The sequence below is a fragment of the Sturnira hondurensis genome, unplaced genomic scaffold (genome assembly GCF_014824575.4).
Source record: "Sturnira hondurensis isolate 20B ecotype Veracruz unplaced genomic scaffold, ASM1482457v3 Scaffold0003693, whole genome shotgun sequence".
Lineage (NCBI taxonomy): Eukaryota > Metazoa > Chordata > Mammalia > Chiroptera > Phyllostomidae > Sturnira > Sturnira hondurensis.
Window position 1 is genome coordinate 4,076,615 of NW_028076324.1, and position 143,887 is coordinate 4,220,501.

At 45.4% G+C, this 143,887-nt stretch overlaps 3 protein-coding genes across 3 annotated transcripts in view; 2 read left to right on the top strand and 1 right to left on the bottom strand.

The window, feature by feature from the left end:
* Positions 1–21,813: 21,813 nt before the first annotated feature.
* Positions 21,814–95,068, top strand: PINX1 (PIN2 (TERF1) interacting telomerase inhibitor 1). Its single transcript, XM_037042181.1, has 7 exons — positions 21,814–21,947; positions 25,899–26,008; positions 29,670–29,762; positions 31,494–31,572; positions 37,261–37,356; positions 43,056–43,132; positions 94,371–95,068. Exons 1-7 carry the CDS (start codon positions 21,929–21,931, stop codon positions 94,836–94,838), a joined length of 942 nt encoding a protein of 313 aa, XP_036898076.1. The 5' UTR covers positions 21,814–21,928; the 3' UTR covers positions 94,839–95,068.
* Positions 95,069–115,234: 20,166 nt separating this feature from the next.
* On the top strand, positions 115,235–122,063 carry SOX7 (SRY-box transcription factor 7). Its single transcript, XM_037042186.1, has 2 exons — positions 115,235–115,665; positions 119,316–122,063. Exons 1-2 carry the CDS (start codon positions 115,428–115,430, stop codon positions 120,233–120,235), a joined length of 1,158 nt encoding a protein of 385 aa, XP_036898081.1. The 5' UTR covers positions 115,235–115,427; the 3' UTR covers positions 120,236–122,063.
* Positions 122,064–142,830: 20,767 nt separating this feature from the next.
* CUNH8orf74 (chromosome unknown C8orf74 homolog) overlaps positions 142,831–143,887 on the bottom strand; it is a 23,545-nt gene continuing 22,488 nt past the window's right edge. The window contains exon 4 of the mRNA XM_037042729.1: positions 142,831–143,067. Coding sequence (XP_036898624.1) covers positions 142,831–143,067 — 237 coding nt within the window. The remainder of the gene's footprint in view (positions 143,068–143,887) is intronic.

The window sequence follows — 143,887 nt, forward strand, 5'->3', positions numbered from 1 at the left end:
TGTGAAATTAGGTATTTCCCAAACTGCCATGTTTGATATAAGCCTCCAGGAAAGAGAAGAGTTTATTTTCTCGATGACTGTAGGCAATGTGAACACACACATACACACTCTCCCCTCCAGATCCAGCTGTCTGGGTTTGGGATTTTGAATAAGAAATAAGCTGATGTCTTATTTACCTATGTTTTTGAGGAACAAGAAAGAATAATTAGAATAAAAAGCAGCAAAATTTAAATCTATAACCTGCCCTTACCAAGTCTCTGGCTAGAACAGGTTTTTCTAGATAACTTTGGTGGTCCGTCTATTCACACAGCCACCCCATCTTTCATTTGGCCATTGCAACTTTTGGGGGTGTCTTCCACTCCCAAGGCAACTGATCTCTCCAGAATAATATTCCACAGTTCCTTTTAACTGTTTCAGGGAGCCCACACCTTTTTAATCAAAGCAATCATAATTTTTACCATAAATGTCTTCTTTTTCTCCTTCTCCTTTTCTTCCCCCCTTTTAATGCATCTGCTTCTGCTACCTGTTATCTCACCAGAGCCACCAGAACTCAAGGTGCGTTTTCCTCATACAAAACGGTGGCCCCAGGAACTTCCCTGGGTGTCCTCCTTCTAAACACCACCCAGGCCTTCTGACCTCACCTTCCCCTCACAGGAACTGAGAGCCACCTGGCTGCCTGGTTTGTTTTGCTTTGCACACATTCTTTGAGGTTTGTCCCCATAAACGTATGAGGATGTATCTGAAATGTTTTTATGTTAATTTTGAAAACAAAGTCAGTGACTGGCTAGTGAGGCCCCTTGGTTCTCTGTGAGAGCCGTCGCTGAGAAGGACCCAAGGATTCCTGCAGCCTTTTCCCTCAGCCTCCTGTTCTTAATGTCTTTTTCTTATTTAATAGGAAAAAGTCTTTGATTCCAATTAGATTAGAAGGTCGTTTCTCTAAAGAGATCAAGTAACCTGAGTTGAAGGTTTTGAAAGGGCTTTATTTCCTTAGATGGCTGCGATTCCAGACCTTTTCACCCCTGCCCACATCATAAATGCGATGCCCTCCTCCTCCCCATGCTAGGACCCTCGATTAGACTTCAGAGAAAACTGAACATGGCCAGGGGCCCAGGAAGGGCACTGAATGCCTTTCCTGGTGGTGGTTGCCCTGTAAAAGCAGCTACAGTGACTGCTTTGTCCTTTTGTCCTATTAAACCTTCAGGTAGGGGTTGCTGGGCGGGGGCCTCTTTGAAATGTGGGGGCTGCTGAGAACCCTGGAAGAAAGCGCCCCCTGGTGGCTTTATGAGTACTTGTCACTGTTACAATCTTAAGGCTCCTTGGCAGGATTTTTAAAAACAGCCACCGGCGGAGGGAAAGAGTAGAGCTGAGGTATTTAACATTGATTTAAAAATGTAAATGCAACCAAAATATCCTAATCCCTGCGGAAAGAGGTCTGTGTTTCAATACTGGCTCTGCATTAACTCACTGTGCGACTTTGGGCACTTAACCATTGGGTTCCGTCTGTAAAATGAAGGATTAAGCTACCTAATGCCCAAGGGACCTTGTCTTGTACTGTGAATGATTTCAAAGCATACATTTCAACACATAGCAAAGCATCCTTGTACACTGAAGTCCCACAGACCTACCATCGACTTCAGCTCATGGCCTGCCCTATGTCATCCATAAACCACAGCTTGAGGGTCATATTTGCCTCATTGTGAATTTATTATCAGACTCCTGGGGTTCCTGGATGAAATGCCCACTTTTCTTAGGACCAACACAAGACAGCTTCTCCCAGAGAAAGGTCAGGCAGGGCACTGGTCCCCAGACAGCTGGCCCTTGCAACTGGCATTTCCGCTTCGGCACGCATTGTCCCTGTGGATGCCCCTTTGAGGTGACCCTGAGCTATCAGAGCGGAGCCGTGGCACCCACGCCATGGCATCCTCAGGCACCAGGCCTCGCAGGGAGAGTGCTTGCATTTGGTTGCGATCTCGTGCTGTAGGGTGGAGGGGATGCTGTCTTGTTTATTGAGCTCACATGGGGTTCATTTGCTGGGGTAAGGAGTTGTACCTTTTAGCAACTGCCTCAGAGCCAGTTCCTCAATGCAGTCATGTCTCCAAGGATCTTGCCAGAAGTCTACCCAGAATGGCAGGCAGCTCTCCAGGTTCATCCTTCCCATAGCATTTCAAGATTTGTCTCCAAAACTCCAGAACTGGGAGCAAGGAGAAGTTTCTTGCATCTGTTCTGTTCAGTCTTCTGTATCTCCTGTGAGTGGATTCAAGTCCAAGGAGCTCCTTTCACTCCCTTAAGGACCCACCCAGGGGCTCACAAGCCTTGAAAGGAGTCCACATTCCCATGGCCTTTGCAGCTGTCATTGTGTCTGAGGTAGGGGAAACATTCTTGAACCCTGAAAAGCTAGTCCTGTCTCCAGCTGAGCACAGGTCTCATTGGGACATGTGAGCATCAGGCCTGGCTTTCCAGGACACGTGGTGTTCAAGGCTGTTGAGATGGGCCAGACAGTCTGTAGCAAAGGACTTGTCCCAACTCTGCCCAAACCTTGGTGCTTCCACTTTTCACTCAACAGCTGGGTGCCCACAGCCTGAGAGGACATCAGGAAAGAGAGTCTGGAGAGTAGAGACTTTGGTCAAGTTGCCCCAAGTCAGGGACAAGCCTTCTTTTCCATGGAGCCTTCCAAAGGGCAAGCCCTCTGCTACTGAGTACTGTAAATTCAGAGCTTCGGGAGCCGAGGCCTCCTGTGCTTGGGGAGAAAGGTAGCTGAGGAGAAAGGGACTCCTTCTCACCTTTTGTTTACCTTCAATCTGGCTGAATTTAGCTGCCCTTAACTTCTAGTTTGCTAAAGTCCTTATTGCCTTAACAACCACCTAACAAGCAGTCAGAACCAGAAGAGAGAGCCCCTTTGGTGGCGTTCATTGTGAAGCCCCATTCCTGTCCCCGTCTCCCCAAAGCTGCTGTGCCTGAAAAGAGTCCCGGCCCTGTCTCCACAGCGCTGGGTTCGCCTCTTGCTGAAACAGAAACGTTCCCAGGCTGAGGACAAACCCAGAACTGCTCAGGCGGAGAGATGCCCACGCCACATTGTCACCACTGATGACCCTTTCCATCTTTCCAATTTGCTTTTTGCTTCAGATCTGGACTTCTCACGCCCCCTCCCTTCCACCTCTCGTTCTGGAGACCCTGCACACCCATCCTGCTCGGGGCGTACCTGAGGACCATGCAGACTTTTTGTTCTCCTGAGCATTCCACCCACCTTCAGCTGCAGCACATTTCTTCAGCCTCTCCACCAAGCTCTTTAAAACGCAAGGCAGTTGCTGTCTTCCCATGGACAATAATGAATGTATCTACTGTAAGCGCAGACCGTGTAGAGAAGTGGCTGGGATAACCACAAAGAGGGTTTTTGTAAAGCCTGTTTATTTTTTTAAGTCAGTTGTGAGCATTTCTATTTTACCACCCTTCACATGGTTTTGGGGAACCCAAATCGTATCAAGGTCTCATGCCAAAACAAGCCAAAAGGTATTTTCTTTACCTTTTTCCTCCATGCACCATGATTTCAATGATTGTTTCAGTGTCATTTTAAATGTTTTCTTGTGACATGTACTGACGATAAAAGTCATCTTGACAAAAAAAAAGATTTATACATGAATCAGAAAGTATTTATTTCAATTTTGTACCTTTCCATTTTAATACATTATAATGTATTGACTCAACTGAGATAATATAAACAGTCCATTTTAATAACATGTGTGTGTGTGTCTTTTCCTTGAATGTGGTGGGGTAGGAGCAGGTAATCCCAAAGTGGGAAATTCTGGGTGCTTTCTTGGCATCCATGTGAGCAGAGCACGGCCAAAGGCTTTTCAGAGGCAGCTGGTGACCCCCAGGAGAGAAAGAGATGGGGCAGGGGAAACGAGGGGGTGAGTGGGTGGGCCCTCCAGGTATCCACTGCCTCCCGAGGTACTGACACGGCAGGAAGGAACAGCCACGGAGAGGAGGCTACGCCCTCCTGGCCCCTGAATTCGGGCTGGCGGTCAAAGGTTGGGGTAGGGGCCAGCCAGGGGGAAACCCAAAGCAGATAAGGTGAGGAGAAGCTAGAGAGAAAATTCACTGGTAAAATGGGGCAGGGGGAGAGGGGAGGCAGAAAAAGTTCTGGGTTGCATTTTCTAGATTCAACACTTTCTTCCCCAACACCTTATTCGAGAAGTTCTGCAAATAAATTCCTGGGGCAAGTTGCCTTCAAAGGAAGCCCACTGACAGCCAGCACGAAAGTGTTTGGTTTTGTTTTTAAATTGCTCCTTAGGATACTTTCTTATTGCTTTACTGGGACACACACAAAATGAAATACAGTCACACTCATCCAGGCTCTTTACTGGAGGGTGGGCAGGAAGGTAGGCAGGGTGGGCACAAGAGGAAGCAAGAGAGGGGGAATCTGGAGAAAGAGGCAGGAGGTATCAGCTGCAGCTGCATGGGAGGGTTTTATGGAAAAATTTCCAAGCATATTTGGCAAACCTGGTGGTGATTCCGCAAGCCCCACAGCGTTAATCTCTGCTCTTCTTTGCATGTTGGGATGTAATCCATTTTTAAAAGATGTTATCTGGAAGGAGAGAGAGGAACACTACTTGCAAAGAATCCATCAGCCCTTTCTTCCCAGTAGAAGTTTGGGCCAATGTGAGCTTTCTCTTGGTGCAGGGAGACGGGGGAGAGAGAGAGAGATTGAGATTGTGTCAAGGGAGGGCGGGTATCTCTAAGACTCTGGGAAGAGAGATGGCACATTCTCAACAATCGGTCATTTGATTGATCTCCTTCAACATCCCCCTTTTCTCCATTCCCTTCTCTTTCCTCCTCCCAACCTTCGAACACAACTTTCTACACCTGCCCTCCTCAGGCACCTTCCCTCTGGCCCTACGCACCCTCTGGTATGCACACTTCTAGGAATAGGAAATCAGGGAGGAGAGCTCTGGGGCAGAAGGAGCAAGGAAGCATTCCTGATGGCAAGGCAAACAGCCACAGCAGATGTGGAAGAAGCTACAGTTGCAGCCCAAAAGTTTAGGAGGGAAGTCCTCTTGGGAGACACCTGCAAGTAGGGGTGGCTGAAATCATGAAAGAGTGAGTCCTAGAAGGGAGTGGGGCTTAAAGAGAAAAGAAGACTAAATGAGAAGCTTAGGTGATTGCTAGATTAGACATCTGGAGGAGGAAGAAATGATAGCCAAGGGGGAGAAAATAAAATGTAGGGAAAGCAGAATATGACAAAGAAAACACTTAATGAATGTCAGGCAGTGACAGAGAACAAGGATGGCAAGAACTGGGGAAGGCTTCAGGGTTCAGAACAAAGTTACTGATGACTTTGGAAGGACCCATAACATAACATCCTCATTCTGTGAAGACTATGAAAGTGTTAAGTCTCACCCAGACTTGGGTGCAAAAGGGAATGTTTTGTAAACCTGGTCCCCCACTTGGAGCCACATCTTGGAGTTGGTAGATATTTTTTTACTGCTGGATTTGGCTTCCCCATGTTGAACATTTCAAACAATTTCCCTGTTTCAAACTATCCTTAGTTCCATGAAAAATGGAAGTGGCCCAAAGCAGGATCCTAATATCAATGAATGAAGCTCTTCTCCTGATTGCACTTTATTATTACCTGGGCACGTGGTGTTTATCCCAGTGCACAGTGTCTGGTAAACTGAATGGAGCCCATGCCTTAGGCTCATAACCTAACTGAGACTTCTTCTCTCCCTGAAATCTAATTCCTTCCCCAGCTCAATAAAGTCTTGCAAGTCTGCCACCTGGATACACGCAGAGAGGAAGACAGAAAAAGCACGACAGGCAAACCCACCCCAAAGAGACAACTCTGGCTCAGCCCATTTCTTCTGCTGCTAGAGAGAAAGCCACATTCAAATGTATGACATATGACTTTCACCACACACAGTGACTTTGATCACTAGAAAATGTGGTCCAGTGGGTGTCTTGAAACCTGGACCCCATTAGTTGAGTATATTTTTGTCTGGTGGAGTAATAAGCTGGAGGGCAGGGCACAGGATACTTATAGGGGCAACTTTGCCCTCAAAGTCCCCCCATCCCCCAAGGATGAAAGTGAAACTATCAAGACGTGATCTGCTTGGGGAGGAGAGGTGGCGAATCTCTTGGAGGAGAAAGGCCAAGAGCCCCTTCCTCGTGGCTTTTATTGGGTTGTAATACACAGGAATATAGGCGGTAAGGATCAAACAGTAGATAACATCTGAGGGCTTAGTCTGAGTCAGTGTCTGTCAGGTAAGCGGGTTGCAGAAACTTTGCGAGACATACTCATTTCCTGCTCGGACCCTTGTCAGATGAATGAAAGCACTCTTAGCAAAGCAGGTTTCACAGGACTTTAGGAACTCTTTCTTATACCTGATCACCCCGGATCCCGCTTTAGCCAGCAAGGGGCTGCACCACCTCCCCCATCATAGGTTTTAGGCTTAAGTGGATTAGAATCAGGAATTGCTTCTCCCAGATGGAAATGGGGACTTGGGCTATATCAGAATAGCTGGGAGGTGAGGGCCCATCACTCCCTCTTTGTTGCAGCCCCCCAAGTCCTTCCTTGATGGCCTCCCAAGTGATTGTGTCTGACTTAGGTTGCTCCCCCTCTGAGGGGTCTTACCCATCATAGACTAATTGACCAAGTGCTGGGGGCAGGAGATGAAGCAGAAGCAGCGCTTGCAACCAGAGATAGGCTTTGTCTCCTTAGTGGCTCCCATTCTGGAGGCCACTCACTCAGCCCTAGCCATGGGGGGCAGTTACAGCTCCTGAAACCAAGGAGAGCAGTTCCCAACAAATACTCCTTCTGATCCCCGCCCCAGCCCCCCAATAAGCTGCTAACATATGTAAGATGGTGCTTTTTATAGCCTTGTGATTCATATAGCTGAACTTTCTACAGATAGTTAACTTTTTTAAAATGGTTATGAACAAAAGCCCTAAACAGGCATTTCTCCAAAGAGCATACAGTGGCCCTTACTTATCCACTGGGGATGTTTCAAGGCCCCCCAGGGGATGCTTGAAACTGAGGAGAGTGCTGAACCCTATATATACTATGTTTTCTATACATACATACCTGTGATAAAGTTTAATTGATAACTCAGGCAATTTCATGTATAGAAGATTTGCTTCTCACTGTAGATCCTAGCAGCCTCAGCATATGATTTTTTCTCTTCCCTTATTTAGTTAAGAACTTTCAACTTCTCACTCTTTAAGCACTGTATGGCTTCTTTGGCACATGTGAATTGCCAGCATCACTGCTCTTGCATGTTGGGACCATTGTTAAATAAAATAAGGGTCCCTTGACACTGGCACTGCAGTGCGGAGACAGTCGATCTGATCGCCTCAGTCATGACTGAGTGGCTGCCAGGCAGGGAGCACATGTGGCCGGGAGACACTGGACAAAGTGACAACTCATGTCCCGAATGTACAGATGCAAGATTTCATCATTTCACTCAGAATGGCATGCAACTTGAAACTTACCAGTTTTTTTNAAGGGGCTGCACCACCTCCCCCATCATAGGTTTTAGGCTTAAGTGGATTAGAATCAGGAATTGCTTCTCCCAGATGGAAATGGGGACTTGGGCTATATCAGAATAGCTGGGAGGTGAGGGCCCATCACTCCCTCTTTGTTGCAGCCCCCCAAGTCCTTCCTTGATGGCCTCCCAAGTGATTGTGTCTGACTTAGGTTGCTCCCCCTCTGAGGGGTCTTACCCATCATAGACTAATTGACCAAGTGCTGGGGGCAGGAGATGAAGCAGAAGCAGCACTTGCAACCAGAGATAGGCTTTGTCTCCTTAGTGGCTCCCATTCTGGAGGCCACTCACTCAGCCCTAGCCATGGGGGGCAGTTACAGCTCCTGAAACCAAGGAGAGCAGTTCCCAACAAATACTCCTTCTGATCCCCGCCCCAGCCCCCCAATAAGCTGCTAACATATGTAAGATGGTGCTTTTTATAGCCTTGTGATTCATATAGCTGAACTTTCTACAGATAGTTAACTTTTTTAAAATGGTTATGAACAAAAGCCCTAAACAGGCATTTCTCCAAAGAGCATACAGTGGTCCTTACTTATCTATCCACTGGGGATGTTTCAAGGCCCCCCAGGGGATGCTTGAAACTGAGGAGAGCACTGAACCCTATATACACTATGTTTTCTATACATACATACCTGTGATAAAGTTTAATTGATAACTCAGGCAATTTCATGTATAGAAGATTTGCTTCTCACTGTAGATCCTAGCAGCCTCAGCATATGATTTTTTCTCTTCCCTTATTTAGTTAAGAACTTTCAACTTCTCCCTCTTTAAGCACTGTATGGCTTCTTTGGCACATGTGAATTGCCAGCATCACTGCTCTTGCATGTTGGGACCATTGTTAAATAAAATAAGGGTCCCTTGACACTGGCACTGCAGTGCTGAGACAGTCGATCTGATCGCCTCAGTCATGACTGAGTGGCTGCCAGGCAGGGAGCACATGTGGCCGGGAGACACTGGACAAAGTGACAACTCATGTCCCGAATGTACAGATGCAAGATTTCATCATTTCACTCAGAATGGCATGCAACTTAAAACTTACCAGTTTTTTTCCTGGAATTTTCCACTTAATATTTTCAGACCACAGTTGGCCATGGATGAGTGACACTAGGGAAGTGAAGCCAAGCATGAGAGGGACCATTGTATACAGATGGCAAATAAACACATGAAAAGGTGCCCAACATCATTAGCCATCAGGGAAATGCATAGCATAGCAACAAGACCATGCATGCATTATGGGAGGGAAAATGAAATGGTACAGCTACTCTAGAAAACACTTCTTTAGTTTCTTATAAATCTAAAATGCACTTATCTAATGACTCAGCAATTCCACTCTTGGACATTTATCCCAAGGAAATGGATATTTATGTTCCCACAAAAACCTATACAAGAATGTGTAGTAACAGTCAAAAAATGGAAACAGCACAGATAGCCTTCAACGGATGAATGGTTAAACAGTGACACTACTCAGCCATGAAGAAAGGTACAGACTGTCCATGGGTGCAACAACTTGGATGAGTCTTCAAAAACCAAGGCTGTACATGGCTGGCCTGTCTGCAAATATCGCAGTTGTCCTTTTAGTGAGAAGGGAATTTCTAAGCCGTAATATGAACTTCTTCAGCGCTCCCCTCTTAGATATCTAGAAATGTCTATGGGGTTGTGTCATAAACCAGTGCCAGGCTGGGCTGCTTGGGCAGAGGTAGGAACGGGGTCATGGTGCAGAGAGCCTCAGCCAGGAGAGAGAGTCAAGAGATTGGGGGCCAGAAACCCAAAGAAAGTCAAACTAGGACCAAGAAGTGGATGCTTGGAGGCCAAAGGCTCCTAAAAGACACAAATTCAGATGTTGAAGCTGGAAAGTCGGAGAAAATCACAGCTGAGGGGAGTCTGGAGTCACACGTACTCTTGGCTGCCACAAACGAGCAGCGTGTGTTGGGAGCCAGGGCATCTTCAGGGGCCCCAACCACAGTCAGCTGGTTCCCCGTTCATATGTTTCTGCCTCAGTCAGGTGCATGCTAAAAATGTCAAGGGTTTTCTGACATGTGGACAGGTTTCTGTCATCTGTACCTATAGCAGATCTCCAGCAAGTCCTGGATTGAGTGGATGAGATGGAGTTAAACTTCAGGCCAGATACTTAATGTCTGGTCCACATATAGACAATACTTTAAAAGGGAGCATGCATGCTCCTTTTAACATATTAATGAATAGAGTATATATATATTTAAAATATTCTGATATAATAAAGAAGTACCATATTATTATGACTTTAAAGTTTTGATAATATAGAAATATATATTGCAGAAAACAAAGTCTTTTATAATTTCTTTCCCCAATACTCTGAAAGTGCCAGTATTCGCAATTTGGAATATAGTCTTCCTAAGTTTTCCCATACATATATATGTATGCTAACTGCATACATATATATGAGGTCTGTCCAGATGGTAACCTGCCATGTAATATGAAAAATGGAGACATTTATTGAAGAAGATACAAGATACAAGAAACATGTACACAGGACAATGACACCTCAGTCCCCTTCAAAGTAGGCATCTTGGGACCTCACACAGTTCTCTCAGTCGCCATCATCTGTTCTGTTGTATTTTCCTGAATCTCTTTGATGGTCTGAAATCTCTGTCCTTTCAAAGGCGATTTTAGTTTGGGGAAAAGTGGAAGTCTCAGGGCACCAAATCTGGGCTGTAGAGGAACTAAATTACTTGGGTGACTTGATGTTTTGCCAAAAAACTCCGCACAAGATGTGATGCGTAAGTGGGCGTATTGTCAGGATGAAGCCTCCAATCACCAGTTGCCCGTAGCTGCAGCGTTCTGAATCATCAGAATAGTTTCTGCAGAGGAATGTTCAAGCTTAACACAAAATTTGGTGCAGATTCATTGCTCTGCTTGCTCAGTCATTTTGAATGGGACAGCCACACAGTACACATGCTCACCCAACGCCATCTACTACCCCCACTGACTAGTACAGTGGAGTCATCATTGTTCACACATGGGCATTCCAATCACTCTCCTTGGCTGCCAGGTTACACTGATGTTGTGCAAACTGTTCTCATTGTATTAACAATGGCTGAACTTTTCCCAGACAGACCTGATATATGTAGACTGTTATATATATTTATTTTATTTTTAAAAGTGGGATTTAAAAATGGGACACCTACGGTTTTGCAAATGGTATTATTTTCTTAATAATGTCTCTCATAACAAATTTTTTTAAAGGGACTAAATGTGAGTGAACCATGTATAAGTCAAAAAAACATCCTAAAGGACTTAGAGAGATTTCCTGAAAATATCCCTCGATGTGGGTGTCTGTACTCCATGATCACGGCCTCCTCTTCACTACCTCTTCAATCAGCAGTGACCCAAGCTGGTGGCTCCCTAGGTCTGCAGTTGTGAAATGTTCTATGTCCAAGGACAGCCCCCCTGCTCCAGGAATCTCTGTCCTGGACAGATCAAGATGATGGCCATAGTGCAGTTAAAAAACAAAACCAAGTGCACCCAAATAGACACGACCATTGTTTTGCGTTCCTTCTCCATGCCAGGCATGGTCCTAAAATACTTTAGGCTTTCTTTTAGAACATTCATGAAATGGCTTCCTTTAACCAGCATCCCGACCCTCTGAAGCAGGTACCATGATTATCCTTCTCGGGCAGGTGCGGAAAGTGAGGCGTAGAACATTTGGTAACCTGCCCAAGGTCAGCAACTGGTAAGCGGCAGAAGCGGATGAAAGCAGGACATGAAGAATTCGGATTGAGCAAATTGGGCCTCGGGAGCTGCCCATAATTCCCAGGACGAAAGGGAGTGGCCACGCACAGCTGTACAGCCCCAGAGCTATTGCACTCTGTGTCCCCATGTTTTTCCGCTTAATCCTCACAGCAGTCCCCTGGGATAGCAGGGAGGGGCCATAACTTGCAGGTGTCGGGGCCAGCTGCGAACTCCCTACCTGTGGCGCTCACTGCACCAAGGAAGACCACCACAGGGAGGGGAGGCCTCATCGCCACAGCTCCATGGGCTGTGGACTGCTTACCCAGAGAGCAGCAGAAGCAGGAAAGAAGATTCTAGAGGGGTTAGGGAGAGCCCACAGTGAAGGTTGGGAAACCTCCCTAGGGGATAACTGAATGTCCACTCATGACCGCCGAGGTAGAGTCCCTGTGTGAGGTGGTGTTTTCCCACTCTCAGGACGGGGGTCCTCAGCCAGCAGCTCCAGTCTCTCAAGTGCTGACTAAGTCAGCCACCACCCCATCCTCCTTTCATCACCCCAGCTCCCACCCAGTTCTCCTTCATTCCCTTTGCAGGCCCTTCCCTGCCCGCACTTCCATCTACCCTTCCCTCTACCACCTTCCGCCATGAAAACATCTCCAGGTATAAGAAACTAAAGTGTCACCACCTTGCTCAAAAGCTAGAGGAGGCTAATAATCTAAGGCAGTAAAGCAGTTACAAGGCAGTGAAGAAACTGGATATTTTTCTTTGACGTCATTATGTGAATTCAATATCCAGATGTGATTTTCCACTGGCCTGTAGAGATTTCATGAAAGCCTGAAGTCATACCATTCAGCCAGGCAGTACAAACAGAGGCGGAATCTCGGACCAGACCCACTGTGGGGAAACCAGAGGCATTTCTGTACTGCAGCTGATAGAGAGCAGCTCTGTGCACTGCTCTTGGCCAGGTTTTGTCTTCCTGTTTGAGCTTCTGTCACAGGAAAGACTATCACAGGAGGCCTGGAAGATGAGAGTCCTGAGTTGGTGTTAACTGGGCATGTCAACTCAAAAAAAAAGTTATCACCAATACATCCTTCTGACTCAGAGACATCAGCAACAGGAACCAGGTCAAGTTTAAAGAAGGTTGAGGGGAAGTGACCTAGAAAAACCCGATACTTTCCCCCCAGGGAGAGGGTAAATAAATATCAGCAAGACATCTTACCGAGCATGCATGTCTAGGGTGTGGGATCTCGGAGCGGGCAGGTGCTTCTCAGCTTGTGCTCCTGGTGGGGCCTGACAAAGGCTTCCATGAGGAGTGCAGGGAGATGCCCCAGGGAGTGAAGAGCCTTCCCCTCTCTCAGGAACAGCAACTAGGTTGGCACATTTGGGGAGTTTATCATGGACACAGGTTCCCCGAGAACGGGCAAAAGCAGACTCCAAGGGTCATGTCCCTCCTCCTTAGGCCTATTAGAAAACTATCCTCAAAGGGAAGCAGCGGAGGGTGTAACAGAGGCCAACAGCAAATATCCACAGCAGGATTAGCTTTAAATAAATGAGAAAGCAAAGCTCTCCTTTCCCCTCAGCCTGCTCCCAGGTTCCCCACCCCCAACCACCACACTATACACAATTCTACTGAAATTCAAAACACACTTTCCAATGTTCACTGTTGTTTCTGGTGGCGGTGATGGTTTTTTCCCCCTACTTTATGTCATCTCAGGTTTATCTATCTTCACTAGTGAAAACTTCATTTGGTGGTAAAACCTGATTTGTGGGCTTAAAGCTTTCATGTTTCTAACTTGTGAGTTACTGTGCAGGACAATTTTACTTTGTATAGACTGGACTTCTGTAGATACACACAGCTGGTGCACAAATGGTAGAAAATTGGAAACATTCAGGAAGTATTAGGAACATCTGCTTCTGGTCATGATGGAATAATGGATTTGCCCATCCATCTTAAGTATGTATGGACAGAATATAGAAAACGGTGGTTTTCCGACATTTAGCAGTAGGCCATGAAGAACGGTGACCCCCTGAGAGGTGGGGTGTAAATGAGATGAACTCTCTTATTGTCTTTTTCCTTCCTGGAGAGTTTCTAGGCAGGGAGAGGGGCAGCACCGGGAGGAGGAGTGTGAATAGAACCCAGAGGTCTCCATCAGTGCAGAAGACCAAGATAAATGTAGCTAGGACCTGCAGACCTGCGACTCAGGCAGAAGAGAACTACAGTGAGGGAGCCCCCCACTCCCACACACTGGGATTGCTGAGCAAGGGACACGTGTACAGAAACTGTTGGGAAAGAACCACCTGAGGAAGACAGAAAAAAACCCATCAGAGCTTACATGCAGGGCCAAGAATAATTTGTGTCACCTGGCCAGTGTGGCTCAGTTGTTGGAGCACCATCCTGTGCACTAAAAGGATGAGGGTTCGATTCCCGATCAGGGTGCATACCTAGGTGACAGGTTTGGTCCCAAGTGGGGGTAACCAATCAATGTTTCTCTCTCTCCCTCCCCCACCCCCGCCTCTCTCTCTGGATCAGTAAATACAGGAGCGGAAACATTGGAAACACACTTTCCAATGTTCACTGTTGTGAACAATGTTGTGAACATTCCAGCACAAATAATATTCCTTTTTAATTACAAAATCATAAGCATGTAATTCTGTAACATAACAGCATCACACTCAAGCACACCATATGACATTTTAGGTGAAATGTTCAAATTAAAACTATAAATTATTACACCCATATTATCACTGTATTAACCACACTCAAGCAGGCATTACTTCTGCCGGACCCTGTGTGTGTGTGTGTGTGTGTGTGTGTGTGTGTATTTTTTAAAAGAATAACNATTCCAGCACAAATAATATTCCTTTTTAATTACAAAATCATAAGCATGTAATTCTGTAACATAACAGCATCACACTCAAGCACACCATATGACATTTTAGGTGAAATGTTCAAATTAAAACTATAAATTATTATACCCATATTATCACTGTATTAACCACACTCAAGCAGGCATTACTTCTGCTGGACCCTGTGTGTGTGTGTGTGTGTGTGTGTGTGTATTTTTTAAAGAATAACTGGTGTCTCCTGAGCAGAAAGAGCTTCAAATGCGTGGAGCGCCACGCAGAACACTCCGTGGAGTGCCACCTCAGTAGTGGGAGCAGATCGTACCTAAACTAAAACACTGTTGAGGGCCCACCTGACAACAAAGCTTAAAAGAAAGTCCTGAAAAGATCGAATTGTTCCCAAGGGACTTAACTGGCTCCCAGAGCAAAATATTTAAAGGATTAAAAAAGCCCCAGCACCCAACGGTGTAACACAGAATGTCTGGCGTGGCATAAACAGTCCCCCAGGTGTGTAAAGAAGTAGGAACATGTGAGCCAAAATCAAGGGGAGCATTTTAAAAGCATTAGGAAGACTTAAAAATAACCATAACCTTACCAATCAGAATGACGTTAGTGATAAAATGTATTTTTTATTCAGTACATTTTAAAAAATTTCTTCACTGATTTTTAATGAAATGAAATCAACGCACTTACATTATAAAGCTTCAAATCCACAGTAGCGTAAAAACAGAATCTTTAGAAACTTCTCCGTACTCCCCTCATCCAGTTCTCCGCAGAATTCAAAATTGCTAATATTTCCTTGTTTAGCCCTGACTGGTGTGGCTCAGTTGGTTGGCATGGTCACGCAAAGCAAAAAGCTGCCAGTTCGATTCCTGGTGGGGCTACAAGCCTGGGTTGCGGGTTCAGTTCCCAGATGGGTCGTGTGCGAGAGGCAACTGATTGATGTTTCTCTCTCACATCAATGTTTCTCTTCCTCTCTTTCTCGCTCATGGCCCCCTCTCTCTTAAGCTTTCTCTTATGTTTCCACTTACACATTTCTTTATTGAATTCTTCCCTTAAAAAAAAAACCCCACCGATTTATCTGTTTTTCTGTCATGTTAAATTCAAATGCACGCAGCAGACTCTGTCCTTCACTGGGGTGTTCGTTTACCTTAAACTTTGCCCAGAGAGTGTCCACGAGGGGTTTACTGACTAATTTTTTCTCCAGATGTTTTTCCTCATTTTCTGTTTTTCCTTCTTTTTTCACCTCCCCTCATTCCTCTTCATTTGTCTCTTATATCCTTTTTTTCTTCACCTCCTTCTCTCCACTCATTATTTTTCCTTATTTCATCCTCACTACGATTTGTATTTGATTGCTCTGGACGTTGACCACAAAGCAAAGCTGATTGTTTCTGTGTTACAAGATTATGTAGATGGCAAAACTGCTGAAACGCCTGATTGGTAGAAAGACCATCAGATTCCAAGACAGACCACAGGGCTTTCACTTGCTACTGCTCTAAGGAGCTTGACACCTCTGCTACTTCTTATTCCATACATTTTTTAAAAATTACATCAATTATAGATAATCAAAAGTAGGTACAACTTGATACTCTGATTTTCTGCCTTTACAATCTTAAGCACCTTCCCACGTGCTTTATTCCACTTTTTTGGTTATGAGAACCAATGCTCACTTGAGTTACCTCAAATAATAGGAAGTGGATTGGAAGGAGACCACCAGCGATAAGGAAGTAGGAATCTCAGCTAAGATCACAGGGGAAAGAAACAAAAGACCGGCCCTTCTGGGAAGCAGAGGGTTGAGGCTGCGGTCAGGGATGGAAGCAAGTTCACTCAGATCCAGGCAGGAGCGCCCCAGCAGGAGCTGTCAGTACTCCCTCCCATGCCCCACCTTAAGAAGACCCACCACCCACTCCCTCACTAGTCCTTCTCTTAGCGCACGGTCTCAATTGCCGACTAGTAGTCCTCGGTAGGAACACACGGGGTTGTGCATCCGTTTGCCAGCTGGCGATCACCAGGGCTGCTTCCAGTTTTTGGCTACAGTGAATAAAGCTGCTATGAAGTGTACACAGATTTTTGTTCAAATCTGGTTTCTTTTTTCTCTTTGGTAAAAATACCCAGGAGTGAGACTCCTGGGTCATGTGTAGGTTTATTTTTACTTTTATTTTCAATAAAAAATGGATATAAAAATTTAAAAGAACCCTCCAGACACTGGTGTTATACTTTTACTTCTCTTTCTCCAGGGAGAGGGATTGGTAACAACGTTCCAAGGGAATTCCTTCTCTCTCTGCCACCTCTCTCTCTCCTGCCTCTCCCTCACCCTCAAAGTGGGACAATCACAATCACAACTTTGAAAACATACTTTACATACCCCTCTCTGCTAACTGGTTACTTCTCTCTCCTTCCTAGCTCAAATTGCCCAGAGGCAGAATCTGACCAGTGAAGCTGATCACGTCGTCCCAGGCTTGCCCAGCCTTCCACACTGGCACACATCAGTGTCCGTGGGCTGCCATGGACTGGCTGCACACCTCATCCAGTCATCTGTGGCCTGGCAAAGAGGTTCGCATGGTAGAGATGGGACTTCTGCATATGAGGTGGCTCGGGGCTGGCACTCTTGGCCAAGACTGTGAGCTGAGCAGTTTCCCATACAAGGGATGGTAGATGAGGCTGGTGTCCCGACATATAACTACACTAGGATGCACTTAGTAATTCCCTTGCTGTCGGATACAGGTTGTATTCAACTTTTCATCTCACATCTTAGGCTGCAAAAGACACTTTGGAACATGAATATTTGTATAAAATTGATAACATTTCCTTAGACCCCCTAGCAGTCGTACTACTGATTATGAATATGTGACATAAGTGATTTTCAAACTTCAGCATGCATCAGCATTGCTTGCGGGGCTCAGTGAAACACAGAGCTGCGACCCATCCCTAGAGTATCGGATTCAGTAGGTCTAGCGTGGGGCCTGAGTGTTGCATTCCTACCAAATTTCTAGGTGAGGCTGACATTGGAAGAGGGATTTCTCTCCTTCCAATGCTTCCATAGCAATTTGTGCCTCTTTAGAACATTTAACACAATCTACCTTGTGTTAAGGTAAGATTTAGAATTAGGATGGGATGTATTCATTTCCCCCCACCCCCAGAACAGGAGCTCTGAGAAGTAGCTTCTGTTTCATTTACCTTTTCATTCAAGTGCTAAGCAGGGAAAGTGTTTTGTTTTGTTTTGTTTTGTTTAAAGCATGTTATGTAATGTCACCTAATTTCCTTGTTAGTCTCTACTTCATTGTATTAATGCTTCTCCATGTTCCCTCATCTTTACTATTTGCAGACACTGAAAAGTTGTTGCCACTCCAATTTGCTTCACTTTGTAAGGCATAGCTGCCATTTTTTCACCTCTGGATTTTATACTTTGTCTTGTCATCAACTACTCTTGATCTAAATTGTCCTTGGGTTGGATGAAGATGGAAGGAGGTGGTTGGGGAAGATAGGATGGACTGACCTAATTTAAACAGTGACACAAAGACTTCAGTCTGGATCATAAGATTAATTTTACCACTAGCAAGTTTGAAATCAAAACCAGAATGAGATGTTTGTGAGAGGTCTTAGAAAGTAATAAAACCTCCTCTAACATGTGGAATTATTAATGTGAAAACCTAGGAAAGGAAAACACTTAAAAACTAACTTTCCCAACCTTATTTCCATCATAGTCCAATGACAAAAATTAGATATTCAGATAAAAATGAAGAGACTAAAAATATGTAAACTTAGAACATTTAGGCTGAAGTTAGGCAAGCCCCTCATGAATCTATCACAGACGCCAGAAGGCCCTTTTGACTCAGATTTGAGGCATTTTCACTCCCCACGGTAATGGAGTAAGCGAGTTTGAGTGAACTGGCCCTCACGCCAACACCTTTAGATGAGACTCTTTCACTCTGGTTTATTTCACCTGAATTGACAACCTTGTTCTTCAACGTATCTTATCTAAAACAGAATCCACAGCCCATTTTCAAGATTTTTGTTTGGCATAAGGTCAACGTCCCCAGGAAAGTACTTGTTTGCGATTATGTATATGAAATGCTTACCATTAGTCCTGTTGATGACATTTTCCCAGCCACCCCTGGTAGAATGAAGCTTGCCTTCTAGAGGATTCCTCCAGAAAAGGCTTATGAGTGTAGCAGTCTTTGAGTTCTGGCACATTCAGAACGGGTTTGCTGTGGACCTGCTGGTTGCAGAACAGCTTGGCTGGAAATAAAATTCTTGAGTCATATTTTCTTTCCTTCAGTTTTTTAAAAATAGTAATACACAGGTGCCTTTCTTTCTACATTGGTATTGAAAAGTTTGATATTGACCTGATAATTTTTTGCCATTCATTCATTCACATTTTATTATTTTACCTGTGAATTTTCTCTTTGATAGTCTGATAATTGTACTAGAAGATACGTCTTGTATTTGAGCATCGTAGGTCAATTTTCCCAGGTGAGCCAGATGAGACTTATTAATATATAATATAATAATCATATCAATTATTAATATATTATAATTAATATATTAATATTGATATATTGATTATTAACATATTAATATAATAAGATGTATATATCTTCTTTTATTTCTGGAAAGTTTTCTTGACTTATACTTTTAAATGTTTTGTTTGTTTTGTTTTTCTTCTTCAGGGACTACAATTATATATATATATTTATATATTCCTCTTTACCTCTATATTTATATATAAATATATATTTATATATATTCCTCTTTGCCTCTCTTCCATTTCAACCACTTTCTGACACTTTTTTACTTCTTTTATTTTCATTTCCTTGGTTGTTCTCTTGGCTTTATTTACTATCTCTTATTAAATTTTCATTTTGGGCACCTTTCAATTTAGTCCTCATTTCTGATATGGTTTTGCCTTTTTCCTCCTATCTCTTTCTTATGTTAGATCGACTCCTATTTCATTTTTCCTGCTTTTTGTTCATGTCTGTTAAGGCCAGATCCCTGATTCGAGTGTTCTTTTCCCACCACATCATCTCCCTTTAATGCTCACATCACCCACTGATGCCTCAGCGATCGTCCTTTTTTCATAGATTCAAACACTGATGTCAAAAGAGGTGAAATGCCTTGCTCAAAGTCACAGTCCAAGCTGGTAGTGGAATTTAGGCTTTATTACGTTTTCTGACTGCTTTTTTCCCTCCACGCTGTAATCAAACTGGTGCCTTTTAGGAATGAGCTAAATGGCAAGATTCAGCTCTATGTCTTTCATAGATAAAATTTTAGTGTTATATCTGAAATATAATATAAAAATGCCGCATGTGAGAATTCCTTTTTATGATTGCACATAATGTGTAACTAGCTTTTATAATTATGTGTATAGAGAAAAATAGAGATAGATACTGAGAAATAGATTGAAATTCACCAGAGATACAGAAAAGAAGTAGCAATTATCCATCCCTGCTATTGATCTTTACTCTCTTGAAGGCAGGTGACTAGCTCAGATGACTTATCCGAGTACTTTCTTGGTTCAGTTCTTTGAAGTATTTTGAAAGCATATGTCACTGTCACAAGGTGTGTTCTTCAGAAAGCATTTTCTTGAGCAGGAAAAAGTATTTTTAACCCTGAGTTAATGCATACTTTGATTGCCTGCTATGTAAAATAAGGTCTGTGGATCATGAGCACCCACATCCCTGAAAGTTTGTTAGAAATGCAGAATCTCTGGCCCCATTCCAGATCCACTGAACTAGAAACTATGTTTTAACAATATCCCCAGGTGATTCACACACACATTATAGGTTGAGGGGCCCTGATCTAAGAGGATCTGCCAATAGAGTGTGGAGTAAAACTGAATGTCTTGTATTGAATCACCTTCTCTTTAAAAGTGCAATATCCACTCCCAGATGATAACTTTAAAATATAAAATATAGACTATGTAATTTTTAAAGATTTTCTTTATCTTTAGAAGGGAAGGGAAGGAGAGAGGGAGAGAAATATCAATGTATGGTTGCCTCTCATGTGTCCCCTGCTGGGAACTGGCCTGCAACCCAGGCATGTGCCCTAACTTGGAATCAAACTACAATCCTTTGGTTCACAGGCCCGTGCTCAATGCACTGAGCTACACCAGCCAGGGCAGGTTCTGTAATTTTTTTAAACCCCAAACAGTATTTTTTTCAGTCCATGATCCTCATAGATGTTTCATAGACACAAGGGATGCTGGAGTGGGGCATAGAAACCATGAGTCTAAACTGCATTCGCCCAAATGCAGAATCCCTCCTAACCTACAACATTCCTTTGTGGCCTCTGACTGAACATTTCCAAGAAAGAAAGCTCACCAAGTCACAAGACATTATCATTCTTTTCTGTTCACTGTCACACTCAACGTCCTAGTTTAGTTTTATCACCTGGACCATGGCGACAGTGTTGTAAACTTCTGCCTCGAACTCTCTGACCATCCCAGAGACAAAATTATCTTCCTGAAATCATATACCAACATATGTGGTACTTGAAAAAAAGGCTGACTTCCTGATCAATGCGCAATTGTCCATTCTATAAACCACCTTTCACTTCCTCTGGTCTAATCAAACCAATTAGCCAATTATCCTAAGATTCCCCTTTTGTGCCAGCCCCACTCCCCACTTTAATCCTGTTCCCTCTGTCTCAACTCACCTGCTCTCTGGTTTGGCTGTGGAAATTCCATTAATTTTTGCTTCTCCTCATCCCCCCACCCCCAGCTCCTGGATTTTCACTGATAGCAGTGACTATTCTTTTGTGTTTCTTTTCTCTGATTTTTGTGAAAGCAGGGAAGTTTGCTTTGCTTGCCTAGACTCATAATTAAAGAAGGAAATCATCTAGAACCGGAATCTAGTCCTTTATGAAGCCTCTTTTGGCACTTGGCTGCTCTCTATGTTCCTCTGATTAGGGGCAGACTTGTCTTTACTGTCACCCAAAGTTCACTGGAGAGGAACCTGACCAAAAAAGCGTCTTTTCTGTCTGAGATTCTCATTGTCAGGATCTCATAGGAGCACCCCTGGAGACAGAGGCACTGTAGGTAAAATTCACAAACATCCTTGGAGATCTTACCATACTCAAATAATTTTGCTAGGTGCTGGTATGGATACATAGAGATATAAGATAAAAGCAAAGTTCCAGACTGCACACCGTAATGGAGAAAAATAAAAACAACTGTCTTGTTGAAGGCATTATGTTATTTAAAGAGAACACTTCCGCCAGATTTACTTACCTCCCTAACTTGAGATTCTCTCCCTCTCTCTCCTCCCTCCTCCCTGCTCTCCCCCGCCCCCCCCCCCCGGAGCGGAAGTAGAACATTAAGATATGGGACCCTACAGTGCAGTGCAGTCTTCCCCTCCAAACGAGTTCCACAAGCCCCATTTTAAATAAAGACTGTTGTTTTCATATTTCTTTTCCGCATTAGACTGTGGACTACTTGAGGGCAGATTTCTTCTTTCCAGAAAGACCACTGCTTGACATTTAGGAACCAATGATGAGAGAGCTTGCTGTGCGGCAAACTCTTAAAAAGGCTTTACGTATATCCATGGTACACAAACTTGTTTGAGCGAAGGAATCGATCTTCTCCACCTCCCTTCGTTCCGGAGACCCCTGCTCACCCATCTGCCCTCGGCCTTCTCCCACCTGCCAGGTGTCCCCCACCCCGCTCCGCCCACTCGCCGCCTTGCAGCCAGCAACCGGTCGCACATCCTGACGTCACTGGCGCGCGCCCTCACCATTGCACTTCTAGTGGCGTGCATGTCAGGTGGTTCTAACTTCCACTGTAGCTGTCCGTCCCGTAGCTCCAGTTTCTCAGATCCGGAGGCCGCCGGCGTCACAGGCTCTGCGACATGTCGATGCTGGCTGAGCGTGAGTGTTGAGCGCGGAGGCCCGACTGGGGCGCGAGGGCGAAGGTTCCGGGTTACGCCCCCGATGGGACCCAGTAACGAGGAGTGCGGGTCCCTGGCGCTCAATATGTTGGAGGATCCTGCGGGCCCGGGCATTGGAAAGCCGGGTTCGGCTCGCCCTGCCTGCCGCGGAGCTTTCCCAGCCCAACCTTCCTCAAATGTTAGCTACGGGCTTGCTAGTGAAAGAGACCGCGAGTTCAGAGCTGAGTACGCGCGCGGTGGATTTGAATGAGAATCAGGACACCAGTCTTGGGAACCCAAACTGATTCTTTTCACTTCCCTGGGTTAGTTACAGCAGGTTAGGTTAGAAGGAGGAAATTAGGCCTGCAGAATCTCCTTAGGCATTGAAATCTCATTCTCGAAGATGCATCGAACCTAGAAATAGAAATGCAAAGGAATTAGTAGCATCAAAGACTAGAAGAAGCCTGTTTTAGGAGGTGCAGGGCTAAGTAATACTGTGGCGGTTTTGACTTTGTTGGAATTAGCACTCTTCTGTGACACGAGTGTTGGCCGAGATGCCTCATCCTGTCTCCTTTGCCTTTTGACACTTAACCGTCACTTCGAGAAGTTCATTAACTTCCTTTCTGGAGCTGCTGTGTAGTTTCTGAATGGTCCCTGTAACTAAGATCGCCTGCCGCCAGAGGGCGGTCGTGCTTTGGTTATTACTTTGCAAGTGTGTGGTGAGCAATGAAGAGAAACAACTCAATAGACCAACAAATACCCTGGGACTTTGTGAAATAAATGTTGTCAACATCCTCTTATCTAAGGGGAAGGAGGAATGTGAGCACAGAACGAAATGGGTTAGGCTCCATTCCAGATTATAGGAGCAGAAATGAACGCTCAGAGGGGAAAAAAAAATCACCCCAAGTCATTAGGCTAGAAATTGACAGTATTGATCACGTTATCTCTATATCTTTACATTATTGCCACTAGTACCAGCAGTTTTCTACTGTTTTCAAATAGGGACTCATAGAAAGGAATATGTTTTAGTTAGGTGGTGACCTTAGAGCCTAGATCCCCGAGCTCTCTTTCGGTTTTAGTGTTCTTTGATGCGGGCTGAATTCAGTAGGCACTGGAGAACATTGTCCCAGGCTCTGCTATTCATTTATATCTCTTTCCGTGACTAGTTTTCTGTGGGGCTTAAAAAAAACTTTATTATCTTCATCACTAGGATGATTTAAAAAGCCAGTGAAACGTGAATGTGAGAGTGGTTCAAAGTATGAAGTAGTATACAGGTGTAAAGTCTATTTGTAGATATCAGTAATTCAAATTATGTGATTTTAGGGGAATATTTTCAGTTCTCTCTGCACCATAACCCCAAATTTTCAAACCTTTGTCGTGATAATATATAATATTTTATGTGTTTTCAAAAGTTTTGCAAAATTAATGCCTATGGCATTCTTGTGATTAGGTCTTTTGGGCTACTGTCCTTATTTTAAATATGAGAATCTGAAAACACAGCAAAGTTCTTTTTTATTTTATTTTTAAAATTTTACAAAATTTATTGGGGTGACTTTGGTTAGTAAAATTATACAGGTTTCAGGCGTACAGTTTTATGACACATTATCTATATACCACCCAAGGTCAAGTCTCCTTTGGTCACCATTTATCCCTCCCTTACTGTCTTCCTCTGCCTCCCCTGGTCCCCCATTTCCTTTGGTAATCATCATACTGTTCTCAGCTTCTGTGTGATTTTTGTTTGTTTGTTTGTTTGTTTGTTTGTTTAATTCCTTCACGTTGACACCCAGCCTTCTAAACCCCATCCCCTCTGACAGCTGTCAGTCTGTTCTCTGTCTCTATGAGTCTGTTTCTGTTTTGTTTGTAAGTTTCTCTTTTATTAGATTCCACATGTAAGTGTGAAATCATATGGTGTTTGTCTTTCTGTGACTGCTTGTTTCACTTAGCATAATAGTCCCCAGGTCCATCATGTCACAAAAGGTAAGATTTTCCTTTTTTTTTATAGCTAAGTAGTGTTCATTGTGTAAATGTACCACAGCTTTGTATCCACTCATCTACTGATGGGCACTTGGGCTACTTCCAAATCTTGGCTATTGTAAATAATGCTGCAGTGAACATAGGGGTGCATATATTTTTTCAAATTAGTGTTTCAAGTTTCTTAAGATCTCTTCCCAGAGGTGGAATTGTTGGGGCATAAGGCGAATATGGTGAATATGTTCTCCAATTCCTTGGATGTCTTTTTCATTTGTTGATGGTTTCCTTGGCTGCACAAAAACTTTTTTAGTTTGATGTAGTCCTGTTTGTTAGTTTTTTTCTTTTACTTTCCTTGCCTGAGGAGATGTAGCCGAAAAAATATTGCTATGAGAAACATCTGAGATTTTACTGCCTGTGTTTTCTTCTAGGGTTTTTATGGTTTAGAGTCTTGCATTTAAGTTTTTAATCCATTTTGAGTTTATTCTTGTGTACGACGGTGTAAAAAGGTGGTCTAGTTTCATTTTTTGCATATATCTATCCAGTTTTTAACACCATTAATTGAATAGACTGTCTTTACCCAAGAGTTTGTTCTTGCCTTCTTTGTCAGATATTAATTGACCATACAGCTGTGGCTTTATTTCTGGGCTCTCTGTTCTGTTTCATTGATCTATATATGTCTGTTTTTATGCCAGTACTGTGCTTCTTAATTACTATGGCCTTGTATAATCTGATATCAGGTAGTGTGACTGCTCTACTTTTGTTCTTTCTCAAGATCACTGAGGTTATTTGTGGTCTTTTGTGGTTCTTTATAAATTTTTGGAATAATTTTTCTAGTTCTGTGAAAAAATATTGGTGTGTATCTTGATAGGAATTACATTGAATCTATAGATTATTTTGGGTAGTATGGACATTTTAAGGGTGTTGACTTTTCCTATCCATGAACACAGTATATGCTTCCACTTATTTGTATCACCTCAATGTCTTTTTTCAGTGTCTTATAATTTTCTGAGTATGGGTCTTTTACATCTGTGGTTAAATTTATTCCTAGGATTTTTTTATGCAATTGTACATTCACTCACATATTTATTGAGTGCCTGTCATGAACAGTGCTTTTTAGTTCTTGCAACAAATCGTAAGAAAGAATAAGATTCAAATAAGACCATAGGAGATTATGGTCTAATAAGAAACATAAAAGATGGATACAAATAACCATAATATAGAAAAATGTTCATTAAATGCCAAAAAAGAAGCAGGTAATTTATTCTGGAAATTTATAGGAGTTGTATTACTTTAGTTATATTACTTTTCAGTGAGAAAAAGGAAGGCATCATTAGTATCTGCAGATCATGTATGGAAGGCACAGTCGACTTTCTCCCCGGGACCGTAAGACTGTAAGCTCTGACGTCAGTAGGACCTTTGTTTGTATAAAGGCTCTGGATTTGGCTTGGGGAAGTTAGGCATGTTTCTGTCTCTAAGCCTCAGATTTTCTCATCTGAAACGTGGAGATAAGAATATATACCTTCACTGGTTACCGTGAAAATTGAATCTGGTAACATGCGGGGAGCATTTGGCACATAATGCACGGCACCAAAAGCTATACTGGCGGCTGCTGCTGATGTGACTGACCTGCTGCTGCTGCTGATGCTGCTGGTGTTGACAGGTGCTTTAATAAGTTGCTGCCTTCAGCTGACTATGGAAAGCCCAACTGATGGTATATCTAGCTATTTTGATTTTTCACCTTTGGAGGGAATTGGGGTATCTTTATTTTTGTCTTATAAAGACAAAGTCAGTTTGTATGTTGTGAGTATATAGTTATTGGGGAATCCAGAGTAAATGATCCAGTCTGATGCTGAATCTGATACGTGTATCTAATAAAATATAATAAATGTCATATTTTATGCAAGTATATATGTATTAGGTGTATATGTATTTTCCAGGTTTGAAAGATAAGGTACTAAAGAGATACTTTGTCATTTTGCAGGTCGACGGAAGCAGAAATGGGCTGTGGATCCGAGAAACACCACGTGGAGTAATGATGATTCCAAGTTTGGCCAGAGAATGCTGGAGAAGATGGGGTGGTCTAAAGGAAAGGTATTTTGGAGAAGAGCAAAAGAAGTCTGAGCCATGCAAGGAGATTACAAATTGGGAGAATGCAGCTTTCTTAGGAGACTGAGGAATATGTATGATTTGGATCAATAAGTAATTGCAGAGGAATAACTAAACTGTAGTGAGATTGTGATGATCAAGTTAGAATTGAACGTACATGTCAGCTCTTTGTTTATCATTTAAACGGCATGATTAGCATCTTTCATAGACAGGCCTTTTAATTAGTTTCACCTAACCATCACACTTTTATGTTGCTAACAGTATATTTTATTCCCTTTTATAGCTAGACTACACATTTTTTTTCTTTCCCTCACGTTTCAGTTATTCCTGACTCAAATAGGACTTGTACTGATGTCTCTACACTTGAATGGTTTTTGTCAAGGTCTTTAAGTGACGATCTTGTTGCCACACCAACAGACCCTTTTTGGTCCTCACGTTACTTAATCCCTTAGCAGCACTGGGCGTAACTGACTACTTCCCTCTTGAAATGCACTGCCCTGACCTCCACAGCTCTGCTTCTCCTCGTCGTCTTTCCTCCTGCCTCACCAGCCGCTCCTGCCTTGGCCACTGGCTCCTTGTCCTCCAGACCGTCGAGCTTTGGAGCCCCAGGCCCCCTCTGTACTCTGCTCAGATGAGCTCCTTTTTGTTGTACCCTGCTTTAAGTCACATAAATTCTGAGATTATCTAATTCTTTTACTTTTCTGTATCTAGCCTAAATCTGAGCTCCAAGTTTATAAATTAGTCGAGTTTATCCTGATCCCCTCAGATCTTTTTCTTCTCAAGTTTCCCCATGTTTGCACATTGTGCCCCGTCTGCCCACTTACTCCAGATGGGAACCTGGGCGTCCCCTTGGTCCCTGCACCTCTCACTCTCTGCGTCCCAGTTGTCACTCCCTCCACCCAGGGCGTCATCCACGCTGATGCTCTCATGGCACAGCAGCCTCCCTTCCGCTTCCCTCCTCCCCCTCCCCGGGCCGCTTGCCGTACAACGGCCAGAATGAGCCTTTACAAATACAGAAGTTAGATCTTGTCATTCCTCTGCTTAAACATGCAGTGATTTCCATTGTTTTAAAAAATAAGATCCAACTTTCTACTGTAATTTCCAAAGTCCCATGAGGTCAAGCCCCTTTATATCATCTGATTTCCTCTTCATTCACTCTGCTGAAGCCACCTGGTGGGTGCCTTTTAGGGGCTGCCACACACCACGCTCTCTGGGACACCTCACAAATGAGTGTCAATTGATGCAGGGGACTTGGCATCCCCTTCTCCTTTCTCAGTGTTGCTTGTAAGATTATGTAATGGACAGAGCCATAGATTCGTAAGAATTCTATGGGCTTCTAACAGTTCTGTGGTGGAACTCTGATTTGGAGCCTTAGAAAAGGCATATTCTTCAAAGTTTTTACATGGAGGTCTTTTTTTTTCTTTTTTTTTGTTTTGTTGTTTTAAATATATTTTATTGATTATGCCATTGCAGTTGTCTCGTTCCCCCCCTTCACTCCCCTCTACCCTGCATACCCCTCCCCCACCATTCCCCCCTTTTGTTCATGTCCATGTGTCACAAGTTCTTTAGATTCTGTATTTCCCATAGTATTCCTGCCCTCCCCCCTGTCTATTTTCTACCTACTGTCTATGCTACTTATTCTCTGTACCTTCTCCCTCCTTCTCCTCCTCCCACTCCCCTGTTGCTAACCCTCCATGTGATTTCCATTTCTATGCTTCCACTCCTGATCTAGCTGTCCTCTTAATTTTGCTTTTGTTTTAGGTGTGGTTGTTAATAACTGTGAGTTTGCTGTCCTTTCACTGTTCCTATTTTTATCTTCTTTTTCTTAGATAAGTCCCTTTAACATTTCATATAATAAGGGCTTGGTGATGATGAACTCCTTGAATTTGACCTTATCAAAAAAGATAAAGTGAGAAGCACTTTATCTGCCCTTCCATTCTAAATGAAAGCTTGACTGGATAGAGCAATCTTGGCTGTAGGTCTTTGGATTTCATGACTTGGAATACTTCTTTTCAGCTCCTTCTTGCCTATAAAGTCTCTTTTGAGAAATCAGCTGATAGTTTGATGGGAACTCCTTTGTAGGTGACTGTCTCCTTATCTCTTGCTGCTTCTAGAATTCTCTCCTTCTTTTTAATCTTGGCTAATGTAATTATGATGTGCCTTGGTGTGTTCCTTCTTGGGTCCAACTTCTTTGGGACTCTCTGAGCTTCCTGGATTTCCTGGAAGTCTATTTCCTTTTCCAGACTGGGGAAGTTCTCCTTTATTATTTGTTCAAATAAGTTTTCCACTCGTGGCTGTTTCTTTTCCCCTTCTGGTACCCCTATAATCCAGATGTTGGAATGTTTAAAGATGTCCTGGAGGTTCCTAAGCTTCTCCTCATTTTTTTTGAATTCTTGTTACTTCGCATTTTTCTGTTTGGGCCTTTCTTCCTTCCTTCTGGTCCACTCCCTTGATTTGAGTCCCAGTTTCCTTTCCATCACCATTGGTTTCCTGTGCATTTCCCTTCATTTCAATCAGTTTAACCTTCATATGTTCCTCTAATTTGTGGCTAAAATCAACCTGTTCTATGAGCATCCTGATCACCAGTGTTTTGAACTGTGCATCTGAAAGGCTGGCTTTTTCTTGGTCACTTAGAATTATAGGCTCTGGGGCTTTGAGCTGTTCTTGAGTCATAATGTTTGGTCTGTTCGCACCTGTTATGTATGAGGGGTGGAACCTTAGGTGACACCAGGGCGGGGTGACCCAGGTGTTGAGTTGTGACAGTATATGTGGGGGTGGGGTCAGAGGGGGAAAAAATGGCGCTTTGCCCTGCTCCACTCTCTCTCAGATTTCTGTCCCCTCTGCAGCTTCCCACAAGCAAACTGGGCCCCTCTGGTGCTGGTTCCCGGGTGCGTGGGTCCGTGTACTCTCCAGGACCCTGTGGGTCTCTCCAATGAACTCTCTGTGAGCCTGGGGGCCTCTCCCGGCCCCTCAACCCCGAGAAAGTCTTTCCAGTTGGTGCTTTCAGGCTCTAATTCCTGTCGCTGGGGCCCTAGCCTGAGCAGTCTGTCTCACTGTGTCTCACTCCTTCGCTTGGTTTATCTGCGTGTGAATGTGTGACTGCGGTCAGCCAGCTGCCGTGCACCCTCACTAGTGACCGTCGCCACCCCACACCTGGGATCCACCAACCGCCTCCGCTCCTGGGTCAGTTGGACCGAACGGTCTTTCCTGCCCAACCCGCTCCGCCGCTGACTCTGCCCCTCTTACTGGTCTGGCTGGGTGATTCATTGTTGTTGGACTTCCGTACAGTTTAATTTTCACTGTTTTGGCTGCGTTTTTGTTTCTAAAACTTAGCTGTCTTTAAATTTGTGGGAGGGGGCACAGTGTTTCCACCCGCGCCTCCATCTTGGCCGGAAGTCCCATCCCTGGAGGTCTTAAATAAAGTTGAAGATCCATTTTGTAAGTGCCATTTTGCTCATTATTGTAAGTGCATTTTTCACATGGCAGACACGTAAGAATCCATTAGACCGTATTCTCTTTGAGGGCCCACATAGTGCCTTATTCGTAGATGTTTAGAAATTAACTGAATGGTTGATAGGGAAGATACATAGAGTCACTCTTTATACCTGATAAAAAAGCTAACTCTCTTTGTGTTTCCTCTCCACAGGGTTTAGGGGCTCAAGAGCAAGGAGCCACAGATCATATTAAAGTTCAAGTTAAAAACAATCACTTGGGACTTGGAGCTACGATCAATAATGAAGTGAGCAACAGTTTGCATGCTCAGGGTTTTCCTTGCATAATTGACTTTTTTGTTAACATATAAGTTTTAAGTCAAACAAATTGGTCAGTTTTTAACTACTCAAGTGTGCACCCTCCGTGTTTTGGTAAAGTGAAAATCCCAGTCGTAGCTCAGCTGGCTCTTCGTCAGGTGTCGTGGCCTCTCTTTTCCTGACTGTCTCCGTGGGGTTCTTGACTTGCTTATGTGTAAAAGATGCAAACTGGTTTTATGCTAAACTTTGCAAAAAGTATTCTTTTTATAGAAGTACTCATTTCAGGACAGAAAAGAAGTTTTATCTTTGCCTGTGTTCTAATATTAGCCTATCTTATTAAAAGTTGCTGACATTTAGTTTTAGGAAAAAATGAAAAGATTCTTCTGCAAGAAAGTGGTGTTCTTTTCTTGTACCATTGTCTGTTTCCGACTGTTGGTGTGCAGCAGTTAAATTTATTTGTACTTCCCCTTAGGCACTGACACTTTGAAAATATAACACTGTATTTAAAAATCAATGGCCTGTCCTGTGGTGATTTTCATTTTCAGTATTATTATTTGCTTTGGAAAGTGTCTAAGCTGAAAGCTCTGGTCTTAAACTTTTACAACCGACAGAACCTGGTAGAGAATCTGGAGAATTACTCTAGGCAAACCAAATTACTTTGATTAGTTCAGCAGCCCTGAGCAGTAAACTAAGTCAGCTAAAATTTTCTGGACTTCAAGGCCCTGGCTGGTGTAGCTCAGTGGATTGAGCGCGGGCCTGCGAACCAGACGTTCGCGGTTCGATTCCCAGTCAGGGGGACATTCCTGAGTTGTAGGCCAGTTCCCAGCAGGGGCCAGTTCCCAGCAGGGGATGCACGAGAAGCAACCATACATTGATGTTTCTCTTCCTCTCTCCTTCCCTTCCCCTCTAAAGATAAATAAAATAAAATATTTTAAAAAAATTTTCTGGACTTCAAACTTAAATTTTAAGTAACTGAAGATGGAGGTTGATTTCGAAGGTGGTTGAGAGATACATATACAGAAGTACTTAATTTTTTAGGAGAAGCATTGCTCAGTAAACCCATCTGCTAAGACTTGCCCTTAAGCAGTCGTAAAACAGAGTGCATGAGGCAGATGGATACCTTACTTCCCACTGGTGTAGGTTGTCTTGGAGATACTCATTCTCTCTCAAAGCCTGATGCTCTTTGTTATAATGAGCGTGTTAGCTTATCACCTTACAAATGGGTGCCGATTGGTTCATGGAGGTTGAGGCCTTCCTCCTCCCTTCCTCAGTGGTATTTTGTGAAATAGGGTTCCCTGCCAGCAGGCAGAACCGGGCAAAGTATTTGAAGCTCGAATGAGCGAAGAAGAAAGTCCCAGGTCTGTCACAGCTTTTTACCTTTGACTTACATAATTTTCCCCTGGGAAAACTTTTATACTGCTTTGCTTTACTATTTAGCACCAGGGTTCCTACTGATTGTTTGATTATAAATTGACTGTTGATAAGTTGTCCACGTCTGAAGTCAGGACTGAAGCTTTCAAGAAGCCCATTTTTAATACTAAAATAAATAAATTGCACTTCAAATTTATATCAATATTGTTTCATCAATATTTTGATGAAACACTGAAAATTTCACATTAAAAACCGTATTTCCTTGCTTCCAAAATATATCTTTTCTTAACCAATCAGTGTAGGCAAATTACAGACATGCCTCTAATGATTTTTTTTTTTTTGATTTTCAGGACAACTGGATTGCTCACCAGGATGATTTTAACCAGCTTCTGGCTGAACTGAACACTTGCCATGGGCCAGAAACAGTAGGTGGGGAAATCTGTGCTCCGTTATTCATTTGGTTTATGGGAGATACAGTCTCTCAGTTTAAAATATTTCTACCAACTATTTTTATTGTAAGCATCACCTGTCTGCAGGTTAATTTATTGAAGTTATTAGAAATAGGTTTTTTTCTGTTTTTTAATAGAGCTTTTATTGTGTGACCCTATTTGATTGTATGAAGTAAGCAAACATTTTTTTCTAAATCAAGAGGATGGCAAGGTAAATCCATTCAATTTACAACCTCAAAGAGTAAAGTGGTCTTTCCAGGGATTTTTGAGTGTGTCTAAAAGCATATTTTTAATATATAAAGCAAGAAATATCAGTTGGGACCATGAATTAGCAGCCTGTGGAGGCTTAATAGCAAAGCCTTTTTTGTGTTGATTCTGCTTAATGAAGTTGTTTTATCTTTCACTGTAGAAGATTTGGGTTTCTGGGGTACAGTGGAATTTGTTGCAAGGGGCTCGCTGTCAGAAATTGTATTCCTAAGCTGTAGGCACTAGAAGTGAAGCAGTCGACCGTTGGGGTTTCCCTATCAAGTTAGCAGAAGGGTGCTGCTGTCATGGGGAGGACAGGGTGGGGGACCGCGTTCTCCTTATCCATTTGTCCATTGACAGACGCGTGGGCTGCACCTCTTCTCACTTGGTGGCTCTCGTGAACCATGCTGCGAACATGGGTGTGTAAATGTCTATTCAAGTCCCTGTTTTCGATTCTTTGGGGCTCATACCCACAAGCGGGATTGCTGGATCATACGGTAGTTATGTTTTTAAGTTTTTGAGGAGCTGCTGTGTTTCCACAGTGGCTGTGTCATTTCCCATCCCCACCCATAGTGCACGAGCGTTTCAGTTTCTCCGCATCCTCGCCAACGCCTGTTATTTTCTGTGTTGCTCATAGTGGCCTTCCTGTGGGGTGTGGGGTGATACCTCACTATGCTTTCGATGTGCATTCCCCCCGTGACTAGTCAGCTTGAGCACTTCTCACGTACTGCTGGCCATTTGTGTATTTTCTGTGGAGAAATGTCTTTTCCAGCCTTTTGCCCATTTGTGAATCAGTTCTATTTATTTATTTATTTATTTTTGAGTTGGGTTTTGCAAACATTGTCATAGGGAATTTCTTTTTGTTCCCTGTGCACATTGTTTGGCACATGGTAAACTTCAAAATGTGTTTGTTACGTTGAAGGAGGAAGAACGTTGTGGAATGAAATTAAAAATTTAGACTTGAGTTCAGCGAACATTTGTTGAGCTCTGCACCAGATGTGAAGTTAGACCTGAGCTACAACCCCTGCTTGGGAAATAGCGATGGGATATGCTAGCAGCAGGTGAACTTGCAGCACGCACCGAACCGCGGAAAGACGTGCTGCTCTGTGTGGGGGTGAGCCCACAGGCTTCAAAGCAGGGGTACTCTGTGTTTTTGCTCAGGAGAACGGACTTCTTGTTGAAATTTGTAACTTGTGCAGTTTTTATTATCCATGAGGTAACTGTTAGAACTGTCCCGTGTGTGGTCCTGACATAAAAGGTGGCCATTTGCTAGCCAAAGAAAAATGCAAGTGTTTTGTGAACACACTGACTGGACTGCCATTAGGAAATGCGGGATCTATGCAGGAGGAGAATTCAAGGACATTAGGCCTTGCTATCTGTAAACAGAAACATCTTCACATTGAGGATCACAGCTAAAGTCAATAGAAATGTAGGTTTGTTTTTTCTGTGCTACCTGGCTGCTTTTCCTCAGCATGCTTCTGAGATGCATTACCGCAGGGCAGTCAGTGAAATGTTTCAAGTGACCCAAGGACTTCGTTATTTGTCAGGAAGGTGCTTAACATGTTCCAAAGTGCATGACAGGTTCCAAACAGTGGTGCTTTGTCCTTGGGAGGCCCCATCCACAGTTTCATCTGTGCAGGCTGGTTCTTTTCTGTGTGAGACAGAGAAGCATCTTATATCACTGGCAGTGGGAGAGTTAGATACCCATCTATAGATTAAGTTCCACCTCAAGACCACTAGAGGGTGCTGGTAGCCCTGCGATAGGGACTGGGCAGTTGGTGGCCTGCTCCCTACCTAGCTCAGTACAGTCCAATGCAGTTCTGTTGCTGACTGCCAGTCCCGGGGCTGAAAACCCTTTAGAAGATTCCTGTTAGGGAAAACCTGCCCAAGTAGTGGACCTGGAGAGCTCACAGATTATTTTTCTTCCATGTCCTCTTTATGGGAGTGAATGTTGGGTCACAGTAAAGATGAAATTACTGTGTTAAAGCTGAAGAGCGGAAGATACAGTATGGCCCAAGAACAAATTTTTTTGCTATAATATTTTTATTTTCTTAAGATTGCTTACCAAATTCATACAACTTGCCTTTTAGTTAAACAGATTCTATACTGTTCTCTTATAGCATCTTGCAAAGATTCTAGAAATAACCCTTATCTCCTCGTGGGACAGAAAAATCAGTATATTTTTTAAACATTTCTTTTTTTGGGTTAAGTTGTTTTAATTAGTAGATCACAGTTACTAAAACAAGAAAATACATGCTAAATTCTGATAAGCAATTATTAGGACAGTAAATCTCTTCAGAAGCGTGTCTCTCTGTGATAGGGTGGTGTGGGGAGGGGGCTGCTTCCACTGTTCTGATTAAAGGGTGCTTCCCTCCCACTGGTACTTTGGCTTGTTCCTGTTTCTCTCTGGAGAGAGGAGAGCTGTGCTTTTGTTTTGAAAAGTGGGTGGAAGGTGTGTGGGAAGGAGAGCCAGACTGATGCGTCTACTCCAAAATGGAGCAGTTGTAGGGTAAAGGGCACAGGAACAAGTAGATAGAAAATCCCCCGAGGTCTGTCCCTGCTCCGATATGCTTTGGGAAGTTCATGCTGGGAAGATGGAGAAGACGGATCGCCAGTGATTCCTATGTTGGGGAGCAGCTCTGTTGGGGACGGCGTAGGGGTTCACCCCACTCACATCTGCCTGGGTTGGAGTCCCATCATAGCCCCTTCCTAGATGCGCCTTACTCAACCCATCTGTGCTTCACGGCCCTTCTGTGAACAATCATAGCAGCTACTGAGTAGGGTGGTTGTGCAGTGAAATACAGACACGCATCGAGAGCTCTTAGTCCAGTGCCCGGTACTCCGTCTGCCCTCAGTCGACGATGGCTTCTGTAAGCGGATAACTTGCTAGGTGCTTTCTGTCTGGAACATCACGATTGAGAATGTTGTGTGCCATATGGAGTGTTTGGCCATAAAAAGAGGAGAATTATTCATCTATGATGTTCTGTTACTCTGCTACCTGAACTTGTGGAAAGTCTTTTTAAAAAGTCACAAGCCAGCCCTGGCTGGTGTCGCTCAGTTGTACTGTTGTCCCCTAGACCGAAGGGTTACAGGTGTGATTTCCAGTCAGGGCACATGCCCGGGTTTTGAGTTCAGTCCCTGGTTGGGTGTGTTTGAGAGGCGACTGATTGATGTTTCTCTCCCTCTCTTCTTCTCTCTCTAAAATCAATAAGCATGTCCTCAGGTGAAGATTTTTTAGAAAAAAAATTATGAGCTATTCTTGGGAAGTGACTACAGAAGAGAGTATTTCAGGTTGTTTATTTATTGGTTTGGCCAAAAAGTCTCTATGTTTTTTTTATAAAATAAAAGACATATTTTTCATTTTCACCAATAACTTTATTGATTTGGATATCTTGAGTAGGTGGCCTATCTCCTGCTATTGGCTTCTAGTGGGTAGAGGTCAAGTGTGCTGCTAAATATCTTCCAATGCATACGACAGCCCCACAGCAAAGAATTATTTGGCCAAAATGTCAATAGTATCAAGAAACTTCACAAACCACTTTTGACACGTTCATTCCTTGACAGTGCCTTCTCCACACACTGCACATATCTTTTTTTTTTTGCATTTCAGTTGCATTTTTACCTTTCTTGAAATAATAAAGCATAATAAGCCAAAAATGTTACATATTTTCTTCCATCTTCAATATTAAAACGGCTGCACAGAAATTCACCAGTTTTGATAAGATTTTGTTTAAATGCACACTGATATGACAGCTTACACAATACAATCTAACAAAAGTGTTTTGAATGAAGTTAAAGACAACTAAGCACCACTAGAGCCGTTGTACAGAAAAAACTAAATGAACTTTTGGCCAGCCCAATAATTAACCCATGTGAGGCATTGTCTGAAAGCTTAACACATCGATCTTTGTGTTGTTAGAGCCTTGACTCTGTAAGGGCTCTCACTCTGCTTTTGGAATAATCAGGTCCTGGAACGGATTGGTACCAACATGTTGTTTGATGGAAAAGAGCTCGTTTTGCTCCAGTAGTGAGGCAGAAAGTTTCTTTTTCCCCCATGCCTAACTTTATAATTTTACTTCCTATTGATATAACTATAGGAAAATTCAGTCTCTCTTCTACCTATGATGTTCTGTTTCTGTTGCTTTGCTACCTGAACTTGACGGACTTGACCAATAGGTAAAGCTGAGGGAATACATACAGGCAGGTTTTTACTATCCTATAATTGACTCTAACCCTGGAGCTACTTGCTCTGATATTTATCCAAGGCACTAGTTTATGGCTCACATTTTCCTGTTTTGTCAAGGAAATAATTACATGAGTTTGTTCCTCAATGATTTCTTCTTCTTGTTTTTGCCCTTAAAGATGAGCCGCCGGTAAAACCTGGTGTGTGAGTCAGTCATTCAATGCCGGCCGGCCCTGCGCCTGCACGCTCCATCTGGTTATCATCTCTCATCTGTTTTTTGGTTATTATTAAGCTGTCTTACCTTTATTTACTTTTTAAAATAACTTTTTATTTTGAAACACTTTAAGACTTACAGGAAGTTGCGGCAGCAGCTCTGTGAAGAGCCCTGAGCACCGTTGTCTAATTTCCCTGGAGGTGGCGTCTGGCAGAGCGGTACTGCGACCTCAGAACCAGGGAACCAACGCCACTGCGGGCTGTTAGCTAGACCAGCAGATCGCACTCGGTCTTCACTGCATTTCAAGCCGTGTGTGTGTGTGTGCGCAAGCAGTTTTATCCCATGTGTACATTCATGTAACCACTGCCACAGTCAGGAGACAGGGTTGCTTCATCACCACCAAAGAGCTGCCTTCGTCATGCCGCCTCTCTGTATTCACGCCCACTCCTGCCCTCTAGCCTTCAACGCCCCACTTTCAGCCTTGTCCCCTGGAAACCCTTCAGTAGGTCCCCTCTCTGTCGTTTTGTCATTTCAATAATGTTATGTGAGCCGAGTCATGAAGCGTGTGGCCGGGCCTTTCTCACTGAGCATCATGCCCTTCGGGTCCATCCAGGATGTTGGGTGCGTCAGTAGCTTATTGCTCTTCCTTGTGGAGTGGTGTTCCGGAACAAAGGTGTGTCAGAATCTGCTCAGCCATTCACCCACCGAGGGAATTTTGGGTTATTTTCAGCATTTTACAATAACGAATAAGGCTGTTATGTATATTGGTTTGTAAATTTTTGTGTGAACACAAGTTTTCATTTCTCTTTCTCAAACATCATATAAATTTCTGGAAAACAGGATTGCCTGATTTTTAGTACACAGTTTAAGAATAATATTTCTAATCATTTGGTTAGAGTTCAATAATAATTGATAGGGTTCCCAAAGATTTTATTTAAATAAAATCATGTCACTGTACAAGAATAAATGAGAATCAATTACAGAGAGTTTAATGGAATGCTTTCTGTTTTTGTTTTTTTTTTAAGACTCCTCCTCAGACAACAAGGAAAAGAAATCTTTCAGCCTTGAAGAAAAGTCCAAAACCTCCAAAAACCGTGTTCATTATAAGAAGTTCACAAAAGGTAGAGAACTAAGCATTTTCTTAATGTGTTGTTGATACCTCTGTGTTTGCACTGGGCTTCTTAAAACACTTTTAGCTCTTCACTGGCATTATGTTTTGTTTCCCATTGAAACGGGGAATCATGGGTGGCCGGACTGGACAGGTCCGGAGTGGGGCCCCAGGCCCCGCCCTCACCGTTACTCTGCAGGCGCCTGCTCAGAAGGCGGGCTCAGAGTCCTGGGCTCTGCGGTGGGCAAAGCTGGGAGCAGAAGGCAAGGTGGTATTCGGAGGAGAAAAGGGATTTTATGTGGTTAGGCCAGGAAATAATTTCAACTGACTGCTCAACATTTTAAGTTACACTTTCCTGCTTTTCAGAGCATAGTGTTGTTGTTGGGTAGCTCTTAAAATTTTTCAGTTTACAGAATTATTTTCTGTATTGAGATCTCCAGGTTGAGAAATCTCACTCCCCAGCTAATCTTTATATTACTGCACACCATTTCTTCATTTTATGATTCCACGGTCATTGCAAAGACAGTGTTAGAAAACGTCTTTGACAACTGGGTGGGAAATCCTACCCTTCCTCTTTCATGGCCTCCCCACGGCCTTCCCAGTACTTGGACGCAATTGTGAGTGCAGCTGTCCTCTGTAACCACTAGGTGGCGGTGTTGCATTGGTAAGAAACAATTTAACTAGAACTCAACTCCCCAGACGTTTTCCTATAGAACAGTATTATACATTAAGTGCACTTAATGTGTAACCATTCCAGGCACAGAAGCCTATTTATTGCCATAATATACTTAAAGTATAAGTATGATGATAATTTATGTTGTGATATATAGGCATCATTTGATGGTTCTTCTATGGGAGATTAGATGTGCACACCCATCTCTTTGCTTTAGTCTTGTTGGTGTTATTGGGAATTCCCTAACTCCTGGAATCAATGAAATTCCCACTGCTTTAAACTATTAATGGTGGTTCTCGTGGGGCACAGGACCCCAAAAGGTAGGAATGAGTTTGGATTAAGTGAGAGTCCACAGCAGAGCTGAGTGACGTGGGGAACTGAATGGCTTTGGGATGTGCAGGGAGAGACTGATGCTTCCCTCTTGCCTGTCCCAGCAGGTGTCGCTGCCCAGCCCTGTGTCATTCCTCCTTCTCTCAGGAGAGGACCTCCTTTGTTGTTTTTCTGTATGACTTCGATCAGCGTTTCTCTCTACCCCAGACTTGCGCAGAACAGAAGATGGTCCTTGTTGGCCCTCAGTCCTTTTGAGGAGAGGCTGCCGGGTCACGTCACACCCAACCCATTAAATGTCCCTCCTTTTCTCACTTAGTCACCCCCACCCAAAAAAAGAGATAGCAGAAGGGTACTGAGCAAGCCAATGACATTGGAAGAGGCCCATAACTTTTGGATGGCATGGCGTCCTTTTAGACTTCCACTTTTACAATTAGAATATTCCGATTTTCTTTTGGTACCTGACTACTTACGTGAGTTCATCTGAAGCATTTTCCGAAGCCAGGATAAACCTCTTTAATCTAATGGATGCTGGAAGTATCTGCTTTCTCTTTCTAGTTAAGCCAACTGCAAGTGACCCTGTCAAATTGCTTGCTGTGTTGTGCCTTTGTTTTTTGTCTTTTAAAATGACCCCCGCTTGTTAGCCTTGCCTGGGGGGCATTGGTGTACAGGGAAGAGAGTTCCGCGTCCATTGGGAGAAAGGTGGCAGAGGAGGTGGAGTGGGAAGACCGAGGAAATGCAGACTGTGGGTTAGCAGAGGAGACGCGAGAAGGAGGCAGAAATCCAGGCAGTGAAGGAAAAAATATTTATCTATCATCCATCTTAACAGTTCACAGGGAAAGATTATTTTAAAGTTCTTTAACTGACTGAAAGAAACTTCTCTCTTGTAGAGCCACTGTTGTCCCAGTGTGTGAGTGGCGCACTGTGTCCCCCTGAGTGGACTGCCTCAGGTGGCAGGACGCCGGGCGCTGGGCGCTGGCCTCCGGCCTCTGCTCCCTCAGGCAGATCCCTTAACCACTCCCCCTCTTTCAGACTCAGTTTTCTCTTGCATAACGTGAGGGAAGATTTTTAAAACACCATTGAACTCTAAAATAGTTTGTTTTATGACATCAGAAATGTCCCCGTTATATGGAACTTCAGATTGTTTGGCATTCTGGATAATGAGGACTTTAGCCTGTGGGTACGCTCATAAGTGAAAGTAACCGATTCACTTATTGGCTGAGGATGGTTCATGCTGTGACTTCGTCTGTGGTCCACACAGTTAAAACGTGGCATTTTATACAGCTTGGTGTGAAGAGCGAAGATACAACTTTTATTTTAGTGAGATAGCATTGTGAAATTTGCTACTGCCTATCATTTTAGTTCTGATACATAGTTATTTTTTAGTGGAGAATTTTTATTTGAAATAATTTATTAGATAATTTCAAAAGTTCATTTCATCCATATTTGTTTTAAAAGCCTGACTCCTATGTGTTTTTTTTAATTGAAAAATTGTTCAGCAATACCGTATCTGCAGAGAGGAAAGCATAGGGAAAAGATCAGTTTCTGCCAGATGATTTTCGACACACAGTGAGAAGTTGTCGAGAGCATTGCCTTTCCCCCCGGTTGTGCAACGGTGGGTAAAAAGTTGCTGACACTATAGTTGTGCGACTTCATCATGGTAACTGACCCACACTTCTTATCCCTGTGACAGTTTGTAGTATTTTGCTTCTTAAACAAGGAAACGGCACGCACACCACATGTCCCAGGAGTGGGCCTGCTGGTCGGGAGACCCGGGCTGCACTGCGTCTCCCACGGCCGACTCCTCCCCACTGTGGGACTCTGCCCGTGATGGACATTAAGTCTCCTCCTCCAGTTCTTTTGGCCTTAGACTATAAAGTAGCCCCACTGCCTTTTAAAAATTCAACTGTCTTGTTATTATTTCACCTTCTACCCTGAGTCTTGCCTGTGTCCTGGGGTTCCAACACTGTGCCCTTGCAGCAAAGTCACCGTCACCTTCTGTCCTAGGCTTGTCAGCCCCACATGTGCTCATTGTCTTTAATCGAAATACAACTTTTTTATCCTCCTGATTTGGGAGTGCAAATGAATTTTCTCAGCAAGTGAAGCTACCTACATAAGCTTTAACTTTTTATTATAATAAATGTATTTCTCAAATCTGCGTTTCTTGCCCTTATCCATTTACTCTGAGTAGAAAAACTCAGGTTTTTTGAGCCTCAGTTATAATACAGTGCTGCAATACAGTTCTCTCTCTAGAACTTGTTGGGTTCTATATGACTTTTGCCCTTAAACAAAAAGGCCCCAAATCTCTGTGATTCATAAATTCTTATGTTTTCTAGGTTTCCTTTGCTTCCCATGGGGACTTCTTGGTGTTGTGCATGTGTCCGCCCACAGCGGTGACACCTCCCTCCAGTCTTCCACTCTGGTGGCTGGAAGCCCCGATGCTCACGACTGCTAGAAAGACAGCCGAGGTGGTCATGCAGAGTTTTCTTATTGGCTCATCCTGGTTTTGAAATGCTGTGGCCAGTTAAAGATTAATAGACACATGAACCAAGTCCAGACAGACAACGTACTTCCTAGTCTGTTCATTTTTTTTGTTTGCCACTTTCTCTAAGATCCAAGTTTATCAGTAATATTTGCTGTGATTTGGCTGTCATTCAGAACTGAGACCAATAGCTTTTAAACTCTTTAAATATGTGTATTTTATTTAAAAGTGGCCATACATAGTTTTATAACATTTATAAACTATTCAGCCAGCGCCATTGACTAATAACTATTTCAGTTCTGCTCCCATCTCCGTTTTTACCCTCCCCAGAGCTCCTTTCTGTTGGTCTCTGACTCAGTTCTTCTCTGTTTTGTTTTCCAGATCAAATCCCAAGCAAGGCCTGTGACAGTCCTGGTTTCCACATTTCCTTAAGCGAACTTTGCTAAAGGATAAATGTTTCTGATACAAGAACCCACCACCAAAACTGTAGAAATACTTGCACCTTCATTGGTGTAGCTTACACTCTACCAGCCTGGCAGTTTTCCCTTTGATTTTTAAATTTGCTTTTGATCTCTGTGTGGTCTTATTTTAACATCCTGTTTTAAAACTGCAATCTCGCATGTGCCCTGTTTTTCTTAGTCACTCCAGCATTCCTTTTAGTTGACTCGCTATAAAATCGATCTTTATTTGCTCTCCTTTGGCCTGTCTGTCCCATTTCAGAAGGTAGTTGAGGATGGAGAATTGTGCATTTTGAGCTAGCACGCCTCCTTTCTCTGCACTAGGAACTGCCACCCGAATGTGCTCTGCCGCACACAGTGGGCTGTGCTGGTCACAAGGAGGAGAACCGATCACCGACCTCCTCAGGGTCTGTCTACCTCTCCCCACCATGGCCAACTTGATTCCCCACGTTTCTGGTTTACTTTCTGAGTTCCTGTCTGGGATATGCTTCATTTTGTTCTTAAGTCGGCTCCCTTGGGGGTGGTCAGTCGGGTTTGACTTAGTGGTCAGTTAGCACCTGGAGGCCCTCGTTCTGGCTCAGGGAGAAGGCGGAGGGCGGCACAGAGCCCCAGAGGGGCACGTCCTTCCTGATGAGAACAGTCCGTCCTGATGGGACCGTTGAAACTGCTGCCTGTGAAACGTTTTGGCACCTGGCTCTGCATTAAATCGAAGGGTGTTTTGTTTTTAACTTCATGGAGTCGCTGAGCAATATCATATTTGAATGCCCCAGTGATAGTCAGTGAACTAGAACCTTCTGGGTCAGGACATTACTTTGCCAAGTCGGTTTTGCTGTGGGAAACCAAGAAGTCAGTCTGTGACAACGAACTCAGGCTCCCAACTCAAAACAAAGATTTTGGTGTCTAACCCAGAGCCTTGCTCCCCCTGAGCATCAAGACTTGATGTGTGGTAGTTACATTTTAAAAGGAATTAACCATGAAGTTGACAAATGGGAGTAGATTTGGTCAACTGCTCACAGAGTATTTTTGGTAGAAGTGGAAATTCCAAAGAAGCGAATATTAAATCACTTGGTTTGTGGGTTTGAACTTAAGTTAAAAACTTTAGTGGTTTTAATAAGAATCATGGGTCCTTCAGCCACTGCTTTTGTGAGAAGCCTTTTAATTTCCTGCTCTTATCATGTGCCCCATTATTTAAAGCTGATATAGCAAATTCTCTCACTGTAATTCAGTATTTTTATTTGCATTTGTTCTTTTGAAATTTCATTTATTCAATGAATTACTGAACACCTGTGTGTCAATTGCAGTATGTTCTCATTCGTGTGCATGTGTGGGGTTTTGAAGATACAAGTCTAGCAGCATTTTCTGTTCTGCATTCCGTAATCCTAAGTAGCTCATGTCTCCTTGAAATAAATAAGGTCTGTTTTCTAAATGGGGAAGCCAGAGACACAGAAATTATACCTGGGAGGTACACCAGTAGTGGAGTAGCTTTAGGCTTGTTTTCCTCACAGTCTGCGTGTTCTTGGCTGCTTCTGCTACTGAGAGACCGCAGTGGTGCTGGGTCTCAGACACTTATCTGACTTTTACGTGATTTTAAACTGTAGTTTTATTAGTTAATTAAAGGATTTTCATCTGTGCAGTAGAGACAGAAAGTCGATAGTGTATAAAATAGTTTCTTTTTCAGAACTCAGTTTGCTTTTAGGAGGTTCATAGCTTATATTTGTGCTCTGTATTTTCCAAGATCAGTGTTACTAAAAGGCATCGTATTGTTTTTCTAGGGAAGGACTTATCATCGCGGAGCAAAACAGATCTTGACTGCATTTTTGGGAAAAGACAGAGTAAGAAGACTCCTGAGGTATTAAGCCACCTATACCTGATAACATGTGTCTGTTTCCACAGTTTGACCCTCAGCTGCCTGTGGAACTGTTTATTATGAATAGTAGTTTTCAGACAAAGTTACCAAAAACCTTTTAGAGGCTTCTTACAAGGGCTAAATGCGATCCTCTTCATTGTTGGGGGATAATAGGTTTTATAAGAAATCTTTGAAAAGGGTGCGTGCTCTCTGGGTTTGGCTGTTGTGTGAGGACTAGACTGGCCTGGGGTGGATCCCACAGCGGATCTGTCCAGGGGGCAAGGGGCTCTCCCGCCTCCAGGAGAGGGAGGCCGCTCGCATGCCGCCGGTGTGTTTGCTCTGCTCAGTCCTCATCCTCTGTGTAGGATCTGGCTCTGGGAGGAAGGATATCGTACGTGTGTCTGGTCTGTTCCATTTTTAAAACATTCTGAAACATTTGGATCGGCACTGAGAGTCAGGCAGGAACTTAGGTGTGTAGCGTTTCTTCCGTCGCATGGCACTGCTTGTTCCAGAACCAGGAGGCAAGGGCTGGGTGACCAACTGCACCCTGACTGGGGCGAATCTGCACTTCATACCCTGTCTGTCAGTCAGGGCTGTGCGGTGCAGCACAACTTGTGTGTGTGTGTGCGTGTGCATGTGTGTGTGCGTGTGTGTGGGTGTGCGGGTCCCAAAGGTAAGAGGTAGCAGCCCTGGATATAGTTTGGATGTCAATATGAGATTGTTTTAAAACATGGATTTTTAGAGATAATGGGACCAAAATACTTAAAGTTGACATTGTCTACAAAAATCTGGACTGTATGGATGTCGCGGCTGGTACTCGGCTCATCTGCCGTGTCATGCGTGTGTTGCTGTGTTGGTTCTCAGCCAAAACCCTTGGTGACTAGAGAACAGAAAAGACTTGTTTCGTTTATTTTTTATATTTCTCCAGACTGACAAACTTTTCCTGGGTGGTAGCTGTTTGTTACTTGATATTATTTTCAAAGACTCTGGAATAACCATTTACTAGAAATTTTGTTTGGCACTTGCCTTTGTAGGTTGGGGCTGCATTTTTGATCTTTAGCACTTTTGTGACCCTATCGCCTTACCAGTGGGGACAGAGGAAGCAGGCCCGGAGAGGGGACCTGGCCCCCCGCTTCCGAGGGGCGGTGCCTGTAGGTCTGCTGGGTCGTGTCAAAGACAGGTGGCCACTAGGGAGGAGGCCAGCGGTATCAGTCATACTGACTGTTCTCGAGGCGGCGGGAAGAGCCGAGGTCATTGGACAGCCCCACTCCTGGTCACGCCTCTACCCCCGGGTGGTTGGTGTGTGACCTGGGTTAGGCCCCTCCCTGTTCACTGAGGACTTTGTATCTGCCTTCTCTCACTTTCCTCTCGAACCCCTCACTTGACCATTGTCAGTAATTTCAGTATTCCCAGGGAGACTGTCACCTCTGCTCTGCCCCAGCAGCCCCACCCAGGGCCACAGCCTGCACCTGTGCATGAGCCCTGATGCTGACTCGCCGCCCCCACTCTCCCAGACTAGCATCCCGCAGCACTGGCCTTTCCAGACCCGGGCACTCTCGGGTCCCTTGGTCCTCCCTTTTCTCCTCGCTGCCCACACCTACTGCCCCAGCCCTCCTCTCCTCCAGCACTGTCTTTGAAGTTTTACAGTCGAACAGGTCAAGGAAGGAGATACTTGTGATGGGCTTCTGGTAGAACTCTAAAAGTGTGTATGCGGTAAGCATGAGGACATGTTTCGTTATAGGGGATCAGAGGGTTCCAGTCCTCAGCAGACGTCTCCTTGAGGACTTACTGGTGTTCGATGCCCCGAGGTTCTCCGCACCGTGTGGTGTTACTTGTTGGCGGCGTCGCCGTCTGTCCTATCAAAGTGAGCCTGCATTTGAGGAGACGGTTGCCCACCCCCGGCCCAGGAAAGTCTGCTTTGGTGCAGTTGATGTGGAGAAGACCCACCTTGATATAATAATACTATTTAATAATAATCTTGATATATTGTTAAATGATACGGTTTAATAATATGTTATCAAGTATGTTTAATGATGTAGATGGTAATATATAATATTACTATATATAGTAACATAATAATGATATGTAGAATTATTAAATAATGCTATTTAATAATAACTTGGTATAATCCATTTGATGCAGTCGATGTAAGAAGACCCACCCTGGTATAATAATACTGTGTTTTGTGCAGGATTCACATCCAGGTACATCCCAGTCTCTCGTTCTAGTTTCGTGTTTTCTCCTGCTGAGACATTTAAAACCCCGGTTGTCTGGCGGGTGGATCCACGTCGAGGTGCAGCCCTTGGCCTTCACGGTGGTTCTCAGTGACGCTTGTGCCCAGATTACCTAAGGAGCTTTTAAAAAACGCCAATGCCAGGGCTCCACCCCACCCCAAGCACATCCACTACCTGGGTTCAGCTCATGCATAAGCATTAAAAAAAGAAGAAAAATTTAAGGGGAAAAAAGCCTACCCAGGTGACTGAGGTGATTATTCTGATGTGCAATAAGGAGCAAGGATTGAGAACCACCAGTAGGAGCCTTGGTAGGTAACTATACAGGGCGGGGCAAAAGTAGTTTTACAGTTATTTGTATGGAAAGCAGCACAATAATTAGTAAACAATAGCCCAACTTTGTATTTTGTGTACTCACAATTGTAAACCTACTTTTGCCTACCCTGTATTTGTAGTGTCTGGCTTTAGGGTCACAGATATTGCCTAGAACAGGGCTTCTCCAGTCTTACTATGTACGTGAATCATCGGGGGATTTTGTGAAACTGCAGATCCTGGTTCACAGTGGTGGGGTGGGAGCGCCCAGCTGCCGCTGCCGCTGGCGGCCGAGCTGTGCTGCACCCACCACGCTGCGTAGGCGGGATCGACGCCGTAATTCACGTCTGGCACATGCCTGTATGTATGTATAAGATAGAACGTATCTCAGTCTCAGTACATTTCCAGACACAAAGTAAAAAGTCTTTCTGCAGAGTCACTTTTAAACTTAAATTTTACACACGTAAGGACTTTCCTGTGTAGACTTTGTTTTCACTGAGGCACACCTGAATAAACTGTTGCTAAGAAACCTGACCTGTTAGTTACAACAGCCCTTATAGCCAAGGGCGGGAGGCCTTTGATCAGATGTGTTTGAACATACAACCTCTTTTGGCTCCTGTTCGCAGTTGGAAAGAATATTGCTTTGTGTTTGCTCCCTTGACCCCCATAGCAACATTGGCCCAACTTTACACTTGGCACTGCCAAGGCGAAGGTGCTGCTGGAGGCCAGACAGCCGAAGAACCTCAGAAACCACGGCAGCGTTGAGTATGGAGGCAGCGAGACCTCTCTGGGGGCCCTGGATAAGGTGCTGAGGTTGATGTCTTCGTTGCATCTGGATTTAAAGAGCATTAGACATTACCCACGTCTGGCTTGGGGCAGCCTCGTATCTTCTCTCACAGTTACCCCAGCTTACTGATCTCTACAACCTCTGACTGTCGGAGTGATAGAAATCACAACTTTATTGACCGTCTGTGTGCCCTAGGCACTTGAGATATTATCTCATATGTGGCTAGGCACTTGAGATATTATCTCATTTCACCCTCGTAACAGCTCCGTGAAGTGGGCATGAGTAGAGCCTTTCCAGCAGTGAGGGGACCACGGCTCAGGAATATTTCTTACAAAACTCCCAAGTGGCACAGGCGGGACTTGAACCCAGGCCCCTCTGACCCTGAAGTGTGTCCTTTCCTTTTACCACAGTCCTGCCAGTGTCACTCAACTTCCTTTATATATTTTTCAAAAATCTCCATTTCAATGATTTTAGTTCCGCTTTAGAAGTTTCCTTTTGGATTTTATCAAAGACATAAGTAGTTAATACTTTATCATGACTTCTTGGGAAAATGATCGGTCGTTATTCTCATTCTGCTGAAAACGATGTTTGACTTTTCAAATGTCTGCCCTGCCTGCAGTTGGAGTTGCAGGTCCGTGTTGGAAGCACGTCACCAATGCCCGGGCCAGTGCCGGGGACGGCTTTACTTTGTCGCTGGAGCTGTAGGCTGAGTTCAGAAAGAGCCGGCTTGAGTTTCTGAGCATAGACACTGTTACTGATGCATTTTCTGGTCTCTCAAATGAAACGAATGATCTGAATGTTTTTATTCAAAAGCATATCAGCAGCCCTAGGTTAATAATAGTCGTGGGGTTTGGGATTTTCCTTTAAACTTTTTATTTTGAAATAACTGCAGACACACGCTGGGAGTTGCAAGGCTAGTTCAGAGGTTCGGGGGTTCTGTGTGCCCTTCACCCAGTTGTCCCGGTGGCTACAGCTACGTAACTACAGTGCGGGTGAAAACGAGGGAATTCCCAACGGTGTGGCCTTTGCGTGTCCTTCTGTGCCACTGAGTCCCACGCGTGGGTGTAGACTGTTCCCCCACCACAGACGTCTCCCTCGTGCGCCCTCCACTTCAGCCACACCCCCACCTCCGGCCCTGACCCCAACGTCCCCTGCGGCCAATGGAACTGTCATTTGCAGTGGAATCCACGTGAACGGTCTGATCTCTTGGTTTGATGCCGAGCTGCTCGTATCGATAATGATCAGTACACAGGTTTTAAGGGCTGACTGTAGTTTCCATTCCTGCCTGCCACTCTTACTCACGCTGGATATTACATGTTCTCTCTTATGAGTCTTTAGAGAAAGCCTTGTAGAAGTCAGATCATTCAGTGTCTTAAGAAGTCCGAACCTGTCAATTAAGTCTCTCGCTTTACTCATTTTGGAAACGTATCAAACTGTAAACTGATATGTAAATGGGAAGTGATATGGATATTATGTGACCATTTTATCATCTGTAACACGTTGGCATAGGAGAGCTCCTTGGGCAGTACCTCGGGGCTCTCCCTATAGTGAGGTTGGTGAACGCCATTAAATTGCATGTGGAGATTTGCATGTGGGCATATATGCATGGATGTGTATGAAGTTCAGTGATTTTATCAAATTTTCAAGGAGTCCTTGATACAAAAAGAAGCTTTAAAATCCAGGCCTATGCATGAAAATCTCTTCCTAGCCAAAAAAAAAAAATTACTTCAAATGAAAGTTTTCATCGGCAGGGTAATAGTAAGCCTTGTATTGTATAGTAGAAGAAACTGCCAAGCCACTGGTCTGATTTCTTATTTACTGTATAATGTATAGAAATAAAAAGAAAATGACATTAAAACAAAACGATCCGAGCTGAACCTAAGATGTCTAGGACACAGTTGGGAGACTTAAATTGCACTTTCTGTCCTCTCTCCGACCTTTATGTGTCCGACGGTGAGCTGCACTCTCTGTATTTTTTACGTGTAGACTTTCATCGGCCATATGCACTGGACAGGGAACCACTTAGAGAGGGTTTAGGTCGTGCTCGTTTCCGGGCCCCAGCGTGTGATAAATTCAGTGCTTGGCACATGGTAGGGCTTTAGCAAATTAAAATCTCATCGCTTTTCTCTTTTAAAATGGACTTCGTTTTTACTCACGGTTTGTATAGTTTCAAAGTTGATACTTGAAAATAGCTTTTCCTTTGAAATGTTTTGACCAATAAATAACTGTCTTCCCTGAGGGTACAAAATGTTCACCACTGAATTTCCAGTCCATGCCAAGCATAACCCCACCGGTGTACGTAGGAGATTTTCGAGGATTATTGAATGAGTGTGTGCTGTGCCATTTAATGCTTTTAAAAGTCAGCCCCATTTGCCAGAAATGAGCTTTTCCCTCTGGAATAGCTTTTCATAGGCTTGACCGTTTTCCATCGCTACGGAAGTTAGAGGCTTCCTACCTTCAGGGGCTGTGCCTGACTTCAGTGGCACCCAGTGTCCGTTATGCCACAAGGTGGTCTGGGGCCCTGTTCCCCTGGCCGAAACTGTCTACTTATAACGACTTGCTTAAACAGTGAAAGATCATCACAAGCTATCAATTACTCCAAACACTTTTAATAAACTCTTCAGTGTAAGGATGACTGGTTATATATTTCTGTACATTTTTTTAAATTTAATTCTTGTTCAAGTACAATTTTCTGTCTTATATTCCCAGCCCTGCCCACCCCCTGCCCCATGCTCCCCACCTCCCTCCCTTTTCCACCCCCCACCCTTAGTTATTGTCCATGTGTCCTTTATACTTGTTCATGTGAGTCCTTTCCCTTTTCCCCTGTAATTATTTCTGTACATTTTTAATTTTCAAGTCCTTCTTTTCCCCTCCATCTTTGTACTATATTAATTAGAAGACAATGACTCTGGATTGGAGTGTGTCTAAATTAGAGATGTATGCACTTTCTACAGAGACAAAGAAATGATCGAATATATTGAATTGAAATTACTAGGGCCCCTTGAGACCTGCAGCAGGTACTTGGGCTGGCCAGTGCCTGCCAGAAGTTGTGGATATGAGTGTGTGTGTGTGTGTGTCTTTTCTCACTTGGTTTGCAAGTTGGAATAGGAGACATTGAAAAACAAATTCCAGTAGTTCCTATCTGGTTGAACTTCCTGATGTTCCTTATTTTTTTTTCTTTTCTCATTTTTTCCCTCCCCCACCTTACCAGTTTCCTTCCTCTATCCAACTTGTTTCCTGATTCAGCCTTATCACTAGAGAAAATACTCCTGAACCATATCAAGGAATTAGAATGTATCACCAGCATTTCTACTTTGTTTCTCCTGAGAACATGTTGCTGGCCTAGTCTCCTGGCAAAGTAATTGTCCATTTCTTTACCTGATCGAATTAGAAACCTTGTGAGTATTTCTTCTACCCTCCCAGGACACCTAATTAATGGTCACTTTCCTTGAATTCTTCTGACGACTTTTGCTTTTTGACCCAAAGCATGACTTCTTTGTGGTTTGTGTCCCCTGCTTATCGGTTATCACGAATCCCCTTTTCCATCTCTTGATGATCATCAAATCTGAAAACTAACTTTTAAGCTGACCCCCCTTTTAGGTTGGTTAAATTCGCAGGGTATTTGGAACCATTCTCTGTTCTGGTTTTATAAATCGCCCTGATCAGATCACAGGGAGGATCGCTGGGAAAAGAAGAGCCATTTTAATTTTTACTTAAAATGTCTTGGAATCTTGGAATCAAACACTATTACTTCTCCTGACTTCTGAATTTTTGTGTTCATGACCTATTTTTATGAATCAGGTTGGGTTTTGGGAGTGGCTTATGGGGGGTAGAGTCCCAACTTTGAGTCGCCTCCATTCCTGCAACTCCCGTCACTCTGCCTCGCCCCCGCCCGCCCCCCAGACCCGGGCCTCAACATGCAGCAGTCGGGCAGGGTTTCCAGTCTGGTTTTGGCTGAAGTAATCTTCTAGTGATGAAACGTTTATTTTATTTTTTAAAAGATTTTAGTTACTTATTTTTTAGAGAGAAGGGAAGAGTGAGAGAAAGAGAGCAATAGAAACATCAATGCGTGGTCGCCTCTCATCTGCCCCTTCATCGGGGGCCTGGCCTGCAACCCCTGCATGTGCCCTGACTGGGAATCAAAGCAGTGACCCTTCAGTTCACAGGTCGACACTCAATCTACTGAGCCACACCAGCCAGGGTCTTATTTTATTTTTTATTTTATTTTATTACTTACTTTTAAAGAGAGGGGAAGGGAGGGAGAAAGAGAAATATCAATATGAGAGAGAGAAACATCAACCAGTTACCTCTTGCACTTGCCCCAACAGGGGACCAAACTCACAACCCAGGCATGTGCCCCGACCCGCAATTGAATGACCAATGACCTTTTGCTTTGCAGTATGATGCCCAAGCAACTGAGCCACACCAGTCAGGGCAAGTGAAGAAACTTTTAGTTTCAGATAATTTAAGCTAAGTTCATAACCAAGCCAGATAATACATTTAATGTCTACCGTTTATTTTTTTGTCAACAATGATGTCTTCGATAATTCTTGTTATCATTTTGGCCATTGATAACAGAATCAAGATTCAAATAATCCAAGTTGGGACATTTAGCCAAAACTAAATAAATAAAATTTTATGACGATATGTAAAGTCTCACTTAATCCTAGAAAGAGGCCTAATATGATAGCAGCTAGATGAGAATTAAATTAGAGGCTAGGGCATGTAACCTGACCATGAGTTCAACCTATTCCAGAATATGAAGAATACCAGCTATCCTGAATGCAGGCCTGTGTCGCATTAGAAGGGTTGTGCCTGCATGCCAAAAGCAACAGGGTTTTTGCTTGTTTTCTGCACCGGTGACTGTATTTGAACTGTTCTGTCCATGACTAGGTGCCATAGTTTAAAAGAGGGCGTTCAGAGAATGGCATTTAGGACATAGGTACCCAGAAAGAATGTTATGCAGGGAACTGGCAGACAGGTGGCTGGGACACTCTGCCTAGACTCAGGGAGAGCCTCACTCTGAGGTTGAGATGCTTTCCATGGTCCTGTAGAAAAGAGCAGATTTACTAGGTGTGCTTCATAAGGAAGGACAAGGGTAATGGACAAAATTTACAGAAAGACTTCTACTCAGGGAGGGAACGCAGTGTGGGACAGTGGAGCCCACCAGCTATGGGATGCGTGGGTAGTTTCCTGGAGGAATTCTTTAAGAGGTAGGAGTCTGAACGAATGCATGTGAGTTCCTTTAAGTCTAAGGTTCTTTAATTCTGGAATAAAGAGAACACATGAAAAACTCACCTTTAAAATGCTACTTGAGCCCTGGCTGGTGTAACTCAGTGGATTGAGTACGGGCCTGTGAATCAGAGGATCGCGGCTCGATTCCCAGTCAGGGCACGTGCCTGGGTTACAGGCTGGTTCCCTGCAGGCCAGTTCCCAGTAGGGGACGCACGAAAGGCAACCATACATTGATGTTTCTCTCCCTCTCTCCTTTCCCTCTGAAGATAAAGAAATAAATAAAATCTTTAAAAAAAATGCTACTTGACTTGAAGTTTTGCATTATCTACTTAGTTATTTATTCAGGAGATGAAGGGAAAAAGTCTTTGGTATGTTCAAACAAGAAGTTTAATAATCCTGAGGTAAAATAGCAAATCATCTTAACAATTTATGACTTAAAGTAGATATTAGAAATATTGAGTATGAAAGTGAAATGAGCTCTCTTGGATATTCATGTCTGTAAACTCAGTTTTCTTAACTATAAAATGAGAGTGTTGACTTATATGTTCTGATAGCAGATTCTGTTTTCCAAAGATGGCCCAGTTTCTCCCTCTTCACACATTCTTCTAGCTTTCCTCTTGCCCCTTCTCCATCAGAAGGTGGAGCCCATTCCTTTCCCCTTTCATCTGGGCAGGTGGACAAATTTCTGACTTGCTTGTAGCCACTAGAATTTAGTGGTGGGGATGCTGTGTGACTCCAGGGGCCTTGTAGGCCAAAATACTTGTTCATGAAGCTTTCGGCCTGTGTAGGTGGTCTAGCGGTCTAGCTGCTTGAGGCCTCCAAGCAGTGAGAAAGACCAAAGTAGTTCACAGACTGTGACTCGGAGACTTATGTAGCTGCTTTAAGACTACAGAAGAGACACAGATGTCTGGCCAGCCCCGCTGCTATGCCAGCTCTAACCACTTTTTTAATCCTCACTGGAGGGTATTTTTTCATTGCTTTTAGAGTGGGGGCGGGGAGAGAAACATTGATGTGAGAAACATCAATTGGTTGTCTTCTTACACACACCCAGACCAGGGTCCAAACCCTGTAGTCTGGGTATGTGCCTTGACCAGGAATCAAACCTGTGACCTTTTGGTCTGTGAGACAATGCTCCAACTACCTGAGCCACACTGATCAGGGCACCTCTAACTACTTCTTGACCGACCACAGGCACATTAGAGAGACCCTGAGCCAGAACTGCCCAGCCAAGCTCTTCTTTGACTTGCTGGTCATAGAAGTAGTGAGTAATAATGAAATTATTGTTAATGCTTTAAGCCACTACATTTTGGGGTGGTTTGTAACCTAGTTCACTGAATGTCTCTCTAGGACTCATCATTCTGTGGTTCTCTGTTTATACACTGATGGTGAACATGGTATAGGTCACTGTCTTAATCAGTAGGGTGAAGAAATGATGTCATCTAGTGAAATGTTCTGTTTCTCTGGCTTCTTCTGCTGGGAGGCTCATTTAGTGGCATATAGTGTTTTGACTGGGCATTTTAGAGTCTGATAATGTTCTTTAGAGTTTAGAGTCTGCATTTGAGGCCATGAGTAGTTTGAAGTTCATGTGATGTGAGGCAAGTTATTTAACCTCTATGAACCTCAGCTTTTTAATTCATAAAATGAGGATGATAAAATGGGAATGACAGAATATCTAGGGTAAGTAATAAGCCAGGTAAATTTCAGCACAGTCCCTAGCGTGTAATAACTGCCCAGTGTATTGGGTTGCTGCTAAGATCGCTGTCCTAATTGTTAACACACTCAAGTTTAAGATGGTGAGTAAAAACTTCCGCTGAACAATAATTTTGAGATGAGAAAATTTTAATCCATGTGTGCACAGTCACATGCTGAACAAAATGCAACACAAATATACTAACTAAACTTACTTGTTGCCAGGGAGGTCTCTCTGTTCTCAAAGTCTTCTAGTACGGAGGCTTTTCGGATTGCCTTCACAGCAGTGAGAGAGGACTTCTCAGCACATCAGTTTTGTTTTACTTTATAGTTAAGACTAAGGCATTGATCTCCCTTCTAATACAACACCTGTACAATCTTGTGTAGAATTATATGCATTTGTTTAGAGTTTAAAGAACTCATGGCTTTAAAAAAATGAAGGAAAACTGAGATAGAAGTTCTTTGTCATCATCGACATTTGCTGAGTATCCGTGGAGATGATGGTACTGAATTTAATAAAATTTATGCTATCTGTAATCCTAAAAGATTTACAATGTTTGTCAACATTGTTGACAGGCTTAGAGCCTATTTGTTTATATTGCAGTATAGGGTCCCAACGACATGCCCCTAGATTATGACCCTAAATAGATTTAGGATTATACCTGGCATCCAGTAGGTTCTCAGTGAAGTTTTTGTTGAACTGAATTCAATTGTTGAAGAATGCTTTAAATGCTGTAGGAACACAGCCCACGGAGTCAGTAATTCTCAGTGCAGATGTGAGGGAAAGTTACAGACTGGAATTGTTCATTGATCGAGGCCCCAAGGGCAGGAACCTCTGGATGGATCAGCTATAGGAAAGAAGATGTAACACGAGCAACAACTTATCCAAGGTCTCAAACTCAAATGCCAGTGGGGTCCAGGCATGTGGCTATAAATGTGTACACAGCCTGACTTTAAGACAACAGGGAATCAGGGAAACTGATATTCCTGCCTGAAAGTATCCAAGATTCATAAGTAACAACCATGATGGTGGTGCCGCTGCTGCTGGAGCTGGTAAATCCTCTTCCGGGTGAATGAGTCATGTTTGTGGTCTCATCGGACTCACACTGCTGGTCTGCCGTCTCTGGCTGACGTGGGAGTGAGAAGGCTGGGTAGTTTTATCGTCTCGTGTGGAATTGCACCACAGAGACTGGCTGCTTAGAACCATCTTGTTGAGTGTGCTGGGCAGCACAGGAAACATACTTAAATGTGCTTTTTATCTCCTGGCCATGCGAATATCCACATCTTTCCTTATAGGAACTTGCATTCCTCTGAGACTTGAGCTTCTGCTGCCTCTTGCTTTGGTAGCTGCCAAAGGCACAGGGATGGATAAGAGGCTTAGAGAACATGTGCCATGTGGGCAGCTAACTCTGGAGTGAGGTGGGTGGGTGTGTAAACAGTGCCGAGATCAGGTTGCTGGCTGGCCTGTCTGCTCCAGGGTGCCGGCGAAATCATTCCGAGTGAGTATGAAGCATTGCAGAGCGAGATTTTCTATTGAGCACAGCTTTTGATAAAAGGAAGAAGAGCTGGATATTGACTTTTTGGTGCCTGTTCTATCAGCGGTCTGTTAATCAACAGAGGATAAATTATGGCTCCTCAGAAACAGGAAAGGATCCCCTTGGCCTGAAGGCATTTCTCCCTTTCTTTTCTTTGTTTTTTTCTTTTTATTGGTAGAGGATCTTTCCTCCAGCCACTGGCTCCTTGGGGGTTTTGTTAAGGAATGAAGGGAAACTGAAGGGAGCTCTTTTGATTTATCTTCTATCCTTTCCTTTTGGTCACTCCACAGGGCTAAAATAGCCGAGTTGGCTTTAATATGTCGCCATTAGAGACCAAACATTAGCTGGAATAAACCATCATGCCTCACAATGAAAAATGTCCCCTGATTGGCTAATTAATCAGTCAAAGGGGAATGACATGGCTCTCGGCTTGAGGGACTCTGCTGGAGAGAAACAGGCTGTTGATAAATGGTTTTCCAACAAATTCATATATCAAGGAAACTTAGTCATTTTTTAACTATAGTTTGTGTGACTGCAGTTTTTTTCCAACTTTTTCTTTTCTGCTGCTCTTGCTGTTTAGGCTGCGTTTTTGTTGTTGATAGAAAAACATAGGATTTTAGATATGAGAGAAAAAATACTTTCTACTTATTCATGTCTGTTAGTTTGGTTGTGACTGTCTGCATTTATCAGTAGGTGAATTCAAATAGCTCTTCCCAAAGTAATTGACGAAACTATTAAAATGTCCTGGCTTCCTTTAGAGTTAAGGCCCCCAGATTCTGGCCCGTACTGCCTGAGTTTGGGTCCTGGCCCCTTCAGCTTCAAGGTGGCTGGTACCGGGCAAATCACTCAGCCTCTCTGTGCTTTAACTTCTTCATCTTTAAAAGGGGTCAATAATACTGGCACCTAATAGGGTGGTTGTGAAAAATTAAATGATTGTCATCAGTCTAGATTTGGAACAGTACCTGGCACATATGATTACTTTTAAAATACTCATTGTTCTTTTGAATTAAATTAATAAATGCACATAGATTTTAAAAACCGAGCTGCTAAACAGCATGAAAAATGGCATTCTTCAGTCATATCCCTTATCTCTTCACCTCCCCAGCCTGTCCCCGGTAGCACCTCCAGTTCTTTTTAAATCATGTGATATTTCTATTTTCTTCTATTGTTTCCCTTTCTAAATTAAATTTATTGGGGTGAATTGGTTAAACAGATTATATAGGTTTCAAGTGCACATTTCTATGATGCAGCATCTGTGTATTGCGTACCTACCAACCAAAGTCGAATTATCTTCCGCTACCATGTATTTGACTCCCTGTACGACCTCCTCACCCCCCTCCTCTCTGTCATTTGTGTCTGGGTTTCCGTTTGTTTTTATTTTCCTTTTTTAAAGATTTTATTTATGTATTTTTAGAGAGAGCGGAAGAGAAGGAGAAAGAGGGAGAGGAAACATCAATGTGTGGTTGCCTCTCACATGCCCCCTACTGAGGACCTGGCCCTCAATCCAGTCCTGTGCCCTAACTGGGAATCAAGCTGGAGACACTTGGGTTCACAGGTTGGCACTCAATCCACTGCGCCACACCAGCCAGGTGTTTGTTTTTCTTACTTATTCACTTGTTGCTTTCAGTTTTATATCCCCACATGAGTAAAATCATACGAGTCTTAACTTTTTCTGACTTCTTATGCTATCTTACATTGACTTTTTTTTTTAAGATTTTATTTATTTATTTATCTTTAGAGGGGAAGGAGAGAGAAACATCAATGTATGGTTGCCTTTCGTGCATCCCCTTCTGGGAGTTGGCCTGCAGGGAACCGGCCTGCAACCCAGGCATGTGCCCTGACTGGGAATCGAACCGCGATCCTCTGGTTCGCAGGCCTGTGCTCAATCCACTGAGCTACACCAGCCAGGGCCTTACATTGACTTTCTTGGTGTGTTCATTTTTAACATTACTTGTATTTTTTGGTAGATTAGAATTTGGGTCTTTTACCACTCAATACTGATGTATTATAATTATTGGTTAATTTGGTATTTGGTGTTTATATTTTATGTCCATACTGTTCCCTGTTAAACCAGGTAAGAGAACTGTAATTACATTTCCTTTCATATACTTGTGTTTTCTGGTGGGGAACAACAGGTGTGCCACGTAACTTTCCCCGTACCTTCCGCCAGCCTCAGTGTAAAGCTCTGTGAAGTGTCCAATGTGTCGGATGCTCTGTCACATCAGCCTTCCCCAGGAGGCTGCCCTCCTCGGACCCCTTCTTCCTGCTCATTGTGCACCCCATTTGGTCTGTTCCAGTCCTCTCATCCTAGACCTCTCCCTTCACCTTGCCCGTCACCTCCTCTGTCCTGGCTCCTGTGTCCCCTCACTCATCTTCAGCAGCTTTCTGGGAAGGGGTACAGGTCTGGGAATCTGTATCCTAATACCATGGCTAATTGTGTGCGCATGGAATTCTGGGTTGGAAATCATCATTTTCTTTCAGAATTTTGAAGGTATTACTCTAGTGTCTTCTGATACTGGTTGTTGCTGTTCTTATTTTGATCCTTTACACATATCTGTTTTCTTTGTCTTTTCAAGAGTTTTTAGGACCTTTTTATCTTTAGACTTCTAAAATCTTGTGGAAATGTGAGTTGGTTGGGTTTTTATTCACCAGGCACTTGATCGGCTTTCCAGTGTGAAGATTCATGACCTTCCATGAGTTCTGGAAAGTTACCTTTTATTCATTCTTTGATAATGTTTCCCCCTCTGTTTTCTATGGAAGTCCTTAGTCTCATGGTGGACTTCTTGGATTATTTCTCAGATTTGTAAAAATTTTTTGTTTTATTTTCTGTGTCTTTGTTCTGCATCAGAGAAGATTTTCTTGAGCTTGTCTTCTAAAATTTCTATTAATTTTTTAAATTTTGCTCTCATAATTTCCAAGAGCTACTCTCATTATGTAACTGTTTCTTCGTACTGTTTTAAAATAGCATCTTGTTCTTGTGTTATGAATACAATATATTCTTCTATCTCGGAATGCATTGTTAGGAGATTTACAGGCTGTTTTCTGTCTTTTTCATCCGAGTACCTTCTTTCTTTTGGAATTAAGAGTCCATCAGCGAACACCCATCGGAAGCGCTGGGCGCCCAGGTGCACTGCTCCTCCGGCGAGCTTTGCGGCCGCATGTTCCTAGTGAGGTGGCCTGTCTTTGGGGAACCCCTCGGATGTCAGTTTTTGCAGGTCTTGTCTTCAGTGGGGCTCCATTCCTCCAGAAAGGTACTCTTGCTTGGGGAGCGTGGCTTGGATTCTGGTAAGGGATGGGGTGGGGAGGTCATTACCCTGGCTGGTCTGGCTCCCCTCTTCTCAGGCGGCATCTGGCCCTACCCGCTGGCTGCAGCTCAGGTCTTACCCAGCAGAACCTCTCAGGTTCCGTCTTTCCAGAGATTAAACCTTTTGTCTCCTCACGCAGTTTTATTTTAGATGGAACACTAAGATAAAAACCCTTTCACATTGATCAAAAGAAATTGTTGTCTAGACATTTAACAACCCTTTTTCTCATCCATCAATGCCACAATGTAAACTTTCATTTCAAAAGTCTTGGGGGTGAGGAGAGCTGTTGTTTTCAAATCCTGGCCCTAGGGTTCTTCCCATTTTTAAACAAAAATAAAAACTTGCCCTATTTGCTACTCAGCTTTACTCCCCTATAGGGTGCATTTATACAGGATTGCCCTAGAAACCATCTAAATTTTGTTATTGCTGGTGGACTTCCCCCGTACACCTGCATATTTTCTCTTTCCCCTTCTCATCCTCATGACTCTTTCCTACACAGATCTCTGGAATATGTATTTGTCAGCACCCTTCCTCTCTCTTAGCCCTGATGTTCACTCCTCCTATGAGTTAAGCACAAGTAACCTGCTAAGGCCCTCAGTTGTCCAGAATATCATGGAAATATACAATTCTTAAGTCACTTTCTAGACATATGTGAGTAGACTGCAGAAAATGCTCTGAGCCTCCAGAATGACGTTGCTGCCGTTACCCTGATAAGGAAGCCTTTCAGGTGCGATTCCCGTGGCCAGCAGGCTGCATCGGGTGTGGCTTTTGTCCAAGCACATGTGGCAGGAGGCTGTTGGTCAATGTCTTGCCCCTGGCTCCCATTTTCTTCTCCACAGACAGAATACAGGGTGTTCCGCCAGGAGAGACGGGCCTCACCTGCTGCAGATTTATCCTTCGTTGATGTGGTAATGGCATTGTTGGGAGAGACTGATGGAAACTACTTAGGATGTTGAAGTGGAAGGAATGATTTGCTGAGTGACAGGAGGGTCTCCATTTCGGTCTTAGATCCATTGGTAGCTACCCTTCTGACCCGGAGCCCACCCCTAACTTCTCCCGGCCTGGTTTCCAGACTGAAGCGGCCTGTCTGTGGGAATGAGATGAGAGCAGATTAAAGGCAACCCAGAGTAGTAGGGAAAAAGGGTGAAAACACTAAGCAGCCTTTTCCTCACTGTGTATGTCTTATTTACTGCAGCGTAGTTGGATAATGATCTTGACTGTGATCTTTAATTTCTTTCTTTCTTTTGGTCATCATATCCAGTGAGACCTTACCAATTCCTATTGATTTTATATTTTTCACATCTACAGAACTCATCCTACTTTGCCATTTTTACCAATATCCCAATCATTATTACTCTCAATTGTTATTACTCCTGAATTACTGTCCTAACTAGTCTTTCTGACTCCGGTTTTTCCCTTTTTTAGGGCATCCCAGTACTATCTCCTTTCTCAAATTCCTTTGTGGTAGTTCGTCCTCCCTTACCAGTTCCCTTCGTCTGACAAGTGCGCACTCCTGCCCCAGGTGCTCACGCCCACCGGCCCGTAACCCAGACCTGCCCCAGGGGTGTCTCACCCTCTCCACACGTCTCGTCTTCCTACACTTGTGTTTCCCCACAGCATTGCCTCCACTTTCACTGCCTTCGCCTCATCCACTTTGGCCGCCTGCATCTTTCCAACACAGTTCAACTCCTGCTTCCTGCCACTGAGGAAGGAAGAGAAGGAATGCAGCTGTTTGATCGAACAAGTATTGCTAGTAAAGTCCTGGTTCGTTCATTTTATTAAATGCCCCTGTGCCGGGCACTGTCCTAGGCACTAGTGATGTAGCAGTGAGCAAAGCAGACAAGATCACTGCGCGTAAGGAGCCTGCATCGTAGTGACGTCGTCATGAAAGCCCTCACTGCAGTCTTCTCCTTCACTAGACCCAGCATGTGTTTGAATTCGCTGTCACTGTGTGCTGCCTTAGCTTGCGAACTGCTTTTTTATCCTTTTAATAGTGTATGTCTTACTACTCTACCCATAGAACAGAGGCCATAACTCTGTGTCTCTTCATAGGCCCTGCCTGGCTCAGTGTCTTTAACAGCTGCTCACTGGGAAGCTGTTTGTGAGTTATTTGGTAGAATTAAGTGGACAGAGAGATTGAATTTTTTTTAATGCTCTTGGGAATCAATTGTATTGCCTTAATTACAGGTTAATTACCTAGCTTCTTTCTTGATAACTATGTATAAGAATTCTTAAGTTTCTGATTACCAGTACTAGCCATATACATTATCCACTTTTTTTAAGTTACCAAAAATTTACTTTCATGGTGATCTATAGAAATCTGTTTCAACAGGGAAAAGTATGTTTCAGTGTTAATAGAGAACCTACCATCCCACAGATCAACCTTGGTCATGCTGGAAATAGACATGGTGTGCACCTGCCAGACACGTGCAGTGTGAACCTGTGAAGTATTCTTGCTGTAATTCGAATCCAAGTCTCATCAAGTCTCTAGAAGTAATTTCCATTCACAGAAAATACAGGTGTATAGACACCAGCTTAAGGACCTCAAGTAAAAATCTAAATGTGGAACATTGTTTAAGATACCTGACTCAGTTTCTGTTGTAAGTCAGTGGCATGAAAAAATGGGGGGTGAGGGGTGGGTTTTCGGCGGGGGGTGGAGACTGTAGATAGAAAGACCTTAGAGATGTAAGGAACTACAGATAACAAGTGGGCCCGTGTTTGGGACTGGATTGGAGCCATAAGAAGATATATTTAAGGTAGTTAAGGAATCTGATTATGGATTGTGTCTATCAATTATTGTCATCTGTAATTATTGTCAGTGTTGTTAGTTGTGCTAATGGCTTTGTGATTGTTTATGAAAATTTTCTTATTTTTGGAGGTCTGTACTGAATGAAGTAAAAGTAAAATGATTTATATTTGTGGTTTGCCTTAAAATGCATGAGCAAAGAGCCAAGGAATGATGCAATAATGTGCCAAAACCTTCTTAATTATTGATAGGAATGTTTTGGGTTCAGTAATTTTGTACATGTTTGCAAGTTTTCATAATACAGAATGTGTTAAAGGAGTCTACTGATTATAGTATTCTTTTATTAATTATCTCTGCTCAAAGAATGGTTAAGTTATTTTGTGTGGTAGGTTCAAAATGTCATGGTCATCCTTCAAGTGAAAAGCTGTTAGTTCCCAGATTATTTTTGTCCTAATATGTTCTAGTTTATTCCTTTCTTAGATTCTTTCAGTGAGTTTTCTTGTCATCTACATTAGTATTAATAGAATCAGGAATAGAAACCAGTGGAGAGAGAGAATACAGATGGGTGAAATTAATTGCTGCAAGATAATATTTTGATTCTTTCGCAGAATGCAATCCCCCATACCTAGAAGTGTGCACATGCCTTACTTACGGTTCACCATCCTGGCCGCATGAGGTAGACACGAGGCATAGAAACAACAGGGAACCAGAGCCTTCCTGGTTCCGCTGTCACCTGTCTACCCCTCCCTGCCCGGGAAACCTGGATCTGGGAGTAGCAAGCAGGGAGGAAGATTCAGGAATGTGGGGTAACCAGTAGGTTTTTGTGATCAGTTGGTTCTGGCAAAGAGACAGCAGTCCCAGAACGGGAGCAGGCTCAGGAAGTGGTCGTTTTATCGAGGGCTGAAGGAAGGGAATGCAAAGCTGTTTCATCTGGAATGTACAAATCTGACTGGTGTTCCAGGAGTGAACGTTGTTGTCCTAGAGTGAAGTTCCCACTCGTACGTAGAGAGCAGCGTTCTGAAGGAATTGTCTTCAGTGTATGAGTATCTCCCTGTGTCTGAGTCACGGAGGCTTGTCTCACCGGCTGCTGTGACCCAGGTTGTCACTTCCATGGGCTTCTTCCTGAAGTTATTCTGTGTGTTCAGGAGTGGGGAGTTCCTCAGAGATGTATGTTATGAGCTTTATCTTGTTCCTCTGCTGCTCCATCCCCCTTGCTGTCTTTTTATTTGTTTGTTTCGTTGAAGTCTTTAGGTCCTTTTCTTTATCTTCATTGTACATTTTTAGTTTATCAGTAGGACACAGTCATGACTCGTAAGGCATACAGTATGCCTTTTACTTTCCTTTCACATTGGAGGAACAACTAGCGATAAGTCAGCCACATTTCAGTGGCTTTGTGTGTGATACGTGTATTCGTTACCACCTCCAGCCCACTACCAGCAGTCTCTCAGGGGCCTGTGATGGTTAGTGATGGACATGCCTCTATCTTGTAGGTAAACCTGTTCACTGAATAGTTAGGATTCTTGAAATACTGATCACAAGGTCAAAGAGTCCAGGACTCAGGCCGGAATGACAACAGGAATTCTATTTTATTAGAAGTGGTTTGGCATAGTTCAGTGAGTATTAATTGTTTTAAAAGTCAGAAAACTTATGTACAAGTCCCAGTTTCCATCACTTACCCTTCAGTGTGACTTTGGGAAAGCTATAGAATCTTGGAACTGAAAGAGACCATCTAGTTCTTCCTTTGACTTTCTCCCCCGAAAAGGAAACCAGAGGTCTGTGGGGGTTGAGTTGAGACTACAGGGCTGGACTGAGAGAGTTCCAGTCTTTAACTTCTGGACGAGGGCACCATACCACTTATCCGGCCATTTAGCTCCTCTGTGCTTCTGCTTCCTCCTCTGGGAAATACGGGTGGAATGATGCAGGTGAAAGCACTTTGAGACTCCTTAAGGCGTAAAACAAATGTAAAAAGTGTCACGAAATGATAGGAAGTCAGTACAAGCAAATACCTGGATCATATTTATTTCTCCTACTTTAATATATGAGAAATAAAGTTTGAAGTGCAATTTTGCAAGCTGTCAATGAAAATCCATCCCATTCCTGTGTTTATTCCCACCTTCTCTCTGCAGGATGAGGCGTGATTAATCTGTCATACAAGGAGGAAATCACTTACATATTTATATGTTCTAGGATTCTGTTTTTTAGTAGCAGTGTGTACGTAAAATGTTTTTGTCTTCATCTTGCTGAGCTGGGATACCTACACCAAAGGTTCAGCAAGGCGGTGACTATCTGTATGAGTTGAGAGTCTGCTCGTGCAGAAAGGAGACTTGAGCCAGACCTGCCGTCCACACACTTAGTTATGTGGGTCCTGCTAAGTAAGTGCCTTGAGCACTTACTAAGTTGCTTTAGTTGAAGGCTATGGAAAAGCAAAGAGAAGAGAGTGGTATGCTTTTTTTTTGAGGCTATTGTAACATTATGAATTTGTATTTTATTCTCAACTAAATCGGTAGATAAACTCCATTCTGTTGTTTGAGTTAACCATGACCAAGAGAAAACCAATTTAGCTATCACAGCAGTTATCGTAAAAGAACCATAAAATGACTACTGTTGACATTGTACAAAGCCCGGCACCAGCACCTACTTGCAGGTGTTAGTGCGGTGAAGCAACAGGGTCACCCCTGAATTGGACCAGTGCGATTATACACGTGCAGCATTGAATAAACCCTAAGACTTGCACCAAGTTCTGTATAACAGACTCTCATTAGGTAATATCTGTGCATCTAGGATCTCGCTCTGTGGAAGTGACAATGTAGATAGAAAAAAACATGTAATTTAAACCAAAACTAAGAAGGACAAAAGTTTTAAAGAATAGAAGTAACAAATGTGAAATGGTGTAGGATAATGGGAACAGTGCAGGCTTTGTGCAGACCTGGGTCTCAGTCTTGACTTGGTCCTCACAAGGCATGCAACCTTAGGCAGGAATTTAACCTTTCTGAGCCCCGGGAGTCCGCTGCTGACAAATAGGCTAGCAAGGACTATCCTACGACAGGTTCATTGTAAATTACCCTAACTTGGGGAAAGCCTACTTTTCCTATTTCTAAAATCCCTAAGATCCAAGTTCAAGCCCATAACCCTTAAACATTGTCCTCTTGCCTGACAGCTTACCCTTACCTTACAGCCCATGGCTACCCGCTCATGTGCCACGCCCCCACACCCAGAGGCACGCAGACATCAGCTGAGAGTGAGGCGGCGGGTGCTCTTAGACCCGGTGGGGTACTGCCCACTGGGCTCTGGCCCAAGTGGCTGCTCTGTTCCCTGCATGCTTTCTCCAGGTGGGCCACTCCCTTGTACATTTCAGACCCTGTCAAAGATGGTGGCAATGAACTGGACTCTCCTTATGGCAGCTCTAGAGGGCAGAGTAAGGTGAATAAGAGTTAAGCTGGAGAAAATAAAACAGGCGCAGACATGACTGTCATGTCTATCAGGCCTCTGGGGTCTGGATGGGACCCTTCATCCCATGTTGTAAGATCAGCCCTCCCAAAACACTTCAGGTGTGAACACACCTGGGAAAGCCTTGTCAAATTTACTGAGACTGCCATACATTGATACTGTATTCAAATATAGTTAATAGCATAAAACGTAAGTGCAGGTTTACCATACATTTACCTGAGCCTACCATTTTCTGTAGGTTTTTTTTCTTTTGTACAAATATGGTTGAATAAATTCCAAATGCTTTGAAAAAAATTTAAATAGAAGATTTTTCTCTAAATGTTGTATTTTATTGGAATTTTAAGATATCATACATTTACCAGTTTTGTAAGAAAGTAGGAGGGGTCCTCATCTCTCATTTCTTTTCTGTAAAAGTGTGTTTGGCTGTAAGCTCTCACCTTCCTACAATTCATGTGATGGAAGGGACTTTTCTTAGAGCAGAAAATGTGTAGGCAAAATATGTAACTCAAACGTCATGAACAATCCCTAACCACTTAGCTGAGAGGACGGGAATGGGTTTTCCCCATTGGAGCAAGCAGAGAGCCTCTTCTCTGAGCACTGTACCAAAGATTTGGGTGAAGATGGTTTTATTAGGAAGTAATTGCTTCTTGTGCAGTTTGGGAAAACAGTATTTTCTGAAAAGCTGCACTAGGAGGCGCTGCTGAGCAGGAATTTATTCACTGCCTCCAGTTCTCAGCCCCTGACTCCTCTTAGCAGTCAGAGAAGTCACCGGGTATCTGGGTGAGTTTGTTAAAAATGTGTATTGTAGGCTCTGGCTGGGCTCTAGAAATAAGTTTTTTTAACAAGTCTTCAGATAACTGTGATATTCAGTTTTAGAAACACTGACTAGGCTGTTAGGCTTGTAAGAATTCACCTCTTCTGAAGTTAGGAAGCATGGCTTTCCCCTTTTGAGATAATTGCAAAAGCATTGAGAGGGATATGGAAGGATTTAGGTTTAACCAGATCATTGCCAAAGGACTTTGCCTAAATACCCACCAATATAGCTTTTGAATTATGTGATTGACCTTATTAATCGGGAGTTCTACTGCAAGCATGACTGACAACAAGAAATTATGTTTTTTCTCTTCTTCAATAATTCTCATTTTTAGGTTTTCTTTTATATACATATCAAGTGCAAGTATGCTGTTATGTTGACTTTTTTAAAAACAGTACGCTAGTTAAAAACTGGTAATGTATAACTACAATACCTCATTCTGAGTTGTTTCCAGTCATGTTTAAGGCAGAGGATGTGGGAGAGCGTGGCAGGCAACCACGTACCTCCTTGAGGCAGTACTTCAACAGCATGCACACTTTAGCAGGCCCTTAGCAAGCTTTCCCCAAGCCAGACGTACTCTAGGGGACTTCAGTTAAGTTTTCCAAAAGCGTGGCTGACCAGTTCATTCACAGAAGCCTACCCATGTCGTGTGGTCATCCCAGAAACACGCGTGTTGATAGGGCCAACCCAGCATGGACTCCATCTCATCATCTGTTTTATTTCTAGTTCAGCTCTCACTCTGGAAAAATCAAGGTAAATACTTCACATTTCTACGGCTTAAAAACGTGTGCTTTTATTTCTGATTAAAGTCACGGTTATTGTTTTGACTTCATTAGTCCTTTAGGACTTTATACTTAGTAGTACAGCGACAGATTTTTCTGACATTGGTGTATTTGTGCGATTTTCCTCTGTCCCTCAGAAACTGAAAGGACATTGGTTGCTGTTGTACCATTTCCTAATTACCAAATATCTAAAGGGATTATAAGACAGAAACCTGTACTTGAACAAGAATTAAATAAAAATTATATTAAAAAAAATAAAACTGCTGTTACACAAAAAAAAATAAAATAAAATAAAATAAAAATAAAAAAAATAAAAACTGTATTTCCAACCAAAAAAAAAAAAGAAATTATGAATTTTTTTCTGTAACAAAGTATACTATTATGTTTTTCCCCTTCAAATTATTAGAAAATTTCCAAATACAGCTTGGAAGCTTCTTGTCATAAGGAGGAAACACTAGAAATAATAGTGAATTGCAGGTGTCCTTGGTCCTAGGTGTCGATGCCTAGCTATTTTTTCTAAATCTTCAATTCAGAAGTTCCCTTTTTATTTTCAATAAAATTATGGTTTACTGCCCTGACTGGTGTGGTTCAGTTGAGTGGGTGTCATCTATTTGCAAAGCAAAAGTTCTCTAGTCAGGTCACATGCCTGGGTCTTGGGTTTGGTCCCTAGTTGAGGCACCAGGGGCAACTAGACAATGTTTCTCTCCCACATCATGTTTCTCTCCAGTTCTTTCTCCTTCCTTTCCCCTCTCTCTAAAAATAAGTAAAATCTTTAAAAAAAAATAATGGTTTACTAATACTTCCCAAAGTGCAGTAATAGACATGATTTAGACCCTATTTGTCTTTAGAAAGTTTTGCTTGGTTTTATTTTTGTAACAACTGTATTGCCTTTTTTTTTTTCCCAAATTGATTTTAGGGAGGGAGGGAGAAACATCAATGTGAGAGAGAATGATGTATGGGAAGCAGCAATGATCAGTTGCTTCCCATACATGCCCCAACCAGGAATCAAACCTGCAACCTTGGTGTACAGGACAACACTCCAGCCATCTGAGCACCTGGCCGGGGCCTATATTGCCCTCCATAACCATGTGTTCAAAACTTCCATTGAGATTAGTAGAGCATTGCTATTCACTGGTCCTGAGCTCTACCTGGCAGATTTGAGCTGAATGCAGAAAGTCCATGCTGTTAAACTGGAGTCTTTTTATTACACAGGGAGTGGTCCAACAATAATAATAATGCCTTATTTTTTAAGCTTTTAGAAAGTACAGTCTCAACATTGTTTCATCCTAGATCATTAGACACTACACATCCTTGAGGTAAGCAAGGTGGGTATCAAAAGAGGAAGACTGAGAGAGGGTGAAGTAAGTAACTTGGTTGAAGATTCACACTAGTAATGTCACCCACCACCTGTGCTCACAGACCCGGTCTTTTGATTTCAACTGAGTGGCACTCTGGCTGTCCCGCTGCTCTGTCATGCTGCAGGTTGGCGCAGGAAGCTGTGCTGGGCTGGGGACAGGGACTGGATCAGCTCCCACACAAGCTGTAATGCAGTTCCTTCTGGTTAGCTCCCACTGTCGGCATTGCTACGGCGCAGGCCTCTCACGAGCGTTCCTGGCACGAGTGGTGGTGCTGGTAGATGTTGGGGGAGAGGCGTGGGAGGGACTGATGGGCGTCCTGTCGTGTGTTTGTGTTCCAACACATCTGAGGAACACCAGGTTAAACATAGTGATAATATAACACGTTATATGTTTTTTGTTTCATTTACTGCATGTCTCTTAGAACCTTTTATGTGGTAATGAACATGATGTATTTCCAGAGCTTGTGACTTACTCGACTGTGGACCCCTCTTAAGCTAGTTTTCAAGGACTTAGTGTGTCCTAAAAGTTGCATATTTTGATGAAAATATATTACCAGAATAAAACTAAACAAATAGAACAGCAATGTGGAAGGCATGTCTAGCTAGCTGGGTCATCAGTGTAATAGACAATGGTTCTCATTCTGTTCTCCATTCTACTCTCTGAAACATGATCTGATGCCCAAGTGCATATTCTGAGGGAGGCTGAAACACAAGGTAAAAAAGGTACAACTCAGCGTACAGACTCTCTCCATTCTGGTCGAAGTTAAATGAGTTAAAGTTCCTCGAAGCTCCATTGGGCCCCAGGTACAGCTGTGCCTTCCACCTGCCTGGGGTCTTTGACTTCACCCTCGACTGCCCAGCCCCCCTGTGTTTGCCCTCAGTTTCTTAGAAGCTGTTCTTGGAAGCTGTTCTTGTCCCAGCAGACACTCTGCCTCCACCGTTCAGCAGTTACTGGGTGTGCTCTTCTCCGCACTGTCGTTTGCAGCCCCAGAAACCTTCTGTCTCGTCCTTATCGGAGCCCAGTCCTCTGCAAGCCTCTGGGCTTTTTCACCACTTGGCATCCGAAGTCATCAACCAATTCCCTTTATGAAATACCTTTACCTTTCTTCTGTGAGTTTTTCTTAAATTTTTCATTTATTTTGGGGGAGAAGGGAAAAGAGGGAGCAAGAGAGGGAGAGAAACCTCGATGCATGAGAGAAACTGATCGGTTGCCTCTCACACACACCTCTTGTGGGGACTAGGCCCGCAACCCAGGTGTGTGCCCTGACCGGGAATTGAACCGGCGACCCTTCTCTTTGGAGGATGACAGATCAACAAGCTGAGCCACACCAGGTCAGGGCACCTCCGACACTTCGAGCAGGAGCTCCACTGTATTGTGTTCAGTTGGAAGGGAAGGACACCAGGCTGCACAAGAAAGATTCTGATGATGTTTGTGAGGGCCTTTTTGTTGTTTGGAGTGACTGTCACCGTATTTGGAATTACCTACCACAAGGTAGATTTTAATTTAGAAATGTGAGGTCACTTTCATTTTATCTTTACCTATTTAGGTAACATAGTATGCTTGGAGAGTCTTGAATTTTTTTTCATATAAATAGTGACTATAAAGTAAGTCACAGTGTTATGAGGTAAACATGTTACGATGTATATGAGGTCTCTTATAATTTAAGGTGACATTGATTGTTGAAAATTTTTGTTGGCATCTTTAGAAGGGACCTTTTTGCTCCATTGATTACAGCAGCTAAGAAAGAGTGTTGGGCGTGAGCCAGGTCTTTGGTCCGTGGCAGGTCGGGGAGATTCGGGGCACTTGGCTGCCGTGGGTGTTCGATAACCCTTGGCCATGGAGGTCTGGTGAGTTTTCTTTCTTTGATATTAGCACTTTCATCCAGCCCGAGGGATTTCTGTTGTCATTGTGTAAATTAATCTCAGAATTCTGCACGTATAAATCAAGAAGCTTTTGAACTTTATTTTCTGGTTTTCTAAATGCAGAGCCACTTTGTAGATGGGCATAATATTTGCCTTCTTTTTCATTATTTAGAAGTGTATGTTGTGCTCATTTCTAACTTCCACTGCCTTTACAACTGTTTCTCTTCCTTAGTAGTGTTCAGTGTCCCAGTCTGACACAGACAGGGAAGTTTGCCCCGAGCGTATGCAATAGATAAACGGTCTTTCTGATCATGGGAGGCATTCCCAGCACTTCTCGTGTGTGATGTCACTAACAAAATGCCACCTTAAAAATATTTATGCACTCAGATTCTAGCTTCCAGTCCCAAAAATCTAATTGGAAGGCATAGATTTTCCTCCCACTCTTTTAGAAGGAAAAACCTTTTTATTCTGTAATGTTGTTTTGGCCTTAAGCAAATAGCCATGTATAATGAAGCTGCTTTTTGTGAGAAAACCAAAGCTACTTTTCTTTGTAGGTTAAAGCACATGTTTGTGTGAATGTTTATAGGATCTGTATATCTTAAGATATATTTGTAGTGATAAATTTGAATTGGTGATAAATTACCAATGAGTGAGCATGAATGCTTCTTACTAGCCCATTCCTAGAAATACCCCTTCATTGCCTTCCTATAACATTCTCATTTTTGAGGATAAAAATCAGTGAAGAGTTATGTTAATGACAAACAACTGCTAAATAATTACCAGATCTGTTTTTAACATTTTGAAAGCCATTTCTAAACCTTTTCGTGCAGTTGTCCTCACACATAAAAGCCACGCTGGGCAGCACAGCTCTCATACACCCCAAGTGACTTATTTTGCCTCTTGTTTGAAGCTGTTAGTAGATACTCATTGCAATAATATTTGTTTTGAGTTTATCTTCAGTTAAATCTGGATAGGTAATAAGGAATATGCTAAAATGCTCTGACTCATATTACCATGATCTGTTACAACAACACTCATTCACTGTATTCGGTTGCTGCTCTGACAGAGATCCCTGAGGCCAGATGACTTGTAAACTCACTGTACTTTTTATTTTTGAATACGGAGTCCTTTTTGTTTGCTTATTGAAAATAATGACCTTTCCTAGTAAAACTTAAAGGCAAGTGCCTGCATCACATTGGACAAACGCGTTCTTTTGGGAGCATCCGCCTGCTTGAAGCTCTTTGGTGGGAAAATGATGAAGTCAAAACGTTTGAACAAACGAGCTCAGGAACACAGCTCTGTGCTCAGAGAGCTCTTGTGCTGTAAATAATAATTTTGTTTGAATTTTTTGTAGATAGAGGATTGTATAGATAATATGCTCATTAAAATGGTTTAGGAATGCAAACACTAGTAGATTCAGATTTAAGGGCAGGAACTACTCAAGTTTATGCTTCTAGAAGCTCCCCAAGGGCAAGCTGTCCACCCCTAGTATAGTTGGTGCATAGTAGGCACTCAACAGATGTTGACAAGGGTTGGAATAGTGTACAAGAATCCCACTGGGGGAGCTGGTTTGGCATATGCATGGGAGTGGGAAGGAATCTGTGTGGAACATAGCCGGGAGGGTAGTAGCGTGAGAGTCAACGTCCACATGGGAGTGAGAGACGCCTGAGTAGGGAAAGGTTGAACGGTAGCCTGGACTAGGCTGTAAGATGACAGTCTCAAACGATAAAACGGCCTATTTTATTTAATCACACATGCTATATATTATAGCTGTATATGATGCACCTTAGGGCGTGAGCAGTTCACACAGGTTGTATCTATACCATATATACATGCACACACAGGGTCAGGAAAAATAGGGTTACAGCTGTGAGTACATGAAACGGAGTTTATTTGTGTGCTATTATTTATTATTATATTTTCCATACGAACAACTGTAAACCTACTTTTGCCCCCATATGTGTGTGCACATATGCACACACATGCACACACATAGTGGAATACCTTTTGTAACTAATTCAGAGTCATGTACACGGTGGGCCACACATCATAACAGTAAAGCAGTCCTCTCCTTTAATTGTTCTTTTCTTTTCTTACATCCACCTGTCAATACAACCATTAGTCTGAAGATCCTAAGTATATCATTAAACCTTACCCAAGCCCTGTGATCTGCTCATGGCATGCCATTTGGAAATCTCTCACGAATTCAATCACTAAGATTATTTCTTTTTACTGTAAATTTGCTTTATTTCATTCATGAGCCCCATGAGCAGTCGTTGAGTATCGGGCATGTGTGAGCCAGGCAGTCATCAATGCGGTGGGCTGGGAAGACAAGAAACGGCCCATCGCTTCGGTGTGGTTGGGTAGCGTACTGGAGGTGGGCACCCGGCCCTGTGGGAACCCACGTGGGACACCTGCCCCTCACATGCGCTTTCATCTTCGTGGAGGAGGTGTCCTTCCATAAAGGGCACGTGAGTTAGTAAGGAAAGAGAAGAGGGAGAGTTTTTGCAGCCAAAGCAGCATCATGTGCAAACATGAAGCTGAAAGAGAGGCGCAGTGTGCCGGGAGGGTGTAAGGAAACGACGTGGGAGCCATGTCGTTGTCGTGCGGGGTCTGCACTGCTGTGACTGGAGCCTCTGATCATCTAGGTCTGTAAATAACTGGATGTCTGTTGGGAGGCTCAGACTCAGTGTGGTCCAACCTCAGGCTCAGTGTGGCAGTGGGGAAGGATGGAGAAGCCTGGCCAGACAGGGAGCTGAGAGTTCCTCACCACACCCAGCACAGGGCTGGGGACACCTCTCTGCAGAGATTGAGATTGGATGAGGTCGTCCTGAGAGGCACAGGACTTCCAAGCGCTAGATTCTTTCTGGCCAGGCTAGAAGAGGACTTCCATCGGGCTCCCCAGCAAGTACGACAACAGCACCCCAGGCCGGTGCCCAAGTCCCTCTGTATTGACCAGGACTGGAGAGGGGCCATCACCATTTTGCCTTTCTTACAGCTGCACACTCCAACTCATAGTAGAAAGTCACATGCAGCCAGGAGACTGCTCAAGGGCAGCAAGGGCAGCCACACACGCAGGCCGGACTCCCCACACCAAAATACCCTACCTGTCCTTCGAAAGAAATATAGTGTGTTTCCAACTCTGCATTGAAGCCTAAATTCAAATGGTAGTTTGACCAGCCAGTTCACTTCTAAAGCTGGTTTAGCAGCTGTGTGCTGTGAATGGATTGCTGGTGTGCTGACAGATTGATCCCCTCAGCCCTTGGAGTGGCGAGGTGGGGCCTGGGGCAACTGAGGTCCCCAAGCTAGTCACCTGCAGCTGTCACCAACAAGACATTCCCCCCTGGATGCTGCACACGTATCATTTGCTATGTGTGCTTCGCTGGAAAGGGTTCGGAACCACTATAGGCCTCACATACTTTAGGGGCAGTTTGCTATCAAAAGAAAAGAACGTCGTGTTACAAATTAGTTCTGACTTTTGGGGTTGGTGTTAGAGATGGGCCTAACACCCCCCCACCCACATACTCCCAAAGGAGGGGGTGCGGTTTCCTAGAGAGCTCTATTAAGACACATGCCAGGAGTTTAGACGGTAATCTCTGCCCGCCTTTGGGAGCAGCTGAGGGATTTGAAGGCCATAGAGGAGGCATGATTATTTTTGCAATTTAGAACAATCCTTTTGGCTACAGGAGGTAAGAAAATAAGGATGAGGGTGGAAGGGGACAGGACTAAGTAGGCGATCCAGTTAAGAGACTGTTATTCCAGAGAATTACCCAGAGAACCATGGAAAGCCTGAACCTGTGCTGTGGCTGAGAGCTGGAGCGGAAGGAGCAGCTTTGAGTGATGTAGATGCCCCCGGACTGGGGGCCCAACTGGAGATGGAAGTGCCCCGGCCCTGACTTGGCCGAGGCAGCTGCCAGAGTAGGTGATGGTGTGGTCACGGGGGTGAGGAGTGCATGGAGGGGCAAATCTGGGGGTGCCGGGCAGTTCAGTAATGAACTGTGAAAATGGGAGGGTCATCCGAGGCCTTCCACGCAGCCTTATCACTTCCCACTCACTGCGTTCACTTTCCTGTCATTTTATTGCCATTTCTATGTACTGTTAACTTTTTTTTCACATTTCGTCTGATGCTATGAAGTTCTTATTTGTGTCATGGACTCATCCGCATCTGCCAAAGTCCCTTTCCCTTGGGGTCGTGCCTTCCCGATAAGTTTCAGTCATTCTAACTTGGCTGCTTTGCCCTGTCACTCCCATGTGACAGGCCTTTTCAGTCTGCCTCGTTAGGGTCCCTCCAGACACCAGCCGGTGCTGTTTAATGGGAGGAAGAACCTTGAGAGGGACATCAGGATCGTCTTGCAGTGGAAAAGATGAGGGAAAGAGTGTGGAGCGAGTGGTAGAGGGAACTGAGAAATGCCACCTCCTGTGATTAGCTCAGCGACAAGTGCCCGCAGCTGCAGCTTGGCACAACAGCAGTCCGACCTCAAGGTGAGCATTATCCTGGAAGAAGAGCGCCCTGCCTCCAGCTTGGTGGGGTTTTTTCTGTGTGTGTTTTAATTTCAAATGTTTTTTGTTGTGAAAGCAGCAAATATTCACGGTAGAAAAATGATCATCTATGGACATGCGTGAAGGAAAAATACCCATGATCCAGACACCTAGAGGTAACCATAATTAAATCCGCAGCATGTGGAGGCCTGTGGGTGTGGTAGAAGTGGTTGGTGTCTTCTGTTTCCTAGCAGCCTCCAAAGCAGGATCCTAATGGACATGCTGTGTTGTAACTTTTGAAAAATTCACACACCCCGTCTCTTTAGGAGCTGGCATTTTCGGCTCTGCCACTAAGCCTGTGAGGTGGCTGCTTACTGACCTTGTGCTGAGGGACAGTGTTTCCCTGCTTGACCGCTGCTCTCCGCAGCCTGGAGCACCTCCTGCCTTGTTGGCCCCTTTTTCTTATTACCTGGGATCGCCTCAGTTCTGCCCGTTAACTATGGGGAAGATGAGTTTTTATTCCCTAGTCATGTTCTGATGGCCTAAGAGTTGCGTGGTAATCGAGGGAAAGAAAGAACTGACGGGAAGGGGTGAGGCTAGCAGGAAGTTGTCCTGGGTTTGGTCCCTTTAAGGTCCTGTGGGCGACTTTTCCATTCCCCGCCCCCACAGTCATCCTGTCATCCTGTAGCTCTTCTTACCCCTCATCCTGCTTTTCCCAGTCTCCAGTTCCCTGGTATTACATAATACTCCCGTTAGGATCAGTTCCTGTTTTGCTATCGAGAGGAATCGTGACCCTTGCAGGGAAAATCCCTGTTCTAACATTAGTAGCAGCTGCTGGTGGCCAATCCATGATCTCATGTGGGAAACACACCGCTTTGCTGGCTGCCCTGTTCCCGTCTGAGTCAGCGCACAGATGGGATTACCTTTCTGCCTCGGTTGGGTTCTCCTCCGCCTTGTTTCTTTTGTGGGAGTCCAGGGCGATTTTTCTTATGATAATGGGACGTCAGCTTCGGTTAAGCCAGTTCATGGTCACTTTCACTTGTGCACAGATGCCTTGGGTTAGTTACTGCTCTCCAGGAAAATTATATAGTAGCAGATGTTCACTCACTTTTTAAAACATTTTATTAGGAAAGCTTAAAATGTAATAACAGTAGAGGGTATAAGAGTCCCTAACTACCCATTCCCAGCTGAACAGTGGTCAATGCTTGTGTTAGCTGTACTCCACTCACACTCTCCCCAATCATTAAAGCACATCCTAGCTATCACATATTTTTATCTTATTTAGCATTTCAATATATGTCTCTAAAAGATAAGGACAGGACTCTGAAACACAAAATCACAGTACCATTATCACACTGAAAAAGGGAAACACAATTTCTTACATAAAATCATCAAACCTGGTCACCAGACCTAGTCAGTTTCAGAGTTCCCCAGTCATCTCGTAATTTGTGTGTGTGTGTGTTTGAGTCAGGGTCCAGCGTGGTCTGTGCACTGCAGTTAATTGCCATGTGGTTTTAGACTCTCAACCTATAGGTTCCAATTACTTCTTTCTTTCCCCCCTGCATGTTATTGTTGAAGGAACCTCGAATTTTTCATATTCCAAATTTTGTTGACTTCATCTTCATGGTGTCCTTTAATACACTCACTTTTTAAAGGAACCCTAGACCAAATCTTTTTATAATGTAGTTACTGCCCCTGCCAGGCTCCCTTTGATCATTAATTTTCCTTGCAAGGCTCTTTACCATGTAAATAGTTCCTGGAACTTACAGCATAATCGGGAAAAGACAGCAGTTCATATTTTCAGCTCTTCTGAAGTACTAATATCAATATATAAATATAATAAAATATGTCAAATGTAGGTATTCCTGCTGTAACACAGTATATGTGTTCATGAAAAATGTTACATTTTTCCAAAATTCCTGTTAGAAATAATGGAGCTTATGGGGGAATCCAGGTAAACAGTAGGTACATCGCTAAAATCTATGGGTGTTTGCAACCAAGGACACACACATACCCCTACACTTGTTATACAAGTGTATAACACACACACCCCCTACACACACCCCTACAGCTCATGATATAACTCACTCATACCAGGGAGACTACTTAGGGGGATCTTAAAATGCTCAAAAACAATGGAGTGAACCCACTGGCTTGCAGGTGCCGAGTTCCCAAGGACCAGAGTGGACCCCTGAGCTGCGGGGCCACCTAAGATGAACACGGCATTGCAGTCTGTGTCAGCCAAGAGCTCTGTGGGAAAGGAGCCCCGATGAAAATGCTGTTGCTTTTGGGGTCCTTGGGAAGCAGGCTGTAAGAGGGACACTAAGTGGCACATAGGAAGTGCATTGGACGTGCTCTTGGGGTTGCTGGCTGGGAGGAGGACGTAAGGAGATGAAGCAGGATTGGGCGGAAGCTGGGCTCCCACGATGCCGTCGCATGTCCTCAGCAGACTCCGCAGGACCTCTTCAAAACTGCCCCAGACCTTTGGAGGGGGGCAGGCCTTTAGGAAGCTGCACTGACCAGTCACCGGTCCAGTCCCTTGCTCCCCAGGAATGGGAGGGTGACCGCAGGCCAGGTGGCTATACCCAGAGAGGAACTGAGCACTGAGGGCTGTTAGCCTCTGGGAGAGCAGACCCGTTGGTTCAGAAGGGTGCATCTGGGGCTGCAGCACAGCGTTCTCTTTGCCCACAACTAAGCAAAAGGGCTTTGGCAGACATGGCTGGGTCCATGGAAAAGGTTAAGTAAGGACTTCACAGCATCAGGTGAAATGATAAAAAAGTAGTTAACAGTAATGGCCGTGAAATGCTAGGCAAGAGAATGTACAGTGAGTGGGGACAAAGTGTTACCACTGCTCATTTTAATTGTCTGAAAATAGAGTGGGAAGGGTCCTGCCTGAGCAGTAGCCAAGCTGAGAGGTTTGGGGTTTTTTTCTTTCCTTCTGGTAGTACGATTATTCTTACAGCATCCTGGCTCCCTTGGCCTCGGAAAATCACACAACTTCCACACTTTACTGTCACTGTTCCCCTGTTTACCAATGACAGGTGAGCTGCTTGGTGTTACAGAAACAGATGTTGGCACAGACAAACTGTGAGAGATGAGTGAAGAGTAACATCAGGGCCTCTTCACTTTTTCGGTGACTTCAGAGTGTTGAAGTCACTCCCAGACTTGGCCTTGGCAGTTAATTATCAGGTGTAGTTAGTTATCCAAAAGAAACTCACCTGAAATGCAAGCCTCTTCCCATGGTGGCACTTACTCATCCTCTGACTTACTCACCCTCTCTCCCTGCACTATCACACAGTCACCCAGTTACAGACCACAAAACAACAGAGAAACCACGAAAATAATAGATTTCTCTGGCCATCAGAAAACTCAGCTGGCTAATTCCTTCTAATGACTTTAAATATATTGACAAGGAAACAAGCAAATGTTGAAGGGTAATCTTCAAGGCATTTTTGATTAATGAAAATGTGAAAAAAGTGACTAGGATCGTGAACTCCAAATAGCTTTTGAACAAGTATTTAAGCTGCATGTGTCTTGACTTTAGTAACCTAGATTTGATGGGGCTCCTATTTCTGCATCAGAGAAGCTGGTCTGTGAAGCTACTTTGCCTAAGTAAAATCCAGACATTTCAGGTCTCTAGAATCTGTGCACCTTCAGTGATAAAATGGATAGGCTCATCTTGCTGCTCCCCGTGCCCTAGTTCTGCCACAACGGCAGTATACAATCCTTTAATCTCCTAGTAATCTGCCCAGCCCAGGATCTTCAGGTAACTAATCCTACCATCATTAATTTAATTTGCCTGGCAATGAATCTAAAGGTTTATCTAGCTAGAGAGGAAAGAACTACTCACCATGCATTGTGTGTGTTCCTTTATAGTATGCATTACTTCATCCTAACACAGAGAGTGTGTACCCATAGATAGACAGAGGGGTGAGCCAAAGTAGGTTTACAGTTGCTCCTATGGAAAAAAATAGAATAATTAATAAATAATACAGGAGTCAACTCTCTTTCCTGTATTTACAATTATAAACCTATTTTTGCCCACCACTGTAGACCGATAGATAGATGTCGATAAACACAAGCAACACACATTCATAAAGTGGGTACGTATACTTCATTGGTAAGTACCCATGTGAAATTTTATATGTTGGTAGAATTAGGTTTAAGAAGTAGAAAGTGTTTAAGAGCATATGAAGTGTTTATAAGAGTGTGGGAAAGGTTTATGGGAGTGTGGGAAGGGTTTATAAAGCCTTAAAATAAATATATAAATAATAAAATTAATATAATGCCGCTACCTCACAGATTTTCGCCTGTTGAGGGGGTCTCTGGAGCATAACTCCCACGATAGGTGAGAGATCACTGTGCTTCACAATTGCCCTTTCAGTGCTTATGTGTCCAGTGCTGTGATAAGTATTTGAATTCAAGATTTTCTTTCATTTCTTATTTAAGATTGGGGTTTAAGAACCTTGGTTGCATGGGGAAGAATAGCTTCAACCCCAGGTTATTCTTTAAACTGTCACAATGGAATTGCTTTGATAAGAACTAATTGTAATTAGTACAGCAAATGTTTGTATATAAATGAGCATTACTAAATTGCTTGAAGCTACCTGAAAGCATTTCTTCTAAGTGATTTAAATAAGTACTTTCTTTAACTTTAGCAGTTCTTCATAATTCAAACTATTTTGTAATTAAGTCATTTAGATCACCAGAACACTATTAGATGGAATTTAAGAATTTTGTCTTTTGTAGACTTTGGTTCTAAAGTGAAGTGTTGAGAATTCTGATCCGTTAATTTGCTAGGCTAATCCTTCTATGGAAGTAATATGAGAAGTAGTTTAACCCAGCCCTAAATTAGTAGGATTTCACTAATATCTCTAAGTGTAATTTAATATACTTTTTGATGCTTATCAGTCATTAAATTATAATTTGATGTCATTCCATTGAACCACCTTATAACAACAAAAAAAATTTTAAGCCCCAATTTTTAACCTAAAACTTTACAAGAATTTTCCAATTTTTTTCCATAAGATTTAAAACATATGTTCTGTGTATATTAGGTATCAGAGTGTTGGTAAGTCTCTCTGTTTCTCAGGTTCTGTTAGTCCTTATCTGAAACCAGCTGAGACTCAAGGAAGTTTGCTGAGAGTTTTATTCCTTCAAACAGCTCTCAGTCTCTGCAAACGGAACAGGCGAAAGTAGTCAGATTTTGATTTGTCTTCTGTTCTGTTGACAAGTTTATCTTTTCTGTATCAGGAAGAGTTGTTTTCAGCAAAGCAGCAATTATGACAACAGCCTCCAATCACTCTCATCCCCTGACATTTGTCCAGGACCCCTTTTGTAATTCTTGTTCTGACTCTTAAATCATACGAGGCTCTAAGTTTTACTTGACCGGTTTTGAAGCATTCTGTGTGCCTGAACTCCAAGTAGCTTCAGGTGCTTAATTTATTTTACGTCTTGGTTTCAGTAACCTGGATTTGGTGGGGTTCCCCATTCTTTCAACAGAAAAGCTGACCCAGGGAAGCTGCTTGACCTAAGTCAAGTCCGAACATCCATGGCAGCGCCCTTTCTCGAAGGAAGCCAGCTTTCACCGGCAATTGTTGAGTAGACTCTGGAAATCAGTAGACTCAGTTGTATTTCTATGTGTCATTGAAATCTGTAAGTAACAGCTTTAGATATTTATCTAATATTCCAAAATTATTAGTTTCAGATTGAAAATTATGTTTCTGCTCACTTTATGATCCTAAGAAAATCTTCTTAAAAAACCATCTACAATACACTTTATAAAGTGAAACAGTGACATTCATTCAGTTAAATCAGTCATTTAGTTTTAGATTATCATCCTCATAACTCATCCCATCCTTTTCTCCCTAATAAGATGATAAATGCATTATTAGAGGAAAAAAGCATGGCATTCATATTATTTTGTTTTTTAATGGACCTCAGTTACTCAAAAGTGGATTAATCGTGATGCGTGACACATTGTCATCACAAGTCACAGTTTCCTTTAGACTCTTGTCCTATACAGAGCTAGAATTATGAGCTGAATTAAATTAAAATTTAATTTTAATTCTTAAAATTAAATCCAGGTGTCTGTGAATCGAAGTTCTAGGTGAGCCACAGCAGAGCTTGCTCTCTCGTCATCTGAAGGATGGCTGAGAACGACAGGGCCAGGCTCGGCTGAGTCGGTGTCTTCACAAGGCCAGAGTCTCGGTCGTGACTCCTTTCAGTGTGACCTCTTATTATTTCATCACTCTCCTTCTGAGTAGTACAACTGTAATCATTTTCTTTCTGTTTAGTTCCCTAATCCAGACCCTTCCAATTCCTTTTTCTACTTAGTTTTGGTGTGTGTCCTTATCATCCAGTGGCATCGTTACATGGCAAATGAACAGTCGCTACTTACAGTCTAGTTGAAAGGTCAGAGATGGACACAGTCAATGGGGGCAAAGGACTCACGCACTGGGCCAGAGGTCCGGGCCATTAGGATGTACTCATGAATTCAGCTGGCGGAGGTTAAAGGAGGTGGCAGAGGTGTGGGGCCTCAGAGGAGTGGGGCCTCAGAGGAGTAGCACTCAGCTAGGTGGGAAGGCCTCACAAGGAAAAGTCACAAATCCTTGAAGAAGCCAAGGGCCTTTGGGAGATGTTGCTAGACCGTAAAGGTAGATAGAGAGGGGCAAGTGCCCCGTATGCTTCTCCCCTCTGTGGTACTTTGAAATAAATTCCAGAAATCATAACTTTTCATCCATAAATACTTCAGCACTTTTGTGTATATCCTGTAAAGTTAAAGGGTTATTTTTAACCCTTCAACTCCAAGACCATTATTATATACAAATTGGTAATTATTGCATACTGTCATTTCAGTAAGTGTTCAGTGTTTCAATTTTTATGAGTGTCCTAAATGTTGGTTTTCTTTACTGTATCTGTGTTTGAATGAGGATCCAAATAAGGATCACACATAACAATTGGTTGATACATCTTTGTAAATTTCTTTCAATCTATGGATTTCTTTTCCATATTTTTCTTTTCTTTTTTATTTTTAGAATGAAATTTAGAATAGAAATTTCCACAGATCTACTGTTTGATTCCCCTAAGGTGGTAATACATAAATAATCAATGTTTTATTTGTTTCCTTTATCTACCAGTTTTCAGATGAAGTTCTCTAGCATTCTCTGAAAGAGACTAATGAGTTTTCCTTTTTTTCTTTAATCACTAATGGGTTGCAATATATTTGCTGTGTTTCAGTGTGTTGTCTTTATTGATGATCACATTCTCCATCTTTGCCCAATAGAAGTTTCTTGAAGCTGGTTCCTGAATTCTTCTGACATGACCCCAAGGGGTATTTGATCCCTCCGTCCTACCTGGTGTAGGATTTCCCAGGCCCACCTTTGACAAACACTGCCCAGACTCCAAGTCTCCCATTTCTCCTTGATCCCTTTGGTGGTAAATGGTGTTTAGGGACCACAATCTGAGCAGTAGGGTCACTTATTATCACCAGGTGGTTTTTTTGTTTCTAGGCCTTGCTCCATGGAGAGAACTATAATTTTTTTATGATAAAATACGAGTTCATATGCATGTTGCCAATTAAAATTTAGAACTACAAGAACTTAACCTCATGAATCTTTTTCTTGACTCACAGTAAAAGCATTAAAATATCACATTACTCATTTGCTTATTCTCTACTATATACCTAATAGTCACAGAATAACACCAATAACTTAATAATCAGAGAGAGAGAGAGAGAGAGAGACTTTGGGGGACAGGAGTTGGCCATTTCTTTTTGTCCATAGGGTCTGTCCCATTAGCTTGTGTACAAAGTAGTGTTTTAAAGGCATTGGCGATTTCATTCTGTGTAGGTATTCAACCAGCTGGTCACACAGTCGGATTTATTAGTGTTGTTTTATTTTTTATGAATTGATTTATTTAATTTTAATGTTGTTATATATCCATTGATTCCTGATTATGTTCTCTATTTTTGTTCACTTGATTATGTTTCAAATTATTCACTATTCTGTAGTTTGAAACTTTTACAGACTTCTCAGCGGAACTCAGCATCAAGATCTTCCTTCTTCACTGTGGTTATCTGACTGGTCAGACTGCGCAGCCCTTCCTGCTTGCATGCACCCTAAAAAGAAAATATGGTTAGGTTGTAGGAAGTCTTAAAATGTGAGCCATACATACTTGACATGATTTAGGATATGTTATCTTCTGCCACCTTCCCTTCCAAGATGGAAGAGTGATGTTTCTGACTAAGCCTGTGAACAGATATTCCCCTTTTGACAATGGGAAATCTAGGGAAGAGCTGGCCTCTTATCTCAAAGTCACCTAGCAAGGTTGTTCGTAACAGAGTACTTGCCTGGCCCTCTTTTCAATTCCCTACCAAAGATCTGCTATTTTTGCATAAAATATGTGGTCCATTGGTAAAAGCCCATCCACTTAGAAGGATCAAGATCAATCAAAGATTTAGCTACAAGACTTAATTAAGAAGCTGCTTGTTTTATCCAGGTCATGGGAATATCTGTGAATAGTCCTCAAAGTAGGTTCAACAGAATGCTGTTTCCACAGGATGTCATACCAAAAAGTGTTTCTGAAGTGTAACAACTACCAGTTCTCTCAGATGGTGATGTGCCTTGTAAATCAAAGGGAGGAAGAGCACAGCTGTATTTTCCAAGCGCACTTAACCATGAATCCATCCCAATTTTTCATGAAGTGATACACTGCATTGGAAGAGTGCTGCATTGGGAAGTAAGGCTGCCTCTAGGTTATGCTTTACAGAACATACATGGGACAGAGGAACGTGTTAGCCCTGACTACAAGGATCCATCCATTCAGCAAAACTCAGACCCCGAGAGAACTCTGTAGGACAAATGGCTTGATTACATCAACAGGAAATTGAAATGGGAGAGAGAGGGGATGGAACTGTACCCCCAAAGAAGCAAGAGATATAAGTGATTATTCACAGTATTTGCACCTGATTCAACTAAACTGCAATAAGAAATAACTTCAAAGACAATATAGGCAATGTGGACAGAGTCTAGATGTTTAGTGATGTTAAGAAAGTTCTGTTAATCTTTTCACGTGATGATGTTACTATAGTTCTGAGTTTTCCTTAGAGCTGTTATCTTTGTAGAGATACATTCTGAAATACTAATAGATGAGAGTATATGGTGTCTTTGATTTGCTTTAATGAATGGGAGTGGAGTTGGTAAGGGTTGTGTGTTGATAATGGTTAAAGCTGGATAAGGGTACATTGGGTTCATTGTGTTATTTTCTCTACTTTTTGTTTGTTTGTTTGTTTGAAATGTTTCATGATAAAAGTTTTTAGGAGAAGACTGCCAAATTTGTATTGCTTTCACATGAGTTCATTAGGATAACTGAGGCCATAATTAATTTACAATTTTTCTGCTTAGGCTAAATTCTTCAGCAGATGTGTTCCTCACCTCCCCAAAGACCAGGATTTCTACAGTGTATGAGTATAATTCTAACTGGACTCACGGGTGTGATTTGTTGCAGAGTGAGAGGTCATCAGTGACGTCCTCTCTATTCGGAGGAGTCTCTCATAGCCTTGCTCATTCTTTTGTAGTGTGGAAGTGGAATCATGAGTGTCCTGGCCCCTGCAAACACTGGTGTTCTGAATGGAGGTGCATGTGCCCATAGAAAGCATTCTGTCTGCAGCCTCTGGTTCACAGGCCTCCCGTTGGAGCACCCACAGCAGACTGGTCTTGGGCTACGTGCTCAGGAGCCAGTAGCGCCAGGCAGTTAGTTAGGGGCCGGGCCCAAAGAGAGGAAAGTGGTGGTGCGTTCCAACCAGAAAGGAAGTTCTTATAAAAACCTCTATCCCTGTTGCTGCAGTTGTAACAAAAAGAGATATAAAACATGTTTTCTTTTTAAAGGCAGTTTTATTTGGGGCAGACCATTTTAAGATACATTAAAAGCCTCATCTCTTTTCCTCATTCTGCACCCCTTCTGACCTCACTCCCTCCAATTGCCAAGCTGCTCACACACACAGCCCCGCCTTTGGCTAGTTTAGTTTATTGCCAGTCACGGTGCTGTCTGCTCTGGAAAGTATCAGGAAAAGCCGATAAGGTACTGAGGACAGAAATCTCTGGCCTTATCTCTCCCTCGCACGCGGTGCCGAGAGTGCATCCTTTTCCTGTCCTGGGACAGGAGACATAAACCGACCATCTCCTGGCAGCAAGGACTTTAAACAGGGTTCGGGCGCCCGCCTCTACTTTCTGTAAAAGCCAAAAAGGAGAAAGTGGGTCATTGCATTTTTGTTTTAGTACCAGTAAAAACGTCTTGTCTTCTAGATCAGCAAGTCTGACCTCATAACAAGACATTCATTTAAAAAGAAGGAAAAAAGAGGGTGGGGAGGACTACCGGAACAACCCAGCAGTTCAAACTCACTGGGCTGTTTGTTCTGTTGGGTTAGACTTTTGCCAGGACATAGGTTTGGCCTGAAAGGATTAGATTTGGCTTTTTGTTTGTTGACAGATCAAGCAAATGGTTTTAACAGCTTCTGTGATAATAAGAAATTGATACACAGATGACCCAGTGTTGGAGGAGAAGAGTGAAATATTGGCTCATTTTTCCTTCTAGCCCTCTGTCCTGCCAGGAAAGCAAAAATAACATTTTCTCCCAGATTTCCACCCTGTGACGAAATGAGAGGAACCTTCCCTTAGGGGAGAGCGCGGCCAGGTTGGTGAGAAGGTAATGCTGTTTCTTGTGCTGCAGCCTGAAGGGGCCTTGACGTGGTACGGAACCTGTGACATGGGTTTGGGTGTTACCATCTCCTGTCCAGGTCCTCTTCAGAGCCCCAACAGGTAAAGCCAGAAGAGTCAACCAACCTTGATATCACCCTCAGTCATCTGGATCCGTGAGGACCCGGTTTGCAACCTAAGACTTTATAGTATTGAGGAGACCAAGCTTGATACTTCCCTACCATATTTTGAGGCTCAGAAAGGCCAGTAACTTGTCCAAGATCATACATTCTGTCAAGTGTGAGTTGGATTTTTTGACACCCACGTCATTGTCACTTCTACCACACCTTTCTTCCTTCCCTTTAGTACCTTTCTTACTTTCCTTTCGCAGCTAATATTTTATGCCAGTAGCACTCAAGGTATGGCCCACACACCAGGACAGAAATTGATGGTAAGCATTTAGAAAGTTTTATAGTAGTTTGATATTAATTTTTATGAATCGAAACTTGTATTTTATGTTTTTTAAAATTTTATTTTCCTAGTAATTAAAAAAAACTGTATTTTGTAAAAATCTTGCCCCCAGTGGACTGTAGACTTTCAAAAGAAAAAATTTGGGCCCTGGCTGGTGTGGCTCAGTGGATTGAGCGCGGGCCTGCGAACCACACGATCACGGTTCGATTCCCAGTCAGGTCACATGCTTGGGTTGTGGGCCAATTCCCAGCAGGGGATTCACGGGAGGCAACCATACATTGATATTTCTCTCCTTCTCTCCTTCCCTTCCCCTCTAAAGATAAATGAATAAAATCTTAAAAAAAAAAAAAATTGGCACTTCGTCCCTGGTAGTTTGAGAAGCCCTGTGGTATCAGGCATTGAATTTCCACAGAGGATGTGCCAGTTAGGGTCTGCAAACAAGAGGCAGGTCTTGCTTTAAGGAACTTTTTGGATTCTGAGTACATAGAGAGGTATTACTTGCTTTTTTGCTTAAGCTTTTAATATCTTTCTTGCTTATAAAATAAAAAAATTATAGCTCTGTAAAACTAAGAGATTATATATTTAATATATAATAATATGTAAGTAGGATTATATATTTAATAGCAGTAATAATGTTTTTTATGAGTTCTTTGGAATTGTAATCTCAATTTAATTGGTTAGGGGTTCTGTTGAATGGAGTTGTTTTATAGTTGGTTATCTTGCTTAGTTTCTACCTATTCAAAGATAAATTTTCCCAATGTACTTTAATTTTCTTATTGTGGTAAGAACACTTACATGAGATCCACCCAGATCTTGTTTTTTATTGTATTTTTTATAGTCTGTCTCTCCCAGGATGGGAGTTTTGTCTGGGCCCTGGCCGCAGTCAGTAAAATAGTAACTGCTCAGTGGCTGTTAATAAAGGACTAGATGGCCAAATCTTTTTGGACCTCAGCCATCTCAGTATCTTATTGTTGTATAATCTACTCTAATTAATGACTCAGTGAGTTCAGAATTTAATTTATTCTTACCAACTGGAATGTCCTTTAAACATGGAAATATTTTGCCCTATCAATTTTACTCTTAAAAATATTTTTGAAGTACTTTATTTGCTACTTTGATTTCTACTCAGTTAAAAAGAGTCTAGCCCTGACTGGTGGGTTGCGCATCGTCCTGCAAAGCAAAAGGGTGCAGGTTCAGTTCTTGGTCAGGGCACGTGCCTGGCTTGTGGGTTTGGTCCCCGGTTGGGGCACATACGAGAGGCAACTGATATGATGTTCCCTCTCACATAGATGTTGCTCACCCTCTCTTTCTCCCTCCCTTTCCCTGTCTCTAAAAATGTATAAATAATTTTATTTTTTTAAGTGTGTAAAGATTAATTCTATATAGTATACAAGAACTAAGAGAGGGGACTTTTTGTTTATAACTTTATTAGCCTAAATTAATATATTTTTCTCTTACAAATGATTCTAATCGATTCATACTCTATTCCTAGTTTCAAAATATGAGGTTCTTAAATCTTCCAAAAGTGCTATGCTTTATATAATAAGGAGCCTAAATTTGACTTGTCAGGATTCTTAAGCAATTTTCAAGTCTTCCCCTGGAGTAAGATGGAAGAGACGCTCTGTTAGCTCTTTCTGTTTTTTGGGGTTTGATACTAGCCTTCAGCTACTTAGAAAAGCTATTTGTACTGCCTCCAGATAGTGGGGAAGGGAACCAGTTGACCTAGAATTATAAAATACAGTCAATTTGGATTATTTTTAGACTTCATTCAGAGAAGTTGGTGCCTGTGTCACATTGATCATTTCTAGCTTTGGAGGAGCCTCGTTTATCTTATAATGGCCAGTGTGTTGTGAAATGTTGTCCTAGGAGTCACTGCAACTTTCCAAGTGGTAGGACCTTTCAAGGAGGCAGGAAACCAGCTCCTTCGCACTCGCCCACCTTCCACCAGAGGCTGTATGGCTCTCGTCAGTAGTTCTGATGGCAGTTACTCGAGAAGTTGTTGCCATAGAGAACCATCCTCTTAAAACATGTTTACGTTGGCTTTTCCTAATGGGTGCTAGTTTGAGCAGCTGACTAGACAAGTGGGGGAAAAATGAAGAGCTTTGTTAGCATTGGCCCTCATATAAGGAATTTGGCAGTGTTTGTATTTCTCTACTAGTGTCCAGTGAAAAACGAGGTATCCTGTCCCTGCCCTGTTATCATCTCCTGAGGTGTCCAGTTCCTTTGATTTCATAAACTCCACACCAAATTCTAATGCCAAACCGTCAGAAAGGCGTCTCTGCAGACTTACAAGGTGCTGAGAGCCCCCTCTGATGCCAGATCGCTTCATAACCAGACTTGGTGCTCGTCTGTCATCCTTTGCTGCTTGAAAACAGGCAGCAGTCAGCAGCCTCTGCCATTTACTGGCCTAGCTCATTAGGGTGCTGAGACGCGGAGCTAGAAAACGTCCTCAAAACCCAAAGGCCCCCAGGTCTGTGTGCACGAGCATTTCTGAAAAAGAAATCAAATTCCTGATAAATTTAGTCATCCAGCAAATATTCACTTTTATGCTTACTTACCTCCTGGACAAAAAACAGATCTCCATACATTTTTACTGATGAAATTCAATTTATTTATGAACATCGATACTTGCAATTCTCATTACTTTCACATGTCATGAAATATTCCTCCAACTTTCCCCCCAACCATTTAAAGTGTAAAAACTATCCTTAGCTGACAAGGAGTCGCACGAAGACGAGGGGGACTTGGCCTGTGGGCCACAGCTTACCGACCCTGCTCTCGAGCCAACCTTCCAGGAACGCCATCCAAGTGGACTTCGTACAGGACGTGGGTTCCTCGAACCTGCTTGTAAAAGCATCCGCACATCACACATCCGCACAACTCCTGTAGGTGGTTTGCATCTGAGTGGCTGCATAATTCTAGTTCTGTTACTATATTTTTGGTTTTCACTCCCACTTCAAATCAAAACTTCCTTCAATCAGTAGAGTTTTGTATTTGTTTTTAACTCTTGATGCTTGCTATTACTAACAGGGATTGTGCTTTCCAGGAAGATTCTCTAAGGCTGGTCATTACTGAGAGTGTGTAGTCTAACTCCAGATGTGAGTGATAGATATCTTAAAAAAGAAAACCACACAAGATTTAACACTCGAATAAACTATTTATGAGTGCAAAAATAGCTCCTTGTTAGTAAAACACCAAATGTTTTCAATTACATGGAACCCAAAAAGGCACCATAGAAGGCAGAGGAAGAAATGCGCACATGAGTAGCTCCCTGCGTTAGCCCAGCTTTGGAGGCAAACCCATCTAGTGGCTCCTTAGAATTGGAAGCTTTCCCAGGAATATTCTCAGCTCAGGACACAGTATCCGCTGCACCTTAACAACTTGCTGCCGGGAGTTTCTGGTGGAACTTTCATCCCACCTGTTTATCTTCTCACCATGAGCTCCTGCCTTTGCCTCCCATATGCCCTAGAACCCTCTTGCTCCCCAGCCTTTTCTCTTGAGGGCGAGAACAGTCCACCTCATGCAGGCTATTTTACTGCCATGCTTCTGTTTCTGTTTGCTTATCTCCCAGAAGGTGACTGTGGTAACGTGGAATAACAGAGAAGAAATGGACGGATTGTCTGCCTGGGTTCCTCTGCATCACTAAAGCCACGGGGAACGATAATTGGCTGATAACACTAAAAGGCACTCCAATGTACTTGCAGGAGTTACGCACTTGGCACCATAAGGAAGGAGGCATCTGATTAAACGGGAATGGTTTTATCTGGATGGGAAGAATATACACTGCAAAATGCTGACTCTCTCTTTCCTTCCTACTCTTCCAAACCCCTTCTAGTCATTAGCCCTGCGTGGCAAGCAGACGAACCTACGCCAACAAATACAAGGCTTATCATTCCACGGGAGCACATCCCGGCCTTGATCTGTCGGGCGCGGTGTCTTCTGTGCTGTCCCTGAGCACTCACCGTATGTTCGTTCCTCCTTAGAGAGGATGTGCTTGACACAAATGAAACAGAAATGATCTCTTGCCCTCAAGGAATTTAAAATTTCTTTGGGAAGGTGCTTACAGAAAAGCAAATTAGACAAAATCAGAAAATAGATGTAACTAATTGCTAGCCATAGGAAGTGAATACGAGAATGTTCCTCAGGGGATAAGTCTTGTTGAAGGAGACAGTTTTGTACTTGATCTTCAAGAAGCTTATGTGGGAGAGAGGAGTATAAAGGGACCAAATGGTAATGGAAAAAATACAATACAGATTAAATTTTAAAAAAGGTGATGCACATGGCTACATATGAAGGGTCTGGGGGAGCACCGCAGTCCGGCGCGGGGTGACCGCATCAGCCCGTCTGTTCCCTCCGTCGGCAAAGGGTTCAGTGCCCACACAGCCCAGCACTCCCTTCGTCTTGATGAGTCACGAAATCACTTTGTACCTGAATTTACCTCTGTCCGAAGTGGATGGGTGTAATTTCTATTTCCCAGGAATATGTCAAGACAACTATCCTGCTATAAAGTTTGGAAAAAACACAGAACATTCTTTCAAATTACTCAGTTGCCATGCTTTCTTAACTCTGCTCGGACTGATTTAATAGGAACTGACCGCAGATGGGCTGGGATGGGGCGTGTTTGTTCATCACAAGCAAGAGCTATCAGAGCTAATAACCCCAATTGCTAAATTTATTATCTTGAGTATTGTTTTTTTTTTTAATGAGAAAAGTTCACTGAAGAATTACTTTTGCAATATGATCTCTGTCTTAACATGAAAATCAAAAGGCTTCAGTCATCTTGTCACTTAAGATCAGCAGTGACAGATGATAAGGGCTTTGCGATGAAAGGTTTTGCCTTTGAACCCCATCCCTGGACTGGTGTGCTTATCATAGTAGTAAGCTTCTATAGTTATGCTGCATGTGCCCCAGCACCTCACTCAATTCTCTCTCCAAAAGGTACTGACAATGTTCTAATGAGAACAATGAAAAAAGGAGTCCTCTTCATTTGGGCGTTTTACTATTAGTCCATTTCAGTACACACGTTCGAATGACTGGAGGAACCCAGGGCAGCTTGAGCAGATAGCTCATTGAGCTGCAAAGCCTCCATAGAGAATTCCTCATCAAAACAAAGATCACACTCATAATTCTGTAGACACTTGAGAAAAGCTGGCATGCATAGTTTGGGGCATCTTTCAGGCGCCTGGTATGATTGTGTTGATTATAATTAATATCTCTGTCTCTCTGCCAGGTCTTGTGTCCTTTAAATCCACTCTTCCCACACCCCCACCCAGTGGTGATTCAGAATGGCCAGAGATAGGGTTAGGCTTTCAGATTCTCCAGCTCCACTCACAGCATACAGTATACTGTCATAAACCACTTGAATCTGCCCGTTACTAAGAGGAAGCAGACCAGGCCAGTTCACGGTGGAATGGACTGCCTGCCACACCACGCAACCGCTGTCTGTAGTGGAAATGTCCAGGTGGAAGCTGCCTGGCATCTGTCCAACAGAGTCCTTAGGTGGATGGTTGACCTTGGGTTTTACTTCCTGCTTTTAAAACACTCACACTTTGCCAGGGGAAGTTATGTGCTAATTCGGCAAATTATAAAACTCTTAATCCTGGCTTTAGGCTATTTTTTATTTATATGAATTACAAGCTAGGTAATAGAGGTTGTTCTGTTTAGAAAATAGTATGTATTTCTGGTGACATTTTTCTTTTCTACATGAAGCTTTGCCTCGATTAACTTGTGCTCTCATAAAGTAGAATGCAGACCTTAGTCCCTGGACCACATGACCAGTTACACAGCGACACGGGGACTCTCGAGTCTGTGTGCTGCAAGCCAGAAGCCAGGATGCTGTAACAGGGAGGAAGGCCGCGTCTCTGTTTCTGTCTCTGAAAAAGGCAGCAGGCCTCTGCTCAGACTGCTGCTGTGGGGGCCGCGTGAGTTGGCCCCTGGTGAGTGGCTGGTGTGTGGGAGGCATCTAAGAAGTGACAGCTCCAGCCACTCCGGGGGGCGTTTCCTCGTGTGATGAGTGGGCCGGTCTTGCAGGGCTCTTAGGACTTTCAACCTGAGCTTCTGTGAAGTGGGGAACAGGTCCTCCTGAGTGCTAACACAGGGAATGTTTACTGATGGGGTAGAAATTGAGGCCCTGGCTATCATTTGGGAAAATCGACCATCAAAAGCATTTTTAACTCATACTGTTACACTTATCGGTTCTAAAAGAAATGAGCAGAGAGCAGGGTGCTGAGAACAGACAAGATGAACCTGTGAAACCATTTTTTGCAACAACACAAGAAACTAGTTCTATTTGTATGTTTAAAAGAGTAGCTTCTCACTCTGGCTGGTGTAGCTCAGTGGATTGAGCATGGGCCTGTGAAGCAAAGGGTTGCTGGTTCAGTTCCCAGACATGCCTGGGTTGCAGGCCAGGGCCCCAGTGGGGGACACATGAGAGGCAACCACACATTGATGTTTCTCTCCCACTCTTTCTCCTTCCCTTCCCCTCTCCCTAAAAAAAAAAAAAAGCTTCTCTAATACATTGAAAATGTTTCAGGAGTCTAACTAATAATTAATCACTATTAATTAATGATAGGAGAGGTAGAACAGTGGATTGTTACAAATGTAGGGGGGAGATCTTTAAAACTGTTTTGCTAATTTCTCTAAACATTTCCCCTTGTCCACTGAACTCTTTCTTTGAAAAGCTTCATCTTAGGTATATTGCTTGGTCCTGAACGTATAATTGTAAACTTATTTTACTTGTTTTTAAAACATCTTTAGCAAATTAGAACAGTCTCAAAGTTTACAAAGTAGTGAAACTCATGTTTGGCATTATGGATTTTTTAGGTTGTATTTTATGTTGAATGAAAACATGGGAAGATGCAAGCTGTTCCTATTTCGAAATACTAAAAAGTAACTGGCAATTTTCTCAAGGCTTATTCACTTTGAAGTTGAGACCAGATATGAAAAATATTAGTTTTCTTGGAAAGGTGTACATTGTTTCATATTCATGGACAAGAATATAGAAATGGGAATTGTAATCGCTGTAGTAAAACTGGGTTTATGATTCTAAATTCATAAATTATGAGCTTGTAAAATGTAAGTCCTGGGCATCATCGGATTTGCGACCTGTTCCTCCTTTGTTCCGTGGTTCTGAACCCAGGTACAGGGCCGCAGTGTCAGAGGGTGGCTGCCCTGGCAAGCCACCAAAACTTGGTGGCTTGCTCTCCCCAGCAAGTCATTGTTCTGCCTGCTCTTTCCTCGGAGTGAATGGGACTCAGGTGCTGGCACCTCTCTTGCTTGTCGCCATGCCCTGCTAAACCTGGTGTGCAGTGGCCCATGGTTATTAAACCTTTACCACCGGAGGAGTTGCTTATGAGCATAGTTATTTTCTGGGATTAGAAAGGCCTTCTGAATTCAACAAGTGACTCACAAATGGTCTTATTATTTCCTAATAATTAAAGTGCAATTAACACCAGCAATTAGTTCCCATGATTTCTGAAAGGCAGGAATTCGGAAGGTAATAATAGGTGAGCAAGGTTAGGAGCCACAGGACATCACTCAAATTTGAGTTCCTAAGATACAGATACACTCCAGAAGGGTTAACCCATGGAAGACAAACTCCTTTTAATCCCATGAAACCGAATGAGCCCTGTTTTACGTAAACAGGCCACCGTCACAGAGCCTGTGTGTGGCTGTGTGCCCTGAAACGGAAGGCAAGACCTTTCTTGTCCATTAAACTGAGATCAGCACGCACCAGCACAGCCTGGGAAGATTTTCCATCCTGCTATGCAAAATTTCAGCCCTTTTTCAATATTTGAGGAACAAAAAAAGTGACCTTGTTTTTGTCTCCTGGGACAGCTATTTTTATATTTTTCTCAGAATTACCTGGTGGGAATCAGCCAACATTGAATGCTAATAGGTAACATTTAAACTTCTTCCCAGAGCTTGGTTGGCTTATTCCACATTTTCCACATTTTCCGTTTTGAAATTTAAAATTTGACCACAGGTATTGTTCTTGAGGGGCCTGGGTAAAATATGTGTGGGTAGATTGGATAAGGTGTGATATTATTGGTAAGGTACCCTTTGGTGAGAGTTTTCTGAGGCAGTAGCCACTCAAAACCCAGTTGTCCACCTATATAATATTGATTCTGCCAGAATTTCAAATGTGATGCTCTTTGGTTCTACTGAGCCAGCATTTAGGTGCTGGTCTATCAGAAAAATGCACGGTCAGGCTATGTATATGGGTTGGTTTGTGATAAAGTTAGAGCTTTTCCCACCAAGTTCGGAATTATTTGTAGAGTCTTAATTTGAAAACAGTCTTTCAGACAGCTCTTCCCACACTCCCAATGTGAGAGGTTCAAACAACCTGTCTGTTCCTGTGCGAATGAGTGAATATGAAGGAAGAAGCCCGATATTTATGACTTTAGCATTATTGTTTAGTGATTTGATTATTTAAAAAGTCTCTGAGGGCAAAGTTATTCTAGACAGTGACTTTCCTTAAAGCATAGCCCTTATATTCTTCAACACTCATGTTCATCACCTACTGCCAGCCAGCTGCAATTCCTATAGTGGTACCAGGATTTCACTTTTTTATCCCAGCCTATTAAGGTAGAAATTTCCTCTCACTTCTCAGGCCTTATAGTGAGAATGTATTTATTTAAAATTAAAATGTAAACCTTACTTAATCCCAGCTGTTACAAGTGAGCCCTCATAGCTAAATGTGAGTGGGCCCTGTTACTAAATATGAGTAATTCCTCATATTTAGAAACAACACTAACACAGCCATGAGTATCTAGTCCCTGTCAGAGCAGGGCTGGAGGTGTCTCCCTTCTCTTCATGCCCCGCCGAGGGGAGGAGGGCTCCCGAGCTAACCTGTTCTTTCTGGGAGGAACGTGGAGTGTGTGCATTTCCAACCCTGGTGCCTTCTCTCCCGGAATGGCAGCCAGGGCCCACGCCTTTGGAGGAGAAAGAAGGTGTTCCCATCACGCCAGGTTCCGGGGTGGCATGTAGCTCCTGGTATGAGAAGGGTTAACATACACACGTGGCATCTCAGTTCCTACATCAGTGCCCAAAGACCTGTGTGATCCGTAACAGAGCTGACATGGGCATCTGACCACATCGCAAAGCACAAGGACTTCAGTGTCCCCTTCTTCACGGGATGCTCTGGGAACTTCATTCCCATTCATAGCATTGCTGCTAAGGTGCTGTTGACCCAGAATTTCATTTAGGTGATTTTCCAGCTGACTTCTGAAGGTAGCTTCAGTCTCTTCAACCTACCACCCCATAGAGTGTTCAACCAAAGTGTCAGCCACCCTGTTCTGTGTTTTGCAGTTCAACTCTATGGGAGTGGTGGGGCAGGGGAGCCGGGGCAGGAGGGACAGAAACTAGATACTCAGCCTGGTCTCTAACTGCTGCCTGAGTACTGAGTACTAATGGCTCCAGCTGGAGTCCTCTGGGTGCCCTGAGACGTAAACGGCTGGCGCCTAACCAGTTTTAACTCTTCTCCCACACCTTAGGATGATTCCAGTCCTGCTGCAGATGGGATTGACACCTCCTCTACGACCACCAGTGCCTTCACCATCCAGGAGTACTTTGCCAAGCGGATGGCAGAGCTAAAGAACAAGCCACAGGCCATGGCTTCAGGGCCTGACCTTCCAGAGACCCAGATGGAAAGGAAAGGGGAAAAGAAAAGAAAGAAAGAGGCAAGAGGTACAAATGCGGAGAATTACACGCAAGCCAAGATCAAGAAAAAGCGATACCAAGTTGAGCAGCAGCTCGAAGACCCTCACTGGGACCAGAATTCTGACGCTTCCGCTGAGGGTGGAGAGAATTGTATGCGGCCACTGGATGGCCAGGACTTACCACGAAAGCCCCAAAAAAGAGAAAAGAAAAACCTACAAAAGCAAGTTGAGACAGCAGTGGATGCTACACCAGATGAAACGCTAGTGAAAAAGAAGAAGAAAAAGAAGAAAGGTTCCAAATAGAGTCTCTCGAGCCAGGGCCTTCCAGCCACTCAGGTGTCAGGGCGCTGCCAGGCAAAGAGCTTGGCCCGGAGTCAGAGCAGAGTGCACCCCGGAGAGTCTGTGCGCATCTTTAACATGCCCGCGGACTGCCGAGTCTCGCCCTCTCACTACATGTTCCCAAATCGTATTCCCAGAAGAACTTCTTAATGTTCCAGATCGAGGCCCTCGTAAACAGATTTCTTTGTAGATTCTGAGTCCTTTGCCACGAGTGTTCGTTGATACTCGTATGCACACGTCAAGTGTGTGCGGGCACCGGTGTGTGGGGGTATATCACAATCTACATTCGCCTTTAGTTTCCTTCCATAACAGTGAACTATACTTCCTTCTGAAGGACTTAGTCTAATTAAAGGATTAAGGGTAATAGTTTAGATTCAGATAGTTCTTTTTGTTCTATAGCCAACCATGTATTTTTGCCAAGTAGGTATTATATGATTACGTTTCCAAGTCAGAGAGTTGGTTTGGTTTGGTTTAGTTTGGTGTAGTTTTGATGGGGAAATTGTTCTAACGCCCTCTCTTCCACTAAGCAGTGGCAGCCACGTGATCTGAGGCCTTCTCCCCAAGGCTGCGAAGTGTACGTGACCTGACTCCGGACGGTTTAACCTTCCAGCTCTCAGGGGGAGTGGGTGGTCTGTGTGGAGGTGCTGGAGTGCAGACCCCTGTAGTGGACCCTACCTTTTTTATAACAATCACGAGGTCCTGGGAAGGTTAGAAAAACTGGGAGTCTAGGGTCAGGAGATTAATTTTGTTTGGAAGTCAGTCACTCTCTAGACTGGAACTCGCTTGTGAAAAGTTCTTAAAAGTGTTAATAGTACATAAATGTAAAAGATACTGTTTGGCCCTGCTCAAACCAAATGCTGTCCCCCCCATTGAGTTCATGCTGCGTTCGGCCACACCCTGGCGTCTCCCTGTGTGCTGTTTACCCAGATCCCTTCACACCCTCTTTGGGACACAGAATGAAAAAGAAAATGTGTGCTTACAACTTAGAGGTCCAGCCCTATTGTTTTCTCTGCCCGTTTCTCCTCTCTTCCTTTCTTTGTTCTCTTTATCTCTTCCTTCTTTTCTTCTCCATCTTTTTGTCCATTTATTCCCTCATCCTCACCCCCCACCCTTATTTCTCAATTCCAGTTTTCTTCTAACCCTGTTCTAGCTGCCCACTCCCTGTCCTGCTTTTGCAGTCTTGAAGGCTGGCCTGCTTCTGAGGGAGGTGTCGCAGCAGCTGTGGGGGCGGGGCGGGCGGGTGCTCTTTTCCACTGATTTATAGATCACACTGGATAACACACACACACAATCTGATGACCTTTTGCCCTGATTTTAACTGGGCAGGGTGGGGAGAATCAGACGTTAGATATTGAAGCATGGCCCCAAGATTCTTAGAATTGAGAAAATAAATTAAGGATGTTTGATTTTAGTTTTTTAAGGGTTCTGAAGGGTGTGAATTGTTTTAAAAATCACACACAACCCGTAGAGGAAATTCTTACAAATTCAGAGCCTGAGGTCTAGTCCTGAGTTTTATCAAGGCCCCCAGAGTTCAGAATCTGAGGCTAACGTCCAGTCTAATAAAGCACTAAAGATTTTAAAAGTCACATGCCCAAGTCATCTCTGCTCGTTCTGTCTTGTATATGAAATGAGTTCCAGGAGGCAGTGGGATTGTGCGAAACCTCTCTCTCTCCCCCATCTCTCCCTCCGTATATATATACATACACATACACACACACACACACACACACACACATATATGTGTGTAGATATACATAGAGTTGGGGGGGGTTGCCTTTTATTAACTTCAGCTTTTTTTTTTTTTTTACCAAAGTGAGAGCCAGGAGAATATACCAAGTTGTGTGCAGGAGAAGGAAGCAAGTGAGTGTTTAGGAAGCAGGCGAGAGGCATCGGTCAGGTGCGGTGAGGGCCGGCCAGGAGGACCAGAGTAGGGAAGTGCTGGAGGGAAGTGCTGGGAGTTGGGGGTTCCAAGGCAAGAGGGAAGCACTGCAGGGTTGTTTAGGTGCAGCCAAATAGGAAGAACCTGTAGTCTGGTTTTTATTATTTTAGTGGACTGCAGAAAGAATTCCTGGATGATATTAGGAATTTCAGGGTAGCCTGAGAAAAAAGTACACGCCCGGCGAAGAGCAGACGGTGTGACCATTTGCTTCAAAGGACATGGAAGCTTAATCTTCACTAGAAATCTGCTGCTTTCAGTTTCCCAAGTGTCTCTTCTTTAGGCCACTTAATTTTTTGGATGTAAGTGGAAGTTAGAACAATAAAATAAATGCGCTTCAAAGTTTTATTTCTTAGACATATTTCTTTTTCTTTTTTTAGTCTCACCGGAGGACATTTTTTCATGGCTTTTTTTCAAAAGAGAGGAAGGGGGAGAGAGAGAAACATTAAGTGGTTGCCTCTCAAAGAATCCTTGACTGGGGATGACTCCTGAATCAAACCCACAACCTAGGCACATGCCCTGATACTCCAGCCAAATGAGCCACACCAGCCAGAGTGACATATTTCTTACATTGTTAACATATGAACCATATTTTTTGCCATTAATATTTTCACTTGGTAGAAACTATGAGGTCTACCCAGAAGGTACCTAGCCATGTAATATGAAAAGTAAAGACATTTACTGAAGAACATGCAAGAGAGAAGAAACATTGTACATAGGACAATGATGCCTCAGTCCCCTTCAAAGTAGGCACCTTGGGACCTCACACAGTTCTCCCAATCACCATCAGCTGGCCCATTTTATTTTCCTGAATTTCATTGGTAGTCTGAAATCTCTTCCCTTTTCAAAGGTGATTTTAGTTTGGGGAAAAGCCAGAAGTCACAGAGCACCAAATCTGGGCTGCAGGAAGGGACTGAGTCACTTTGGTGATTTGATGTTTTGCCAAAAACCTGCGTGAGACATGATGTATGAGCGGGCAGATTGTTGTGATGAGTTGCCAATCACCAGGTGCCCCTAGCTGTGGTCTTCTGAAACATCCAAATAGTTACCACAGAGGAATGTTCAAGCTTAACGCAAAATTTGATACAGATTGCTGCTCTACTTGCTCAGTCATTTTGAATGCAACGACCGCACAATATACGTGCTTAGTCAGTGGGGGCGTTAGACACCTGCAAGTCCCCTGCTGACTACTACCGTGAAGTCATCATTGTTCACGCATGTGCATTCCGGTCCACTCTCTTGGCTGCCAAGTTACATGGATGTTGCGCAAACCATTCTTGTTATGTTAACAATGGCTGGACTTTTTCTGGACAGACCTCTCATATATTTATATTCTTCAATGCTTTCCTTGGCATCTTGCAGTTTTAAGAGTTTTAAGAGATACCCAAGAAAAGACTTATCCAATTAAGAGGTTCTTAAATGTTACAGCACCCTTCTTTCCTTTCTGCTAATAGATAATTATTACTGCATGGGGCCCTATGTGCCTGGCCCTATTCCAACACTTTAAGTTAATCAGCTCAAACAGTCCTCAACCCATGATATAAGCACTGTCATTAGTTATCTCCTTTAAAAACAGATAAACTCTGCTTTTATAAAAGGGCTGCTTTCGATTTTTTTATAATGAGGTTTCTGCTGCTCCCGGAGAACCAGTGAAAGCAGGTGGCAAACTGAAGAGTTTTACAGTGAACTGGAGTTAGCATTATTCACTGCTACGTGCGCTGTAAAAAATGCATTTAGGTAGCCTGCACATTTGAAATGCTCAGTGGACTTTCCTTGCCAAGTCGGTCAAGAGGTTGGTGGGAATTGGCTAAGTAACTCAACTTCTTAAAACCTGTTTGCCAGGCTTTAAAAAAAAAAAGAATTTCTTCTAATTTGCAAGAAATAGTGATGCTTCCAAAGGCGAAACCAAAATGAGCATTGGTTTTATATCACAGCGAGTATCTCTGCCTCTCTCCTCCCTCACCTGTTGGCTGACTCCTCAGGAGCAAGCTGGGACCTGCCTGGTTTTTTGCTTTTTTTTTTTTTTTTTTTTTTAGAAACAGCATCAGAGAAATGTTTCAGCACCGTCTGCCTGAGTGATCTCAGCCTGGACCAGCAAGCAGCGGCTGTATTTATAGATTTGAGTAAGAATTCCCCCACCTGCACCTTGTTTATCTTGTGGGTTCTGCAGCCGCTGCAGTTTGGAGCCTGTTGTGCTGGCTGTGGGGCTGGGGAAGTCAGATCCGTGCTGTGATGTGCGATTTTATAGCTCTTGGTTATTAGTGAGCAAATTAGTATCCTGTCCTAATAAAAAGGGTGACTAGACTCCTTGCCTAAAGTATACTATCTAGTTAGGAAATATGGACTACACTGAAATGGCATGTGCAAAGCCTTTATGGGACCAGTAAGAGGGGGGACAAAGGCAGAGAGACAGCAAGGAGAAAAGGGAGGTGGGAAGGGGACTTTGTTCGGGCGCCACCGCACTGGGTATGGCTGCAGTGTGTGGGTGAACGCAGTCGCTCCGCAGCTCCTTTTTCTCCCCGGGTTCAATTTTTGTGTAAGCATTAGCAGTGAACTTTCAAAGGAAGAATTTTGTAACCAGTTACATCTTCTTTTTCCGGTATTGGTTTCCTCTGAGAAAGGTCCATGGATGCTGAGAGGCTGTTGTTTGTTATAAAAACATTTGCTGAGCACCCACCTTGGACTAAGCCCAGACCAACTCAGGACTGGGTAACTAATCCATTATGAGGTCCACCCACATTCAAGATCTCCGAACTTGTGTCATTTAGAGTAGGTCGCCATGTCCTAGAACAGCGTCAATGGGCCGTACCCAGGCCCTGGCCTCCTCTGCCCCAGTGAGATGGTATTTTGTCACCTTTAGCCTTCATGTGAGTGATTATCAAGTCAGGTAGTAATCTGTAAGCAATTCTTGGCTGACTCATTAACTTCAACCTGAGAAGCGACTTTCTACTGAAGTCTACCTTATTAGCACTTGTAACTGTGATAAATAAGCAAAATTATATGCACATTCTTCCACACAGAGTGAATTAAAAATCTTTTACCTAAGTGGAGACTGAAGAATAGACCCCAGCTGCTCTCTCTTAACCTCACCCCCTCCTCCGCCCTGTCCCTCCTGTCATTCACTAGCATGTCTGCTGAGGGAATGGCGCAGAAGGACTAGGGGAGGTGGCCTTGCGGTAGGCCTATTTCACCTAGCCACCAGGGACACCCTTTGACCCGGGATGGAACAAAAACCAGATGTTGACAAACAGTGTGAGGAGTGGCCAACTGAGGAAGGCAAACTGCAGCTCCAGCCTTCCAGGTTGGGGAGGGGAGGCTGTCAGAATGCAGGGGTGGGTGCCCCAGAGCCTCCACTGATGGGACATCCTCGTTTCCTCCCTCACCCTCGCAAGTCACGGGGCTCCCCAGGTGGTGGCCTTATTCTAGACTGCTAGTCGTCTTCCTTCAACTAGCCTAGACTCCCTAAAACTTTCCTAAATACTCTTCGGCTCTCCTCCCGTCACCTACGTTTTCTCTGAGAAGGACACTTAGTCTGAATGTTGTAGTCTGTCTTCACTCTCTGTTCTCTCTCTCTCCCTCTCTGTCTCTCCTCTCCATACATACACTCATGGCCAATGTTTCTGTTCTTTCTAGATAATTCTCAGGTCTGTATCTCTGCCCCCGACCTGTCGGTCGGTCTCAAGCTTTCATCCTGTATGTCCAGCCAACCATCCCGAGGGCCCCTCACATTCAAACGGTCTCACAGGAACTCTTGTTCTTCCTTTCAAGGCTGCCTCGGGGCCCTGTTATTGCTGTGGGCACCCTGCCCTCTCACTCTAGTTTAACGTGGTCGTTTACAGCCGTTCACCCTCATTAAGTGACTGCCACCCATGTCCTAGGTTCAGTCCTTGCTCTTAGGAGCTCTCAGCTTAGCGCTCCTTCCCTCTTGATCTCTGTCTGGAGAGTCACACCCCTCTTCTCCATTCATCCGATTCATTACATAATTCTTCTTGGACCATTGCACCCAGTGCCTTGAGGGGATCCCCGCCCCTTCCCCTGGGCACTCTGTCTGGCTCTAGTGCATGACTGTGCCTCTTCTGTGTCACTGCCCCCCACCCTCCTACTGGCCTTCTCTACCTACTGGCTCTAAAGTCCGGCCCCTGATGTCGTCAACCATTTCTCCAGCCTTTCCTCATCTGGCCCTCAGAAGCAATCTCTCCCTTTTTTGAATCTTCCTAGTACTTTCTGACTCATCAAAGTCTGCCTGGTATTAGAGCTTATGGATGTCTGCCCCCCCCCCCCCCCCGCCCCGTTCAAGTCTAGGGCCCCTGAAGATGAAGTAATCTCTCCAGTTCTGCAGCACCCAGGACAACAACACCTCGCACATAACAGGTAGAGAAGGACACGTACATGAGGAAGCAAATGAACACACCTCAGCTGGGCAAGAGCCCATGCTCTGAAGACCTGCATTGTATTCAATCAAGGGGCACTGCTGGGACCACTACCCCCACTCGGGTTCCTTCAAATTCTCAACACTATAACCAGTATATGTGACACCTCCTCACCAGACTGGAGGGTTGGGTTATGAATTCCTACTTCTCCCCTAAGCCCTGCCTTGTCTGTGACTGTCACCTTACCCCTGGGATCTCAAGTGACCCCCTCCCAGGGCTCCGTTTTCAAATCTCCCTTGAGTGGTACCTGTAGGATTAGTGGGGAAAAAAATACTTGACGAGGCCCTCAGTACATTTTCTTCTCCTCCTCCAAGCACAAGAAACAGGGGAAAGTCAGCGCTCCCTGCAGTTGGGGACCCCAGTCAGGGAGCCTCCGCAGAGCCATGGCCATGACCCCTGAGTGACCCTTGGCATGCCGCAGCCACTCTTCCCTGAAGGACAAGCTCCAGGATGAAACACAGGAAGGTGTGGTCAGGTCATCCTGCAGACACCAGAGTCCCAGGAGGGCTTAGGGCTCCCCATGAAGGAGGTACGCTGTGAGCAGGCCCGGGGCAGGGTGGGGCGCGCTCACATTGACTCAGACCTCTCAAGTGACAGGCTGCAGGGTCCTGCCCTTGCCTGGGACTCCTAGGCAGCCCTAGTCGAGCCAGTTGTTGCAGATTAGCCTGGAGGGATTACAAAATCCTGCTGAGATGGGGCAAGGCCCTGCCAAGCTGAGCTGAACAAATGATGGTAGCTGTGCTAGAAGAGGAAGAACAAGTGTACTCGGACCACGAGAGCCAGTGCGTCTTCCAAACCAGAGGAGTCTTCCAAACACTCGGCCCCAAGCTGAGCAGGCCTGCTCCCCTCCACCAGTCAAGAGCTGTGTTATTCCATTCCTCATTGTGTAGATGAAGAAATAGGCTCCAAGTGGCTCAGTGTCTACACCAAGGTCAACAGTTCATGATGTGGCAGATGAAAGGGCTGTCTCCCAAGCTCCAAACCCTTTTTCATCCTAGAAAGTTTATGGATACTATGTTTGATTTTAGTTTTTAATAATTGGAGTTATTCAGCTCAATGTGTGATTAAACTACTTGGGGGTATAAAGTGCCTTCCTAGTAATGACAATGTAATTCACGTGTAAGAGGACAGGTGTTCGGAATGACACGGAGGGCACCATCAGATGGGCTCATTCAGTCCTTCCACAAACTGTGAGTAGCTACAGCTCTGTTCCAGGAATATAAACATGACACAGACGTGGTTCCAGCCCTCAGGAAGTTCACCATGTAGTCAACTGGGTCATGCAAGTTGGAAGAATAAAGCCCTACGCTTCCTTCAGATAGTCCCAATTTTATGTATCCAAAGTCAGAAGGAAATTGTCCATGTAAAAGATTTTGCTAGCCAAGGAATGCTCATTTGGTGTCCCCGGGCAGCAAGACCCCGTGCATGGAGGCATGAGTGACAATTCAGAGTTTGAAGGAGCTAGTGCAGAGTACTTATGCTCTTCAGAAGGCAGTCGGGAGCGATGACCTTGAAATCCCTTTGCTGAAACAGGACCTTAGTGTTTTGAGTTTTGCTTCATAGATCTTGGAGTTTTGGAGCTGGAAGGAACCTTAGGAATTTCATCAGAAGGACAAAAGCCAGAGCAGTGATTTGGTACAGAACCACCCTGCGCAGAAAGAAAGGGACTAGATGACTTCTCGTGTCCAGTACCAGTCTCTGGGCCACAGCCGTCTCCGGGCTGGCTCTCAGGAGGTACTCAGGCTCCAGAGACCACCCCACCCCAAGTCTGCTGGGTGTGACACTGTGTGAGTTTTCAGTTTCAGGGGTCCCAGTCCTTTCTTTTCTCATTACTTGTGCTTGGCCAAGATGGTAGAAAGGCTTATACCGTAGAGATCTAAGACACAGTATGATTAATATAGATAATTATATTATACTATAATTAATGTGATAAATATCAGTACCTCGGCAGTCATATCATAATATATAAATGTACCCAAGTAACACATTGTACACCTTAAACCTACCCAATGTCACACATCGAATTCATTCAATTCAAAAAAGAGGCTCGTGCTAACCAGGGAGGATGGCTGGTGTGCGTATCTCATTATCAGTCATCTTTTATTAAGCTGCATGCTTTGTAATTATTTTCCAATTCTCAGGACAACCCATAGCTAATTATGATTACCCTACTTTGGGGTGTGAAAAAAATGAGATTCTGCTTGATTGACATTTTCTCAAGATCACACATCAAGCAAGTAGCCAAACCAGTCCTGGAGCCCACACCTGCCTGACTCCAGAGCACCCCCCATCCTCTGTGCTGCAGAGCCTCCCAGCTGTCCCTGGGGGGGCCATCCTGTGAACCCAGTTGAGAAGAAGCACACTAGATTCATGGTCCGAGCTCTTGCTCGGCGGTCCGCTGCTTCTCTGACCACTCTTGGTGTGGATTACGTGCCTCTCTCCTTGGCTCCTTTGGAGGTGACTGTGGGCTTTTTTCCAAACCTGTCACTGGAGAAGCTTTTCCCACTGTATCTCCAACACCTAACATTGTGCCTATCTTTTAATTCATGTTTAAGAATTACTGTTCAAGTAAAAAAATGATGGACTTAATGACTGAGTAAATGAAATGATTTCCTCTTATTTCCACATGTCTGCATTTTTGGGCACTGGGCACCTGTAGCCCAAAGAAATCTGTGCCTAGCACTCAGTGTTGTATTTTTTAAAGTCAGATTGATTAAAGTGGAGTTTATAAAAATCACCAATTTTAAGTGTGCAATTTAGTGTGTTGAGAAGTGGATACAGCTGTGCAGTCACCACAGCTATTGTAATATATAACACTTATACCAGCCAATGAGGTTCTGTATGTTCCTTATCACTTCCCACCCCCCTGCCCTGGCCCCTTGGCAATTACTGACCTGCTTTCTATCACAGTGTTATTATTTCTAAAGAATTTCATATATATGGAATCATTCTAACTCAGAATAATTCTTTTGAGAGTAAACAGTGTTGTTGTATTTATCAGTAGTTTGTTCATTTGATTACTATATAAACTTCACTGTATAGACAGACCACAATTTATCCAGTCATCAGACAAACATCTGGGAGTTTTGCAATTGTATACTCTTGTGCATAAACCTTCAGCTTTCAAATACAAGAACATTCAAATGAACATTCAAGTAAAAGTCTTCATTTGGACATACACTTTCATTTCCTGTGGGGAAATACCTAGGAGTGGAATGGGTGGCCAGGTCACATGAGAAACATCAGTTTAACTTAGCTACTGCCAAAGAGTTTTCCAAAGGCTACCACTTTACAGTCTCAAAAGTGGTTTAGGGGAGTTCTCCGTGCTCTACATCCTCACCCATACTTGGTGCTCTCCATCTTAATTTTAGCCATTCTGGTAGATATATAAAATAGCATCTCATTATGGCTTTAATTTGCAATTTCCCCTGATAACTAATAATGCTGAGCATCTTTTCATGTGCTCTATTGGCCATTTTCAAAGCTTTCCTAAAGCATGCAAATCTTTTGCCCATGTTTTCATTGCAATTTCCTCTTAATTGTGAGTTGCAAGGTGATTGTCTACATGAAAAAGCCTTTGGAATCGACCTTCAAAACATACTTGAACTGTGCACTGGTGTGGCTCAGTGGATTGAATGTTGGCCAGCGAACCAAAGGGTCACTGGTTCAATTCCCAGTCAGGGCACATGCCTGGGTTGTGGGTCAGGTCTCCAGTGGGAGTTTTGTGAGAGGCAACCACACATTGATGTTTCTCTCCCTCTCCCCCTCCTTTCCCCTCTGTGTAAAAAATAAATAAATAAAATCTTTAAAAAAACATGTTGCAACTGATAAGTGAGTTTAAATAGTTCACATGATACAAGAGCCACAGAGAACTATATTTTTATTCTTTAATGAACTACTGGCTACTAGACAAAAACGAATGTCTTTTATATGATCAAAGAACTGAAGGAAAATACAAACTAAAGGAAATTAGGAAAACTCGCCTGAATAAAATGACAATATAAATAAAAATATAGAAATTATAAAAATGAGCCAAGCAGAACATTCTGGGATGAAAAATACAATAACTGAATTTTTACTAGAGGGATTCAACAACAGACTCAAATAGGCAGAAGAAAGAATCAGTAAACTTTAAGTCTGCACATTTGAACTGATCAAGTCTGAGGAGCAAAAAGAAAGAAAAATGAAGAGAGCCTAAGAGACTTGTGGGACATAAACAAGCAAACCAATATAAGCATTATGAGAGTCCCAGAAGAAGAAAGAATCAGGGGATATTTGAAAAAATGATTGGAAATGTATCAAATATAGTGAACTACATAGCTATGAATCAAGAATCTTAAACTTTAAATACAATAAATCCAAAGAAACTCACACCAACAAATTATAATCAAACTGTTGAAAGACTTTTTTAAAAAGAATTTTGAAAGCAGCAAGAGATAAATGATTCATCACACCCAAGAGATCTCCAATAAGATTATTAGTACATTTCTCAGCAGGAACCTTGAAGGGCAGAGGCAATGGGATTATATATTTTAAAATGTGAAATTCTAAAACTGCCAACCAACAATCCTATACTGACAAAATTGTTCTTCAGAAATGAGGGAGAAAGTAAGACATTCCCAGACAAAGAAAAGCTGAGGGAGTTCATTGCCACTAGACCTATTCTTACAAGAAATTCTAAAGGGAGTCCTTCAAGTTGAAATGTACCTTGAATCCACATGAAAATGTAAGCTTCATTGTAAAGTAAAGGCAAACAGACGAATATTAAAAAATAGTATTGTAATTTTGGTGTATAACTCCAACTTTTATTTTCTACAGTATTTAAAAGACAAGTGAATAAAATATATTAATCTATGTTACCTTATAAAATATAAGGATGATGTTGTGATATCTTTAACAGAGAGTAAGGGAAGCAGGGCTACAGCTTGAGCAGTTTTCGTATGTTGTTGAAATGAAGTTGGTATCAATTCAGGGTAGAGTATCATGACTTTAGGATGGTGCATCTAATCCCTTTGATAACTGCAAAGAAAACGTGTTGAATGTAGGAAAGGGAAATGGAAAGAGAATCAACATGTGTCACTACACAAAGTCAGCTGGTCACAGGGAAAGCAGTAATGGAGGAAAGGAGAGGCAAAAAAGCTAGAAGCATTCAGAAAATAAACAAAATGGCAAAGCAAGTGCTTTCATATCCGTAATTACTTTAAATGTAAGTGGATTAAACTTGATGAAAAGACATACAATGATAATGCACAAAAACAAGAAAAAAATCAGTATGCAACTATGTGCTGTCTGAGAGATGCATGTTCGATCTAAGAGTCAGGTTGAAAGTGAAAGAATGGAAGATTTTCCAGACAAAGAGAAACAAAAAGAGAGCACGGGTGCTGTGCTAATTACAGGCAAAATAGATTTTAAGTCAAAAACTATTACAAGAGGTAAAGAAGGCCCCTGTGTAATAATAAAGGGTCAGTGCTCCAAGGAGATAGAACAGTTATAACCATACTCATGTGTGCACCAAATACCAGGACTCCAAAACGTATGAAGCAAACATTGACAGAATTGAAGGGAGAGAGAGACAGCTCTGCAGTAATAGAAAGAGAGTTCAATACCCCAGTGCGAACAATGGATAGAACAGCTAGACCCAAGCTTAGTAAATAAACAGAGAACTTGACCCTGGCCAGCATGGCTCAGTGGGTTTGGCATCATCCAGCAGAGCCGGAAAGGTCACCAGTTCAGGGCACACACATTTGTTGCAGGCCAGGTCCCTGGTTGGGAGTGTGCACAAGACAACTGATCAATGTTTCTCTTGCATATCAATGTTTCTTTCCCTCTCTTTCTCCCTTTCTCCCCCTCTCTCTAAAATAAAAATAAATAACATATTTAAAAAAAAACAGAGGACCTGAATAACCCTATAAACCAATTGGATCTAACTGACATATTCAGGTCATCACCCAACAACAGCAGAATATACATTTTTTTCAAGTGCACATGGAACATTCTCTGGGAAACCATATGTTAGACCATAAAACAACACTTAATAAGTTTTTAAAACCTGAAGTCAGTATCTTTTCCAATCACAGTGGTATGTAACTAGAAATCAACAGAAGAGAAATTAGAAAATTCACAAATATGTAGAAATTAAACAACACAATCTCAAACAATCGATGGGCCAAAGAAAAAATCATGAAGAGGATTAAGAAATACCAAAACTTATCAGATGCAATAAAAGGAAGTGATATTAAGAAGGAAAAAAATGTAGCTGTAAATGCTTACATTAAAAAAGAGAGAGGTCTCAGATCAGCAATCTAACTCTGCACCTTTAGCAACTAGGAAAAAGAACTAAATCTGAAGCCAACAGAAGGAAGGAAATAGTGAGGATTGGAGCAGAGATACACAAAATAGAGTATAGAAAAATGGTAGGACAGCAACAAAACCAAGAGGTCCTTCTTGTGAAAGATCAATAAAGTTGACAAACCTCCTAACTAGATTGAGAAAGAGAAGGCAAAGATTCAAATCACTAAACTTAGAAATGAAGGAGGAAACACTAGTACCGATTTTATGAAAATAAAAGGCATGTTATATAAGTAGTTAGAGAGCACTATGGGCAATTGTATGCCAACAACTTGGATAATGAAGTAGACTAACTCTGAGAAACACACAACCTGATAAAACTGAATCATGAAGAAAGGGAAAATCTGAATAGACCTATGACTAAGAAGGGGTTTGAATCAGTAATTAAAAATGTCCCAGCCAAGAAAAGCCCAGAACCAAATGGCTTCACAGGTGAATTCTACCAAATATATAAGGAACGATCAACACCGGTCTTTCTCCAACTCATCTAAAGACCAAAGGGGGAGGGGAACACTTCAAACTTATTCTGTGAAGCCAGCATTATCCTGATACCAAAACCGAAGACTCAAGGAAAACTACAAACCAATATCCCTCATGCATATAGATGCAAAAGCCCTCCACAAAAATACTCAAACGAGCCCTGGCTGGTGTAGCTCAGTGGATTGAGCACAAGCCTTCAAACCAGATGATCACGGTTCGATTCCCAGTCAGGGCACATGCCTGGGTTGCAGGCCAGTTCCCAGCAGGGGACCCACAAGAGGCAAGCATACATTGATATTTCTCTCCCTCTCTCCTTCCCTTTCCCTCTAAAGGTAAATAAATAAAATCTTTAAAAAAAATACTCAAACGGAATTCAACAGCACATTGCAATGCTTATATACCATGACCATTCGAGTTACTTCCAGTCATTCATGTCCTTCCAGCTAAGACATCATCTGACATGAAGCAGGCATCTTCACTGTGCACTGTCCAAATTCCTGACCCATAGAGGCATCAAGCAGAAGAGCTGTTGTCTGCACTACTAAGCTTATGGTAGCTTATTACACAGCAATAGATAACTGGAGCACAGCCCTTCACGGACCCGCTGTCAGATACAGGGCCAATGGTTTGAGGACCAATTTAGCCAGCTAGTCTAAGTGGATATGTTGAATGAGGAGTGTGTTTCCAGTGAAGGCGTCACAAAGGGATGTCTAAGACTGCTGAGACATCCCAACTTTCTGAGTATAAATCCAGGAATTGTTGAATGGAGTCTCTTCACGTGAGTTGCTATAGGCAACTCACTCCAGCGCTTGTGGGACGTGAGGCTGTTGAAGGCAGCCCCCTTGTTGCCCAACTAGCCAGCCCCGCTGTGCACTGTTCCTTTTGCCCTCACCCTTTCCTTTCTTACTTCCTTCCATCTTTCCCCTTTCACTGAGTACCCACCATGTACATTATTTTAGGTTCCGGACTATCAAAGATGAGTGTGCGTTAATGAGTGTGCGAATGCTGTTGCTTTGCCATCTCTGGCCTCGGTGATTCTGAAGGGACTGCCCCTCCCAAGGCTAGCCGGTTCCTGCAGCTAGTAAATAACTTACCTGCTAGTCACCTGTCATACAAACCCACACCCCCAACCTCTGTCTTTATGGGGCTCTCAAACTCTGGGCTTCCATCCACCTGCCCTAATCACCCCACGGGCAGGTACCTGACAACTAAGGATACCTTTATGCCCCAGTGCCCACTCAAGTTATTCATATTTAGCTGATCTTAAGCCTGGTTGCCCTTCCTCGCTGTTCCCTCTGGAGAAACCACCAAAGGCTCTTGCCCGCAGTTGCCCCTCTCCCAACGCTTCTCCATGTGGTCCCTGTAGCATGAGATGCCTCTTGGGAACTGTCAATCACTAGCTTTTTAGTGGCAGTCATCTTCTGCTCTGTTGGCCTTACTATACCTCAAATTTTCTATTAATACACTATATTTTAAAACCCAATGATACTCAGTTCCTGCCCTAAGGAAACTTAAAATTGAGTGGGAAGGGGAGCCTTAAACTAGTAGAACCAGTAACATTCTGTTTCACGAGCTGAGCAGTATGCAGGTGTGTCCGTGCAGTGAAATTGCAGCCAGCATTCACGGTCTCTGCACTGTGCTGTAGGCATACCGTACTTCAGTAAAAACATAAATGTAAAATACTGGCAGTTTGAAATGCATCCATTAAAGCAACCTCACACACTAAACATAAGTGTCCCCTGCTGCTTACAGCCGAATTGTTGGCAGCTGACAATTCTTCATGATGACACCTCTCTTCATGACATCAGTCGTTAGCCTAACACTGTTTACCCAGAAATCAGATGGGTGGAGGTAGCCTGAGAAAAGACTTATTTTTCATTGTGCATTGTTTATAGGCATTTTCTAGTCAGCTTCCCTTCTTCCTCTTGGGCATCTGGAAAGAAAGGGCAATAGAATAAGGAGATAGAAACATACCCCCAGAACCAACTGTTAGTTTTTCTTATAATTTGTTGGTTTTCCTATCTAAATTTGAAAGTGTAGCTTCTGATCCACTAAATAAGGATCGTCTCAGTGCCATAATCGTTCCCCCTTACAGGAGAAAAACTAATTATTGTTCAGAGTGGAGTGGGGGGAAATTAGTGTGGAGAAGGTTTGTCCTGGACATGGAACTCTCCCCAGCCCTGGGTGCTTGAGGGAAGCAGGCACAAACCCCGGAGTGAGCATTAGCTTATCTCGGCGCTGCTGCAAGAAGGCGCACACACAGGCAAGCCCTCGTCTCCCTGGGCCCACAAGGCTTTCCGCCCTGAGAACGGGGCAGGGGACTCGCTCAAATGTGCACGTGCATGCGTGGCAGATGGGACTGGACTCATGTCTTCTGGCTCCAAGTCCAGGTGCTTCCCAGCATTCAGTAGGAGATGTGATTAATCATGGATGAGCAAGCAGGTATAGAGGGGAGAGTCTTTAGTAACCAGGAAACCTGATCTGGGGGACCCCAAGAAAATTTGGGTTTCTGAACTCTAGTGTTTGGTACTATTAAGTCTTTCCTGCAGAAATGTTTGGATGTGGTCAGGGGGTCTACACTCCCCACATTCAGGAGCGATGGCATCTGAAAGTCCTACTTCCTTCCCCCGAGTCCCCAGAGGGAAAGCTGTTAAACCTTGGATGCTGTGAAACTCTGCACCAGTGTCCTTGCGCCCTGCCTGCTTGCCGGTACATGCAAGTAAGGCTGTAGGTACATCTTAAATCCACGCGTTGTGGCTGAATCCCACCTGCCCCCAAGTAATTCTAAATTAGGGACCTTGATGAATTTCTCCTACATGACTGTGAAGAGATTTATGTGGGTTAAGAGAATGGAACTCTGAGAGCAGATTCTTGAAGGGAAGTCAGGGTATCTGGTTGCTGGACGAGAAGGTGGCCAGCAGGTCTCTGTCCAGTTTCCTGGCTCTCCAGCACACGCCTCACCCGTAGCCAACAGGGTTTGCCCATTTGCTTTTCACATTACCTTGAACCTCTTAGCACACTTTGGATGAGGAAAGGTCCAATGGAACTTGGAGAAATGGGAGTGAGAAGGCACAAGAGCGGGGGGGGGGGCGGGACTCAGCAGCTTGTTAGAAGCCCTGCTCTCTGGTCTGGGACTCTGAGGAGGGTGCGGAGCTGGGAGCTCAGACCGAGGCAGCTCTGGAACCCAGAAGCAAAGGCGTGAGGAACAGAGATGTACGTTCAGGTTTCTGCACTGCCTGCCACCTGCGCGCTGCAGCCTCACCTGCCTCATTGGGAAACAGCTTAACACTAAAAATGTGGACTGCCTACTTTCACAGGGGCTATATAGAGGCTCTGATGAGCCAGAGAATGGCTTTCCAAAGACTGTGAATAAAGTACGGAGTACGGATAAGTCCGTGTGAGCAGAGAAGATGGTGATGATCATTTCCACCTCCAGCCTGCTGTGAGGGACAAAAAAGCACCAGCAAAACACATGCCAAAAGCCGCTGCAAAGACAAGGGAGCCCTGGTGCAGCCCTGTGGCTCCACCAGCCCACTGTAGCAACACTGCGGAGCTTGCTCTGGCCGGGAGCCCCGGGGCCCTGGAGTCACCAAAATTCTTCAGTTGGGAATAGAACAAGGGGACAGAATAAGGAAGGCTCCTCCAGGAAAACGTTCTGGAGGCCTGACCCTGTTCATTTCATTTAAATATTCATTCATTATTTTTATAACATTTCACAGTTCTTTAAACATGCAAGGTGCTCTCGCAAATACTGTATCGGTAATCCTATCCCCATTTTACAAGTGAAGAAACTGAGACTGAGATCAGGTAAATGCAACTTGCACTCGGGGTTTCTGACTTCAAGTCCTGTGTTCCTGGGCACCCACGTTCAGCGAGCTACGGAGCCACAGGCAAAGATGGTAGAGAGGCAGAGAGAAGGAAAGTGGGGAGAAAGGGAAAGGGGAGAAATGAGAGGGGCAAGGGCGGAGGAGAGGAGGGGGAAAGGAAGGAGAGAAGCAGGGAAGCAAGGAAGGAGGAGCGGAAAAAAGACAGGGTAGAGAAAAGAAAGAAGGAAAAGGACATTTAAGAGGAGCAGAAAGCGTAGTGTACACATCACATACCGGAAGAGTAAGGCTCGGGTCTGTGTGCCAGGCAGGGTCGTTGCACGGTGCACGCACACAGTGTCCACTGTGCCCCCCGAGTCGCCACGCGCGGCCCCATCGCTCTGACTTTGCTCGCCTTTGTCTGCAGGGACCCCCATCCCACGCCTGCCGCGCGTCCAAGCACCCACGCCACAGCGCCTACGTCTCCACATTTCTTGGTTGGGTTGCTTGCGGATTCAAGCGCCGAGCCTCAATCGATGAGCCTTTGGACCAACAGCTAACTGGCCTCGGTCCTGGGCCCAGCGCTGGCCGGAGCAGGAGTTAACCCTGACGCTCTTGCTCAGCCCTATGAGCCCCGGACTTAGGGGACGCTTGGGATCTACGCAGAGCTCCGGAGGATTGAAGGTCGCAGTGACCCGAGAGGTGTCAGAATCACATTTGACCCCGCGTCCACCCGCACCAGAGCACGCTCGTATAAAGTTGCCCAAGTAAATCAATGCATTGGTGCAAGTTAATGAAGAAATTAAGGAATGGAATGAGCGAACGAGCCGGGTTTCCCAGACGCGGACAGCTCACACTATCGGGGCTGCGCCAGTGCTAGCAAGTGGCTGCTAAACCTCGGGTCCTGGAAACCCAGGCTGGAGCGCTCTCTCCGGACGAAATACAGGAAAGTAAACGATTGGAAACAGCAATCATGATACGTATTCTCTCTGCTCCCGCCCCCGCTATTTTCTCCATTTTTGCCGTGGGTCTATGGAATCCAACTTGCCCGCTCTGCGAAGCTGGAGTCTCGCGTATCTTCCAAACGTGGTTCCTGGGCACGGCCCCACAGCGTGCGCGTTCTGCTCAGGAACTACGCTGGGAGGGCGCCAGAGGCTGGCGCCGGAGTGGGGACGCCCGCGGCCGGCAAGGGGGCGCTGTCCCCTAGAGGCCTCTGACCCTGTGAAGCACCCTCTCCGCCCTGGAGGGCGGTAGGGTTTGAATGGGTCGAAGACAAGTTTTTCCAGGGGTTCTCGGCTGCAGCACAGTTGCCCCTGCAGCGATCCGCTCTCCACTCCCTCCCCTTCCCAGCCCCCCACAAATTGCCCTTCCCCGGACGGGCGCGGCCCGAGCTCCCTGTGGTTCCCAGAGCATTCTGGCCCAGGATTTTTCTAAAGGAATTTCTGGCAAGAGGGGTCTAACACGGGAAATGGCCTAGGTTTCCCGGTGCAGGGAAGCCCGCCTGGATCGCGGACACATTCTCTCCGCAAACCTCCCCCACCCCTCCCTGCCCATCCCACGACGCCAGTCAGCCCCACCGCTCCACCTCAGGTTCCAGGATGCTGTCTGACTGCAAACCACCCACTTTCCAATCTGGGCTGCGCCGTGTCAGGCGCCCTTCGCTGGTCAACCCCGGCCCGAGAGGGCAGCGGATGAAGCGCATGGGCCTAGGGTGCCGCTACTGGATCCTGGCTGGAAGGGAGAGGAAAACTAAGCTTTCCATTTTTATGTGGAAAGCCGATTCTCGTGTGAAAATTATCCGAGGTTTTAGAGATTAAAATCCGGACATTCTCCATTCATTTGCGGAGTTTTAGCCCTGGGGCCGGTCCTGGCGAGCATATTACGAACACGACGCCCCCTGTGAACTCAGTCATTGCACGCTGGCAAATTGAAACCTGGACTTAGAGGCTCTTTGTCTAGAGTTATATTAACATCTTCCATTATGTATAGAGTTTGGACTTCCCATATATTATCTCATTGAAAGTTCACAAGAGCCCTGTGAGATGAGTCTTATCATCGTCCTCCTTAAAGGATAAAGAAAGGAGGCTTAGAGAGATACCGAACTTGCCCAGAGTCACGCTTTAGGCAACCCAAACCCAGAGGACAGGCTCCGACTCCAGACTCGCAGTCCTCCCATGACAACGCTACCCCCTTTCAGGGTCACTTCTGAGGAGCACGCACAGGGGTGGTGCTCAGCAAATATTTGTGGACTGAATTCCAGAATCTAGTCAAGCCTTGTGATTGCCGGGTTTTTTATACAGTAGGGTGCGTCTAAAACACATTTACCCACTCACTTATTCATTCACTTATTTGGCGGTGCCTGAACACCTACTGTGTGCCAGCACTGAAGTAAGAGCCAGGCGAACGGTCCTACTCACACTAAGCAGGGCGACACGGGGCTGTCATTGGAGGGAAGGGGTTCAAGTCCTCCAGGGACGTCGGTGAGCAATCAGTCCGCGGCGCTCTGAGTTGAGCGCAGGTCCAGAACCTGCAGCCCCCGTCTGCCCTGGGGGTGTCAGGATGAGGGGAACCCGAGGGCTCTCAAGTCCTGCCAAAGTCATAGGGGACCCTGTGTGGGAGGGCCGGGTGACTCCACTCGCTCTGTGGGAGCTGGTGGGAGGAGAACAGAGAAAATACGAGAAGGGAATTCCTGGAGAGAAAAGCTAGAGGCAAGGGAACTGGAGACCTGGATACCAGGCACTAGGGTGGGACGGGGAGAGGGATGGTAGACGAGAGAAAGCGGATGGCAGAGTGAATAAGAACTGAGAACGCAGCAATGCTCTCCAAGAGCCAGGGTGCTGCGGGGCCACCGAAGGGGGCCCTCGGGTTGGCACTGAGTAGAACCCGATGCGGGATCCAGCCCGAGCCAAGTTTAGCCTCTGGTGATCACCAAAGTTGTCTGGGAGCCGGGGTCATTTTAGAAAAGCAGTAGGTGTGTTCTCTGGGGGGCGGGGGGCGGGGGATGCATGGTTAATGTCCCTTGTGCCCCGCCATTCCCAGCGAAACCTGTTTGGTCTCGATTCTCTGTAGGATTCCACGCCCGGGAGGAGTTGGTGAAGTCTGGCCCTTGGTGGCCGAGGCTAGGGCCCTGAAGTCCGGGTCCTACTTTCGGACGAGGTGACTGCGGGCAGTGCCTACCTCCCAGCTCTGCGGCACCTGCGCCGGGAGCGGGCGGGACGGGAGGCGGCCCTGGGGCGGCGGGGCGCGGAATCCCTGGAGGGACCAACGAGGTGGAAGGGCGGGCTGGGGGCGGGCGATGGGAAGCGGCCCTCCTTCTCTCTCCCGCTCCCCGCGGGTTTGAGAGGGGAGTTGGCGTCCCAGGACGCAGGGAGGGGGCCGCGCGGAGACGGAGGGAGGGGCGGAGCCGCCTTCAAGAGTCATTGGAGGACGCGACAGCCCAAAGCTGATAAATAAGGGGCCGGGACGCGGCTGCGAGCCAAGTTGGACGCCCCGACCAGTGCGAGGGCCAGGCAAGAGCCCGCCCAGTGAGGCGAAGCGAGGCGACCCCCGTGCGGCCATGGCCTCGCTGCTGGGAACTTACCCGTGGCCCGAGGGGCTCGAATGCTCAGCTCTGGAAGCGGAGCTCTCTGATGGGCTGTCGCCGCCTGCGGCCCCGCGCCCTCCAGGGGACAAGGGGTCGGAGAGCCGTATCCGGCGGCCCATGAACGCCTTCATGGTGTGGGCCAAGGACGAGAGGAAACGTCTGGCGGTGCAGAACCCGGACCTGCACAACGCCGAGCTCAGCAAGATGCTGGGTGAGTGATCGGGCGGGAGGGCGCGCCCTGAGGTCGCGGGCTGGGGGCGCAGGCAGAGGCGGTCTGGGGCAAAGCGTGCAGAGCGGGGCAGAACCCGGCAGGCGGGGACGCGCGGAGAGCGCGGGCGTCTCGGTGCGCGCCAGGTTGGGCATCTGTGCGAGCGCGGGTGTGAGTGCGGTGGCCGGGATTCAGAGTAGGGACCCCGTGACAAGGCCCAAAGTGAAACAACGTGGCCCCGGGGTGGCCTCGGAGGTCCACTCGTGAAGACAGGAGAGGAATTGAGGGTCCTAGGGTACAGATGGAGCGGGACAGCGTCCAGGCCCGGGTCGCCCGGCTGTGGAGACCCGCACTCAGGAAACTACCAGGATGGAAACGCTGAGACGGGGTAGAACTGGCCTTTGCTAGGAACACCGGAGTGGGAAACCCACTTTACCGCGGGCACCATCACAGAGGGAGGTGGTAACGACGATTAACGAATATTCATAGAGAGACCTTGTGGGAACACATCACTACTTTAACTTTATTATTAAAGCAACAGCAAAAAAAAAAAAAGAAGTATTGCAAGTAGACTCCATTCGACGCTATTTCTCAATCACACCAGTTTAGTTAGCTTCATCTAGGTACTTAGGACAGCTGTTGAGGGCAGTCTGTCTGTCTGTCTGTCTGGGAGCCTGACCCTGTTGCTTCCCTAGTGATGTTTTGTGGTCCCAGCAGGAGTGGTCGCACTAGGGACAGGGTGAGTCAGACCAGAGGAGAGGAGAGAGAGGATGTTAGGGCACGTCGGAAAAACCAGAGTTCCTGTCAGGGTTTCTAGTCTCTCCCGGGTCTGGAGCTGAGCACTTTTTCAACCCTGCCCTACTCCTAACCTCTTAGCCCCTTTGATGCAGTATTTATTATCCATTTTAACCGGTGGGAACTTTTGAGAGTACACTGTGTGTGGAGGGGGCCCTAGGCCCTGTGCGCAGGGACAGTGTGTGGTCACCAGAGATCGGCCTTGCTCTCCCAACCCCGCCAGACCCCAAACCAAAGGAGCCGGTTTCCTTTTTCCGTCAGAGCTTTGGGCTCCTTCCTGGTCCAAACCAGGGACTGAGGCTGCCCCCCTTTCTGCTGATTAAAGCCACAGGCCTTGTAGAGGTGTCTCTCCTGCAGTCCATCGACCCTCTCAAAGCAGCTGGTGGAGTGCTGACTTCAAAGAGCCTTTTACGGCCCAGCCTCCTGGTTCGCCCTGCCCAGGAAGCCTCATCTTAGTGAGCCCCTTCCTCCATAAAAAATATTTAAAGCTGTATTTTATACTGTTGGCACAAAGACAAATGAATTAATATACACAACAATAAAACATTTTCTTCATTCTGTAAGTTTCTATTTTCCCTCAGATTGCTAAAGAAATAAAAACACTATTTTGTGGGGCCCTAATTTTTGTTCTGTGTGTGTGGGGGTCCTACGTGCTGTTCCCAGATGCTCTTGTGACAGGAGTACAGCAGGGTTTCTGCTGTAGACCCAGGGCCAGAGATGGAGAAGAACTTGATTTGGGAAGCCTTGTAAAATTGAGGCTGCCTGCATCTGAGGAAAGGGCAGGCCAAGGGACTTGGGTGACAAATGCCTCTGGTAAGCTGATCCCTGCTGTCTATTTGCACGAACGCTTTCAGAGGTTACAGTTCATTTTGCAGGAAAAGCACAGATTCCTTCCGGCTTAACCACACAGCCATTGGCACTGAGTGAAGGGAACCAACCTGATGTTGCTCTTTCAAATACGGTCTTTCTAATCTGTTCAGAGGATGATCTATTTCCACTCCCATGATCTCGCCCGACCCTTTTCTTTCTGACTTTGGAAAGGAAAGGACTGGATGGGATGTGAGTGCCAATTTTTTTTTACTATAAGCTTTCTAATCTTTAACACTAAAAGTTTCACCCATGAGCACTAGTATTTTTAGTCCCTACTAAAATTATTATATGAGAAAGCACATAAAGGCAGTTACCCATTTAGTGGCATTTAAAATTAACTTATATTTTATTAATACTGCAACATCCGGGTACACTTAGGAACCAGAGCCACATTTTATGTACTCAGTCCACAGACAGGGGAGGGTGGGGGCATCTGGGGCTTGGGTTTCTTGCAACAACTTTGTGGTCTCAGCCCTAGGCTGGGAATTGCAGACCAGTTAGCTCCAAATCCAGAGTCCTTAACACTTTTCATCTTCCCCTTCTAAGTGACAGCTAATTACATTAATTGATGACTGTCAGAATAGTGATAAACTTTCATCCCAGTGGTGAGACACCTTTAGTAATCACCATCCTCCAGCCGAGAGCCTGGGTGCAGAGCCAGCCAGCCCAGCACAGGCAGGAGGGTGGCCATACACAGTTCTACTTCACCCTGTGCAGAGGGCTCTGGGGGGGAGGTGTGCCCTCTCCTTACAGGGTTCATCTGGGCCTGTCCTCCAGGCTTGAGACTCTGAAACTTCAGCACACATTAGGGTCCTGGGAGAACTTGTCAAAGTTGTAGACTCTGAGTTCACCCTAGGGGGTGACCACCTAAGGGGTCCAGAAGTGACCTTCAGAAAACCTGCAGCTGGCAGGATGGGCTGTGCACTTGGAAAGACCCAAGCAGTTTACAAAACAGCACACAAGCGAGGAAGGACAAATAGGAAATACAAATGGAACCAGCATTTCGGTACCAGTGGGATGCACGTGTGCGGTGCTCTTTACAGAGAGAGTTTTGTGTTGGGTAGTATCACAACGTATTTTCTAGTGAGGAAAACAGAGACCTGGGGAAGTTGAGGGGTGTTCACTTCCGTGTGGAGAGCCAGCAGCTGCACAGCTGCCCCTGCCATGGTCAGAGGGTCCTAAGTAGATGACTGGAAGCTGCAGTGCATGGGCCTGTGTGTGTACACATGTGCCTGTTGCATGTGCATTCTTACGTACATATGTGCATGTCACAGGCCAATGCTAGCATTCTGCCATGGTCAGGTTTTCACACAGAGGAGTCCTTTTGACCTTCAGATGTAAGGGATAATAAGTGGGATCCTATAATTTAATTATGTCTGGGAAACTACCTAACTCTACCTGGGCTCCCTCAAGGGAAGGCCCGTGAGATTTATGCCATAAATAAGTATTACAATACCATTTCCTGAGAAACAGCAACAATCAGCGAAGGCAGAGAATTCTTCCTTAAAATGCACAAATAATTAGAATTGCCTCTCCAAGGGTTAAAAGTATCCACATCAATGCCGTAGTCCTTACATGTTTTTATCCTGTGGCTGACATTGGCCTTTCGCTGTGGGGCGCATATTTGTGTTACCTGATGGATTTTATATGAGAGGTGATGTGACTGTATGTGTCGTTGGCATGAAGTGGTTTTGCCCCGCGCAGGCGAGGGAGGTTGTTTTGGCCTCGCGGTGCGCTGCTAGGGCAGGTTCCGCGCTGGGAAGAGGGCGTGAAGGGGGAGTGCCTTCCTGTATTTTGTGTGTGTGGGTCCTACGTGCTATTCCCAGAGAGGTGGGGCCGCGGACCGGACGGGGCTCGGACGGGGTAGGGGTACGAGGGAGCCCGAGTGTGCCCGTCTGGGGCTTGGGGGCGCCAGGCTGAGACAGGTGCACCGGCCGCCCCAAGCCGTGCAGACGCTGAACGTGGCCTTCTCTGACTTGTGTGAGCAGGAAAGTCGTGGAAGGCGCTGACGCTGTCGCAGAAGAGGCCCTACGTGGACGAGGCCGAGCGGCTGCGCCTGCAGCACATGCAGGACTACCCCAACTACAAGTACCGCCCGCGCAGGAAGAAGCAGGCCAAGCGCCTCTGCAAGCGCGTGGACCCTGGCTTCCTCCTCAGTTCCCTTTCCCGGGACCAGAACGCCCTACCCGAGAAGCGGGGCGCCAGCCGGGAGGCATTGGGGGACAAAGAGGACAGGGGTGAGTACTCCCCGGGCGCGGCCCTGCCCAGCCTGCGGGGCTGCTACCACGAGGGGCCGGCGGGCGGCGGCACCCCGGGCAGCACGGACACGTACCCCTACGGGCTGCCCACGCCCCCGGAGATGTCGCCCCTGGACGCGCTGGAGCCGGAGCAGACCTTCTTCTCCTCCCCGTGCCGGGAGGAACATGCGCACTCCCGCCGCGTCCCCCACATGCCCCGGCCCCCTTACTCCCCCGAGTACGCCCCCAGCCCTCTCCACTGCCGCCACCCTCTGGGCTCCCTGGCCCTCGGCCAGTCCCCGGGCGTCTCTATGATGTCCGCTGTTCCCGGCTGTCCCCCGTCTCCTGCCTATTACTCCCCTGCCACCTACCCGCCTCTCCACTCCAACCTTCACGCCCACCTGGGCCAGCTCTCCCCGCCGCCCGAGCACCCCGGCTTTGATGCGCTGGATCAGCTGAGCCAGGTGGAACTCTTGGGGGACATGGATCGTAATGAGTTCGACCAGTATTTGAACACTCCCGGCCACCCAGACTCTGCTGCGGGGGCCGTGGCTCTCAGCGGGCATGCCCCGAGCTCTCAGGCGACACCACCGGGCCCCACAGAGACCAGCCTCATCTCTGTGCTGGCGGATGCCACGGCCACGTACTACAACAGCTACAGCGTGTCGTAGGGCCCTGGCCGCCCGTCCTGCCCTGCCTGGACGCCGCCACTCTCCGTCCTGCGCCCTGAGCAGAGCCACAGAGGTGCTGCCGCCCAGAGCGGGCACGTCTGCCCTGAGGGTGCTGCGACCCGGGATCCGCGGATCCGAGGACCCTCTCCACCCCTTCCCTGCCTGCCCCACTGCGTTCTGATTCTGTTCCTTCAAATGAGTCTTCACGGGCTACACCTAGGAATAAGGAAAGGTCGTTGCTGAGAGACGCTGGTTCCAGGTAGAATTTTCAGATCTCTCCTCCCCATCCCCATCTCAAAAACCAACATTCGAGAAGCCCAGCAGCAACGACACCGCCCAGGCTCTGACGCAGGCGCAGGATGCACCCGAACTTGGGGTCTTCATGCGGAGGGGACCGAGGGCTGGGATCCAGGGACCCAGGATCCCAAGAGGGCTGGTGACACCCCAGCTGGCCTCGCCTTCCAGCCTGCACCCCCATCTTTAAAGTGAGGGGCACAATTGACCTCCAAGGTCCTTTCTGCTCCAGGGTTTTCTGACTTAGGATTCTCAAAAGGCCGAAAGGAAAAGGAGGTTTGACTCAGCAAACTGGTTAAGGTGTAACCTGTGATGATTCCCTGCGCACAGCCCAGGGCTTTCTGCACTTGCACTGCCTTCCAACCAGGTCTTAGTCATCCGCATGGACTCTTTTCCAATTTGAGAAAAGAAAATACTCATCTCGACTTGGAAAATTAACCACTAGGGTTGGCTGCATCGCTGAAAATGAGATTGATTCAACCTGTATTTTTAAAGTATATTTTATATGTTCTTTTTAAAAATTAGAACATACTAACTCATTTCCAGAGAGTATCTGCAGCCTGAACAGACGCAGTCCATGTGTGAGACACACAGCACGCACACCTTCATGCACACCCTCACCTGCATGCCTGTGCGGCCCACATCAGATACTCTTGTTGACATTGGCAACTTTTTGTCAACTCCTTGTTCCTAATTACCCAAGGAACAGGGAACCTAAAAAGAATTTCCTCTCTTCTGAATGTGTTGGTTTCTTGAGCAAAATTTCAGCACACTCCTCAGCAAAATTCCAGCTCCCCTCTGCAGATGCCGTCTCCAACTCCTTCTCTGCCTCTCCTGCGGTTGTTTTTGTGTTTCCTTTGCTCTCCCTCCACACCTGAATTGGCCACTAACCAGAAGATTCCAAGGCTGATGATGCCCATGGCTGGGGTGGGAGTTCACCCCCCTCACCAGCCAGATGGTTCTTCAGGTAACAGCCTCACACAGCACTTTAACACGACTTCTCCACGGCACCTTCGCTGTGCTCGCTTCCCAAAGAGCAGAGACCCACTGTGATCCAGAACGTTTTTTCTGAGCCCCGCCCCCGGAGCATTGCTGTCTTTCTCCCAGACTTCCTTTGAAGGGACATACCTGACAGTGAGCAACAAGGCAGTTGTTTGTCTTTTAATGTCAGCATATTATGGCTTGTATGAAATATGTGTTTTATATATTCTCCTATTATTTTCACCTTATATTTTGTATTGTTGAAAGACCCTTTTTCTTCCTTCCAAGGAGTCCAATTGTAAAGTCACTTATAAAATATACTTAATCTTTATGCTATGACTGTATACAATGTTTGGTAATAAATAGTAAAATCACTGACAGGATGACTGACTGGCGCCGTCCAGAATGTGTATTAATAATCTTGTAAAACATGAGCACAGATGTCAAGCTAAACTGTTCCATTTTCTGCTAAGAACTACACATACTTTGGGATGGTTGTAGATATTGATTTGTCTAAAATATTTAATTTAAATAAACACTTTTTGTATAATGACCATTCTAGTTGTGCAAAAAAGAAAACATTTTCAAGGGAGGCGGAGGTATCATGCCTTATCAAGTTTCTTTTAATTTTAAAAAGTTGTGATTTATAGGAGTGGCTTATTTGATTTTTGAGTTTATGGCAAAGTCATAAAGTCTAATATGATACATTGGAAACAGTGCTGTAATTATGAGTAATGGAAAAAAAGACTGATTTATACTCTATCTGCAAAACACTTTTCTCCTCAGGATATCTTCACACTTGTCAATTAGAACCAGGTGTTACCTCAAGATAGGAAATAAATTCTGCCCAATTACTTGCTTACTTAAGGCTACCACGTTAATTTTTTTCACCTTTTTTGAAGTAATTTGAGAAATACCCGGATTGCCTTCTTTACTAGGTAGGTATGGACGTGGCAATGACAGGTGTGTGGGCTCTCGAAAGTGCATGGAATGCGGTGAGGAGGAAGGAGAGGACAGGCCAGCAATTACAGGAGGAAACTTCTTGTGAGGTTGAGGGTTAAAATGCTAGCCACACAGTGCCTGGAAAAAACTGGGGATTACTCAGTCCCCGGGTAGGTCGCCCATGTCTGGCTCTCTCCCTGGTGTAGCAGTCGTAACTTGTTCGAATCAAGGGTAGTCTTGTGTTCTTTCGGGCCCTCTGGCCAAGGAGTGGGCCTTGGGAGGGCCCAACTGGGCATATGTTTCCCCTTCAATTCTGATCGTAATCTGTAGTCATTACTTTAATAGCACCTTCTAGATGTAGGGAGTTTTACAGTGAGTTTTATGGGATATTTCCCATCCACAGCCCCAGGTGGGTCTCTGTCATCCATCCACCCCATTGTGCCGTCAGGGACACTGAGGTCCAGGGTGGGAGGTGGGGCCATGTAGCTCTCCCCTCCCCTCCCCACCCCACCCCACCCCACTGGGCCAGTGGTAGCTGGGGTTTCAGCCTTCACTTGTCCTAGGCATTTGTTGGCGGCGTCAGCCTAACAGTCTCACAGCATGAGGTTTTGGGCTCCACCATGATGTGGAATTACCATACATGCGGTCCAGTGCGTACCTATCACAGCCTAGGGAAAGAAGAATGGACAAAGGAGATCACAGGGCCAGAAACAGATGAAAGGCGGACTCATTGCCATCCAGGCGGCCGTGCAGACAGTGGCACTTCCAAGGGCATCAGCTGGCTGGAGGACTTGTCTGGCAGCGTTTGCCTAAGACACTGGCCCTTGGCAGTGCCAAAGGGGCATGTTTCATTCCAGGATGCACACCATGGGGGTGGGGTGTTGTCCTGCCTCTGGAGGGCAGGGAATAGGCAGGCGACAGGGCCACTCTTTCGATTTCTTTTTCGTTTTTTGTCTCTTTCACTTTCGCTCAGCTGTGAGTGACAAGAGAACTTTTTGCTTTGCCTGATAAGAAGTCATGGGTATGAAGACTTGTAAGTTGTGTTTTCTAAAGTGAAGATGTTATCATTTCACTCTTTTCCTTAAGACCCCTCAGCGCCTGCTCGTCACCCACGGCACAGGACGAGCACAGAGGTGGAATCACGGGGTTCATGCCTCTTGGTCCCTTGCTTCCTGGGAAGGACCCTGGTAATGTAGCTACATGGCCGTTCGTTTTTATAAGCTTTGCAAAAAAGAAGATTTTACTTTGTATCTTTTCCTTTAAAAGCCCCTTCCTCCAATTGTACAAGCTTCAGCACCCCTAACACCTGGCTTGGTGGCCTGTTAGTGCCCCTGTGGCAGAAGCCTCTCATGGTCCCCATCACCCACTCCACAAGGTGTACCTACTACACAGAAAGCTTATTGTCCCCTGAAAGTGGTCTCTTTTTCCATACTTTCACGTTTTCTCATGCTTTTTCCTGACCAGGGAGACCCCCTCTTCCATTATCTATCAAGTGACACCCTACTCATTGTCCATGTCCGGCTCAGATGTCCCTGACCCTACTGGGAGAAGGGCTGGTAGGGCTTGAGCACTTACTGCCTTGCATCAGAATTATTTTCCCAAGATGTATAGTAGCTGCTCAACAAATAAATGAATGAACGAATGAATAAACATCTGAGACGTCCTGTAGGTATTCTGCTTCACATTGGTGGGAAAAACCTGAACCCTTTGGGTTTCTAATTTTTGGGGCCCATCTCTATGGAAACCAAGACCCTGGAGGCTTTGTGTGTGTGGTTCTCAGGCTCCGAGCCTGGATGAGATGCAGCCTCCGCTACTTGGACTCACCTGCTGGAGCACAGCCTGGAGCAGACAGGCCAGGAGATGGGCACGAGGACACCAGGAAGGACTCTCCCCTTCCATCCTGTCTTAGAGAGGCAGAGCAGAGCTGAGCACAGATGGTCTGTGACATTTGTAACTGCCTACTCTTCCTTTCAGAAGGTTGTGCTCTTGATTTCATCCCAGTGAAAGGGATTTGGAAGGAGCAAGGAAGGAAGGAAGGAGATAGCTCTATCTGTCTATCAGTCTTATCTGTCACCTCCCTCTCTATTATCATCTATCAGGAGCCCGTCTATTCATTACCCCTCTCACTCTCCTTTCTATCTTGTCTATCCCATCTATTCTATCTACCTACCTATCATCCTTCTATTGATATTTTAATTCTCAAAAGAGACAGCCTTTGTAGAAAGTTTAGAAAAAAATATCACATCATAGAGAAAAAAATGTCATCTATGGCTCACAACTTAGAGAGATTACTGATTATTTTTTGTATCCATTCAGTCTTTCTGTCTAGCTCTACATACATGTATCTTTCGTAATAGACATTTTATTCATTTATATAAAATAAACATATCCCTATTCATTAAAGTATATATTTCTGCAAACAATGCTTCCTTTCTAGTTGAAAATCAACATAAAAATTTTTGAAAAAAATTACCCACTCCATTGGCATAACTATTTTTAACATACTTATTTTTGTATCCTGAACTCCCCAGTCTTGTATTTGCATGTTCAGAATTGTACCTGATGTGTTCACAGGGCAGATACAGATCTGTCGGTATTTGTCTTTATATTTGCCATTTTTGGTAATGGCACTATGCTTCGGTGCATTAACACAGCTCAATTTACCTGACCATCGCCATGCTATTAGATGACCGAATTGTTCCATTTTCATTTTTTGCCGTGATAACTGCAGTGAACATTTGCTCATGTTTTTGGCTGGATTCCCAGCGGGGGATCACTGGGTCTAAGCCTCTGGACGAGTTTCCAAGGAGTCTCAGTTGATAGTTGAGGCACAAAGTGACTTCATTCATTACCCGGAATGAACTGCCTCTTTCTTAACAGGAAGAATTCAAAGCCCTGAAGATTATTTATAACTGACGTACATCTGACCAGGCTACAGTGGCTTTCCTCACAGTGCCTTTGTCTTCCTGAGGACCTTTCACGTGCCTGCTGCTGGCTTCCACTGGAAACAGGGACTGTTCCTCTCCCTAAACACCACGGTGGATGGCACCCTCTTCCCAGAGCATCAGTTGAATACACGAGGGGAAAGGATTGTTCCATCAGTTAGCAAGGCAAGACGTTTGGTCCCCAGAGTGTCTGGAGCGCTCCGTCGGGGCTGCCGGCTGCACGCACTGGATGCTCAGGACCCTGGGTACAGCAGGACAGTGTCTGGAAAGAGCTGGGACCTGGGGCAGGCATCAAACTTTACCCCATGACTGGATTTTGATTGGGATTTAGATTAATCCCTGGGCCTGTTTCTCATCTAATAGGCACTTAGTGAATTTGTAGGCATTTGAGAAATTGTAGAACTTTATATGCATGTATAGGATAGCTATTTTCCAATTTTCTATTTTTTAGGGAACTTTATTTATTTATTGACTTTTTAGGGAAAAAGGAGGCATGGGAGAGAGAGAGATTTGTGGTTCTACTTATTTATGCATTCATTGGTTGTTTCTCCTTCGTGCCCTGACCAGGGATTGAACCTGCAACCTCAGTGTGTTGGGACAATGCCCTGACCAGTAGTGCCACCCAGCCAGGCCAGGGCTAGGAAATTTTATTAAGAGTTTATCTGAGCCGAACTGACAACATAGGCTGGGGTCTCAAATGCTCTGCTGCTGTCAGTCTTAGATTTCTTCAGACAATTTCAGCTCCTTTTAGGCCTGGAGGCTGGTAGTGGTGTGAAGAATCTGGAGCCAAGGGTTTGGTTTTTGGTGCACTGGGATTGATCGTGTGGGAGAAATGAGGGGACAGAACCCCCGGAGGAACTCAGTTTCCTTTTCCAGGCCCGGAGCTGGGACTGAAAGAGGCCGTCTGGGTCATTCTGCTCACTCTCCTGCCTCTTAGCTGTTCTGAGTAGTGGGTTTGCATTTGACTTGAGAGTCCTTTTAAAAAAATGGATTTTTCTCTCTGTAAGTTAGTCTAACGAGTTCCATCATCCAAAAGTTCTTTCTTACGTCCCCTAAGTCCCTTCTGCTTCAGTCTGAGTCCATCTCTGCATTACGTCATCTGCAGGGACGCACATACTGTGTTCCCATCTTGCCCTGAAGGCTGGCGGTTAGTGCGGGACCATGTTTGAGGCTGGGTAAGGGCCGTGGTTCCCTCCAGGCCCTCTCTCAGGTCTGCATTCCCTTTAGTCAGAGGCTGAATGTTGTGTGGATGTGGATGAAGGAAGGTCTTCCCACCCACATTGTGAGCGGGCGAGGTGCAGGCTTTCGCCCAGCGGTGGGAGAGCAGACTCTTCAGGCACTTTTGGAATGTTCTGCACGTAGGTGTAGGGTGTCATCACTTCCCAGAGGTTCACATCAACTGGGTAGAATGACCCTGTAGCCCCCAGGGGCCTCCACAAGCTGGCGATCGCGTTCGATGATGAACCTGAGAGGCGAGGCTGCAGTGTCCAGCGGTGAGAGCGCAGGTGGCCAAAGGCATCCGCTTGCTCTCACCTGTGTCTCTTCATGCTGCTTTGCTCTTGACCACGTCAGAGATTCTGCGACAATGTCATGGCTCCTCCGTTTCAATCCTGACAAGTCCACACATCAGCGTGCTCGTGGAAGCTTAAGCTCTGCTAGAGCAAGTATGCTAAGAGAAAGTGCTTTGCTCTGCTGAAAACCATCAGCTGTGTGTGTGTGTGGTGGTGGTGGGGTGCCCTAATATAAACAGAGCAGTTAGTTCCATCTGTACTGAAACTGGAAAGAACATCGGTCTTGGAATTAGGAGATTCTCGTCCCAGCTCTGTGACCTTGAAAAAAAAATCACTGGCGGTCAGAGCTGGAAAAAAATCGTTGTTATCATTCTGTCAACCCCCAGATTTGATGAAAAAGGAAATGGAGGCCCAGAGAGGTCAGGGAATATGCCTGAGAGCCAGAAGCTGGTGGAGGGCTGGGGGTGGAGGGGCACTGTGAAGGGTGGGGGCCTGAGGAGGCCTGCCGAGACTCCGTAGGGACAGCCAGTCATTGCCCCTTAGCAGCGGTGGCCAAGGGGGCAGCCAGGACAGGACTGTGGGAGACGGTGCCCCCACTGCTCTCTCTGCTGGCTCCGAGGTGTCAGCCGTGGGTAGGAGCTAAGGGTACAGATACAGGGATGTGGGGTGAGGGGGAGAAAGGGTCATGGAAACGTAGATGGGAGGTGAGGCAGAAGCCCTGTGCGTTAGCAGGTCTTCAGGAGACTTCTCTCCAAGTTTCTTTTTGTGCTTCTTGCAGCCCAGGTGGTCTTGGTGGGTCCTGACCCAGGAGGGGGAGGCTGGGAACGGGCCTCCCAGAGGATGGAGAGACGTACTGTACTCCCCTGGGAGGCAAGCACATACCCTAGGCTTCCCAGACATTTCAGGGAAAAAGTGGTGGCTTCTGAGGGCCAGGAGCTGGCACAGAGAGGCCCAAGGAGCCCCCCTGGACACCTCTGGGAGCCGGTGCCCCTTTGTCATGTTTCCGCCATCCCTGCCTGCCCCACCCTGTGTCCAGGCTGCAGAGAAAGGCAGCAGGCAGTCCAGGGGCGGCAGAAAGGCTGGGAAGCCAGGGCGGCCAGGCAGGCCTGGGAGGGCAGTAGACCACAACACCGGACACCCTGCCTCCCCAGTGGGCTGGAAGATGAGGAGGAGGAGGGCGAAGGCGCACAGGAGGGGCTGCAGAGGGTGGAGGGGCAGCCAGGCGCTGAGTGTTTTCCTGCCCCTGGGAGCTGCTGTGACCAGGAGGAGGAGGATGTGGCCGGACCCAGTGTTTCCTGCCTGATAAGCCGGCCCCTCCCTGGGAGCCCTGGCCGGCCTACCTTCCAGCCCAGGGCCCTGCCCAGGGAGGGGCCGGCTGAGGAAGAAAATCACTTCTCCAGATTAGCTGGCCCAGGCCAAGCCTTCCTCCCCCACCCCTGTCCCTGCAGTGGCCACAGGAAATGGGGCTGGGGCCCAGCACACCCAGAGGTCCCCACCTTCGGGGCATTTGGGCTCCAGGCCCAGGGTCTGGGGGCTGTCTAGGGGCCTCACCAAGTTCCCTGAGTACGGAAGCCTTGCGGCTCCAGAGTCAGCCCCTTCCAAGGAGGGCAGCGACTGCAAACCTTTTATGTGTTTGTCAGATCTCATGCCTGAAGTCTGGGCCTAAAAAACTGGTTCTTTTATTCACAGTGAGTTTATGTACCTGCCCCCCGCCCCATCCTGGTCGGTTGTCCCAGGGCACGAAGAACAGAGGGTGCCAGGCTTGGAAAGCAAGATGCCAGTCTGTCATGGAGGGAAGGGAGGAGCTGGCTCCCCAAGACCCAGCTCCCACCCAGCTCTACCCTGTGGGCTCTGTGTCAGGGGTGAGACCCCCACCCTCTCTGAGCTTCGCTTCTCATCTGTAGCTGTAAGGGATGACCATATGGCGGCTAGAACCTCCCCCCTTCCTCCCTCCCAGCATTCAGGATTGAGGACTAGGGTGCTGGACCCGAACACTTGTAGGAGCACCAGGGACAGTGGCCATCCCTAGAATAAGGACGGAAGCCCAGGCAGGGTATGGAGGCTCCTCAGAGACCTGTTCATAGACACGAGTGCCACCAGAACTGTGAGCCACTGACACCCAGTCAAGCCTCTTTCACAATAGTATGGCGCTCCCGCCGGCCCACCACCCCAGGCATTCCGCCCCCAAACTGTGGGTACCACCTCCTTCCCCACAGCCTAGACCTGCTTCCCCAGCTGCTGGTGAAGGCACCCCCTCCACCCTGATGGGGAGCCAGCACTTGGTAATAAAGGTGCATGAAGGCAGCATTTAACGCCCAGCGTGGAGGAACATGTGCTTGCCTTGGAGAAAACATTGGCGTGGGCCCGGACAGGCCCCTGAGCGTGCACATTCACGCATTACAGGTGAGCAGGCAGCACCTGCCCTTCTCATGTAGGGGTAACCGCCGTTTACAAAGTGCTTTCTCACTTGGTATTTTACGGGATCATCACAGCAATCCCACGTAGGTACTGATTCTGTCCCGTCACAGGTATGGAAGCCCGTGCTCAGGTGGGGCAAAGGAGCCAGTAAGGTCACGTCGCTGGTAAGCAGAGACAGCGACCCGCCCATGGATTGGGAGACAAGCTTGCCCTCCCTGGTTTCTGCCCAGAAGGAAGGGCTCTCTGTCAGCCTGCTCTTGGGGGCAGCATCCTCAGCTGAGCCTGAACAGCTGGTGGGCGGCTGAGAGGAAGAGGGGGACTTCCCTGGGCCACAGACTGTCTGCAGTCCTGCCGGTGGCGCAGGGCCACGCCAGCTGCCTCAGCTGAGCAGCCCTCCCTAACCTGGGATCTCCCGGTTGTGGGAGACCTGGATCTGGCAGAGGAGGGACAGGAAGGGAGATTGGGCTGTAGACCTTTTCATCTTACACTGCGCAGGGCCGGCCCAGCCACTTGCCACGGGGTAAGCTCGGGCAAGTCACTTTCCTTGTCTGGGCCTCGGCAGATTAGGACTCCAGCACAGGGAGTCTTTGGGGACTGGAACACCGCGGTTCTCTGAGACTGTGGAAAGAGAGAAAGGAAAGGAGGAGTGTCCCCTCCTCTCTGCTCCTGGCTTCAACAAGACAAGGCAGTTCTGTGTGGGGAGGTGGCACTGGTGGGTGTCCTTGGGCAGTGCAAGGGTGTCCCTCTGAGCAGAGCTGGGCTGAGCTGTGGCCCCGCAATCCAGGCCCTGAACGCCTCCCACCGCTCCACCCACTCCTGCCTCAGCTGCCCTGGGGCCACGGCATGAGGCCCCCAGACACCTGGCCTGTTCCCATTCCTACATTTCACCTGGGCCCTGGCCCCACCTCCTTGGAACTCTGCCCCATCTTGCCCACATCACATAATCTCTCTACCTCTCCACAGGGGGCGTTGGGATGGACAGGATGGGGCAAGAGACCTCTGTCATCTGAGCCCAGCCTGACAGGTCCTCACGTAAAACACCCAGGAGCACCGCCCTCCCTGCCGGGCAGGATGTGGCACAAAGGTCGCATCTGGCCTCCTGAGGGAGCCTGGGGCCTCCGTGGTCCATGGAGCCTCTTAGACTTCATCCTCCCAGCCCCTGTCCACTCCAGGCCCTCAGCACAGCCCCTTGGTGGCTAACACCCTGAGCTTCTTCCCCTCTAATCCAGCTAGAGGGTCCATAAGGTCTCAAAATATCACCCTTTTGCTTAAGCTTTTGCCTATTCAGCACTGCCAACAAGGTGAAGCTCACACTTCTCAGAGAGATGTGAAAGTTGGAACTCACCTGGCCGGCCTTGTCTCCCCTGACTCATTCTCCATCCTGTGTGCTGGGCACAGGGAATTTCCAAATGGGAGTTGTTTCTTCATACCCCAGTGCCTTTGCATAGGCTGTTCCCTCAGGTTGGAATGCTCTTCCCTACATCTTCACTATGAGGATCCCTACTTATATCTCAGGACCCAGCTCAAATATTTCCCCTCTCAGAAAGCCTTTTCCTCACGCCCTCTACCCACCCACCCCTCCTCTCCTCTAGCCTCCACCCCAAGTGAGTTTGTGGCCCCATTTTCCGCATATTCCCACTGCCTCTGATACGGTATCTGTAGAGGGCTGATGCAATCCCTCTGTTTTTAAGCCTCTATTCTCCCACTAGTCTGGGAATGTGTTTAGCTGGGAAAGGCATTTCATTTATCTTTGCTTCCATGGGGCCTACTTTGTGCCAGGCACACAGTAGGTGTGCAGTCAACATCTGCTCACTGGTGGAAGAGCTCCATACTGGCCCACTGCCCACTCGGGGTTTGAACTTAGACCTGCCGCTCCATTTCTTCACGACTCAGCTTTTCTCTCTGTAAGTTGGTCCTAGCTCCTGTCAAGACCTTTCTGATTATGGTACTAAACAGAGGCAATGGGAATGGTGCAGGAGATGCTCAATGCAAGGTGTAAAATCCTAATACCATCACCTTTTGCTGATCCCTGAAAAATTTAATTCTCCCTGGCTCTCTGCCACCTCCTAGCCTGGGTCCTCACCCCACCCTTGGCCATCAGTCAGGAATGAGAACTATGTGTGATGTTGTCCCCACCAGAGCAGTAAGAAGGAAAATTTGTGCTGCATGTGGAGATTATCTATATTTATACACACATGTATTATACACAGACATACACACATGTATCGTGACTTCATGAGGCCTGATACGAATGACCCCAGGATACCTTGCTCTCTGGCTGGCCCCAGAGAGACAGATCCCGGGGCGGACACTAACATTAGCGTCAGGGTTCACCACAGTGAGGAGCTGGCTGCTAATTCTGTAGTAATAAAAATGCTAAATCCCCCCTGAGAATAAACTTAGCCCTTTAGTAAGTTGCCTTTTCCAAGCCTAATTTAAAAACATTTAGTTATTTCCTTTATGAAATATGTTGTGTGGGTACTTACAGAAAACTTGGAAATACAGAGGCACAACGAGACAGACAGACAGAGGGGCAGAGGGAGAGGGCCTGCAGTCTGACCGTGCAGAGATGCCTCCTGTGAACCTGTCGCTGTATTCTTTCTAGGCTAGTTTTCTATCCCTGTGTGCATCCTCACAAACATGTTTAATTCAATTTTAGAATATTGGGTTTACATTGTTTCATAAACTCGCTTTTTAAAAAAGGGAAAATGTAGCCCGAATCTGTCCTGAATCAATGCCTGCCTCTTGGTGGGCGACCGACACTCGGTGTGGCCCTTCAGGAGTCACGTTGCTGTCCCTCCTGTCACTGGGCCCCCCCGAGTCGCCCCGGATGAGGCCCTGCCTCTTCTGCTAGCGAGTTTGCTGCTTCTCACATCTCGTGAGCAAGGTGCACAATCCCAGCCTTTTGGGGCGTCTCAGACCCCGGCGGTCCCCTCTTTCCAGGAGCACAGCCACCCTGGGCTTCCTCCCACACGTGCTCCCATCAGTCAAGATGTGTATGGGCTTTCTTTTTCAGTGGCGTATGGTGTGAAAATAGGTAGGCACTGTTTTTACTCCCTAAATGTAGGTTATACTTTTTCGCGGAACATCAGTTTTCAGATGACACGGATCCCGCTCTCCACTATCACCCGACCTCCCTCCCCACCAAACCAGCTGCCCTGATGGGAAGGAAAGGCTGGAAAGGCTGTGGGTGGTGAGGGACACAGGGATGCCCACTCTCAATGCCATGCCGGGTGCCCGGGAGGGAAGTGACTTGTCTGAAGGCTGCTCAGTGAGTCAGCAGCTTGGCGCAGCTGCCCAGAGAGTGCTGGGAACAGGCTCCAGACGGAGGGCTGCCAGGTCCTGGCCTCTGACGTGCATGCGCTGTCTTGCTCAGGGCGGAAACCTGTCTTCCTGGGAAGGAGGGGCAAAGGCCCTGGGGTGTCCCTGGGCCTGGAGACGCCTCCCTGTGCTAGAAACCACTCAAGGGGCTTGTGGGTGGTACATTCCTCTGTGTGTCCACTCTGTCCAGCCAGACTGTGACTGTGCAGGATGTGGTCTTCCTGTCTCTTGTACCTTTCCAGGTTCAACCCTTTCCAGCTCACTGCAGGGTCAAGACAGTACACAGTTGGGCTCGGCTCTCAGTCCCTCCATGTGCTAGCCGTGAGACCCAGGGTGAGTCACTTCATTTCCTTGAGCCTCAGTTTCTCCAGCTGGACGGACGAGGATACTGAGACCCCCTCCAGGGTGGATTGAAATGCCATGCCGTCCTCGAATGATTCAAAGCAGGCCCTTTATAACTGAGCATTTCCCCCCCTTTGCTTCCTCCTGTGACTGCCCATCTGGGAATCGCAGTGGCTCCCTACCCTGGGAACGCCGCTCCAGAGGTCTCCACCTCACATCTAGGCCCTTTTCCAGATTCTTCTCCAAGCTTTTGTCTGCAGTAAGACAGGGTTTGTGGAGGGGCACGACGCCTCCCTTAACACGCAATATACAAAACCAACAGAGCTGGCTATGCCAGTGCAGCATCGAGACAGGCTTCCCTGTTCTCCTCCGTGAACTTGGCAGACAGGGGCCCCCACTCCTGCACAGCCAGCCTCACCTCTGGCACTGCCACCAGCCCCACCAGTCTACTTCTCTTCTCAGCAACAAGCCTTTGCTCGGGTGGGCACGAGCTGGTGATCCCGGCTCCGGTGCCATGCCCCTCCCTCTCTGAAACCTCTTACCCCTGAGGTCCCTCCTGGGCAGGAGTCTGTCTCTCCTGTGACCGCCCTGCTGCTGTGTGCTAGGGGGCCTGCTGCCCTCCGGCACATGCCTAAGGTTTGAACGTGAGCTTTTTGGCCTCTTGCCTAGAAGGGAGGGGTCATATTAGTGTGATGACAGATTTAGGGAATCGGATAAATGGTTGGGGTTAGGTCAGATGGGCCTGGGTTTGAATCCCAGCAGATTACTCATCAGCTCAAGAACGATATAAGTAAGACCCCGACTCCTCCCACCCTCAGCCTCCTCCCCTGTAAAATGAGGGTATTGAAACGAAGTGCCCTTGGGCACTTGTGGAGGTACTGAGTACTAAGTTAGAGATGACTTTTGTTGTGCTACTTTTACATTCTTCTCTGTGCCTCGTGTATTCCAGGGGTTCCACCCACATCCCCAACGTGGGGAGGCAACAATGGGGACGGCAGTGGGCGTGCCGGCTGGGCTGTCTGACCCCGGCAGCACAGACACAGAGCTTCGAGGCTGCACAGAGGCCTTGCCAACCTGCTGGGTCCAGGCTGAGCTCCGTCCCTGTGCTGACCCCTCCCCCGTTCACCGCTCTGGTTCTGAAGAGTTTCCAACTGCTGCTTACATCAGGTTGGAGCGTGGCGTTTCTGGGGGATAAAGACCTGCAAGGGATTGGGGAGGAAGAGGTGGATATAGAGAAGACAGCCTTTCCTGCTTTCTTCAGGGCAGCGTGGCCGTGTGCCCGCAAGGTCCACGTTGGGACTTGGGGCCCTAGGTTTGTGTTTGCCTGGCCAGAGACCATGACAGTGACTGTGGGCCAGTCCCTTCCTTTCCCAGGGACTCTGTTTCTTCAGCTGTATTGTGAAGGACAGCCTTCTGAGAAGCTCTTCTGCCTTGACAGGGACTGGATAACACAGTCTTACTGTATCAGGTTCAGAAAAGTTTCTCCCTGTGCCCACCTTAGCTCAGGTGCCTTGGAACCGTGGCTGGGAGCCTCGCTGCCCTGTTCTCAGAATGGATATGAGCATTACCTTGCTCCTCGTATAAAAACTGCGGGCACTGGCAACATCCTCTGTTTTCTCAGCCTTTGGTGGGAGTATGAAAGAGCTTGGTAATGTCAGAAAGCCCTTTGGGTTCCTGGGAGGACATTTTACATGTACCACTGTGAGGAGCTCTAGTGATAAAGTGTTGATGGTTGATAGAATTTGGACCTGATGCATTTTTTAAAAATCCTCACTTGAGGATATGTTTATTAACTTTAGAGAAAGGAAGGGAGAGACAGAAACAGCGATTGGTTGCTTCCTGCACACACCCCACCTGGGGATCGAAGCTGCATCCTAGGCATGTGCCTGCATAGGGAATTAAACCTCAGTGTTTTGGTGTAGGAGACAATGCGCCGACCAAATGAGCCATCCAGCCAGGGCTGAACTTCATGCATTTATGGTAGAGACCCTATTGAATGAGTAGGACATGATGGGGTAGACGTTTTCTGAAGACAGAGACCAATGATGATTGATAAATTCTGTTCAGTGTTACTCAAATCCTCCATTTGGCTTTGTTTGCGCAAGTTCCCCAGAGAAAGCGTTCTGTCCCCTGAGCCCTCAGTAGTTTTCTGTCTAAGAGTAGATGCTGTGGTCTCACTTGAAATCCAGAACAAACACGCTGGCTTATACCCAGGGGCCATTACATCCAGGGGCAGGGTGGTCTTGGCTCCAGGGACCACACCCTTTAGCTCGTGGGTGAGGCAAGAACTCTCAACAAGAGGGTAGAAGTTCTGTTTGCTTCTGTCCCAGCTTCACCCTCTATTAGGCAAGTGCCCTTGCACAATCATTTCACCTGTCCAAGCCTCAGTTTCCTCCTCTGTCTTGGAGGAAGCATTCCCTGCCCTGCCTGTCTCACTGACTTCAGTCAGACAATGGGTGTGTGCATACCACCACAAGGGTGGAGCTGCCTCCTGGGTGATTGGATTAAGCAGCAATCTCTCAATCAATCTTTTTCTCTCCTGCTTCCTATGGTCTGTTGTTTTTCTTCTCTTAGGCTGGAAGAAGCTACTGGCTGCTCTGACCCATGGGAATCCTTACAGCCATCACAACCAAGAAGAGAATCCTGCCAGTAGTAGGTAGGACAATTCCTGAGTCAATCACCATGGCTGAGGCTGTGGTGGGTGGGATGAGGATAGAGTATTTTGATTGGTCTAGGTTGGGTCATGTGCTGATGCCTGGTCCAATCACTCTGACCAAGAGCAATGGAGTACTATGAGTGGTCCACTTGGGAAATGTGCATATCCTTTGGCCATTGAGGGAGGCACTGTGGCTGGGAGCCCCCATCAGAACCAGTAGCTTGTGGAAGGAGGTAGAGAACAGTTCTTCATAGAAGGAGCTATTGACCTTGGAAGTCAAAACTGTAAATACCTACACTGAGGTATAGGGCTATTTTGTAAGCCTACTGGTGCCAGGTAACATCAATATTTCTTTTGTTGGCCCTGTACCTGAGTCCTGTGAGGAGACCTGGGGACTGGGACCCTGTTCCACTCTGAGTAACCTGACCAAGAAGAATGTGGACTTGAGTTCTTACCCATCATTGAAAATTCCAGTGTCTGATAGATATAACAGTTCTTCCTTTTAAAGCAAAGAACACAGGATGAGTCCTCTTAAAGTGGTCCTGCCCATCATGGTTCTCTTTTTCTCCTCGGTCAGCACAGCTGCTCTCGGCTGAACAGGGGTCCTTGGCAGTGCTCTCGAGTCCGTGTGCATGCAGTGTGCCCAACACGGTGCCTCTAAGAAGATACACTCGTGGTACAAGGCTCCTGGTCGTTAGGGAGTTTCAGGCTAGCAGGCAAGACAGCTGGCAAACACAGTGTAGAGGGGTGAGTGCTTGGGTGCTGGTTGGGTAGGGGAGAGAGGAGGGAGGCAGGGGTGCTCAAGGTGCCTGATCTGGTGGGAGGAAGACCCCTGCCCATTCCCAGGCCCCCGGCCCTTGAAAGGCAGTAAAATGTGGACGTGAAGAGTGTGAGCTCTGACCTCCTGGTGTTATTTAACGCCTGCCCATCAGTTTTCTCATCTATGAAATTGGAATAATAATAACAGTATCTACTCCACAGAACTATTATGAAAATAAAAATATGTTTGCCTATCCCTGGTTGGGTAGCTCGGTTGGTTGGAGCATTGTCCTGATACACCAAGGTTGTGGGTTTGATCCCCAGTCTGGGCACATACAGGAAGCAACCAATGAATGCAAAAATAAGTGGGAGAACAAATCAGTGTTTCTCTCTCTTAAAAAATCAATAAAAATTAAAAAATATGTTAGTATAAATCAAGTGCTTTGACTCGTAACTGCCACCGCGTGTTGACTCATTTACTCTCTCCCCACTGAACTGTGAGCAGAGACGGTTTTCCTCTTTGGTGTGTTCTCAGGGCTTAGAATGCCCCTGGCACACAGCAGGCACTGACTAAATATTTATGTATAGCAGACTGACAGCTAACATATTTGACTTGAACTATTTTAAGATTATTTTATCTTCTGGTCTCCCTTCTTCCAGCCTCTGACTCCCCTGATCATTTTGCTCCGCTGCCTAAAACTGTGCCCATGGCTTGTTCTCCACAAGGGAAGAGTCCACACTCCCCGGCCCTTTGCTTTATAATTGGTCCCACCCTGTGTGGACATCTTTGTCAGCCGCTCTTGCTCTGGTCCCTACCTCCCCTTGCCACAGCCTGCTTGCTGTCCTGGCTTCAGCCTTCTCCAGCCAGGCTCTTGCGTATTTTTTTCTGTATAATGTACTATCTCTTGTACCCCCCTCAGAAAGAATCCTAATTATCTTTCCATGTTTATTTCACATTATGCTTCATCTGAGAATCTCTCCTGTGTCTTTTCCATATTTTTGTACCCACAGCCCAATGTCGTTAATAAAACAGGTACTTAATAAGTGAAGTTTCTGATACCCCAGAGTTACTTCAGTTATCTGCCTGCTCACGGCCTTCATATCATGCATCTCAGTCAGTGAGTATCTGCTTTCATCGCTTGTTTTCATCCTGCATTAGAATGTGAGCTCCTCAAAGAAGGGGGCCTTGTTTACCTTGTTTATTTCTGTGCCGCTAGTGCCTAAAAGCATCTGGTACAAACCACTGGTCAAACAATATTTGTGAGATGAACAAAAGCACAGCGTCTTCATGGAAGGAGCCTGTCTCTGTATTCCGAGTGGCTCACCACCTACTCCCATCCCTCCTTCGTCCTCCTTTCTACTTCCTGACCCTCTTGGTCCGGGTCTGACTGCTCACGTATGCCCAACAACCATTGTGGGCACATTTCTTCTCCATAGTTGTTCTTTCAATTTAGTGAGAACATTGCTTTGACAAACATTCACATACTTATGTATCGATGGGATAATATTATAACCTCAACAACAAACATTTCTATTTTTCACATTGAACTTTTAAAAAGTGAGTTTCTGGTAGCATTCACAACATGGAGAGATGTTCCAGCTTGAACAGAATAAATTTCCAAAAGCTTTACGTTGATTGCCGGAATTAGATGAAAAAAGTGAACTGTTAATGCATTGACTGGTTTGTTTCTGTTGATGGATGTGATTACACTCATACAAAACTGACGTCATTTGAGCGTGTGTGAACTTCCCTTGGTGACTCCAGCAAATGAACAGCTATCACCTCCCTCTTAGCACGAGGACGAGAAAACTTGGATTTGACGAATGGACTGAACAGAGTTCTCCAGAAACAGACAACCAATAGGATACAATATACATATAATTATATGATCACATATATGCATACAGATTGTATGAGCATATATATTTACATATATATGAGAGAGACTGGCAATTCCAAAATCTTCAGAGCTGATGTTTCGGCTCAAGTCTAAAGGCTGGCTGGTTGCTACAGAAATAGGGGAGCTGATGTTCTGTTTCAAAGGCAGGAGAAATTTCTCTTACTACGCAGAGGTCAGTGTTTTGTTTTATTCAGACCTTCAACTGATTGGATGAGGCTCACCATGTTAGGGAGGGCAATCTGCTTTATCTAGTCTACTGAGTCGAATATTAATTTCATCTGAAGCCCCCTCACAGAAACACCCAGAATAATGTTTGGCCAGGATTTTAGACAGTCTTCTTAAAGTTACTGATGACCTTAGAGTTAGATGCTGGTGCCTCTTGAGCAGATTTGTGTCTTGGTTTTTATATCATCGTTGACATCACTGTGGTTCTCAGGGGGACAGTAAATGCAGGAAACCATTTTATGCGTGTTGCAGTTTCATCATTAATTTTCTTGAAAAAGAGAAAGTCAAGATAACTTACATTTTCATTAGTCATGCACTTTCCCTTTCTTTTGTTGAACTCATTGCTACTGAGGGTTATTGAAAAATGAAAATGCCATAGCAAACACTAAGATTAATAGTTGTTGATTCACACCATGCAGTAAATGGCCAAGTCTCTGTAGCAAACTGCTCCCACGGTTGCCCAAGCCCTCCAGCCAGATGCCTGCCTTCCAGCTCCTGCACACCAGGCAGATAACCCCTCACCGGTCACCCCCACCTCTCCCTGCTGTCCCTGGAGCCTGGTGGCTGGATGGCGTCATGCATTTCACAGGCCGTGGCGTGACGGGAAGGAGTAGCAACATTGACTTTCTCTCTCAGCATCACCCCAGAGGGGAAATGAATGCTCATTAGTTGCTTCTGTCTGCAAGCGTTTCCCCCTCGCAGGGAGAGCTGCATGTACTGTCCCCAGAGGGTCACACTGAGTCAGGAAAGGGTGGAGAAGGAGGGGAAGGTCAGCCCTCGTCATCTTCCAAATTTAGCCTTGTGCTGAGGTGAGAGCTCGCTCACTGCACCTGTGTCTTGCACACCAAGAGATGCAGTCTTGGCAGACGATGGAAGTGCAAGTGGAGGGCTCCCAGTTCTGTCCTGACTTCTTTTAAAGCATTTTAAACTGGATTCCCTTAAGCAACAACAAACCAGGTAGGACACAGGGACAACAGGAGTCAACCAGCAGGTGTGGTCACCTCACCTATGGGGCACTTTATCCTCAGTCTGTAGGGATGCTCCAGTCTCGGCCCAATTTTAGGGTGTTTTCTCAGTCTGGGGGTTCCACGCCTGGTGTCAGTATCCAGGCCTTGCCTGAAAGTGGGGGTCCGGGGGGACTCTGCCCTTCCACAGTTGGCCTGGGGTCCTCATGAGTTGCTGCATGAAGGCTGCTCAGTGCCGCTTCCTCAGGAGGGGGAACGGGTGGGGCTTTCCCAGTGGGACCACCCGTTCTCTGTTCTTTCCTTGGTATAGGAAGCTCAGTTTTAGCTCCCATGGTGTACGGGGCTTGAGGACGCCACTCCTGTTTCTGAGGAAGCCTTGAATTCACTCCTCACTGTGTCTTTCCTCCACACTTCTGGTCCCTGTGACCTCCCCATCCCCACACCCTTCATACGTGCAACTCAGAGACACATGCAACAGATATTTAGCAAGTTCTGTGACCAGCACGTGTACGTATTTGGGTAGGAGCTAAGGGAAGAGGGCAGCTTCTCAAGGTTGCTCAGGGATCTGTGTTTGAAATTCAACTTTTCCAAAGGCCACTTCGTTTTCTCCCAGATCGGAAGGGCCTTGGGGTTCACTAGGGTGTCCCTCCTCCTCCTTAGACACCAATACCCCAGGCTTCCCCTGCTTGTCCTTGGGCAGGTGATTCCAAATAACTGTGGAGGTCAGCTGGGCAGGCAGGTGTTGGTCTCCCTTGATGAATGGGGAGATCTTTTCTAGGACGGAAGCTTCTAGCACAGTGGAGGATTCCATGGGGAAGGGCAGGGCAGGACAGTCTTTACTTTAGTAACCCTGCTTTTGCCCCTGGCAGGTCTGATGTCACAGGGAGGAGTGTCTTCTACCTGACAAGTTTGGTAAGCTTCCCAATACCTCTGTAGACAGAAGAAGGAGGTGCCAGGATTTTCTTAAATTTTTCACTCTTTCATTCATCATCCATTCATTCATCATTCATTCACTCTTCCTCACTTCCCAAACGTTATTTGACATTGGTATCTGTGGTGTGGCTGAAACCCTGGTTCCAACCCCAGCCCTTCCAGGTTAGGGGTAGAGCCACCCCTGAGGGGCCGACTTAGTGGGCACACAGCTGCAGGGACCTCCTTCTTCCCCTCGGAGCCTCTGCAGCACCCACTCCTTTGTTTGTGTTTGCTGGTGCTAGGAAGATGACCCTGGCCAGGCTGGAGGTCTACCCATAAGCTGGGAACTGGAGGTACCCATGGCAAGGATCCTCCTGGGAAGGGTCAGGTCCACTGAGGAGGACAGTGTCAGTAGCCTATTGTCCACAGATCCCGGTACAAATGGCCTGAATCTGAAAAGGTTCAAAGCCTCAGGGGTCCTGAGGGTCTCTCTGGGCACTGGCAGGGCAGGGCAGGGACACTAGGGTGTGAGTGTGGATAGGACAGGAGAACCTCCCTCCACTCGGAAGTAAGACAATGCAAGAGGGAGCCATTAGTTCCTTTGGCCTGAACCTTCCCAGCCCAGCGTCAATGGATACTTCCAGTGCCTCCTGGACACTGTAGCAGGGCTCTCAGCCTGGCTTCTTCCTACAATGGACAGGGTGGGGATCCCCAGCAATGGCCTGGTCTGGAGCAATACTGGCTTGCCTCTGCCCCCTCCAACATATACACTCACATACATGTACGTGCTTGCACATGTGTGCACGCAGACATACACACACTACACACACAGGCTGCATGGGTGTTTTGATCAGGCCTGGACAGGATGGGAGGGCAGCTCTCCATCTTCCTTCTGGAGCACAGCAGTTTCAGTGACACGGTAGATGTGGATAGTAAAACATGTTTGTGGAGTGGAGGATAAATGCATCAGTGAGTGAATGAAGACATGAAAAGTTTAAGAAAAACCTGACACCTCCTTCCTCGGTCCAAAGAGGTGCTGGGAAGCTTATCAAATATCCCAGGTATAAATCACCCTCACTGAGAAGAAATTTATCCTCAGTGAGATGGGGAAAGTCTGGGGTAGTGTTCCCAGTGAGACACCCTCCTAGCCAGGCATCTCCTGTCTCTCGGGATTCTCTTACAATTCCTAGCCTCCAGGGCTGGTGACGTGCCCCCCTTGGGGCTCTGTCTCCCCACCTAAGTCCAGCCTGTCCTTCACAAGCAGGCTGACTTTGCCTAAAACACCTACACTCAGGCACGCCGTTAGTGGCAAGACCTAGAAAGCAGCTGTGGTCCTGGAGACACAAACGCAGTAACGACAGGGAGAGCTGCACTGTGGCCTGCCCCACTGTGAGCAAGGAGCATGAGCCAGATGACAGAGGAGACAGCAGATCGCTGGCCTGGAAAAGACAGTGAGAGGAAAGGTCCTTTCTGGCCTGATCTCGGGGACCCATTCACCTGTCAACTGTATGTGCTAGCCAACCACTACAGGATTGTGTGGCTGTTCACACGAGGCACGAGGCTGCAGGGCAAGGAGCACTGCAGTGAGAGTCTGGAGACCTGAGCTTGCCTCCTGGTTCTTGTGCTGCCCCACCAAGTGGCTCTGAGTAAACTCTCCACACCTCCTTGAACATGGAATTCCTTGACAAATGGGAATAGCAAACCATGCTTCACCTATCTCCTCGGATGTGGAAGATGGACCTTAGACACCAGCCAGGAACTCCTCCACCTGACAGAGGAGAGAGCTGGGGACTGGAGACAGAAGGGACGTGGGCAACGCTGCCCAGCAGAGCAATGGCAGAGCTAAGTTTGAAACCAGATCTCTGCCTTCTAAGGCGGTGCTAGCTCCCCTGACTTGGTCTAAACTGTGTAGATTATCCCAGAAGGAAGAGTTCCCTCCAGCAGGGAGACCAGATCAGCTCACACAGGGCAGGCTGCGGTCGATTCTCTTGCACCAATCTCAGAGGCAACAGAACCCCAGGGCCTGTGTTCCCCATGCCAGCAACAGAACCAATGTGTTGGACTTCAGCTGGAAGTCCTTCTGGTGTCTGGGTCACCCCCACTCTGACCAGGTTCCACCCACTGGTGGTTCTGTCTTCAATGTCTAAACTCAGGTTTAGTCAACAAAAGGGCTATTTGCCCACCAGGCACAAAGCTCTGGGCTTAGCAGAGAACAGCCTTCTTATTTTGGTTAGGTTTTCAGGTGATAGAAGATGGTTTCTAGAAAGAAGATAGAGGTAAGGTGATGAGTGTTGTTTCATTTCTTTTAATTGTTAGAGATCTCTGACTTATTGGGTGCCAGGCACATCACATAATATATAATAATGATTGAGGAATGGCTCTTCCTTGATCAGTGTCTGTAGACCATGGACATGAGGGCTCTTCTACTTCTTGCCTTTTGCTTGCTTTCTTTTGTTTGCTTTGTTGAACTTTAGAGATTCATCTTGGCCTGGCTGGCCAGTGACAAAGAGTGGGAAAGGGACAGGAGCGTTGAGCTTTAAAGTCTTCTTCTGAAGTTTCAGGTCCAAAATATCGAAAGTTACCTGTATTTTGTACTGCAGCAGCTCTTTCAGGCACTCGATCTGGATGCGAATGGCCTCCTTGATGAGATTTTCTAACTTCTGGGAGAAATGGAGCATGGCTGGTGAACAGGGCTCAGAGGAAGGTCAAGACCATCTGCAGATAGGGTACCTCAATGGCATCCCATTCTTTCCCTTCACTGGGTACTGGGACTTTCCATTTTCCCTTCCAGATCTCCTCTCCACCCTTCTCCACCCTGTTCTGTGCCCTGGGAGGCTGACTTTTGAGGTCAGCACCAACCGGGTACTTTGACCTTTGGCTGCCAGTTGAGCTCTGCCATTGGGAGGTCCCGGCAGGAAATGTGAAGGTGGGAGAAGAATGTGGTCTCTTGTCCGCCCCCCCCCCCCCAGCCCTGGGTTGGCCATGGCTATGATCCTCTCCCTATAGCCACTCCTGTCCCATGGCCTCTCCCATAGCTACAGCTCCCTTTGGGGGTTCCAGGAATTGCCCCTTCCCTTCTCCAGTCAGGCCTGTTGTGGCAATCACCCTGTGTGAGTGTCATTTATTACTAACACTGTTCCGGGACCATAGGTCGGTGCCATGTCCCCTGTTTTCTGGTCAAAGCAAGCTCCATTTAGATTGCACCCCCCTTATTTTTCTCCTGCTCTCATCTCACTCTCACATCTCAAAGTTCTAGTAGCTTCTTTGGAGGCAGTGGGGAATTTCTTAGAGAGTGGGTGTGTCCCTCAACTAGCCACCCACCATCAGCTGTGTTCAATAGGAGATGCTCTCGGTCACCTAAACCAGGATCATAGCATCGTGAAACCCTGGAGGTTGTGTCTTAAGAGGATGCGCCACATGTATTCTGCAGTGTTGAGTGTCCCCAGCTCAGGCACACCACCAGGGCACACCACCAGGGCA

What these genes read in the sequence shown, in the direction of transcription:
- PINX1 (XM_037042181.1), top strand. An exon ending in CCATGGGCCAGAAACAGTAG is followed by an intron (nt 31,573 to 37,260) that starts GTGGGGAAATCT and finishes TTTTTTTTTAAG; the next exon opens with ACTCCTCCTCAGACAACAAG. An exon ending in TTATAAGAAGTTCACAAAAG is followed by an intron (nt 37,357 to 43,055) that starts GTAGAGAACTAA and finishes TTGTTTTTCTAG; the next exon opens with GGAAGGACTTATCATCGCGG.
- SOX7 (XM_037042186.1), top strand. Translation starts at nt 115,428, where the DNA reads ATGGCCTCGCTGCTGGGAACTTACCCGTGGCCCGAGGGGCTCGAATGC. An exon ending in CGAGCTCAGCAAGATGCTGG is followed by an intron (nt 115,666 to 119,315) that starts GTGAGTGATCGG and finishes TTGTGTGAGCAG; the next exon opens with GAAAGTCGTGGAAGGCGCTG.